The sequence below is a fragment of the Amphibalanus amphitrite genome, unplaced genomic scaffold (genome assembly GCF_019059575.1).
Source record: "Amphibalanus amphitrite isolate SeventyFive unplaced genomic scaffold, NRLGWU_Aamphi_draft 000097F_arrow, whole genome shotgun sequence".
NCBI lineage: Eukaryota > Metazoa > Arthropoda > Thecostraca > Balanomorpha > Balanidae > Amphibalanus > Amphibalanus amphitrite.
In genome coordinates, this window is record NW_024881592.1 from 276,057 (window position 1) to 387,672 (window position 111,616).

At 50.0% G+C, this 111,616-nt stretch overlaps 2 protein-coding genes across 2 annotated transcripts; one reads left to right on the top strand and one right to left on the bottom strand.

Moving 5' to 3' along the window:
* Positions 1-14,415: 14,415 nt before the first annotated feature.
* Positions 14,416-96,404, top strand: LOC122380402. Its single transcript, XM_043363555.1, has 5 exons — positions 14,416-14,685; positions 43,098-43,134; positions 88,262-88,357; positions 93,267-93,397; positions 95,494-96,404. Exons 3-5 carry the CDS (start codon positions 88,328-88,330, stop codon positions 96,014-96,016), a joined length of 684 nt encoding a protein of 227 aa, XP_043219490.1. The 5' UTR covers positions 14,416-14,685; positions 43,098-43,134; positions 88,262-88,327; the 3' UTR covers positions 96,017-96,404.
* Positions 96,394-106,701, bottom strand: LOC122380409. The gene is made up of 3 exons (XM_043363562.1): positions 106,456-106,701; positions 105,750-105,974; positions 96,394-96,908 (listed from the first exon to the last, which is right to left on the bottom strand). The coding sequence occupies exons 1-3, from the start codon at positions 106,699-106,701 to the stop codon at positions 96,783-96,785; spliced, it is 597 nt and encodes a 198-aa protein (XP_043219497.1). The 3' UTR covers positions 96,394-96,782.
* Between the last annotated feature and the right edge of the window lie 4,915 nt (positions 106,702-111,616).

A 111,616-nucleotide genomic window follows, 5' to 3' on the forward strand; every position in this document is an offset into this window, starting at 1 on the left:
TCTAAACAGCTAGCATCCAAATAAAATATGTCTATCTGGGATGATATAATACAGCTGAATAATTTTAAACCACTGAAACTGAGTTTTCAACAGTAGTTCGGTAAAATCACTGACGTTCCATGCGGTCGTGCGCCCCGACACCAAATGTCACCAATATTACCCCCGCACTGTCCGCGTGTTCGCTTGCATATGTCAGCATCTGGTGTCGCTAGTATGAAACTTCATAACCAGGAGAAAATTATTATAATTGACCTCAAAATGTAAAAAACGGTTCATTTTCCTTAAAATTGCAAGTTAAATGTAGTATAACCCATGTTTTCACCATTCCGTCATTTCAAAAAATCATTAAAAATATCATTCGACGGTCAATTTCCTTGTGCAACGGTCAGATTAAAGATAATTTTATAGAGACTTAGTAGATACTTAAATTAGCGTGCACTTTTTTGAGACGTGATGCACTTATGAGTTTTAGTGGGCGAACGGCCGAAAAATTACCTTCCGTTCCCATAAATGGGAACGCCCGTTCCCATATTTGGGAACTCCGTTCCCAAAAATGGGAACGTTCCTATATTTGGGTACTCATGACCATAGTTCCGCCTACTGATTTGCTAGCTTAACTCTGAAGCAGTCGGCAACTATCACTTTTAACTGTTAATTGCTTCTTGCTATATCATCCGTTCGTGTGACTGGCGACAATCGTGATTGCGCAAAAAAATCAATGTTCATTGTACTGAAATTTCATTACACATCAAGTAGCAGGAATGATCAATATGTGAAGTAAGCGTGTTAATGGCAATCACTGGAGGATCCAAAGAGTAATGTAAGGCGTTTGCCCTTCTGCATCGCCCGCAGTTTATATGACTTATCTGTTTTCTTCGCATAGAAAGAAAACCAAACGCTTTCCATTAGCAAAAGTGTGTTTTTAAACTGCACAGTGCGACTGATGAGTGATGCTTGAGAAGTCTGCGCCCCCTTGCAGCGTCTCAAACCGCTCTTCTGGATCAATCAGTTCAGCACTGTTGTCTTTCAGTGCTTTCGCAGGTGATAACTATCCTACATAAATAGTATTTATAGCCTTCTACAAAAAAGGCAACTCCCAGGTGCCTATTGGATTAACCCTCGCATGTGTAGGGGGGGGGGGTCGGATGGACCCCCCATGGTTTTTCGCGAATAACTCGCGTAAAAAGCGGCCGATCGCGACGAAACTTTCAGTACCCTCGCATTGATCAATTTGACACCTACCTTGAAAATTTCATGACCCTGACCCAAATGACCTTTGACCTGTGACCTCTTTTCCGAGACCATGTTTGGCCGGAATCGCGATTTCGCGTATGTCGGCTCGCACTAGCCGCGTGTTTGCAAGCTTTTCGTGGTTTCAAACGTTCAAACATGTGATTTGATGTTACTCCCGTCTGTGTCAAGGTCACCTGAGGGTCAGGTCAGGTCATTGACCATTGGTGACCTCGGGTGACCTCGGGTCACTTTTTCGAGTTTTACATGTTTCTAGGCTAGTTTTTGGAGCTGAATTCGAATTTAGCAACCATTTGAACATTTACGAAGTAGTTTTGGTGACTTCGTAACATGTTACGAAGCTGTCAGAGGCGGTTGACACGTACTACGAATACCCGTCACGACGCCTACTGGTTGACCTGACCTGACCTGACCCGACCTGGTCTAAATGCTTCAAGACATCATCTGTGATCAAAACTAACACGATATTCGTGATCAGCACCCCGAAAAACCCCTTAGCACCCACACTTTACGACTTTCTAACAGGTCCCGATTTTCCCGACTTTGGGTCATTGACCTGACCTGGAAGGTCAACCAATGACCCAGGACCTTAAAGTTGGGTATCATCGGCTTCCTCTCGTCACGGGCAACACGCTCGTTTTTTCCGCGAAGCTCTAGCTCGATCAGGGGCGAAACGGCAAGGGGGGGGGGTCCAACCGACCCCCCTCCCCCTACACATTTGAAGCTGGCAAACGCCGCACACATGCGAGGGTTAATAGTCAAAAGAGATTCTCAACCGGCTCAGCTTACAACGCAAGCGTTTCTTCAGAAGCATTCCAATATTTACGGAAATTATATGTCAGGAGAGGACATTGCTGACTAGCATTGCAATTGGCATCCCGTAGATCCATAGTCACTGGTTTATTACATAATGACAGCGGGGCGAGGGAGTATGTTCGCATGTCTCATGAGTCTGCAAATGTCCCTGTAAATTCGGCTGCACAGATCATGCATAACCCTCTCGGCCTGTCCGTGGTAATTAACCAATAACCATTGCCAGCTTCCTGCCATTTAGGATTCCAACTTTATCAATCCATCGATAAGCGTTTCAGCCTGCAGACGAGACAATATGGATATGAATTATGCGGTTAGTCGATCACGTTCAATGTGACCATGTATGGTATGATTCAACAATCAACATGCTGATGCTTCATCATTTCTGCCAACGGATGAGAGAGCACACCCTCTGAAACGCACTGCAATCACTCTTAGTTCTTGTGGACCTCCCACCGCCGAGAAAGGCTGTTCTGTCAGCGGTCGGGGTCCCACGGGTCACAGTCCTGACTGGCGGGTCAGCCCTCGGTCAGGCCCTGGCTGTCAGGAGTGCGTACGTCTCGGCGTGGCGTGTCCTCTCCATACAATGGCCGCAGAGCGCCGTCACTGTCGACAGTGCCGCTGTTCAATCACAGAGCTCAGAGGAGAGAGCGGCGCAGCGGCTGGTCAGCCAGAACAACTGCCGAGCGCCGACAGCTGCTGACAGCTGCAGGTAGCCGCCGAGAGCTGCTGGCAGTTGTGAACAGCTGCTGCTAACGACTGGCAAGCCTGTGGAAACTACCGACAGCTTTGAACAACAGCCGACAGCTGCTACCAGCTGCGGACCGACGCCAACAGCTGCGGTAGCTGCTGAGGACTGCGGACAGCTACAGCTGTAGACATCTGAGGACAGCTACGGACAACTGCGGGCAGCTACGGACAACTGCGGACAGCTGCAAACAACTGCGGATAACTGCGGATAGCTGCTGACAGCGGCAGACAACTACCGGCAGCTGCTGACGACTGCAGTCAGTCGCCAAGAACTGCTGGCAGTTGTGAACGCTGCAGCGGCGCTGGTGGCAGCTACGGCTACGCTGATATCTTTCGCAGCGGTATCCGGAGAAGCGCTGACGAAGGTCTGAAGGTGACGAGGGTCATAACGACCATCGATAAACCCAGCACAGTGCTGCAAGGCTGCAAGAACCTACTGCCAGGAAGGTCTGATACTGGGGAGCCATGCCTCATGGAACGTTGATTCAATCTGCGACTGACGCATCCGGCATCATCAACCAGCCGGTGCTACTCTTGCTTTGGTCACCGTTTCACACTTCCCCATCCGCGGCACTTCCGTCTCGTCTGCGCCGCTGCCTGCCGCGCGGCGTCAATGCGGCGGTTGCGGCGCGGCCCTGCGGACAGACTGCCGTTCTTGGAAGTCCGGAGGGCCGACTGCCGGCCGACAGCACGTCGGCACACGGCGGTATGCCCTGCACGTGCTGGAGCTGGCCGAGCTTCCGGCGCCCGCCTGCGGCGCCGATAGGGAGTCAGGGGCGCCGAGCCGGCGACGGCGCACTTCCACCAGCTCCTCTAGACAGGAGAGGTCAGTCAACGAAACTGTTTCTCTACAGGCCCGGCCGCAAATGTAGCTGTTATGGCGTTTGAGGCGATGCCACATCACCGATAGGAAATATGCAGCTAATAAGCTTACTACGTCTGAATTAAATCCATCGCAGGCTTCAAGGTAGTTTCAATGTCAGGTATTGTTGTGGGAAAATGAATGACTAACATCTGATTTTTTCATCAATTCATGACGTCGAGCTGGCCTAAAAGATAAGTTTCAGCAATTCAGTAATTGTAATGATGTTGATGAACTTTTGATCAGGGAACACGATGATGGCGACATCTTTTCTTTTTGTGGTGAGCAAAATGTTAGGAAATATGATGTTTGTAGAAATAGCCACTTGGACGTTACATCACATTTGGCAGACACTTTGAGTCGGTAATAAAATCTGACGACACAATTGGCTCAACATGACGTGGAAGAGCCCATTTGCTCACATATCTAAATGCATTACAGTCTACACCTGTGACCTTTGACACCAGTCAAATTTTCAAACAATGTTGAACTAGAGAGTTAGGGCCGTCATAACATAATTTGCCTAAAACGGCGAAAAATTGATTTCCGAATGCTGTTTTTGTCATTTGTACCTAGATTTATGAAAGATAATCTCGTTCTCTTTACATAACTAGAGCACTTCAAAAGATCTCGAAATGAAAGCGAAGCTAGAAGCTGAGCATTTATGTTATCACCACGGAGTTGAGTTACGGATTGCACTAGGTACATATAGGCATATAGTGTGATACTAATATTCATTTATTACACTACGGTATAGACATAGGTGAAAAGGGGACCTTCAGGGGCGTGCAACGCATGAAATCTCTGCAATGTTGAATAGTGAAAAAAGAGTCAAATACCTACCAATTATGTACCAGCTGAAGTCAGGCTATTGCAACAACCTAGAAATGTATTCAAAACGCTTAGACCGGAACTGCCAATCCATCCCTGTACCTTGTGCAGCGATATAGCCGATCCGGGCGGTAGGGAATGTTATCAGGTATGCACGAGTGCACTACGCACGCTTTTCGCGGATCATAGTTCATGATGAATGCCCGTCCGCATGGCAGGTACTTGCTGTTATGTGATGGGGCCATTTTTCTTCTTTAACTGTCATTGCAAAATTTCATCTTTTTCAAACCAAATGATCGTTTAGGTTAAGCGGTATGAGTATGCTGCTTGTTCAGTTTTAACATTCCAGCATACGGTTATGCGCACATAGGTATTTTGTTATTCCATTACCATCCTATTGATAGAATAATTATTTTTATTTTATTTTGAATAATTATTTCGGCACCACAGCGCTTAACCATATTCTTCAGCTTCCTCGTCGAGCGACGCTCTCTCTAAAATTGACTAACTCGAGAGAGCTGAAAGTTTCGTTACACTCGGCCGCTTTTGTCGCGAGTTATTCGCAAAAAAAAAAACAAGGAGAAGGGGATCCGTTTGAGCCTCTCTCTCTCTCTCTCTCTCTCTCTCTCTCTCTCTCTCTCTCTCTCTCTCTCTCTCTCTCTCTCTCTCTCTCTTACTATCTCTCTCCTTCGCCCGTCTGTCACCGACACCAGCCCTTCACCTTCCAGCATGCCCTCTGAATGTCATTCCCTCATGCCTACGCGCCGCGACGCCCGGTCGGCTGTCCATTAGCCGCATGTCCAATGCTACCGGCCGAGCCGGCCCTGCCTGAGTCCACATACCAGCACACGGCCTCTGCCTGCACCACATAGCTGCCCGTGGTCCAGCATTGATGTGCAGTGTCGCGGTGAGGGAGTGCCTCCAGCCACACTGAGTGACCCTCAGGGACGCCTATGGTTTTGTACTGCAGCCGCCGCGCCGGACGCCGGCGAATCAGTGGCGAACCCGCCGCATAGTGACCCGGCCAGGCTTCGTCTCTGTTGCCCGGTCACAGGTGCATAGGTCAGAGGAGCGTTTGGGTGCAGGCGGTGCGGGAGATATCGATGTAGCGATAGGGTCAGATGCGTTAACAGAGAGGTATCGTCTGTAGGTGGGTAATCCGCGCCATTGTCCTCGGATAATCCTCGCTGAGACAGCGGACAGAAGGCAGAAACAGGGGTGCCACAGCTACCAAATCAGTGGAACCAAATACTTCGGCGCTAAACATGTCTTATTGTGTTGTGCTTAATGACATTGGTGCTGAAAAACATCATTCGTGTATAATATTCAATAAGGAAGCTCATGAGCAAATTATTCGAGACTTTTAACCTCGCCGACACTGGGGGAGTTAGGAGGGGGAGGGGAGGACAGAGTGGAACGCGGCTTTGGTGCATCTCACCCTAAGGTTTTTGGAGAATATCTCCTGAACGTTACTGAACGAATCAGAGCTGTAGCTGACATCACTTCTGGACATACGAGTTGTTTATCAGTGGTTGGAATACAATGGAAATAGTATCGAGCGTACCCCAGTTGTTACACTTGCTCTCAAAGCCACAGCTCAATAGACGTAGATGAGGAAGTGCTTGCTTTTGTCTGTAGACTGCGCACGCACTTGTGGATTTTGATCAAATGAAACGATTGGGGATGTCTGAAAACTGACAAGGTTGATCTATCAGATTCCACTTAAAATATGTCTAACAGCGCACCTATGCGACAAATAATCCTTGCATCAATCATTGCATACAATCCTGTCTTAATTTTATCTTTGAACCTCTTACAATTCGTCTAGCTAGTGACAATGTCATTTATTATGTCTCTGTTCAAATCTGTCTTTTATTTATTTATTTATTTATTTATTTATTTATTTGGGGTCAAGGACAACAGGCATACGTGGGCCCATTTAATGTCCAAGCACTCAAAATCAGTCAAATGTTACACACAAACACTGGGACAAAAACATTGCAACTACGATACAATTTTACAATTCTTTTACATATGTTGACACATTGGCCCTAAGTTCCCTTAAAGAGTCATGGAATACATCAGCATCAGTACACTGAAACAAAAACTTATTAACAAACGATGGTGCTCTAACAAAAAGTGACCTTTGTACCGCGTCTACTCTCGCAAATGGAACATGAAAGACACCACGTGCTTGTTCGGTGCTTCTCGTTGCCCTTGGCGCGATAAATAGAGGGAAATGGGATAAAAGGGCTGCACAATCAGTATGATTTTTATACAATTTGGCAACAAACATAATGTCATATTGTCGACGCCTATTCTCTAGACATGCGACGCCAAATAATCGCAGCAAGTCACTGTAATCAATAGCTGATGGTGAGTCTTGACATCGAGTATAACAATATAGCCAATATAAGAAACGTTGTTGCACCCTTTCGATTCTGTCCAGGTACGTTTTTGCGGCACCTCCCCAAATAACACAACAATACTCGAGAATTGCTCTAACGTTACCATAATATGCTGTTAAAATGGGCTTCCAGCTAAATGTTTTGACCTTGTGACCGGTTTGCATCGATCTCATGATGAGACCCATGACTCTGTTAGCTTTTGATACTGTTGTGTCTATATGTTTGCTGAAAGTCAATTTGGTATCCAAAACAACACCCAAATCCCGAATGGTTTCAACGTTTTCCAGACAGGTCCCATTAATCATATAACTATAAACAATGGGATCACGTCTGAGGGTTACCCTAAATGACTTGCATTTATCAGCATTAAGCTTGAGTTTCCAGCTTTTGGACCAGTTATAAAGTTGTGTTAGATCATTTTGTAACAATGTGGTATCATTCTGTTCTGATATCACTGAAAATAACTTTATATCGTCTGCAAACATGAGACAGTTGGTTTGAACCATTCGTGGAAAGTCATTAATAAAAAGAGCAAAAAACAAAGGTGAAATAATACTGCCCTCTGGGGTACCCGAAATAACATTCTGCCATTCAGAACATTTGCCATTTACAACTACTCTCTGCTTACGCTGTGAAAGAAAAGACGAACACCATTTAAGTGCTAGTCCGCCGACACCATACGATTTTTGAAGTTTGTGAATGAGCAGCTGATGGCTCACGCTTTGAAAAGCTGAGGAAAAGTCTGTGTAAATAATATCCGTTTGCTTGCCATTGTCTCAATTTAAAACAAAATATAATCTTACACGGAGGCGAAATTGTGATTGAACTGATCACTGATGAATGATGATAAATATATCAAAACGAGTGCTATAGGTTTAGATATTCTATCGTATTTGGTTTAGTTGCCATTCTCGATTGTAGGTATGCCATTCAGATGCAGAGACAAAGAGTTGCAAGTGGAGTTATATTCCCGTCAGTTATGTACTTACCTTTGATGCTCTGTTGGTGAAACAGACGCATATATTTAGCAAACGAACAATAAAATAACTAATAATGCTGTCCTGCAAATGCTGAATTGGAACAGACGCGTGCTTAGTGTAGGGCTGCAACAAAATCATCGTTCCTATTGTACGTTTGATTTATATGGCTCCAGCTATTGTCCAGGCTGAATTGTTCCAGGGTTTGGCGTACATAAATTGATATACGTTGTTTTGTTGTCTTGCTAATTTATTTGCCCTTGAACCAGCTCAACATCACACAAGTAATATATCATAAAGAGCGTCAATTCTTTCATCTGGATGACCCTCAGAAGTCACTGAGCACTTAATTTGGAGACGACTTTATCCTCAGGCTCGTTGATTGCATGTTCTACCCAACCCTGAAGATAACAAGAATTGCCAGTACTTTGTGTGTGTTTCCCATTGTTACCACCCTGGTGCCGCAAATATCATTGACCTGCTTGTGGTGAATGAGAGATAATTGATTGCTTATCACCTTTGCTGCACTTTCCATTCCCAGGGAAGAGCTTGCAAATCTTATGAACTACAACTACATAGACATACTCTCTCCCATTCCGATCATTCTGGCAACGCCTATGGCAAGTCTGGCACCGCCATTGACTTAACCCTCGCCGGACCTATTGGTTTTCTACATACGCGCCCGCCGAGGGAGGGGGGGGGGGCGGGTACGACCCCCCCTCGCCGTTTCGCCCCTGGTGCAGCTTGCGCGTCGCGGAAAAAAACGAGCGTGTGCGCCGTTACAAGACGCAGAGATTGGCACCCGATTTTAAGGTCCTAGGCCAACCGGTGACCTCTGAGGTCAGGTCAAGTGCCCCAAGGTACGGTTCAGTTTTTGGTAAATAACTTCGCAAAAAATGGCCGCAGAGCCGCGATTTTGGCAGCATCGTGTTTGTCTCGCTCAGGCGCGTCGAATGATATACTTTTTGTTCGGGTCAGGTCAACTTGGGGTGTTGACCTCCGGTCAAGGTCAGGTCAGCACCCCCAGGTCAAGAAGTTGGTCGAAAGAGGTCATGTTGCATATCATTCGATTCGGCAGGTCTTCCTGAGTCCATTGGTGGCTTTCCCGACTCGCTAGCTCAATTTGATCAAGAGTTATTGACGAAAAACGAATATGACCTTGATGACGTCATAAATGACGTCACGCAAGGTCAACATTGCAAAAGTGAAGCATCTAACCTTGAAAGGAGTGCATCAAATCACGATTCTGTGTGCTTGAGATAGTTGGAGATCGTTCCCGGCGCCAGACTAGCAGTTTTCATTTTTCCCCATTGACTTATAATCGTGAGGTCACGAAAATGACCTGACCTCATATGACCTTTAGGAAAATCCGAGATATACAAGTTGTAAGACTCATAATGGATACTAGATCCTGCAAGTTTCATTTCCCTGTGACATTTCCTCTGGCAGTGAGGGCGTTGCGAAGTTGCGACATCTGAAGACCGTGCAGAGGTTCACTTATGACGTCATAGATCAGTGACCTGACCTGACCCAAAAATGCGGTTGGTGTCAGAAGATCCGGCTTGAATCAAAGGTCAGGTATGCCAAGTTTCAACTCTCTATCGCCAGCGTGTTCGGAGCTATCGCGAAAAAACCCTATGGGGGGGGGGCGGGTGCCGCCCCCCCATAGGGTTTTTTCGCGATAGCTCCGAACACGCTGGCGATAGAGAGCTGAAACTTGGCATACCTGACCTTTGATCCAAGCCGCATCTTTTGACACCAACCGCATTTTTGGGTCAGGTCAGGTCACTGACCTATGACGTCATAAGTGAACCTCTGCACGGTCTTCAGATGTCGCAACTTCGCAACGCCCTCACTGCCAGAGGAGATGTCACAGGGAAATGAAACTTGCAGGATCTAGTATCCATTATGAGTCTCACAACTTGTATATCTCGGATTTTTCCTAAAGGTCATATGAGGTCAGGTCATTTTCGTGACCTCACCATTATAAGTCAATGGGGAAAAATTCAAACTGCTATTCTGGCACCGGGAACGATCTCTAACTATCTCAAGCACACAGAAACGTGATTTGATGCACTCCTTGCAAGGTTAGATGCGTCACTTTTGCAATGTTGACCTTGCGTGACGTCATTTATGACGTCATCAAGGTCATATTAGTTTTTCGTCAATAACTCTTGATCAAATTGAGCTAGCGAGTCGAGAAAGCCACCAATGGACTCAGGAAGACCTGCCGAATCGAATGACATGCGACATGACCTCTTTCGACCAACTTCGTGACCTGGGGGTGCTGACCTGACCTTGACCTGAGGTCAACACCCCAAGTTGACCTGACCCGGACAAAAAGTATATCATTCGACGCGCCTGAGCGAGGCGAACACGATGCTGCCAAAATCGCGGCTCTACGGCCATTTTTTGCGAAGTTATTCACCAAAAACTGAACCGTACCCTGGGGCACTTGACCTGACCTCAGAGGTCACCGGTTGACCTAGGACCTTAAAATCGGGTACCAACCTCTGCGTCTCGTAACGGCGCACACGCTCGTTTTTTCCGCGACGCGCTAGCTCCACCAGGGGCGAAACGGCGAGGGGGGGGGGGGGTCGTACCCGCCCCCCCCCCTCGGCCGGCGCGTATGTAGAAAACCAATAGGTCCGGCGAGGGTTAAGTTATACACTATTCAAGTATACTCGGATGCAGGATTAACTTTGTTTCTCAATTCATGGGCGTAGGAACGGCTGGAACATTGTGGGTGCACATGGGTGCAGAAATACGGCCATGACCGCTGAAGCGGAAGGCGGGGGGGGGGGGGGGCTAGGGAGCGGCACCTGAGCGGAGGCTCATTGCGAGTTTTGAGGTATATATATATATATATATATATATATATATATATATATATATATATATATATATATATATATATATATATATATATATATATATATATATATATGTATAAGTACATAACAATAAGTAATAATATATATATAACAATAATGATATAAATTATAAACCAAATTATTACAAATGCATTCAAATATATTCAAAAAGACACACAAAGCTTTCGGTTCATGGAACCTTGATCACTGTGCAAATGAGTATAACAATCGCTCTAACCGTCTAAAAATTCTTTGAAATTAATCAGCCGCGTGTTTTCTTCTTCTGCTGGTCTACCACCGATTTTGCTGCCATTGACGACCATGTGATAAATCCGCTCCTACTGTTAAACGTATCACGTGTGATGATGTGGGCTGCTTCCAGGACCTTCCTTGTACCTTTCTTTATATTGTTTTCTAATATCTTCGTACCGTCCCAGTCAGGTAAGTGGTTACACTTTTCTATATGCAGTACTATTGCATTTGATGTTCGGTGAAATTTTACATCGCTTCTGTGTTCCTTCAAACGAACTTCCACCCCTTGACAAAACCACCCCTTGACTTCCACCACTTGACTGTGTGCTGAGTAAAAGTAAAAGGACGAAAAGCGGAATAGTTATCGGTTTCTTTCTCAGAGCGCTGAGAATCTGCAGCGATGAATTCATTCAGGAAGAGTTCAATCATATTTATACTTCGTTCGAAAAGCTGAAATATCCCAGAGGATTTTTAATCAAACAAAAAGAAAAAGCCGAAAAAATCAAAAATCGAAGAAACGAACAAAACAGAAGATACGAACAAGAAACGAACCAAGCGCAAAACGATGACACCAACAGAAGACTCGAGCGACGTACGAACCAAGCACACGGAGATGAGACCGACAGAAGACACGAACGACGCGCGAATCAAGCAAACGGCGACGATGCCAACAGAAGAGACGAACAACGTGCGAACAAAGCACACGAAGATGACACGAGAAGAAAAGCCATCAAAAGAAAGAGATGGATTTCGGTCCCAAATTCGAAAAATATTGATATCATAGTAAGAACACTTGAAAAGTCAGATATCAAAGTAGCTACAGTAACAGGAAAGAAAACTCAAGATTTAGTCAAGCACCATGAAACCAAAAAAGATACCAGTGATGAAAAAAGTGTAGTTTACGAAATACCATGCAAAGGGTGCCAAAGAACGTACGTTGGGGAGACGGGAAGAGGGGTGGAAATTCGTTTGAAGGAGCACAGAAGCGATGTAAAATTTCACCGAACATCAAATGCAATAGTACTGCATATAGAAAAGTGTAACCACTTACCTGACTGGGACGGTACGAAGATATTAGAAAACAACATAAAGAAAGGTACAAGGAAGGTCCTGGAAGCAGCCCACATCATCAGACGTGATACGTTTAACAGTAGGAGCGGATTTATCACATGGTCGTCAATGGCAGTAAAATCGGTGGTAGACCAGCAGAAGAAGAAAACACGCGGCTGATTAATTTCAAAGAATTTTTAGACGGTTACAGCGATTGTTATACTCATTTGCACAGTGATCAAGGTTCCATGAACCGAAAGCTTTGTGTGTCTTTTTGAATATATTTGAATGCATTTGTAATAATTTGGTTTATTATTTACATCATCATCCAACCTGTCATGGATACTCAACATATAACAATACCTAAGTGTATTTTGAAGCATTGGTAATGTCAATATTTCACGGAACTGCGAATTGACTACCGCAAAAAGTAAAAGCAACTAGCTTAGCCATTTTCGAAGACATCGCGCTAAAACTGTTGACAATGGGTCATCAGTATGTGTTCAATCACATGTGTTCCGTTTCTTTCATTTTGAATTGAGCATAAATGTAAGTTTTGAGGACCATCACAGTAGCAAACGCTTCGGGATATTTGGCAAAATATCCCGAATTTGACGAACTGCATGGGAAGCAGTGTTGATGAGAAAAGGGGCATTGTAGATGCAGAATACATTGTCTGCACCCACTGGACTGCACCCATGGTTCCTACGCTTATTGCAAATCTTTATTTCATGCTTACCTAAATTAAATGTTAATTTTATTGATTTTTTCTTTCATCATCCTCCTTAACCTTAATAAAAAATCGTGCAATTGTATGTACAGCTCGCCTTTTTATTCAGTTTCTTGGTGAACTTGCTTTGCACTGTACTCAATCAATAAATGTGACAGCTGTGATGAGTGAAATATATCACAGAAAACGAGGGCTGCGCCCACTAGTACAACCCGTAAATAAAATCTTTGATTAACTTTTATCTGGTAGATCGGGAAAGAGCGTTTAGAGTGGCATTTGAGTTTTGATAATCGGTTTTGTAGATCTCGGGACTTTTGACGGGTTCCGTATGCAAAGGTAACCGTTAGTTTGACGTTCAGCAGCTACGAAAGGGATATTAGGGAGCCTGCCAATGGTTTCGCACAACAAATAAACATGGTAACACATGGTAACATGTGTACGAGACACGAGTACATGGTTTCTCTTCCCTAGCAACAAAATATGTGCACTGCATGCTTGGCACGGACAACAGGCACATACAGGTACGAGCATTTGTCGAGTGGACATATGTTTGTAGACATAAATAAGACAGTATGTGACGTGTGTATGTACACTGTACACATCTGATGCACCTTCTCTGTGTACCCCCAAATCCTCTGCCAAATATCACAAGAAAGCTTCGTCAATATGCGCATCATTTGCCGTTAACAGTTCATATGTGAAATAATGTATATCTTTTTATATCGTCTTCTCTGTTCGCACAACGATTGATTAGGGTATCTTGTATAGTTCAGGGTGTTAACCCGCGCCCTGCTGGGGGGTGTTTGAACACCCCCCCCCCTTGTGGTTTTTCGCGAATATCTCAAAAACGGCGGTGCGGAGCGCCGCCGTTTTTGGTACACCTATACGATGGGTAAGACCCCTTTACGTTCAGTGCTAGCGATCTGGTTTTCAACCCGTGCTCTCTGCTGGATCCTGCCCTGGGGTGGCCGTTTCATTCAGTTTAATTTGCAGCTGCTCCCAGCAATATTTTAATTAAAGAAAATTTAAAAAAATATAATGGAACTTAGTAACTTTTAAAATTACATTCTCCGCTGTCATAAGTTTCTTTCGATGATAGAAGAGGATTTGTGATAAGTATGCCCATGATAATGCCAAGAACGCGCCTGAGGAGCTGACCAGAAAACCTCAGTCACCGGAAATCGCTACATAGGTCTCGCGATCTTGGCTTCCTTGATCCTTCCCCAGTCCCCACCCACTCCTGCGATCTTCCACAGGTATGTCGGGCTTCTGCTGCTGACCTGCGACTGACGACAGCATCCCATCGTCGACACAAAGCGGACGTGGATCGGCTGCCGAGCGGCAGCTCCAAGGCCTGCCAGCGCGCGCTGCCGCCGTCCCGCCGAGCTCCAGAGGCCAGCACGATCTCTCACGGGCCTCCCACAGAGGAGCAGCGTGGCTCAGCGTTCGCGCGGTGATCTATATGTCGGCGAGAATGGGTTATCGAAACGACCACCGGGGCAGTCGCCGCGGGGCTGGGGGTCGGGTCAGACGGGGTGGGGAGGACGTCTGCCCGGCCGGCGGCGGCGGCGACGGTGGCGGCGGCGCGGCGGCGCGCCGGCCGGTACCTACCCGCGGCCAGTCCCGGCTTCGCGCCCGCCCCGGCCGGTCAGTTGCGCGCGCCGCTCGTGGTGGAAGCACCGATCTCTCCGTCAGCGCCGTGGCGCAGTGTTCCGCGGACCAACACGCGAGAGGCGACTAGCGCGGGCCAGCGAGGCCTCCTGTGGCAACGGCGAGCTGTGTGGCGTGCGAGTGCGAACGACGCAGGACAAGCAGCAGCGCGCGGAGACGGACGGGCCTGGCGCGGCCGGGCGCCCCGCGGCCGCCTGTATGGGTCTGGTGTGTTCAGGTAAGTGGTACGACCGGTGCCTATCGCGCTATCAGTCAGTTCGCCGGCCGGCGACGGCGCCACCGACCGGTCGCGCCGCTGCACGTGACGGCAGCGCCACGGCTCGTCACAGCGCGCCGCGCCACGCCGGGCGCTCCCAATTATTATTAGATTAGAGTAATCGATTAGAGGAATCGACACAGACCTTGCCGACGAATATAGAGCATGGGTTTGTGGCAACTCTCCCGCAGATTCTCGAATCAGCCTGCAAGAGTCAGCCTCGTTACATCAGGTGTGACGTGAGCTGCGGTTTCATCACCTGTCGGAGTCCGTGTCTCCTCCTCCACCGCCGCCATTGGCGCTGCCGTCGGAACCCGACCGCCGCGGCATTCAGGATGCCCTGCGAAGCGCAGGAAAGCAGCAACCGGTTTCGGGAAGGTGCCAGGATAACATGCCACCGAGGGGCAGGCAGCGGTTCCGTTCGGCGAGCCGCCGCCGGCATCAATCGCGCACACTCCAGACAGACAGGTGATTGAGGCTCGAGCTACGACCTTGTCCGAGCATGATGCAACTTGGCACCGGCATTACCGAGACATGAGTGCACGCCGCCGTGTGGCGCTCCGGCCCGCGCGCCGCGCGAGCCGGCCAGACGGCGACTTGACAACCGGACACAGCCGGACGTGGACATGGGCGAGACGAATGTCCGACTGCGACGGGATGCAGAGCGGTGCCGATAAGAAGGGCAAGGGAGACGCCAAAGGCTGCCTCATTGCGCAATGGGAGAAAAGTTTGACCTGTCGGCGGAGGGTCAGTGTAATTGGAGTCAGCGATGGCGGCGGTCAGCGGTGGTCCGGCTGCATTGCAACACGCGGCGGCCTTTCCGGGCGCGACTGCACCTGCGGGGAGAGGAGAGGGAGGTCGGCGGGGCCAGACGGGACGGCGAGGGTGCTGGCGAGGCACGACCCGCCATATGGACCAGGCGGGCGGGGCTCGGACCGGCCCGGCGGAGCAGGGTGGGCGGCTCAGCGGCGGACAAACGCCCGAGCCAGACAGGCTGACTGTCAGGTGCGCCGAATGCAATGTGACAGCCCGGCAGACAATGTCGACCCACTGGCGCGCACGTTTGCTTGACGCGCGCGTGCACGAGCTCACGCACGTTGGCACGCACGCACGCACGAACTGTTTGGACAGGTCGTGTCGCACGGCCGCCGCGCCGTCCACCTTCCCACACACACCGCCCTGTCATGTCCGCAGTGCGGCTTACCTGCCATACTCCGCCGTCTTGTGAGGTCCTCTGTTATCCGAACGAGCCCCTTCGCAGCGATGTGCACCCAAGCCTGACAGGCCGACCGGTACGGTCGTAAACAGCGATCTGCCAGCCGTGTTCGCGGCGCCTATCGGGCATCACGTTGAAACATATGGATTGCAAATCTCACCTGTAGGTGTGCCGACCATGGTGTACCGACTCGCTCGAGCTCATGCATGCTCCAGACCGTCTACTTGTGGACAGATTGCATGTTTGCCTGGTCGCCACTCTCCTGCACCTCATGTCGTCTCGGTGGCGTGTGGCGCGCGACCCGTCCCCGCTCCCCGCGCTGACACCGACCGACAGGCAAAGAGTGCATCCTCCGATGGATGACGATGTCTGATAGCACTGACGGTTTCTGACGCGTCACGGCAGGCATGATACGACCGAGCTGCTTCTGGGGGAGCGGGCAGCTTTTCGTCGAACGACCTCTTCGGCGCCCTGAAGTGGGTCTGCACTTGATAACTCGCTCTGTGAGCCGCTATGGTATGATTGATTTAAAAACGCGCAAAGGAACGGATCGCGTCAAACTGGTTGAGCGCCGGAGCATACCGCAAAGACTGAGGTCGAGTAAACCGTGGCCGAAGTGACACAAGTATGCGGCTCCTGCTGCGTTTACGGCGATATCCAGTAAACATGTCGAGTTGCGCCTTGCTCTCGGTGGGCTGGTTGCCAGTTTTGCTCACAAAGCTTTGCCGACATAAACGGAACGAGCCGCGATCAAACATTGGCGGCTGTCGGCGCTGGGTGGTGCCCAGAGGAGCCTGTAGCTACCCGGAGTGTATACCGGGCTTCGGCGGGATGGGTAACCACCCAGAGGCCTGACTGCAGAGCGTCAATTTAGAGGCGTATATGAGACGGGATACACATGTAGGTGATCTAGCTTCTGAGTTGGAATTGATTGCCGTGCTCGGACAAACCATTTTGAAAATTGTTTGCCGCTTGATAGCGAGGGACTTCGGCTTCCTTGGTATTAGACATTCACCTTAATTACCACAATCGAAAGGTTTTTAAAATAATATCTTGATTGAAAATGTTTCCTACATGAAGCAATTATATTTTAGCTTTATGTGGTGCAAAATGTGGAATAAAATCTTAATCATCAAAGTAGGTACGCATATGAAGAACGCGTCCAAAATTGTGTTTATTTGTAATTAAAATTAGTTTGTAATTTATTAACGCTTGCTGTCGCCTGAAAAAGTGGGGATATTCTCAACATGATTGATAGATACAGCATTATTGTAACCGTTAAAATGTAAATGTGACGCCCAGTAGTAGGTACCTTATCCGATTCACATGATGTTTTGGCTACACGACAAATTTGCAGGAACTTGCTAGGGCCATGCGTTATAATATCAGACGCAGTCCCTTACTATACTAATGCTGTCAACAACCGCAAATTGAGTGTCGCTAAGCCTTCTATATATGGGGTTAAGCGACGGAAGCAATAAACACAATGTATCCGTTATATAAGGCACAATATTGTCGCGGTATACGGTTGGTCTCCAGCAGACTCTTTGTGAATTTCGTCTCAATGATCTGTTGAGTGTGGCGACTTGTCTCAAGGCCGTCAACTCCGAGCCTCCAACCGCCGATAGGCGAGGTGGCTGAGATATGTTGGCACCAAATCAGACAACAGCGACGCAGCGCCACCGCGCCTGCTTTGTATAGGGTAGGGTGCATTCGGATATAATAATGTAAATAACTTTGAAAGAAGTAATTGTAAATCGCAAAAATATAACAGATAAAGCGATTATTCAAGAGCATTTGAAAGTGAATCATCGGTCGTAGCAAATTGCATTAATCATTAGGGATGTTATTTGAAACTTTCATTGAATGTGGTTTGGTAATCTCTCATCGTGTTTTGTACTTACATTTGTACTGCTGCTTAGAAAACGCATACCTAATCTTGCAGCCTTTGTGAAGGAACTTTCGAAGGACTTCCACAGACGTTGACCTGCGCCGGGCCGGTGCTCGGCGCCAGCCACGCCGTGGCTATGTGATGTTTCAATCGTTTGTGGTAAACGGGACACAACTGATCAACGAGAAATTGATCTACATTCGCTTGCCTGTGCCTTTTTTTATCAAAGAATGGCGAACCTGTTTATTTTCCGGTGATTTTTATCCGAGTGAAATTGTATCAGGGTAGCTCATATCCGCTTATTGCTGTGAATTTTGTCTCGGGAAATGACGCGCCCTGAGGCTTTGGATGAGAGGAGCGGTAGTTAATTCTAGCCTATTCTAGATAGATCACCTATCGTCTCACTAATTTTAGGCCTCGCGCTAGGAAGCTAAAAATAACTCACCTTGACATGACCCTGTCCACTCTTCACTTTATGGATACGCTCTCGCTGCTTCTAAAAACGTCTCAGGTCCATGCTTTACTAATGGCGTATTGTGTTCCTTTTTTGTTTGGTACCACAAAGTTGCTGTTTTCGGTTCCGTGCGCGTTACGGAGTTGCCGCCGTGAGTCGTCATCATTCTCTCGGCGCCAGTCAGCGCCCAGGTGACCGTGCGACACCGGGTACAAGTCCTCCTTGGTTGAGGCCTGCGATCTCTGCAAGAGTTCACACCCGGGTGATACAGCAGCGCCGTTCCCGGCCCCGGTCCTCGTATACGCCAGTGTCGGCGGCGGCAGTGACGGAGGCGTCAGACCGGTCGCCATCGTCCGAGAGCAGCGCTGCCTGTTACCGTGTGGCCTGGAACTCGACATACCGCGCCTATCTGATCGCTCCCGCCGCGCCCCAGCCCAAAACGCAGCTGGTGTTTGTCCTAATATGGCCGAGCGGCCGCCCAGAGGGCGACTAAACAGGCCGACTGGAGGCCGCGCCAGCACGCCGGCCGGTCAGACGGTACGGCGCACCCGGCCGGGGTCGGGTTCGTGGGCCAGATCCGGGCCGTGTCCTCCCTGGTTTCGGCAGAGTTCCGGTGCTCTCCGGCCGCTCCGGAGGCGACTCCGGGCGCTCCGGCCGCCGCGACTCCGGGCATGCCGGCTGATGTGGGACCCTCCCGTGCGCCACGCGCTGTCCGTGAAGGAATGCAGGAGTATGTACACTTGTGATCGGGCCGCGTATCAGTCGTCGCCGCCGCCGGTGGCCCGTCAAGGCGGTCTTTGTGATTGGAGAGGTAATGTAAGCTGTCCTAATCCCTGGCCAAACGCATTCTCACAGAGATTTGCGCTGTTCGGGTGCCTTTCCCGTTTTCACCGGTTAGATCAGGCGATTGAGGCGCGGGCGGCTGCCGTAAGGGTTCTAATGCGACACATTGTCTGGACTAGGAGAAGCGTGATCCTCACATATTGTCTCCGATATTTGGGACGGCTGTGGAATTTCTGACAGCGCCTGTTTCTAACCGAGTGGCGATTATTTGGCGACGCACTCGCCTAACTGACGAAAGAATGTAAAGAAGCGCTTTAATTTGCCCTGTAACATGAAAAGCTATCGGTTGCCATCAGGACATGACTAGGCCGGAGTTTACGTCATCACACAGACATATCTGTCTTTGATAAGCGTATATCTTGGAGCATCGCCTTTCCTAAGCTTGCGTGAGGGCATGCTTGGACAGCCTAACACACTTAGCACGTCTGAGGTTCATGCGTCATGTACCCACGCCGGTGTATAAGGCACTGGCCAGCGGGCCATCGCGAGCCATCACCACGTGGAGGCCACACGCGCTTAGGGACTCCACAAAAAGACTTCCCGTCGTAGCAGAGCAGGCAGATCGATCATGATGGCTGGCTTTAATAGATTCCTTTTTCCCATAATGCTAACAGGTCGTGGTTTGATGGATAGACTGACACACGGACAGCCAACCACACACACAGGCGTTCACAGTCAGACGAATGTGCCCTCAGTGACTGAATCGACAAGCTCACCAAATAAAACAGGTGACAAATGCCTGCCTCTGCGGAATTTCACGTTGTTGATGGTTGGTGGCAAATTTAGGGACACCTCACTCCGTCAGAAGGGCCCTGGGCACACCGATAAGGCAGTGGTTTCCGATAGAAATCTTCGCCGTGGGGATTTTTCATTAGGTCGGATGTAACCGCAGCATGTGACGTCATACAGGCGTCCAGTTGTGTGATGGGCTGGTGTGAATTTTTTGCTGTTAACCTGCTGGCACAAACCCTAGTCTTCCATGGTATGTGTATTGATATGGGCTTGTCAATCGGCAACGCTACGACCTTCAAACATGGCTTCATATCAATGCACTAATATGTGGGTAAATTCCAGATGTAAGTCATCACCAGTCTGCTTATATAAATGAACCTGGCTTTAACATATATGGAAAAAAAATATCTTACGAGAACTATGGAATCCTCACTGACAATTGTAAGCTGATTATTAGCAGACTGTGTGCTATTCGTATTGTGCATAGGTAGTTGAGCAGCTTATTGCATCTACACAGTGAGTTTTACAACTGACCAGCAAATGAGGACTATGATTAATGACATTCTCCAATTCACCTTTCTGCCGTGAATTCATGTTTGAAGCTGACACTTTTCACACACCTTTAGCCTACTTAAGGTAGACTAAAATGGCAGGCCAAGGTGAAATGTAGACGAAATTAGCACCTAACTGACGTAATTAGGAAGCGGAACAGCGCTGTAGCTCCAATTAAAATCGTATCACGACTCCTCCGGCAGTATGCGTAACGAAAACCTATGATATTTGGTTGCAGCTCGCATGAGAGAGTCTCACAACATTACATGAATGAAGCAAGGGCGGGGATAAACTTTGTCTTTGATGACCATGATCTGCCTGCATGTTCCGACCATGGGATCATCTTATGTTGCCCATTGCTGCCCTTCGTATGTCCTCTTAAGGACAACCACAACAGAAACACCCTTCACTACAAAGCCCCTGGAATGTCCTTCGTCAGTCGTCTCTCTCTCTCTCCCTCTCCCTCTCTCCCTCTCTTTCTCTCTCCCTCTCCCTCTCCCTCCCCTCTCTCCCTCTCTCTCTCTCTCTCTCTCTCTCTCTCTCTCTCTCTCTCCCTTTCTCTCTCTCGCCGTGCACACCAATGACGAGCTGCCCGATGTCGATCTACCAGACGAGGCCTGGCGGCACGGTGCCGGCGCGATCTCGGCTCGGCGGCCCTTGTGATCACTGGCCGTTCTGACCACTATCGGGACACCCGCTGAATGGAGCCCTTTATTCCGGCGACGGCACCTCTGCATTGTGGCAGCTCCGTAGGGAGTCTGGAGCCTTGTTAAAACCCTCGTCACATGGCCGCCCCGGGCCGTAAGCCGGTCTTCAGTTGGCTACCGGTACGCTCTAAGCGCTGACGACATGCCTGGTTATTTACATCATACACTGACAGCGCTCCGTTGCCGGTCAGCAGGAATGTCGGCGCCGGTGGTCCACAGGTACGAGATCGACCTCTGAGCGAGCGAATTTGGCTATCGGCACACAGATCAGCGGCTGCTATACTTCCGGCATCGTTAGACTGTCTACAGCACCTGTCCAGCGCGCCCCAGGGGTGAGAGGTTTGTGGTCACGCCGGAGCGTCACTGCTGCCACTAACCAGTCACCGGACCTGCAGGGGAGCAGCCCGCTCGCCTTCCGAGAGGGCGCCGCCGCACCGACCACTTGTGGCCTTCCAGCCACTTTACGGTACCCTGCACAAGTCATTCGAACGGTGGAACGCCGGCAAACAACGCACTACAATTTGTTGCAACCAAACGTCGGCATTCACCCGCTGATGGCTCCCGTTGCTCTGCGTCCGAAAACAGCGCCACTGGACTATCTGCATGGCTGCTCCTGCATTTCGCCGGATGTGCCGGCTGGTCGGCTTCGAAGAAGGTCGGCACCTCAGACGAGGTCAGAGTGACGACTCGTCTGCCGGCTGGTGGCGGGTTGAACAGGGCTGCATGTGGCATTGCAGTAGTCTGGGAGGTCAGGTAGGCTGCGGGCTCCACGTGCTATCAATGGCTGCTCGTATCAAACGATATCAGCAGTCGACACGAACCACCTGACGTCATTGGTAAAAACCGGTGAAATCATGTGCGGATTGCATCGCTCTAAACTTCATAGTGTCAGCAGTAGCATGCACATTATTTCAGTTCACATGATAGCCTATTTTACACTTGTGCCCCAACATTATTAATATTGTCTCGACTGCTCGAGAGCTTTAGGAAGCCGTGAGATGCAGCTTGGTCTTGTTGCTATGGTATTCAATGTTTTTGGTATAGTCGTATAACTCAGATCCGACCAATGTCCTTCGCTCGAGGTCAGTTTGTATCCAGGCGACAAGACGAACACAACCGGGTCGTCAACACCGGGTCGTAGAAACCCGTAGGAGACGGAACAGAGCTGGTCGCAACCTGGTCAGAGCCTTCACTGGCTGGGTGCAGGTGCTCAGCGGGCCCTAATTAAGGCAAATGAAACTATGAGAGGGCTCGGAGCGCTGTTGCCGTATTATTTTCTGAGTTTTGTAATCGGTGGTTAAGTCAGAGTCGGAGTCGGTCAATATGGAGTTCTGAGTCAGTGGTTGACTGAGTCAGTATACAGTCAGACTATAAAATCCCCTCACGGACTCTAGACGCCTCCTGGCGGCCTCTGAGCACGTCCTGCCAGCACGTCCTCCGTGCCGCGCCGGGCGCGAGCGGCCGCGGCGCCTAGCTCGCTGTGGCGTGCCGGCACGACCGTCGGCCGGCACACGCGAACTCGACCCCCCCCCCCCCCCCACCGACCCCCCTGGAAACACGTCCAGACAGTTCGCCAGAACCACGCGGTCACCCCACCGCTGCCTCAGCACGGCAGCCACCGCCGGCCTCGACATCGTGATGCGGTGGCATCCCGCACCGGCACTTCACTTCAAACGATGCTTCAGTGGTTTGTAGTCTGTCACCTACGTAAAATGAAACGAGATGGTTGGGGAGCCTAGAGAGATTCTTTCCACTTGCTCTCACGCGAGAGAGCCGCATGAGCTTTGCGGCGCTCTCGCGGGAGATTTCGATTGGCGGTCCTAGTCGCACCTCGATTTTGAGGCTGGAGCGTGAGTGGGGCCGACGGGTGAAGACTGAAGAGGCCACCTTGCAGCTTTCGAGTCAGGTCGCCCTCTTGTGAGCCACCCAGCAGCTAGCGAGAGGACGGAGTGGGCATCGGCCAACTAACCGTGACTGAATAACCGCCAAACGGCTGTCTGGCACGAGCTGCATGGTAATGCTGACTCACCAATCACGCGGAAAGGAGCAGGAAAAGAAAATATACGAAGAAACTGACAATGGAGCACGGTCTGAGGCGCAAGGACTTGAAGGTGCGGCATTTCGTGCTCAAGAATGCACGAAAGTTTCCATTGCCGTGCTGCTCGCTTTGCATGCAGGCATTTCTTGACCACACATGCACTGATGTGCTGGACGTCTCTCTGAGCTACATACTGTATCATTTGTACATTAGCACTGCGTGTGCCTTTATGTGAACACAGTGTTCACGTCCATTGCTCTGATGTGTCTGCTGACAGCTGAGACTGCAACAGTATGCAGCTAATCTCACTGCTAGTGCGATGATAGTCTTCTGCGCGTGCCGGCGCCCCGCCTCCCCATAACTGGCGACACACTGCCGACATATGTCGACCACTAACAGCAGCGCCACTTGCAACTGTCATTGTTGGCGCCAGTGTGCGCCCCTGCAAACGGCGACAATAGGCGACGGCGACGAGGCGGCGCGACGGAGGCAGTTGCGGCGCGACGGCGGCAGTGGCGGCGCGGAGGCACGGCGCATCCGACAGCGGCTTCTGCGAACTGCTTATCTTCCCCCGGCCCGGCGTGCTGCCGGATGGAGGGACACCGGTCCTGGTGCAGCCGTTCTCACGAGGTCGGCTGCTGCACATGACTGTCGTCGAGCTGCCGCGCCCATGTGAAATCGTCACAGAGCCACTGGCTGTGAATGACGGCAAGTTGGTGCTCACAGAACGCTGAAAACTGTGCGATTGTCGAGTGGCTTGTGGTGGCGCGTGTTCCACGTCGACCTCAGGGATTTCCCCACCCGGCCAGAAAGCGCCGTGACACTGGCTAACAGGGCGCATTAGCCCCGTGTCGACACCCCGCGGTGCACGACACCCGCGACGCCACGGGGAGCGACGGGAGCGACCGCCGACACCGGGCACGTGGCGCGACTGAGCGGTGGAGCGCCGCCACGGGTGGCGACAGGGGTGGCACGGGTGGCGACAGAGACGGTGACAGAGGTGGCACGGACGGCGGTAAATGGCCTGAGACGGCGACAGATGGACAGAGACGGCGTGAAATGGACAGAGACGACGGCAGAAATGACGACAGAGATGACACAGACGGCGACAGATGGACAGAGACGGCGACAGAGATGGCACGGACGGCGACAGAAGGAGAGAGACGGCGACAGAGATGACGCGGGTGGCGACAGTAATGGACAGAGACGGCGACAGAGGTGTCATAGACGGCGACAGAAGGAGAGAGACGGCGACAGAGATGACACGGGTGGCGACAGTTATGGACAGAGACGGCGACAGAGGTGGCAGAGACGGCGACAGAAATGAAACGCATAAGTCATTCAAAACGCTAGACTGGGCTCTATAGGGATGGTTATATCACGGAGATGTAAGGAATAATTGGCCAGAGAAACGAATGTCCTGATCAGATAGACAAATGGCAAACGCTCGAGGACAGTCGCATCTGGCGGAAATTAGGTCGATTAACGAATGTCTGTCGTGGTCACTGAGACAATCTATACCGCATCACAGAGCTGCTAATAGGGCGGCCATAGAAGCCCTGGACTCTGGCGCTAAAACACAAATGACCTCCAATAAACCCCGGCCGGAAACTCCCGGCGGTGACGCAAAAGCGGCTTAAAACGTCAGCCCAGGTCAATTACATTGGCCGACCCGACCCGTTTCGCCATCCGATAGACCTGAGTAGTGATTTCCAACCACAAGCTTTGCCAAGCATCGCTGTCTGTTTAGCAGGCGTTGCCGTTTGGCGGTGGTCGACAAACACTGAGCAGGCTCTCGGCCATTCACCGGTGAGGGAGGGACGGCGTGACTGGTTCGTCACTCCCGGTTCCCTCTGCAGAGCTGGGGTCACATGAAGGGAAGCTGCCGACTGAGCCGCCACCCTCGCCGGCGCCCATGGCACTCAGCGCACGTCTCACCGGCAGTCTCGCGGCGCCGTGTAGGTGTGCACGGTGCACCCGTGATCGTGCACTGTGCATGCCCGTTCTCCGACGCCTCGGCGCCGCCCGTCGGGTCGCACCAGTCACGATGGGGAGAGGAGAGGGACGAGGCGCGGTCAGTCTGTAATACCAGACCAAGCCCGGCTGGTCAAGGCCAGGTGCGGCCAGAGATAGGTGGAGCAGGTTGCACTGATTGCAGTGGCATTAAATACGTACTGGCGCGTCACGAGGTGTTTTGGATTGAAAGCAACTTGAAGGTGAAGGACTAAGGTATGTGACTGTAGACTTAGCACCTTTCAAGGGTGATTGAAAGGTGTGTAGGTAAAGGACGTGAGTTTATCAGATAAATCTATCCTTCGCGACAGAAGTCTTACTCAGAAACATGTCGGCCGATAAAGGAGGCCAACGGTAAATGTATCATATGGTGTTACCTCATGTCACCTTGTATTTTTCAGGAAGGAACAAATGTCGAGTGATTTTATTTTCAGCATATACTTATGACGAGCTTTGGTATTTACGCAACTGTATAGATATGCAATATGTGCTTAGTACCGAATGAAAAGCAGTAGCGCCATTTGTGAACGTACGAGCTCAGTACGAGGCTCGTCAGATATCCACTTGGACCTCGTGCGTCCTTCGATCATGAAAACCGACGTTGGTCGCGAAGGATTTTCCCACGACGCTTCTGTAGCGACAATCTCCGGTATACTATCAAGTCAATGTTATGCGGCTTAAACTGTATATGGACACAAGCTAGATTTAATGATCCAATTGCCTAACTGACGTAAATCTGTCAGACGCTGGTAGCAGATTATACACTAGAGCGGGCGTGCGCACATCGAGCCCACGCCCTCCAATCTCCAAGGTGGCACAAGACCTGTGCTGTAAATTTGTCAGAGTGCTATGATCAGTATCAATAACTAATCGTAGATGGCGTGCCAGGATATAAATTGATTGTAATGTGTCAGTAAATGATAGTGAAGATTAAATCGACGATGGCGATTTTCGAACAAATTTGGTATGCATTAAATCAATGTTGAAAATTTGCGGTTGTATAATGTACACGCATTCTAGCTTCATAAAGATCAAATCTGTCGTGTACGCCTTTCGTTGTTATGCTAATTCAAAGACCATTTCATACTCCGATTTGCATGTAGCCCAGCATGTGCTGGCGCTCTCTCTGATATTGGATACAAGCTAATGCATACACATAACCTGTACTATGCTCTAATACGGTCAATGTGACCCAGTCCTATCAGATGCCAGGGACCCACGTGGGTACACAGTACACACCAAGACAGTAAAGATGCTCCTAAGTTTTAGGACCATCAGGAATGTGAATGACAGACACCGTATCGTTAGTAGAACGTTTTATGTAGTTGGGACTTAAACTATTAATAACATTGAAGTCATTTGGGCTAAATTTGTGCGCCCAAAGTATAGAATTCGACGCAAATCTCTATGTTCTAAAATGCCCCTCCCTTATGCGCTGTTCCGCTAAGGAAAGGTGCACCTTCCCGCTAAAATTGGTTCACTTTTATTGTAATACAAGCAAACGGCGAAGCTTCATTAGCTTGTGCGCTGTGCCACTGCCAGATACCTTTACAATTAAAATCGTTTCCTCTTTCCGTCATGGGGGTCGATGGCGATATGCAATCTTGGTTAATGTCCGCGACGAGAGTTTTCCAATTCCAGCTTGCTTGGACGAGGACAGCTCGGACGAGGCACGTGGCCTTGTCGCCTGTCGGTTCTTGACTACTTGACAAATCAACATACCTCTGCTCGTTTCCCTTACCAAGCAAGGTGAGGAATAGCACCTGTATTGTTGCGCTCCGTGTGCCGTGCCGTGCTACCACGTGCCGGGACGTCCCAAACCATGCCCTGCTGCGTTGTATCGGTGATTCCGAGCCGGGTTCCAACTTCCAGCGTCCCAGCGCCGTCCGCATGCCTGCGCCCCTCGCTCATGTCGGCGCGGCACCCGCCGCCCCACTGGATGCACGTTAAATGTCACTAATTGGCGCTCGGCCAGCGGCGTGCGGCGCCTATCAGATCGGCGCCACATTCCCAGTGTGAGTTAACAACCATTTTATGTTGTCATTAGCGACGGCGCGCAGGGCATGATTTATCCCCGGGCGCGTGGCGAAACTGGGCGGCCGGAGAGAGAGGGGAGAGAGAACTGGGCTGAGGACACGGCGACAGGACATGAGGACACGAGGACGCGAGGACAGCCGCCCGCGCGCGGCCCAGCTGTCTGGGACAGGTGCTGTAGGAGCGTCGTCGGGCGGTGGCCGGACGCGATCGCTCCATCCGGCGAGCAGGTTCGTGGAACGGGTCGGGCGGCGCGCTCTCGGCGCCGAGTCCGACTCGAATTCACATACCAGTCCGGTGTCGAGCCGAGCGAACACCAAGGCAAACAGGCACCACTGCCAATGCCGGCCGGCCGCCGCGGCCCGGAGCCGCCCCCGGCTGTGGGTCGCCGCGACAGGTGCCCCAGCAGATAACTGTTATCTTTTTGGTATTTGTTTGATAGAGTGTCACTTAATTAACTGGATATATAAGGCTGTATTTTAGAATGGTGTTACACGTGGCCAGGAAACCAGTTAGATACAAAACCTTAGCTCTGACCCTGACTCAAAAAGTTGCTGTCGCGTTCAGCCGACATTTTCTAGATATCGATGACACCAACTCGGTATCTCAGCTTAGGTATGTGTGTGAATTGTGGCCAGTTCAAATGCGAGGCATTATACCCCGTAAAGGAAAATTGATATATGTTGCGGGCTTTGAACAGCGATATCAGTATTTCATAATCACGATATCTCTTTCTCAATGGCGATGATGAGGAAGCGCTTATGGCTTTTAGCTCATGGCAATGCTGTGAAAGTTCGAAGCATATCTGCACATAGATCCCCAACCCCTACAAAAGTATCTGATATGTTTTCGAACGTGCTCGTTGAGCACTGTTCTTCGAAACATTCGATCTCATTGAAGAAAATAGCATGAATCACCCTCCATCATTGCGAAGTTCACTTGGTTTCCCGTATGAGGGCCTACCTTTTTAGGGACAGATGCTCACTTGATAATTAAATTCTTCAGAGATTTATTTAATTTTCTATCATCACCGCAGGCAGTGAAGACAGCATCTCACGTTGCTTTAGGCACATGTTTATTCCTTGTCACCTGCAGGGATGGTGGTCATCAACAGACTCGCCCTCTGTCTGCAGTGGCCGGTTATTGTTATGCTGCATCCGTGAGCTGCCGGTGGACTCTCGTTTCCCCACAACACGTCCTTTGTTCTCAGCTGAATGGGCTGTATTAGCCACCATGCCGTGACGTGCTGACTGTCCAGTAATCAGTCGTTCGGTAATTAGTCCAGCCAATCACTGGTGTCAGTCGCGCTTCTTCGTCATCTCTCAAAACACTTTGCCGGTCGCCAGTGTATTGTATGAGCAGTGAAGTATGATTAGAGACGACTGTGGCGCAGCGCTTTCCTCTGTCACTCGATATCCGGTCCCGTTACCCGACCTGTCTTATACACTCAGGTCACCACTACCTCATCTCATTCACCACATTTATGACCACCGAATCTCGTCCAATACTGAGTGCGGAGGATTTTAGACCAGTCTCTGAAGAACCGGTTGTCTGGACGGCTTTCATTCTACCGTTCCCGCTGTCACCGCGAGCCGCAGGTGGTTCTGAAAACACACAGCTCCATAAGAGTGCCCTCCACACACGCCCACTGACTACCCAGGTGTGGCGCGACGACACACACGTCAACCGCCGCTGTTTTTAATTGTCTCGGCGTGATTAACACGGGCGGGTTGTAGGCGTTAGCCGACCTACGCCAACGCTAGCCGATTGGGCACGAAAACCTGTCGGCTTCTCTAGCCTTCGCCGTAACGACCCAATTTGTTACGAACCTGACGTCACCGTGTGACAGTGACAGTCACACAGACACAAGATGACAGTCGTTCGCATTGGGCATGACAGTCATTAGCCACCCATCAGTCGCTGACAGTGGCGTCAACAGTCATCAAACCGTCACCCGGCGGTCGCTGACAGTGGTGTCAACAGTCATCAAACCGTCACCCGGCAGTCGCTGACAGTGGTGTCAACAGTCATCAAACCGTCACCCGACGGTCGCTGACAGTGGTATCAACAGTCATCAAACCGTCACCCGGCGGCCGCTGACAGTGGTGTCAACAGTCATCAAACCGTCAACCGGCGGTCGTTGACAGTGGTGTCAACAGTCATCAAACCGTCACCCGGCGTTCGCTGACAGTGGTGTCAACAGTCATCAAACCGTCACCCGGCGGTCGCTGACAGTGGTGTCAACAGTCATCAAACCGTCACTAGGCGGTCGCTGACAGTGGTGTCAACAGTCATCAAATCGTCACCCGGCGGTCGCTGACAGTGGTGTCAACAGTCATCAAACCGTCACCCGGCGGTCGCTGACAGTGGTGTCAACAGTCATCAAACCGTCACCCGGCGGTCGCTGACAGTGGTGTCAACAGTCATCAAACCGTCACCCAGCGGTCGCTGACAGTGGCGTCAACAGTCATCAAACCGTCACCCGGCGGTCGCTGACAGTGGTGTCAACAGTCATCAAACCGTCACCCGGCGGTCGCTGACAGTGGTGTCAACAGTCATCAAACTGTCACCCGGCGGTCGCTGACAGTGGTGTCAACAGTCATCAAACCGTCACTCGGCGGTCGCTGACAGTGGTGTCAACAGTCATCAAATCGTCACCCGGCGGTCGCTGACAGTGCAGTGGTGTCAACAGTCATCAAACCGTCACCCGGCGGTCGCTGACAGTGGTGTCAACAGTCATCAAACCGTCACCCGGCGGTCGCTGACAGTGGTGTCAACAGTCATCAAACCGTCACCCAGCGGTCGCTGACAGTGGCGTCAACAGTCATCAAACCGTCACCCGGCAGTCGCTGACAGTGGTGTCAACAGTCATCAAACCGTCACCCGACGGTCGCTGACAGTGGTATCAACAGTCATCAAACCGTCACCTGGCGGTCGCTGACAGTGGCGTCAACAGTCATCAAACCGTCACCCGGCGGTCGCTGACAGTGGCGTCAACAGTCATCAAACCGTCACCCGGCGGTCGCTGACAGTGGCGTCAACAGTCATCAAACCGTCACCCGGCGGTCGCTGACAGTGGCGTCAACAGTCATCAAACCGTCACCCGGCGGTCGCTGACAGTGGCGTCAACAGTCATCAAACCGTCACCCGGCGGTCGCTGACAGTGGCGTCAACAGTCATCAAACCGTCACCCGGCGGTCGCTGACAGTGGCGTCAACAGTCATCAAACCGTCACCCGGCGGTCGCTGACAGTGGTGTCAACAGTCATCAAACCGTCACCCGGCGGTCGCTGACAGTGGTGTCAACAGTCATCAAACCGTCACCCGGCGGTCGCTGACAGTGGCGTCAACAGTCATCAAACCGTCACCCGGCGGTCGCTGACAGTGGCGTCAACAGTCATCAAACCGTCACCCGGCGGCCGCTGACAGTGGTGTCAACAGGCACCAGGCCGCGCCTGTGACCCGGCCGGCGACACTCGCTCCGTCAGCCCGCTATCGACAGCGACATCGGCCACTTCTTGTCGCCGCTCATTAGCAGCTGCCTCTTATGTGGGGCCGCTCGGCCATTTATTCTGGACGGACGTTTTGTAACTGTGGCTTTTACGGTCTGTAAACTGCCGCTTGGCTCAGGGCTGGTTTGTCGGTCAGATACTAGGCCGTGCTCTAGTGATAATTACATTTAATTGGACAGCTTACGAAGTGATTTGGTTATTCGCCCTTCTTTGTTGACTAATTATGAAAGTTTGACCTTGATTTTGAATAAATCTCATTTTATCCATTTTTGACGCATCGTCCTATTTCTGAAGCTCACTCTTCCGATGACTGAATACATGAATGGATGAGTGATGGAGAACTTGTTAATCACTCATTAAAATACCCACAGTAGCGGACCAGCGGTAATAGATTCAGATGGTATGTGACCGGTCTTCCTTTCCTCGAACACATTATGTCGGCATGATTTCTTCCGGGTGATTTATATATGGCGCAGATAACAGGTCCTAGGAGAAGACAAAGTCATGGGACTGACTCTGAAGCAGTAATTTTTTGTTGTTTTGGCATAGTTTTACTGTTAAATGGGAGGTAAAGAAACTATACGATGAGTCCACCTGACAAGGAAGCATTCTCTCTCTCCCTCTCTCCCCCCTCTCTCTCTCTCTCCCTCTCCCCCTCTCGCTCTCTCTCCCTCTCTCCCCCCTCTCTCTCTCCCTCTCTCCCCCTCTCGCTCTCTCTCTCCTTCTCTCTCTCTCTCTCTCTCTCTCTCTCTCTCTCTCTCTCTCTCTCTCTCTCTCTCTCTCTCTCTCTCTCTCCGCTCTTCTCTCGCCATTCCGTCGTCTCGACGATCGTTTTAAACAAACACAGACGGCCGGTATACGGGTCTGCGGCTGACTGAGTCGCTCTCTATAGTTAGACGAAGACTACACACCCGGCCGACTCGGGGCTAACACATGGAGGCGGCGCTGTAATCATTTACCCGGGCTCTGCTTATACCCGCCGCAACTGGTTAAACAGTGAGCTCTGCCTGCCGTCGCTACCGGGGCGGGAGACCAGGGCGAGGGGCGATGGGAGGCTGAGGTTTGAGAGAGACGCTTCAGAGCGATCTCAAGCCAGCCTACAGCAGAGATGAGAGACAAAGTTTAGCCAGCTTTCCCCGGAGACATCCGTGCCGATGATTTGACCCACTTAGAGCATGTTTGCGAGGTGGTGCCAAAATAAATAGTCCATCTTACGTGAAGATGTGTGCTCTTCAAGGAGGCGCTGGGTGGCCCCTGATTTGCCATTGTGTGTACGGCTGTTCCCACCGATGCAGGTGCTTCGTCATGTAATGGCACCAAACAAACCCTCCGTTGAGAGGAGTGAATGCTCTCATTTCTGATGTTTACGTTTCTCCTTTGACTACTGTCTCCGTTTTGGTCGGCTTTGGTGTAAGTGGATACTCTCTCTACTAACCCGTTACTATTACCTCTTGGGCGGCGATGTGACGTCATACGGCATTATGACGCCACACCGCCTAGGCTGCCATATCGGGGCGTTCGTGAACTGGTTCTTGTCGTGTTAGCGCTGACCGCCCGGCTGAACACATCTTCAGAGCATGGGTGAAACTTTGACATCACCATTGGGGTCCCAAACGTCCAAGGGGGCCTCCATTTAGTGGGGGCCTCCAAGCAATTAGGGGCCTCCAATTGCGGAAGCGGTAATTTACGAGCCACGCCAGGGCCTCCTCTAAGAAATTTTCATTGGGGGACCAGAGGCTCAGAAGCCAAACATGGGGTACCCCCAAATCCAGTTTTCTCATCGGATTTAGGCCACTTATTTTTCGTCACAGCTCTGATGCCATGATTTTTTTTTTTAATATCGATAAAGAAATGGTAGGTCACCTGACCCTACTGGTGGATCCAGGCCAGCAGGGTGACATTGTATGTAAATATCCCCCGCGGCATCCGAAATCGACGAAAATTTCTGGCTTTTTCACTTTTGACAATAAAACACAATGCCTTTATAATAGAAAAAAAATTAACGGCACAGCATTGCGCAAGGAATCTAGCCGTAAGCCGACCCCAGAAAGTGTGAGGGTTAACCTTCGCCGGCACCTGGGGGGAGGGTCGCCACCCCCAAGTTAGTTTTTCTGCTCTACACTTAACATTTTTAAAGCTAGAAACCTGATTTTCTTTGTATAGCTGCTTTTCTATCTTTTCTCAGCGTCCATTGAAAATTTCAAGCTTCTGCGGCATTTGGGTTTGGAGATATGACCTTGTTCTTCAGGTCATGTCATGTCCTAAATGACGAATACCCAATATCTTGCGATGGCTATGGGCCTTGTGAGCTTTCGACACGCTGATTTCGGCTTTTTTTTGCCAGTCTTACCTCCCACCTATCATTGAACATGTTGTTCTGCGATGTACAGATGTCAGAGTCAGGGTCAAGGTCAACCTAGGTCATCTAAAATTATTGCGCTTTAGGCAAGCTGAATTTACTTTTCGTGAAGTTTCTTTGACTGTATGTTTAGTAAAAGCTTCTCAGTTCATGATCAAGTGTAATAGGGACACACAAACCGATCTGTGCACACATCAGTACATACACAGACATACACATTACACAGACATACAAACACATATCATTGACCTTGACCTAACTTGACGTGAAATGACCACAGCCAGCAAATTAGTCGGATAGTGTGACAAAGAGCTGTTCTAGCTCGCTTGGCACTAATACGGCAGCGTCATCGGTATATGATGGGTTGGCCCGCTGCTTGTGTAGGTATCTTATTCGACATCACCACAATTTTTTCTTACAAGATTTTAAGCCTTGCGGTCAAGAGCAACAGATTCTTTGGGAAGTGACGAATCCAATGATACCAATTTTACCTCATCAGGTCAGTCATTGACCTTCCAGGTCAGGTCAAACTAAAGAATGTTGCTGTTTGGGGTCACCGTTGCCCGTTGGAATATCACGTGCGCTGCTCATCATGTACCGATGACGCTGCCGTATTGTGGTGCCAAGCCAGCTAGAACCTCTTTGTCACACTATCCGACTAGGTTTTTGCTGGCTGTGGTCATTTCAGGTCAAGTTAGCTCAAGGTCAATGACATGTGTTTGTATGTCTGTGTGTGTCTGTGTGTACGAGTATACTGATGTGTGCACCGACTGTGAATGTGTCCATATTACATGAGATCATGAACTGAGAAGCTTTTGCCAAAAATACAGTCAAAGAAACTTCACGAAAGTAAATTCAGCTTGCCTAAAACGCAATATTTTTAGACGACCTAGGTTGACCTTGACCCTGACCCTGGCATCTCTACATCATTGAACAACATGTTCCATGATAGGTGGGAGGTAAGACTGACAAAAAAGGCCGAAATCAAGGTGTCAAAAGCTCACAAGACCCAACGCCAACGCAAGATATTGGGTATTTGTCATTTGGGTTATGACATTACCTGAAGAATAAGGTCATATCTCCGAAACCAAAAACCACAGAAACTTGAAATTTTCAGTGGACGCTAAAAAAGGATAGAGCAGCAGCTATACGAAATATCCGACTTCTAGCAATCAAAATGTTTAGTGCAGAGCAGAAAAAACTACCTAGGTCGGGGTGGGGGGTGTGGCAACCACTGCCCCCCCCCCCCATGTGCGGACGAGGATTACCTAAGTAATTTGAATATCAGGAAAATAATTTATTAAATCAGGTATTCCAACAGAGTCCCGCTTTTTTATAGGTGACCTCCGATTTGTGTTGCATCTAAGTTACCCAGGGGGCCTCTTATTTGTAATTGTAGGTACAGTACAGAGAGCCTCCTACTTCGACTACTTGCACAGAGAGCCTCCTAGCGTACATACGGCTAAGCTTCTACAGGTCGAGCGCCGGTCTCTTGTACGTACAGAGAGCCTCCTACTGTTACAGAGGGCCTCCTGTTTGTCTAGGGGGCCTCCTATTGGTTAACGGCGCCTCCTATTTGTCCAAGCGGCCTCCTATTCGTCTATGGGACCTCCTATTTGTCCAGGAGGCCTCCTGTTTCTCCAGAAGGTCCCCTATTTATCCAGGGGGCTTCTATTTTCCAGGGGGCCTCCTCTTTATCTAGGGGGCCTCCTACGTGTTCAGGGGCCTCCTATTTGTCCAGGGGCCTCCTATTTATCCAGGGGTCTTTTATTCGACTAGGAGTCTCATATTTGTGCAGGGGCCTCCTATTTGTCCAAGGGTCTCCTACTTGTCCCGGGGCCTCCTTTTTTTTGAAGGGACTCCTTTTTGTTAAGGGAGCCTTCTATTTGTCCAGGGGGCCTCCTATTCGTACAGAGAGCCTCTAGCTCCTACTTGTCCATGGAGCCTCCTATTTGTTCAAGAGGTCCCCTATTTGTCCAGGGGGCCTCCTATTTGTCCAAGGGACCTGTTATTTTTCTAGGGGGCCTCTTTGCCCAAGAGGCCTCCTATTTGTCCAGCGTGCCTCCTACATGTTCAGGGGGCCTCCTATTTGTCCAAGGTGCCTCCTATTGGTTAAAGTAGCCTCTTATTTTCCAAGCGGCCTCCTATTTATCCAGAGGGCTCCTATTTTTAGGGGGCCTCCTCTTTATCCAGGGGGCCTCCTTGTTCAGGGGGCCTCTTAATTGTCCAGGGGCCTCCTTTTGTGAAAGGGGCCTCCTATTTGTCCAGGGGGCCTCCTTTTGTGAAAGGGGCCTCCTTTTTGTCTAGGTCTAGGACCTTCTATTTGTCCAGGGGGCCTCCTATTTTTGCAGGGGCCTCCTATTTGTACAGAGGGCCTCCTACTTGTCCATGGGGCCTCCTATTTGTCCAGGGGCCTCCTTTTGTGAAAGGGGCCTCCTGTTTGTCTAGGTCTAGGACCTCCTATTTGTCCAGGGGGCCTCCTATTTTTGCAGGGGGGCCTCTTATTTGTACAGAGGGCCTCCTACTTGTCCATGGGGCTTACTATTTGTCTAGGGGCCTCTTATTTGTCTAGGGCCTCCTATTTGTCCAGGAGGCCTCCTACTTGTCCACAGAGCCTCCTATTTCTCCAGGGGACTTCCTGTTTTCCGGGGGCCTCCTACTTGTTCAGGGGGCCTCCTACTTGTTCAGGGGGCCTCCTACTTGTTCAGGGGGCCTCCTACTTGTTCAGGGGGCCTCCTATTTGTCCAACAGGGCCTCCGATTTGTCCAAGGGGCCTCCTATTTAAACAGAGAACCTTTTATATGAATATCGGACCTCCGTTTGCAAAGTAGCTGATGCGTCTCGGGGGCCTCCACTATTGGGGTCCCAAAATGACAATTGGGGTCCCAAATGTTCGCATTGGGGTCCCACATGGGACCTCGAAAGTATACAAAGTTACACCCATGCTTCAGAGAGCTGTCCTCGGGAACACAGCTTGTCAGCAAAACTGACACCGGCCGACACACATGGAACATGACAGCGACTGCTCGCGCCGCATAGTAATAGCCGCCGTGCGCCATATTTGCCACAGCCGGTCCGGTGCGCCGTATTTGGCGGCTGTACGGACGAGGCAAGAGCCTTCGTGTGGCTGTCGCCAACTGGAGCACCGCGCCCGCCACCCCCGCTGTTGACGCCTTCGCCGCCTTCTCTTGCGATGCTTCGCCCTAATTTGCATGTCGAGCGGGAGGAATAAGTCAGATGCCGTGTCGATGGTGAGAGGCCAGTCTCATGGCATGGTCTCATTATGGTCTGTCGGGTCATCTCGGTCAGATGTACCCAAGATGCACCACGACTGGTCTTAGCGGGTTGTCCTGGCCGGTTTCTGGCGGTGTATTTCAGGGTTGCGTTATAGCACCAACATTATTTTGTGACACATTTTATGATCCCATCAGAAGAACCGCTTTCGACCCGTTATGATCCTTTGGAAGAACTTACGGAGAGTGTCGAGTGTCTCACACATAAATTACCGTATTGTTCTTCCAAATGAGTTGAAAGTGGTCCTACTTGATACCTCTATTCTTATGGACGTAGATATTAGGTTTCGACAGGCCCTTTCGGCCTAAACTTGATCCTGAGCTTTGCAAAAAAAAGTGTTACGTCATGTGCGGTTTGGATTCATGTACGGTCCGGTGATAATGATATAGCTTTTGAACTCAGGCATCAAGGGAATGTTTTTTTTTTTGCGCGACTTATGACGTCCAGTGGTGATGACAGATTGCTTGTAATAGGAAAAAGGCACGTTCAGAAGTGATAGATCAAAACGACAAACCATTTGGACTCATGGCAGCGTTACCGATTTATGCTGCCAATGGTGGCTAGCTTCATCCGCAAGTCGTAAAGAATTAAAGATCGAACTGTTTTCCTGTTCGGTGAGCATTCCTTTGGCCCAATGATGATAGACCTAACAACAGGTAACCTCACGCCGTTTGACTGCTGCATTGCCTTACAAATTTAGTCTCCTGACAGTCTGAATCGACATGTTCTACATGATAAACGATACATGCACCGCATAATTATGTGATTATGTGGCGATTTGAAAGTCATTGGTGCTTTGAAAGATGTAGTTCAAGTGCCGATTCATATTTAGAAGAGTCCTACGTTACCATGCTGCTTAATTCACGCTGCATCCCCTCCTACTCTGTTGATGTGTCATTCGTGAGATAATTTTTTATAGTCTTATCCTCCTCTTTTTACGAACTTTCTTCTCAAGTCTGCACTTCAGCGCCAAACACGCAATGCAGCTAACCTGTCATGTGAAGTATCGACGGCTGAATCTCAATCCCCAACCGCTGGTTAGGTCATCAGTGCCAACCTTCCCGCGGATGCACGTCATATCCGAGGTGCGGCTGTTCTCATGTGTTTTTCCAAGGTGTGACTGTGATCGCCGTTCTGGGAAGTGAATTCTTAGGTAGCTACTACACTCATCTCGTCTTTTCTTGGTGTGGCTGGAAAGGACACATGGTGGTCAATGGCTGGTAACGTTGTTTGTAATAATGAAGACTGGCTAATTTGATGCGGTTTAGAATGTGGCGTATATGCTCCTCCCTTTGACATAATTCCTCTTTTTGGATTAAGCATTATTGTTGTAATCGTCTTACGGCCAAGCTGAACTTGTAGATCTGTGTTGTCTTATGCAAACGAGGCTTATGCTCAGCGCAGTTCTGTACCAGCCGAACCAGAATGTGCGTAGCTAAACGAGTTTCACGCGTATAATGCATTTGCATCTCATACGTGGGTAAGGCACTTAATGTCATGTCAATTAAATCATATCGCGATTTTTGTCATTCGTATCAGCGCTTAAGCAGGGTTTCAATCACTGGTTACGACAATGGATATGACAGGTTATGCGTGCGCACGTCGTGACATTTATAATCGTTTGAACACACCGAAGACCGGCGCGGCGACCGCCGGTTTTCCGCATAAACTTGAGTGCTGACTACGTTCGACAAAGGCTCAATCGGAGCGGCCCCCGATTCATATCTGCATCGATTTGCATGCAAACTTCGCAGTAGCACTAAAGGGCATCGGAGTTCGCGGTAGCCTGAAGAATTTTCTCCGCCCTAACGACTCAAACTCTGCGGACGTAAAAGTGTTGGACGGTGGTAGTATCGGCCTGTATTCATTTATGAGTCGGCAATATCAAACCCGCAAGACGTGTTCATTAACGAATGACGGCGCTTAATGAGTTGCTTCGACTGCAAAAATTGATCCGAAGAAGCGATGCAGAACGGGAGACGTGAGCGGCGGTGCTGACACATTCAGAGGGTGCTCCTTGAATTGAATCTCCTTATCTTCCCGGCGGCGGCGCGGCGGTGTCCTGTGCCGCGCCGGCACCCGTGCACGAGCCGACTTCCTGTGCACGCGCCGTGCACCGTGCTGACGGCGGCGCAGTGCACACTTGGCCGCGGTGCAGACGGCTGAGCCGACAGGGGGCCGGTGGCCACCCGCACCGGCGCGCCGCTCCGAATCGCCGCCAGCGTTTGGATCGCACAGCGGGCCTGTCTCTCTCCGGCGCCCCCTGCTGACCGCTGCCACCGCTGCTGCGCTCTGAGAGCTGCCCCGCTCACCCCTGGGGCCGCACCTGGCGTGCACGTGGCCGGTGGGGTCACATTCAGTGCGTCCGGCTGTCACTGAGCCCTGCGGCTGCTCCCGGGTCCACTGTCACCATGTCCTGCTGCTGCTGCGGCTCCCACACAGCAAGCCACGACATTTACGGGACAGGACCTAGACCTAAATCTGTCGTTCAGATTCAAAGCAGCGCCACAAGTACGCTGCTATGTCCCCCTCCCAATACCTCGCAACTCTCAGCACTGTTTCCCAAGCCATGTCACTAAAGCCGTCCGCCACTGCTTTTAGCGAGCTAACCGCACATTTCCGCTCAGAGAACGCCTTCGGGACATCCAGTGAAGACAGCTTTGCCACTGCTCTAGCATGCGGCCAGGTCCGGACCATCGCTGCTGTTGCGATGAACGAAGGCTCAGACCCTCAACTGTGGAAGTCGGGAGTGCAAAGTCAACCCGGCCGAGCCTCTCCGGGCACTCGAGGGTACGAGGCACGTCTCGGCGCGGCCGTTCGTGCTCTTCACCTCGCCAGCTTTGTTTCACGTCGTGTTCGGCTCGCTGGGTCTGCACAGTTACCAGGCAGACGGGCACTGAGACAGGGCCTCCACACAGCCGGCCAGACGCTATGAAGACATTTGTGAATAAAGACTGTGAAGTTACGGGGTGATAATTTATGCTAATTGGCCGAGTGCGTGCTTGGCGGGCCACAAAGATCCGTACAGGCGATCCTGCGGGCACTGCTGAGAGTGACTCAAGACCAGACCGCGATTCGAGGCCAGGGCCGCCGGCGCTGTTCAGTCAGAAGTTTTTGCCTTTGGGGATGAGCCAGAGGTGCATACTGAGCCAGGAGTATCGCACATACCCTAAGTCATCAACCAAAAGGGCGCACGATTTGCACGTGGATGCACATACGCCCATGCGTCTCACGTGGGCAGGGGTGAATCCCCATGCCGCTCGTGCAGTGGAAGCATGCACTGCTATAAGTAAAACGAGATAGCTCAGATAATGCACCTTTCACCCATGGCGATGGCATTCGGGAAAATATGAGGCAATCAAATAGCCTCTGTAAAAATGGCGAAGTGGAATGTGCTAGTGCAGCGGTCCGTCGGTGGAGTGGGTCCGTTGGTTGGCTCACTCACATGTGAATGAACTGACACACAGCGAACTGACGATAGCCATCTGATGCGACCGTTGCTTGACAACCAGCGATATCTTTGGTGTGCTATGTAAAAGCAAATAAAAGGAACTCAAACATAAGTGCTATTTGTGAGACATTTGTAATGTGTGGAGAAGCTGTTTGAACAAGCTATGATCAGTGCTCACACTATACTTATACACAATACGACGGTAAATTCATAAAACATCCTATATGAAGGCTTCTTAATGACAAGAAAGTCAGCTGGCCGGACATCTGAATATCAATTTTCTCCAAGCTAAGCGGGGCGCGCGCCTAATGATTTGCGGCCCATTTCGGAGGCCGGGAGCCCCGGCCGGTGAGCTACTGCACCTGTGTGGTCTGCCGCCGCCGCGGGCCGGCAGTGACTTGCAGCAGACGGTGATTTCCCCAGATCAGCCCCGATAATACAGCCCGGCGCTGTCTGGGTCGGCCGGTCTGCCTGCCGCAGACGAAGGGCCCCTCGGGCCTGAGGCAGGTCAGCGCGCCAGGGTATTAGTCCGTTACCGGCACAGTGACTGCCGACCTCCTATATGTCTCCCCGGCGGCGCGCAGGCACGCTCAGCGTACAGTTTGTCTTAAAAGTACCGCGCAAAGTGACGGTGGATCCATCAAGCCTGACCGAGGAAGGGCCTGCTATAATTTGAAAGTCACCGAACCAATGGAGCTGGGGAATGGACGAGGATGTCCATTGCTTCGGTGACTCAAATTTGGCAGTCCTTCATCGGTTAGGCTTGATGGATCCACCGTCACTTTGCGCGGTACTTTTAAGACAGACTGTACATACAGGGTCCACGCGGGCTGATGCAGACAGACAAAGTCAGTGGGCCGTCCCGCACCCGACCGCAGCGGCCCCAGACTCTGATACTATCGGCCCGCGCCGAGAGCAGAGCTGGAGCGGCCCGGACGCATCCGGGGCCGCCGCACGGGACTCCGCACGCTCAGCCCGCCCACGGCGCTCAAAGCCCGGTCCAGCTAAATCCATTCCGCCCACTTGCCCTATCAAATTATGTCCGAATCTCCTCGATTTCAAGGGAGAGTAAGTATAACGCAATATCTGCACTGTGCAAGAATGTGAGGACCGCTCGTGGAGAGGAAGACAACTTCCCTCTCATTTCTGTGTCAAGGAGAGCGGCGGACCCACGGACCGGCCAACTGACCGACCGACCGACCGACCTCTCCGCCCTTATCAGTTGGATGAGTTACAATGGGATGACATGGGAACCGCGTGACTGTGGGATCGGCGCCGGAGGTGGGCGCCGTGCTGGGCGTCGGGCCAGCCGGGTCTACCACGTCACTTGTCTGGCCGTCACGCATCGAATCACGGTCCTCTTGGCGGCTATTTGGAGGGCGTCACGCCAAAATACGGCGTGTCGGCCCATGTCACAGCCGTCACAACCATCTAAGCTCTCACGTGATTTGAGCCTTCACAGCCGTCCAATTCGTCCTGTGAACTGAGCGTGCCGCCCTCGGATCCCGACCGTTCTCGTCTCACTGCCGCGGACGTTTGTTGTGTGACATGGGGGTGAATGACGCCAAACAAGGGTGCTGAATCGAGGCGAGAGACCATCTGCAGCCCGCCGCAGCCCGCCGCAATTCGCCGCAGCCCGCCGCAGTTCGCCGGAGTCGGTCGACTGCTTACTCTACTGACTCAGTGACTCGGTTGCGGCGGCTGACTCAGCTGCAGTCGGGCGGGGCGAAGCGACTCGGGTCTCTATTTCCGCTGTGTTTACCTGAGCGCCGCCAAGGTCCGGATTCACCTCCGGCCGCCTCTGGTGCCGTGTCGACTGAGGTCATCGCTGCGCGGAGGGGTCTGCCGCGCGCGGGTCCGCCCGGGGTGCCCTGTCGCTCCCACAAGGACCTGAGGTCAGCGGTGATGCGGTCAAATCATCAGCGCTGTGTCTGACACCTCCCTCACGGCGATAGCCGAGGGAGTAGGTGGTCGGACGCGTCACGGTCAGCACGCGGGGATACAGTTTCTAGAAACATCAGAGGTGTGATCACATCATCGGCTGTGGTATTGCGGACCTGTGGTAGCACAGAAAAGCAGAGACGCATCCGACGGCAGCTAGTTTTTCCGAACATTTTCAGTACCTTATAAATACGGGGTTCTGGATGTGTATCGGGTGCGGGCTGCGGCTTGGTGTTTTTTGAAGGGCAAACGTGACGTTCGGCTTTCCAAAAGAGCAATAAAAGCCTGTGCTGCCAATGACCTGGATTGCATTTCTTATTGAGCTTTGTACCTGCAATGAATATTTTAATGCGAGTGGAGTGATGTTCGGTATATCAATCAGTCCTTGTTTATTTAACCAGTATAACGCCTTTTGGGGCGACTAACGGAGCGAGCGAGAGGGTGAGCCTTGCACGTGCGAAATTTCGAGGGGGTACCTCCAGCTGACTTGTGCACGGCACCCTACTAACCGGTCTCTAGCGATGTGCCAAATTTGAGCACAATCGGCCCAGCCGTTCTCGAGATCTGGAAGCGGCACCCTGCACGTGCGCACGTGCAAAATGGGTCCCAACTGACTTTTGCACTGCACCCTACTAACCGGTCCCTAACCATGTACCAAATTTGAGCGCCATCGGTCCAGCCGTTCTCGAGATCTGGAATCGACCCCTGCACGTGCGCACGTGCAGCAGCACCCCAACTCTGGCACATGGATATGCATTGCCTAGTGGGTGCCTAGCTACATGCCAACTTTCAGCGCAATCGGCCAAGTAGTTACCGAGATATTGCAACAATTACAAAAGTGACACCTCTTCGTTTTGCACGTGGCACGTGCATAAGGGGTCACCCACATGCATCGGGAATAGTCCAATACTTGGTAGAAGGAATGAAGCTACCCTACAAAAATTACCGCGTGTAAATCGGTCAAGTGGTTGCTGAGATATAAGCGTCGCAAAAGCGTGACCACGGCCGGCCGGCCGGCCGGCCGGCCGCTCATACTCAGAAATTTCCGTTAATCTAAGGAAAGACTACGCTCGCTTCGCTCGCTCCGTAACGAGCGTATTGCAATGTCTGTGACGTTTTTGTTGCTCTAAAATTCTGGTTGTCACAATTTATGGTCTATTGGCAAGCTTTTTGGTGCATTGACAATGTAGCATTGCAAATTCATTTGATGCTGACGTGATTTTCGTTAATGTGTTTTGCTGTTACAATCTACGAGAAAAACACGCACTGCCGTAAGGAACCAATCTCAACAGAGCAAGTGCTAACAAAACTGACCTGTGTTTCTCTTTTTCCGACAGGAGGCCAGAATCAGACCTAAATACGTGAACGGTGCGAGTAAGTACCTTTCTGGCACGTCTGACGACTGTTTCTGTGCCTAGACTAGGCCCTCGCCGTATGATATGTTTCGTTTTACCTGCTGTCCTTTTCTCTCCTTGGAATGTCCCGGGGCATTCGCTCCTTGAAATGCCCCGAGGCACGTCCAGGCGGCATCCGTCTGGTCGAGACTGGCCGTCTGGCAGGAAGGCGAGCTGGATGCCACGCCTCGGGGCGCTGGTTGCTCTAAACTCATGCTCGGCGGTAATTTATTACAGTAGTTGTGTTACTTTTAAGTGTTTTGCAAGGCTTTTTCAATTATTTTCAGGTGCAAATTGGCTTATTGTTTTCTTTCTGGCGAGTGTGATTTCTGTGTAAAACTAAATGCATATTTTATACCTCACATGCATTTTGGTAAGCAGAACACCATGATTTACCAGTCAACGCCACTTATTCGGGTGTCTTTTTGCATTACCCTAATTCAACACTGTCCAGCGAATAGGCTGGGCCTCACAAGTTCAAAAAATGTCCACCAAGCTTACGGCACCATGACTCTCGACATCAAAGACTCCATATCTCCGTAGTAACACTTGGTGATTCTGATCAGCCGCCTTTTGTCCCACCGGCTATGCAGTGGATCAGCCGGTCGTATGGGACGGGTTTCCCCACTGAATAGCCGACTCGGCGGCAGGCCCGACCCAGTGCAGAACGTATGCTAATGAGACGGCGGCAGAGGCAGCGCATCCGATCGCGGGGCGGTCAGGTCGTGCGCCGAACCGACCGCCGAGATTGGTGTATCGGCCCTGTCTCGAGCACCCCAGAGAGGGATGAGCCGTCTCGTCGGCCACCAAACCGGGCGCCTACGCGACGAGACAAGGTCGTGGGTGCGGTGCTCTTGTCACAGCGATGAAGGGCAAGGTGTGGTTCGGGGATATGGAAATGCTGAATCGATGAAAGGGGATGATGAAGGACAAACGTGACCGCGCGCCTCCGTCATGAGGCAGATGGCTGTTGGATACGGCCCACTCTTATACCTCTACTTGCCAGCACGGTCAATCGTGATGAGTGGTGGACAGACAGGCGGCAAAAAGGAGGCGCCAGACGAGGAAAGTAGCAACGGCAGCACAGGTCGCTTGAATGAACATTTCCGCGAAGGGGCCCTTTATGTCAGCGAGGCGAAACATGGGGCAGTGTTGAGAAATGAAAGCGCCACTGATGTTCAACAAATACCCACTGCAAAAAGTACTGAAGCGAACGTATTTGTAAAGGGTTGTTGCCTTGCAAGGAAGTGTCACTATCGAAGACCTTTGACTGTTGATTATTTAACTTTCTGCCAGAGGTAACTGAGTAGCTAAGTGTTAACTCCTGAAAGGTAAATAATGCCGGGAGCTCACCGGGGAGACGTTTGAATGCATAGAGCGTGCTTGCCACACACCGAGCACTGCCATCTGTCTGTGCTGCAGCTGAGAGCCATAGGTCACTGCCGAGCCAGCCGCTCTGTCCGATAAAATCACACGTACCGCGTGGTGTTTGCTACTTCTTGTGGCCACACTTACTGGTTTGAATATACGCCACCGCATATTTACGTCTGGACAACGAGTTGCGTTGGAGAGGCCGGAAATAGTGGCGATTTCAGGACCGCAAGAATGGACCGTCATTGGAATGATTCTTTTTTAAACCGTGCACTGTTCTCGGCCGGAATTTAATAGTTACTACAAAATATTTTGTAATTACGTGTCCACCAAGAATGAATGCCATCAGGGCTAAATTATTACTACTTTTGCATTTTGTCACGAAGAATATAGTGCTTTTATATTGCAGTTTTAGCGCGTTTGTTACAAAATATGAAGCGAATAAGCGTCAGTGTAATTCATGAATGCCCTGAGGGGAAAGTTATTAAATATTTTGCTTTGTGTATTCCAAAAGGAGAGAGAACTATTTTATTTGTGCCTTCATGTCAGAATTGAAGGTGGATCATTAAATTTTCAAGGCAGTTTACAAACAAGCATTTGGTCTTTCTCGTATATAAGCAGAGCAGCGTGGCTAAGAAGAAAAGGTTGATCAATCCTGAAGTTCAGTCATCGTACCTCAACTTGGCAGCAAGATCCCCAAGGACAAAGGATACCTATATTGTATACCTGTCCTGTAAATCAAAGCATTTTTGTACCTGCAAAGGCTTAAGTTCTTTGTGGTGTGTTCGGAGTGAGGCTAAATGGCCGTTTTTGTTGTATGTTTATTTGGAGATTGAATATAACTGTGACCCTGTGCTTGTTTGTATACTTACTATGGTCAAACAGGGAACAGCACATTCACATAACATACTCACCTAGCACCTAACTCATAGCTGTACCCTGCAGGATTTGTACTTTTTCATGTCTCGAGCATTAACAAAGCACTTAAGTAGCTTAGTAATCATTTCCCACATTTTCTGAGCATCTAACATGACATACAGCAGTGCAGAGCAGCTTCAGAGAAGAAACACTTTAAATGCACAGACTCACACCAGCCACCCAATGAGCCATTCCTCAGTTGACTGTTTCCCTGGATGCAGCTTGGCAAGGTGAGCTAACTATTGGCAAGTTGAAGGTTAGCAGGTAAGATTGAGTTAGGGTGAGTACCTACCTATAACTGGGTGCTACTGCTATGCAGGTCTTGGGTAGGCTGCAAATATGTGTGATGATTGAGGTTAGGTCAGCTGTCAGGTTATTCATGTATGCTCATTGCTCAAGTCACATTTTATGGACACTTGGCAAATTAAAAAACTAACATAACCTCATCTAAGCTAACCCGGCTAAACCTACACAACTGCTGACTATAGGAACTAAGCACCTACCTACTTGTGCCTACATCTCATACCATGTCAAAGTAGAGTTCCTTGGTGGAAGATTACCCTCAGTACTTTTTATCCCAGCCCTGTGAAGAAAACTAATACTTCTAAGCTCTGAGTCACTGCTGGCCATCCACAGGAAGAAACGCTGAGACTGAGAGCTTTGCCATTGTATATTGGACCAACAATCACTCACGAATGACTATGAACACATTATATGATCACATCGTTGCATGGATTGTCACATTGACAATTTCATAACAATCCTTTTTCCAAGAAATACAGTAATGATTAACATCAAAATAAACATCAAGTGGATTTAGTGATCCAAGCTTTCTCCTCCAGTAGCAATGGAATGATCGCATGTTTCATTTGCCAGACACTGAGTACCTAATGCACATTACAATCTGCATAGCATCTAAGCATAGTAAAGCTGCCAAAGTCCATTCATTCTAGATTTTTAACTTGATAGCACTAATATATCTTGCTGTTGTAAGTTATCATTCAATATTCATACCAATACATCAATATGCGCAGTGCGCTCATCAGTCAACATTTTCTGGCATGATCCTGCTCAGCGCGCTCTTCACTGGTCTTCAGTATTGCTCCAAGATCTGCAATATTATAGCTTGTTTTCGGCCAATAAGCTCTTTTAATTTTACTTTTTCTTGCTGATATATGAGCCCGTTCAACTTGCGTTTATCAACCAAAATTTCATAACTTCAAGTTCAACTTGATATTGATATTGGTCAGGAGTCAGGACCTCTGTCAGCCCCCTGGATACTTCGGATTGTATTCAGTCACATGCTTCTTAAATATGATATAAGTCAATCTTAGGGATTCAAAACATCCAACAAAACGACGTACAAGAGTACGGAAACCACCAGATAAACTTAAAAAGCGCCTTGGAAGTTGGAACAGAGCCAAAAGTCGTGCTCCATTTGTTTGTTTACAATGACTGTAGTGCTGATGTATTTTTAGGACTCTGAAGGTCGGCTTATAAAAAATGAAACGTTTTTACAAAAGTTGTAAAGCAAGTAATATTTATCTGAAAGAACTAAAATATTCAAAAGCCAAACACTATGAAATACATGAATCGGAACGAAAAAGTAACCCAAAAATCCAGCCTAATCACCGGCTCCTAAAACTGCAACAGAATCAGCACTTTTCCCCGCAACTCGTTGTCCAGACGTAAATATGCTACGCCACCACCCATCAAATCACTTGGTATGTTCGCCGAATCCCATCGCTCAGCTGCGTCCCGTTGTCGGGGGTCTGTTTTCGTCATTAGCATTCCTGCTTTCTTCAGCCGCCATCGATCTATCTCGGTCCTCGCTGTCGCCGCCTTCGTGTCATAGCGCTATCGGATTCACATGCACGCCGCTTTCCATACCGCCTCCTCGCGATGCGGCGCCGATAGACGGCCGTCCCGTATGCGCGATAGACCGATGTCCCGTATTTTCTGGCGGCGGGGCGTCGGTCCCGGACCCTCTGAGCGACCATCTGCCTGCGATTTCCATCGCACAGCGCCTATCCAGATATCTCGAGACGCCGCGGGCTGGCCCACCTAACGAAGATGCCGGCTAGACTCGTCCTGTTCGCTTGTCTCGTCTCGTTCGTGTCGTCTCGCCTCGTTTCGGCTCGTCTCGATTCGTCGCGCCTCGTCTCACGTGTCAGCTCGTTTTCTTCCTCATCTCATCTCGTTCCTTTTCAAGTCGTCTCTTCGAGAGCACTGCCTTACTTCTTCCTCTTCTTCCGTACTTCTTCCCTGGCTCGAGGTGGCGTGGCTGAAACGAGTCCTCCTTCGCACAGGGATGTGTGCGTGACCTGACTGCGGGGTGGTGTGACCGCGTCACGGCCCCGACGATGTCGGTGCTGACTGCCTCCGACGGGAATCCGGCCTTGGCGGAATGTTAAGTACCGGATCGTGCCGGTGTGCTGCCGGGTGCATTGTTTGACGTGAAGCGGCCACGTCGACATATCGCCTCGACACGGACGGCAGCTGTCGCGGCCAGTTTGTCGTCGGACTCGTGACTGGCGTGCCTGGACACTGAGGTCACCTGAAGGAATAATAAGCCCACCTGTCTTAGAGCTACGCTCAGTCAGAAAGGAAGGATTTACGCTCTCCGGAAGGACATTGCGTAAATACAGCGGAGAAAGATTGCCTGGTGCCTAGTGGTGTGGCTTGTTTCACGACATGATATCGATGCTACGATGTTTCTAGGCAGAAATGCATGAACTAGCGTATCGATGATCCCATCGTGTGCGATCATGCTTCCTACTATGGTCTGCTTTCGAAAGCTGGGCCTCTTTATGGACGGGGCGGTACGCGGCAGGCCGGCCGGAGGTAGCATATACGGGTTCTCCGAACGGCCTCTCCAGTAGGCTGTGCCATGGCCTCTGATCTCGACATCCCGGGCGATAGATTAATAGACTGTTAACCCTCGCCGGCCGAGGGGGGGGGCGGGTGCCGCCCCCCCCATAGGGTTTTTTCGCGATAGCTCCGAACACGCTGGCGATAGAGAGCTGAAACTTGGCATACCTGACCTTTGATCCAAGCCGCATCTTTTGACACCAACCGCATTTTTGGGTCAGGTCAGGTCACTGACCTATGACGTCATAAGTGAACCTCTGCACGGTCTTCAGATGTCGCAACTTCGCAACGCCCTCACTGCCAGAGGAGATGTCACAGGGAAATGAAACTTGCAGGATCTAGTATCCATTATGAGTCTCACAACTTGTATATCTCGGATTTTTCCTAAAGGTCATATGAGGTCAGGTCATTTTTGTGACCTCACCATTATAAGTCAATGGGGAAAAATGAAAACTGCTATTCTGGCGCCGGGAACGATCTCCAACTATATCAAGCACACAGAATCGTGATTTGATGCACTCCTTGCAAGGTTAGATGCGTCACTTTTGCAATGTTGACCTTCCGTGACGTCATTTATGACGTCATCAAGGTCAAATTAGTTTTTCGTCAATAACTCCCGATCAAATTGAGCTAGCGAGTCGAGAAAGCCACCAATGGACTCAGGAAGACCTTCCCAATCGAATGATATGCGACATGACCTCTTTCGACCAACTTCGTGACCTGGGGGTGCTGACCTGACCTTGACCTGAGGTCAACACCCCAAGTTGACCTGACCCGAACAAAAAGTATATCATTCGATGCGCCTGAGCGAGGCGAACACGATGCTGCCAAAATCGCGGCTCTGCGGCCGTTTTTTGCGAAGTTATTCACCAAAAACTGAACCGTACCCTGGGGCACTTGACCTGACCTCAGAGGTCACCGGTTGACCTAAGACCTTAAAATCGGGTACCAATCTCTGCGTCTCGTAACGGCGCACACGCTCGTTTTTTCCGCGACGCGCTAGCTCCACCAGGGGCGAAACGGCGAGGGGGGGGTCGTACCCGCCCCCCCCCTCGGCCGGCGCGTATGTAGAAAACCAATAGGTCCGGCGAGGGTTAATACACTCTCTGGCCATGGTAGCAAGCGAGCCCTCAGCACGCGATCGTAACGAATGCGCCACTCCCTCAGTAATTATAATTAGGTGTCAATAATGCGGAGGCTCGCTGCACCGGCGCCGAAAACTGTGGTCAGGCATCGTAATGGCGCCGCCAGCGCTCGGCATGCCCAAATACGTGCCCGGGCGGTAACCGGCCGACGACGGGTGACGTGACTCATGATGGGTTGGCGCCATTAGCGTCACCTCATGTCAAACTGCGGGCCGCGCCGGGGCCGCCCGGCCGCCGGGTAGGAGACCGGTGCTCGGCGACCGGCCGGAGTGCAAGGACGGCGAAGGGGACTCACGATGCCGGCGAGCGGTTGTGGGCGGGGCCAGCCCGCTATGGTTTTGACACGTGGTCCCAACGGCCATTGCGTGTCGCGTGTCGGCACGTTTCGATCTTCAGACTGAACGGTGATACCGCGAACTCGGCCATTACGTGAAATAAATACGGCATGCATAACCGTGCCAGAATTTATTGCCCCCTGAGTTGAACCCAGTGAATTTCGCCGACGTTTGTTCTTGGCGTTTAATGACTGCATAAAAAGCTACCACGAACCACCTGCGGTGGCTCCAGACGCGATGAACTAACAATAAATTTAATGACCCAATGAATTAGTCTGTGCCGCACTCACCTATCACCACCAGGTCTGGCGGCGGTCCCGGTCGGAGCGCGTGCGCGCTGCGCTACCCCGTTCATCTCCTGGTCGTCGCCGACAGGGCCTCCCTCGGCGACCGGATATGCTACACAATGACGACGCCCAATGGCGAGACCGTGGTCCATTGCAGCGATCACCTGAGCCCACGTAGTGACCAGTCCCGCTGACCTAAGAGCACCATCGGCTGGCATGTGAGCGCCGCCTGACACCGCTTGTAAAGCGTTGTAAAGCGCCTGAAAAACACGTCCAAAAACCCTACGCTGCGCGTGCAGGTGGCGTCAGCTTCTAGGTCTATCCATCACCCTGGCGTGACCTGGAGTGGGTCGCTCGTACTGCCTGTTGGTACGCCTGTTGGCGCACTTGTTCCGCGCGCCGCCCTCGTGCGCCTGAACGCGCGCTGGCGCTGGCTGTGCGGCTCGCCTGTTGTCGCATCCCGCGCCGGAGAGGGCGCCTGTTTATCTGGCTGTCCTGGACCCATTATGTCCGCGGTGCTCGTCGCCCAGCCTTTTTGCCTGATTTAAGATAATGGCACGCCGGACGGCGGTGTACGACGACATCTGATAGCTCGCCGGTGGGCGAAAAGGCCATGATGTCGCCGGGGAGGCACTGGCCAGAGCGGTCAGTGGTCGGTGGTCGCCGGTCAGCGACCAGCGGCCTTTGGTCACTGGCCAGTATAGTGGTCGATGAGCAACGATCTATGGTCAGTGGTTGATTTTCATTGGGCAAGGATCAGTCTCAGACGTTTCAACTCAGCGATCGTTGGAGGGAGGAGCGCGTTCTGACCGGGCGGTGCGATGTCGCGCACCCGGCGCGCTGTCAGTGGAGCCGTTCCGCCCCTGACACCTGTCCCTGACATCACTCCCGTCGGCTACCCGGAGCCGTTCGACACCTTTTAATGTCAGTTTCTCCGACCTGTCAATCCGTCTGACCTGTCAGGTAGCCGTCCTGTTCACCGGTTTGATGGTGGACTGCTCTTTGAATCGAGTGAACGCCGATTGCTCTTTCTTGAAGTCTGTTCCCTCGGTTGACGACTCCCAGGCGTGCACTCAGAAACAGAAAAGCCCATGAGGTTGTCTCCGAGGCACCTGACACGTCTTTGCAAAGAGCCACCGATAGGCGTTATCACAAGTGTATTCGCGGCCATTGGGGCGACGCAAGAAAAGAAGAAAACAACTGGCCCCAAGAACTTTAAATTATCAGTTAGCATGCACATTTTCCTTGATGTGTAGAGAATTTACCATAAATTGTTAGAGAAAATTGCATATAATATCTTCCATTTATTCTTTTTTCATCGTTAGCACAATGTGTTCTTTTACTTAGCTAGAAACACTAATAAGAAATAGTTCCTGCATCCGTCAAGAACAATAGGGAAGGCTTGAAGTTAATACAATAATCTAAACGGTTTTGTAATCTATGTGAAGACACTTCTAAAATTGCCTGTAGAAATATTGAAGGCAAGAAGTCAACTTCTTCACAAGACTGTTGTCTATAAACCTATTCCACGTGTGACAACTCAGCCGGTATTTCTTCGCCTACAGCCCAGCTTTCCCTAGTGACCGATAGAGGCGCTGCTATCGATGTCCGCCCGTGCCACCTAACGACCCCTTTTTTAGACAATTTTGTTTTTTATTTGGGCTTCAGTGAAATCATCAACATTTTTATCTCTTTGGAGATAATGCGTTGGAGACCATACGCTAGTGTACATTGGTATCTTTGGAGTTGGTGTACATGGGAAAAGTCGCGGCGCGCCCAGAATCGAACCGGCAATCTTTCGATTGCTTATCCGCAACTCTATCCATTAAGCTACCGAGGCGCATTCTCAATAATAGCCGTGTTTACATAGGGTTCCCTTAAAGGGACTATCCCACCTTTAACATGGGGTTTGAGTTGAGATAGCCAAGTTTGCGGCGAGGTTCAGAAACCACTATCTATCTAGGTTGCAACCCCCACGGCCTCTTGGTGTTGAAGAAATTCGTTCCCTTCATTTGAAAATGGGCCTTGTACAAGGCCCTATCTTCAACATGGAGCGACCGTTAGTGTGACGACACCTCGTTTAGTCATTCTGATTTAAATGGGTTTGTTCGTTGAAAAATCGCTTAAAACTTGGTCTGAACTTTGTTGTGGTGCCTACAGAGTAAAAAGAATCAGCTTTATGACAGTAATGTGGCCTGGGGAAGGAGGTAATTTTGGGCTGTGACGTCACATATTTGAAAGTTTGTGTTTGTAATATGGGAAGCCTAAGATGGTTAATGAAAAATAAATGCCAGAACCGTGTTCCTGGTCATCCAGTCTATAAAGTCGGGCACAATTTAACTGGTTTTAACAACATTTTAGAAGGTGGGATAGTCCCTTTAATCTTTCCCTATTTCCCCCTATTTTCAGATCGAATTTTAGGCATCATAGCGCTCGTGTGTAACGTTGCTATGGACGCTATTGTTGTTAGAAGCATACAAAGCATCGTTTATGCTGTAAACAATATAAATTGGGCTTATTTAATACTCGAAATTCAACAATTCATATTTTGAGTAATTTTATCCTGCCCTTCAATTCCCTCTTTAACCCGCGCCCGGCTGGGGGTCCTGGATTTCCACGCCCTGCTGGGGGGGGGGTGTTTGAACACCCCCCCTTCTAACTCGGCTCCTGGGCCACGTAGCGATACGCGGAAGGCGGCGTTCGAAAGAGCGTCAAAAATAATGAGGAAATTACTTCGGTCAATTTTTTGGTCAGGTCAAAGGTCAGGTCACCAGAGGTCATTGAAGGCAAATTTTCGCCGATTTCCAGGTCGAATGTCGAAAATTTCCAAGAAGCCAACGCATAACTCGGGAACCAATAGAGCTACAGCGCCGCGGAAAAGCGCATTCGATAGCCCTATTAACGCCCTTTCTGAGTAATCTTCTCAGATTTGACCTAACGTCAACGGTTTTGCCTGCAGGGGGCAAAAACTACAAAAATAGCCGATTTTTTCGGAAACAGTTTTTCTGCAATAACTTTTGACCCAAGCATTGTACGAGCTTACTTTTACCGGCATCGTGTTCCTCTCGTCAAGACGCATCGAACGAACTATAATTTGACCTTGAAAGGTCAACTTGAAAATTTGACCTCAGGTCAAGGTCATGACCTGACCGGAAAGGGTCATGTTGCATATCAGTCGATCCGTGTCGTCGAGCTGAACACATCTAAGGCGTTTTCATCGCTCTAGCATGCCTCTATCAAAAGTTATTTGCGAAAAACTGTTAGATACCATTCGTGACCTAAGATGACCTCAGGGCATAAACAGGGGTCACAGACACCATTTTCATGTTCAGTGTGTCTAAACCACTTGTAATTCAGTGTTTGGGAGTGTTTATAATGTCTTTCGTCCAAAACAGGCGCATTTCAATTTTCTCCCATTGACTTATAATGGTGAGGTCGCAAAATTGACCTGACCTTAGGTCATCGATATCAAAATTCTGAGATATACATTTTGTACATGCTAATGCTCTTAGCAATCGCTAAAAGTTTCAAAGCGATCGGTCACTCGGTGTAGCTATGACAGACATTGAAACTTTTTATGAGGTGAGGTCACTTCGAGTGACCTGGTGACCTGACCTTGAATGACCTTGGTCTGAAATTTTCACAACATGTGTAGAATTGATGTATGATAAGGTGTACCAAAAACGGCGGCGCTCCGCGCCGCCGTTTTTGAGATATTCGCGAAAAACCACAGGGGGGGGGGGGTGTTCAAACACCCCCCCCCCAGCAGGGCGCGGGTTAAGCGACAAATAGGGGAGGATTTGGTAGCGTAGCGCCTTTCCAAAAGCTGCTACGCTACCATATCCAGTGGTTCTCAAACTACCACATCACAAAAGCGGCGTGCTGATTGGCCGGCAGTTCCGAATCGTCCGACTGGTGGTCCCCGACTCGACAAGCGCACGTGCGCCGACTGAGGATTTTTAACCCTCGCACCGACGGGGGGGCGGATATCCGCCCCCCCTGAGATTTTTCACGAATAGCGGGAAAACCGCGGCGCGTAGCGCCGCGAAATTTGGTATGACTATTCCCTCATTAATTTTACACATGGTGTGCAAGTTTGAACTTCCTACCTTTCAAGGTCAGGACACCAGGTCACTTTGAATGACCCAACCTCAAGTCACTTTTTTGCAACTTTGTCACCGTGCCAGAGCTACAGTAGATGTCGGAGGCCTTTGAAAGTCGCAGCGGTATTAGGTCATTAGTAGCTACAATTTGTATATCTCGGAATTTCGATATCGGTGACCTAAGGTCAGGTCAATTTATCGACCTCCCCATTATAAGTCAATGGGGGAAAAATCAACTCCCTGTTTTTACCACTAAAACGGGTCAGAATGGCCCCATATACCATACATGACTTCATATACGATCAACCTTCACTACCTTGAGGTCTGTTTTGCCGATGGGCAGCTGTGAGGTCATGTGACGTCATCAAAGGTCACCAAAGGTTTTTGGCCAATAACTCCGTACAGGAACAAGATACAGACGCGTGGATGGTCTCATTGTGTTCAGCTCGTCAAGACGCATCGAATGATATACATGATGACCTCGAGGTCACGTGACCTGAGGTCAACCCTTGACCTTGACCTTTCGAGGTCAACATATATATCATTCGATGCGGATTGACAAGAGGATCACGATGATGCCCTTAGTTTGTTCCTATCTCGACTAATTCAAAAGTTATTCGAGAAAAACTCTCCATACTTCCGCCGCCATTTTGACTTTTTCGACCCCTGTGACGTCATCTTTGACCTGACCTGAAAATGACCTTTGTAAAAATTGTAGATCTTGACCGTGCGTATCCGATGCCGTTTTCCGCTTGTCGCTATCTTGCTTTGTTCTCGAGATCTCAGGGGGGGCGGTCATCCGCCCCCCCGTCGGTGCGAAGTTGGCGCAGACCCCCGTCGGTGCGCGGGTTAAGTGGCATTAACGCATAAACGGCAGAAAGTCAAGGCAGAAATTCGACAGGTGCGGTGTTCTGATATTGCCGTGGATGTGATTACACCTACTTGAATAATAGCTCAGCCGTTTAAAGTATATTAAATGCCAGATAGTTTTCTGATTTTTCTTGCTTTGAGCTTTCATGTGCTATCACTTTTACCTCAGTGCCTAGTCTGGAAGCTATTTGGGAGAGCCCTAAAGGTAAGTAACGATGGGGTTGGGAACTCGATTTTTTAAGAATGCATGAAAATGATCAAACTATTTTCACAGAATTTATGGTGCATACCATTGCCTCATAAAATCAATATCCTGAGAGAAATGGGGGAAGAAAGATAGGAAACTTGTTTTGAAAAGTTCTTGAAAAAAGATGCTCTTGATGCTGTTACGTCACATGTCACCTTCTGCGGTTGACAAATAATGGCGCATCTGGCGCACCGCCGATTACATGTTATATCAATGGGTGAAAGATGTTGTTTGTTTCACTCTGCCATTCGCGCTGTTTTTAACTTTAAATTATGCTAAAACATTTACGGATGAAATGTTCAGTGTCAAAAATTGGTGTGTCTGCCGTGTACTATATTCCCACTTAACATTGAGCGCGTGATAAACATTTTATGTACCTCGAATTTTCAAATGATAAAGATGATGAATCGGAGGATGCTGAAAAGCAAAAGCTCATTCCAATATTTGGACTACTTTACGATTAAAATGTTTACATTCCTGTCATCTTATTGATCATTTATTTGTTCTTTTTAATGAAAATAACTTAAGGCGTTGAGAACCGAGGTAATTTCTATCTACCGTGCCTTAACTTACCAGCAACAGCAATCTATCTACGCCCTACGGTGGCAAGGGAGACTGTGAAAGAAGCGTAAGATGGATTCTAAACAATTCTTTTGTGATATACTGAAGGGCAAAGTGCAGAGAAGAGCGTACAAGTCCTGTTTTGTGCCAGGCTGTTGCAGTAGCACTTATGAACTCCGAAAACGATCTTCGTTCATGTCCCGAACAACGTTAACCTGAGGAGATGATCGTCTGCAATATCAGGAAGAGCTGATGCAAGTACTTTGAAATCCACTATCAAGTCGGTGATATTATTGTAATGATCACTGTGAGGTGAGATATTTTGTGCAAGGGCTGAGTGTAATGCCCAGGAGATGACCTCCATTCGCCCCCTGACTGGTCAGGGTTATACAATTTGAGTGGATGGCGGTCCGTTTGGGGTTCAGATGTCAATTGCATTTTATTACTGTCAAACAATACATGTTATGCTGGCAGCGAATGTGTGTAACGTCGGTTTTCGAAACAGAAGTTAGAACTGTAACGGCAGAGTGCTTTCTGGTCTCATCGTAAGTATTGTAAGTGTTGTAAGCAAAAGCATTGTCAATATTGCTTTTGCATTGATAGCATTGATGTATGGTACTTGGTAGATATCACCTCACATGATCTCGGCTCAGATAACCCTCTCCGGTGTCCCTGTCAGTAAATGGCACCTGGATCATTACAGATAAGATAATTTGTCATAATTCTTAAAGAATTGGGTGGTTTTGACTCGTTTACTCGAGGTGCAGGTCGCATTTCAATACTTTTCCATAGGCTTGCAATGTAAAGGTCACGACTCTGACCTAACCTCAGGTCACAGATAAAAAATTCTGAGATATACGAACGACACATACTGCAGGTACTGTTTTGAAGACTTGATGAGAGGAAATCACTTCGTGAAAAACTCAAGCTCTGACGTGTTTGCAAACTTTTCTGAGGTGGGGTCAACAAACCCGCTCTGGTTACCTGACCTGACCTGACCCGGCATTTTTTTTTTTTTGCTGAGATGTGTGCAATGAGCATTTAGGAAAAGTCACCAAATATGAGCTGAATGTCTCGCGGCGTTTGGCAATTGTACAAGAAAATCCTGAAAGGCCTCCCCGTCCGAAATAGGGTTAATGTGTATATGAAGAGTTGCAGATGCCAAACATACCCAGATATAAGACTGCAGTTCCCAGCGCCGCTGCAACGTTTTTAAAACAAACATACATAGGACATACAAACATGTTTATTTGCATCTGTTTTGGATAATAGCAACTCATGGCGCCATCACCCTCGATAACTGTTAGGATTTGAGATATATTTTTATTTAGGCCATTAGTTTGGCTGTAATGTTTATTAATATTAGTTGGGCGGAGTTTGGTAGTTTTTTATTTAACTTGTGTTATGTTGTGCTGATTGCGGGTTGTTCAAACCTTTCAAATGTAAGGACCTTATTGAACTCAACCCTACCCCTACACTACCCTACATACGACTGGACGCTTTCCAAGCCCACAAGCATGACGACGCCGAGATGGAATGTAGCCGGGAAATCACCCTCGCCATCTGCTCTAGAGATAATCGTGTGGGGCGGCGTGTGGGGCGCCGCTTAGCCTATGGGGGTGCACTTCTAGTGGATGGGGACGGGGGTGCACCTGCACCCCTTTCATATGGAAAGTTACTTCCCTGATAACAGCTCCCCGTATTGCACCTAATCAGGGAACGGCCAGCAAACGGAGGAACTATTTCTGGATGACAGGCGAATAACCGCTCACGCAAGGAGCGGAGCTCCGCCCCGTCCAAACTGGCCAACAAAGCAGAGACAGAGGCAGCATCACATCTTCCATCAAAGAACTGGTTTCTGGCTTGGAAGATGAGCTCCATCTTTGCATCCGAGTCGGTGCTGTCAGGAATCAGCTGGTCTAATGGAGTGAGAGTAGTGAGACGACTAGCTATTGTATCAGAGCTGCCTGGTCTTCGTAGCATTTGCACCGATTCTTCTCGATCGGACTCTGAATTCTGTCCCTCCTGCGTATTACTTGAGGCATTGCTATGTAGCTAAGTCTTTTGCAGAGTTTCGTTATCCATGCTTTGCAAACAGTGCCATAACAACACAGTTAATTAATCACCAAGCTGTTTTGCAAGTTCCAATACAGTTGAATCGCACGCGATTTCAGTGCAAAAATCAAGAAAAGTGCCAACTTGTTCCCGTAAAATATTTTGAATATTGACCTAAAAAAAGAGTAATTTCCAGATAAAATAACAGCGAAATAAGTTTTCGCTTGCCAATAAAACTCACAGATATTGAAGCTCCATTATTAAAGGAACATTTTAGTATATGCCACTCTTTATAAAACTTCTTAGCCACGCAATACCAGCGCAAAATAAAGAGACACTGAAAACACGACCAATCACTCCGATTTACCATAGGAAAATACATAGACAATGTATGTCTCAACTGCACCAAATATACAGACAGTTATATACCTACATGTGACGTCATGATTAGCCCGACCAATCAGAAGCAAGTTGTTTTCAGCCACAAATAATTAATTTCTGAACTAACTAGGCATTTTTTCAACAAAGTGATTTTAAATTAAATCATTAAAAATTCTGAGCTTTTTTATTTTACCAAAACATACAGAGCATGTAGATAGGTCCCAACCCTATTGCAAACTGCTTCTAGAATGACTTAGTTGCGCCATATTTGTAGTGAAGCGAGGTAAAGGAGACAGAGGATTCCTTTATAAGGGACATTTAAGAGACAAATAGGGGAAGATTAACCCTATTAGTGGCAGGCTCCTGGCTACCCCCTATTAGTGGCAGGGGGGGGCTGTTTACGACCCCCCCTTGATATCTCGAGATCTAACGGGCCGATTTTCAAAATTCAAACGGCATTCGATTTCGCTCAACGTGATCTACATTTCTAAAAAAATAAAAATTAAAAATGTCAATAGGGGGGGGGGGGGTAGAGGGGGGTAAAAACGGGCAAATTGCAGATACATTTTAGACTGTTTATCACGGCCAGGTTTCTGAACCAATCTTAACGCAACTTTTGCCGATCGATAGAGAATGAACCAGGAATTCACATGGATCCTAAAAATATGCATTTTCAAAAATCATAGGCGGATACAGATAATTGAGATTGGGGGTACACAAAAACTATAGTAAATAAGGTTTTTGTTGGTAGGTACTGTTTCTAAAAAGGGTGGTAATGGTCTTGTTATGTTACAATTTTCTTATGAGAGAACGACTACAATTGTATCGGTCATGCATAGGCGGTGTCAGGGCACCTATGTTGGGAGGTAAAACATAACCCCCCTTTTTGGACGCCTGGATCCGCCTATTATAGCAAAAACGTGTCAAAAGAGGATGCACAATAACTTTGTATATGTTATCACATGATACCTTTCATTCACTGCTCGTAAAACTGGTGCAGCATCGTGATCTTCGCCCAAATGACTCGCTTCACGAATAGGACCCCCAATTCCCAGTGCTCTGGAGCCGCCCCTGGTAAAGTTATGAACTTGAAATTTTCAGGGAATGTGCCCAATTTAGTTTTAGGAAAAGTCAGAAAATTTCAGCATCGTAGCTTCAGCGGTTTCGGAGATATTCCCGAAAAACCTGAGGGGTGGATAAAAACAACCCCCCCCCCCTGCCACTAATAGGGTTAAGGGAACCCTATATGTAAACACAATGAATATGGCCACAAACGGCATTCTGTACCAGCGGCGGCGGCGGCTGACAGGCTGTCGTAACGACTTCGGTCGTGTTTTTTTTTTTTTTTTAGAGATTGGCAGCGTTTGTGGTGACGTTGGCCAAGTGTGGGTGATGTGCAGCGATAGAGTGGATGTTTGTTCACCTTTGATGGCATTTTGCCGTTCAAATGCGTTCAAATGCGCAGTTGTTGGGAAATCTCCTGGGCGGGGGATCGCTAGCAAGAATTTCTTTTGATGTGTGCAGCGCGCGGATCGAATCCGCGGACCGTCAAGACATTCGTTCATGGAGACACCTGGGGGGTCTTCTGGACAACGGCACGGTCTTAAAAACTTCCAATGTTATCTCAAAGAAGGTCGCTGTATCGATGTTGAGATTGATTGAGATAGTCGGCATACTGAACCTTGGCTTTCTGGAAATTTCGGCATTTAATGTCTCCGTGTCAATAGCATTTCCTGGAAATTGAGACTAGCCGGATACCTCGGAGTAAACCAATCACCGAATGTTCTAAAAAACTGTTTCTGAGTGTGATTGCTTCGTCTGCACTTGAGTTTCTTTTTCTTGTTTCTTGATTTGTTGTTATCTTGACTGGTTAGTCGCTTACGGAACTTCTACTGATCATTGGGTAATGGGTATTCTGTTGTTCTGAATTTCTCTGAAACGTCTCTTTCTTGTTTCTGTTTGTCGCTGCCGACAATCTTTGATCACCTGTCGGAGAGAGAAGTATGTACCATCTTGTGTACCCCTACCCCCTTCCCTCCCATGGACTCGCCTGAACAAGCTAGGGAGCTTCGCGGTGGGTGTCAGCCCCGCCCTTGGTGGTGTAGTCACCGTTCCCGTGAAGCATGACGCTGCGCAGCCTGCAAGCGCTTGTTATCCGTGATCAGGCTGCAGCTAACTGTGAGGTGACCGTACAACACTATCTATAATAGATCCTATTAGATGCTGCAGAAGCCTTCCCGGTAGAGAATCGAACCAATCTACTGATATAATCAGTCGGATGTATGCATTTATGGTGTGCTAGAAAATTGTTTGTATCGTTATGGTGCATAAATAATTACGTAATCCTCTTTTTAGATATCCAGCATGTGGTTTTCTTTTCGGAATGCTAGTTGCTAGTTGCTACTCAACAAACCGAAATGATGGAGGATTGTGTATGGATAAGTGTTTGTAAATCATAACTCATCTTGTCACCCACGGCAATATTGCTGCTTCTAAACCACCACTGGCGCTGACCTTAACCGACCAAACGTCGGCTTAACCGACCAATTGAGTCATGACCAATGTGCTGTAAATCTGACCAGCCAGATGGTCACTGGTCGTGATAATAAATTGCCGCCACATTGTTGCCAATTGAGCCTGTCTCGTTCTGTGACCGATGTCGGCGACTGCAGTTCATTTCCGTCAATTTGTCTCGGATGCAGTTCCAACTCACTTGACTGATAAAACATAATGCTGCTGAGGTCGTTTTGAAGCCTGTGAAGGTAGAGTCATTGGTCTCAGAGCCCACTGCGCAGTATGTGGCACTGATCAATGAGTTGGGATGTTGCTACGGTAGCCTCAAAACGTTTGTTCCTCTAAGTTATCAAAGCAATGTTTACGTGATTGACCTTTGCAAGTGCGGAACTGCATGTGCATAGATACTGGACAGTTATCAGTGCATCCATTGCTTTTGCTTTGCCTCGCTTGGCATACAAACTGAAGTTGTAGAAGATCTGGGGAAAACGTAAGAGCGTAGTGCAAGATCTGTTCCAATACTACAAAAATGATATGCAGATCCTATAAACATGACTCGGCACTGAGCGTTTTCTTACATCTCAGGGTAAGTCTTTCTACTATCCATATCACGCGCGTTGTGTGGTTGCGTTGATAACTCAGGGAGCTTACAAAGTGACCTTATAGGACCGTGCACGATGTCTGCCAAATCTTCTTACGGGCTGTATCTCTGCCGCGATGCTGTCCGCCCTCCGCCACGGCGCTTTTTGCGCCCTTTGAGCCACCTCGCAGTCCAATCGGCCTAATTAGAGTAAGATGCCGGGTCATCAGAGTCTGTGCCCGTGCACCATTCGGCCGCTTTGTGCACGAGCGTACCGGGCGGGTTTTTGTGGTCGCGCGGGGTATACGAAGCTGTCGAGCCGGCTCGAATGCATTCGCCGTCTATGACGACCGCTGGACGGGTGTCACGGCGACTGGCGAGGGAGGAATGTGCGGAGGGAGCAGCCGTCCCCGTCACAGCCGTCACAGGGGCGTCACAGGCGGCACAGGGGCGTCGCAGGCGGCACGGGATGGCGCCGATGGAGCCGCGGCTCGGGCACCATTTTTGCCGCGGCTGACAGCGGGTGAATGCGGAGCGCGTGCTGCACTGGCGGCGCCGTGGTGTGCGGTGGTCTGCGCTCCTTTCAGGAAGAGGTGCCGCCTCTCACGGCGGTCTCAGGAAGAGACACCACCTCTCACAGCCCGCTGGCAGTCCATGTGGCGGTTAACCGTGAACGGTACCGGTCCTGGGTGCGGGAAAACCCGCCACTGCCTCGTGGCAAATGGGCCACCCGAAAAAGGTCGACAAGGAAAGTTTTTCTCGCTGAAGGAAATGGATGAGTATGAGTAATGTCACACGGTGAAAAATGTGACAGAAATATATGTGCCGTCCCTGTAGCTGTGATCGCAGCCTCGAACGAGGACTCAAGACCACGTGTTTCTGCGCTAACACGACTTCCTGTGCGACCTTGTTGAGCAGCGACGGGGTTGTCTGACCCCTTGCTCGTTCAGTTTCGTCGCGTTGAAGACACTGTCTCCCTCGGTTATCAGTGTGATCAGCGCTTGTTTCGTGTCGTGATTCGTCCTGTGCGGTTCCCACTACCACCTTGTCAAGGTGCTGCCGCGCCTGCAGCCTGACAGTTATCCGAACTGGTTTGACTGGCGACATCGCCTGTCTTCAGGGAGCGGGAGGGCTTGGCACAGAGTAAACGCCGCTCAGGCGTCACATTTGCCGCCGACGCCTCCGTGCAACATCTCGTTACTCCAGTATCACTCGTCACTCTAAAGCCATGTGGGCTACAGGGAAGGCTCATACAGTCTGGGCGATGAAGCATCAGCCATAGCCGGCCCTTCCGGGTCTACATACATTGCTCGTAGTGAGGTCATCTCCCTGATTAGATACATTGTGGGTGGGGCCGATTGACCAAAAGATCATTACTTAAATTTGACTCCTTAGTCAATCAATTGCACTATTAAAGCCAACCGTCCAAGGCTTAAGTAGACATCAAAAGTGCATGGCAAGGGCAAGCAAACAGCACGAGTCGTTATCTGAGACAATAAAGGTTGATGATAGAATAAATATTTGCCTTCACTTCTCAGCCCTCTGTCAGCTTCACGTCATGCGATGCATCGACTGAAATAACTAGGAATAATAAATTTACCACATGTAACTAATGAAAAATGCATCGGCAACACAACGTGCTTGTCGAACTACTGCTTTTTTTTACGTTTTGGATGTTTGGTATGATAAATGCGAATCAAATTGTCCTTATCTGTCATTTGGTTGGTCAAATGACATCATCTTGACACAGTTGATGAGTTCACCTGTGTTTAATTGATTCATTTTATTCATTTTGGCTTGTCTTACCTCCCTGTGAAGTTACAAGGAAGTTGCAGTTTAAAGTTAAAGGGACACTCCCACCTTAACATTAGTTTTGAGTTGAGATAGCCAAATTGGTGGCCATGGCCTGCAAATACCGGTTTGGGCACTTACAACATCGACAAATGCTTTAATTCGGAGATATGGAATTTCAAACTTGCAGTTTTCGGATTCTAACGGGCTAGTGCATTGGTATGCCCCCTTAGAATTTGTGACGTCAGCGGAGATCTAACGATTTTTAAATCTTTTACTAAAACGTTTGGTAGCACGCGGTGGTATATGCTGCTTTGCGCGCAACAAATGCCGCACTTTCAAATAAAGTCGCTAGGAACAGCGGAGATCCCAAAAAGTAAACAAAAGTAAAAGTCTAATATCTTGAAAACCGGTGAATATTTTTCGATGAAATTTGGTAGATATTCGTTGTCGCTCTTTCTGAACCGAGCGACATCACTTTCGTGCCAATTCATTAACTTTTTTGAAGGTGGGAGGGTCCCTTTAATGAAAATGCCCAGGCAGAGAGCTTTAAAATTATCTCAACAGCAATACCTATAACTTAATATCACCATTCTGAACAGTAAGCTAGCTTTCAGCAAAGTGATCTTTCTTAAGGCTGTCCTTTATTTGGTAATTTGTTCTTGACCTAGATGAGATGGACTACTGCGTCGTGCGTGGGCGTCAGGTCACCGATCCATTAGCATCGCTGTTCATTTGTTCTGTGCGTCTTCTGCCCTCGTCAGTAGACGGCGGCATCCCTGGACAATCGCTCCAGCGATCCTGCGCTGTCCACAGGGAGAGCGCTCGACAACGGCAGCGGCAGGATGCTTCCGGCGACCGCGTGGGCGGAGGTGGGAGAGGGGCGAGACTGACGCGTCTCCAGCCTCCATTACTGTTGAGCCAATTGCTCGCTGGCGCCGCGGGAATCGTGGCTGTTCTCCAACTCACCGCCCATGGACAACTTGGCGCCGCACACAGATCATCGCCGCCGCCGCCGCCGCCGCCGCCGCCGCCCCCACCCCCACGCTGTCCGAGGCTGCGGGCTCGTTGCGGGGCGCTGCCCCTCGGCACTGAAGGGAACAGTCTGCACGCACGAACGCCCAAGTGCGTGCCAATGTGCGTGTCGGTGGCCACTACTGCCGGTATTTGCCGACGATGAGAGTCTCGAGATCGCATTTCTGGCGCGGGGAGAAGGGACTCTTACAGGGCACTTGTGCGGCCGTCAGCGTGCACGAAGAATGAGGTCGTAGCCGTACGGCTGCAAACGGTAGCGCCCTAGACCGCACTCCGTCTTACGTATGGATCATCGTTCTTTGTGTGGTGGGACTGCAGTGTTTCGAAATTTTACCTTTATTTTGACAGAACAAGAATATGTTTCACAGACATCTCCTGCATTATTGAGAAGTAACTTGTCTGGCAAGCCTAAAAAAGAGTGGAGCTTATGATAAGAGAGAAATTATCGAGTCTTTGTGCTCTCTTTCTCTCCCTCTTTCTCTCTTCTCTTTCTCCATTTTCGTCCTTTTCCCTCTCCTTTAGCATTTACCTACTTTTAGCCCCGACCTAAAGGCCCAGTTTTGATCCTTCAGGGCAGTCCCTGTTACGACACAGCTGAGCAGATATCTCTATCGTCTCTAGGTCATCTGCGCAGTGGGCACAGTGCATAGTGCATAGTGCACAAGTTAACCGTGTACTGCAGATTCCCGGTCAGCTGATTGGGTTCGTCAGCTGATATTGTCAGATATCAGCAGATATTGGCGGCTATCGGCGTCACCTCATATACCGTCCGGCGCCGGCGGGGGCGGTGTGTGTGTGGGGGGGGGGGAGGGACTGGGACTAGAGGTGGCAAAAGATGAAAATTTTGGGAACCAGACTCGAACCAGACCCGGCTGCACATTTCTGGAACCAGTCGGACCCGGTCTTAGTTGGAATCGGAACCAGTTGGACCCGTTCCCCTAAAGTCAATTAATACAAACTACTTGCAGGTATCATTAGTTGCATCATGTAAAACTGCCTATTTCCCACTGGGAATACTCATGAGCTACTGTGTGCAAAGAAACATTCACTTCATTCACTTTATATTTTGCAATAATGTGTAGTGTGCAAGATGTATAGTTTATGGTAGGACCCGGTTGGACCCGTCAGAAAATTTCCAGGAACCGGTCTGGACCCATATGGGTCCAGACTGGTTCTTTGGACCGGGTCCTCGGGTCCACATTTTGCCACCTCTAACTGGGACACACGGATACCCAGGGTGATAACTCAGGGCCGCAGCGCGTGCCACTCCGCTAGCAGAGATAGCCACTAGGTGGCCTTTTCAGGTGGGCTGATTACTTGCTGCGTCATATATCTCGAGCGGTAGGAGGGAAGAGCGACCGAAAATGCTTATCTCATTTCTTTCCTCATGGAGGCCTTAGGCAAGCAGTTACAATCCTTTTTTATCGATCATATGCTAGGTTATGTTTTCCAAATAACGGCAGCTAAGATATATACACGCGGTGCAGCATAATCTTGATCAATCACAATCTATTTGCAATCTATTTACACAATCTATTTATGTTGAGAAAATATGACATAGCAATCATGGCTGGACACCGGACAAAAGACGCCCTAATTGTGGCAATCGAGGATAGGCAATGGTGCATGAAAACGTGACTCAAATTATTTCCGCTTGCAGTTTAGTGGCCATATTTAGTAGGTGTCTGCACCTAGTGCCTGTCTTTCCATTGGATAGATAAGCCTTATACCAAGACATAACGAGCCTACTGAATAATTTATCTAAACATATGAGCTAACGAAAATGATGAGAGAAGACTGCACGAGCGGACGGGGGGTGAATGCAAATGCATCATTTTTAATAATCATGCATTTGAGCGCCGATTATGTCGACGAGCTATAAACGTTACAGCTCGATTCACATGGTCGGTAGCTGTGCTGCACGGGCCCGGCGCCGCCAGATTAGGGTAATAGTATGCGATGGGGAGGTGGGCGCACCACCCTGACGCTGAGTACGGAACCGTGTCCGTCAGACGGACCGTACCCGCCGCCCCCGAGTATCTGACCGACGGCGGCACTGTCTGAGAGAGCGACATGAACCCACCCATCCTCCTATTCATTGCGCTCTCATAAAGCGGTGAGCCAGTGGCAACCATGGCGAAATCGGTTTTGGTCGTTTAAAGTAAATGATACTGCCCAGCGAGCATCAGATATCATATTTGGGTCAATTACGGTTGGGTTTATTAACTTTGGTATAGCTTTTCATGGTGATGTGCCTTCAAACTGTTTTGACATTTTGACAATGGATGCATTTGTATACTTATAGAAAACAGGAAATTTTGAAAAAAATCGTTGCTTCTTGATGAACGCTATTTTACGACGCCATTAACAAACTCTTGCACCTAGAGGTCTGTCAACTCCTTTAATTGTGTTGCGCTCATTTGTGTTCCTTGAAGGCGTTATACCACTCATTTTCTGAGCAAAGAAGAGCAGGTGCTCGACGACATACGTGGGCGGTGGCAATGAATTTCTATTGCCCCTGGGGTGCATCGTCAGGGCGCGAGACTGTGGCAATCCACCCAGTGATAAAAACAGATCGACATCCTCTATAGGTCGCTTCGCTGTGCTGCAGCTAATACACGATTACGAACAGTTTTTAGCTTCGACACGCATCGCTGTTTATTGTGAGACATACATTGGGTATGCAGTAAAGCACTTATCAACTTATAAGCTACATAGTCGGCGGAACGGGGAGGGCACCGGGGCACCGTGCCCCCTTTGATTTTTGCATTTTAACATTAGCCCTATGGGCGTTGCATGGAAAGAATGCGACCAAAAGTCGGCAGTGCCCCCCTCCCTCCCCCCACACTTAATTGAAGGTGTTACGCCGCTGCTGATAAGCTAGTGTCAATGTTAAGACTCCTGGACGACATTCCGTCTGCGTTTTGTATAGTCACGACCAGACAATGCACTGCAAAATCACATGTCTGGCTAAGTCGTTGTCTTTATAAGGTGTGTTATCTCGGAAGTAACCAGTGGTGCAAGTTGCTGTCATGGGGTGGACTGAGATTCATGTGCATGGACCATGAACCGTTGACATTTTAAAATGCAGGGCAGGGGAACTCTTCAAGCACGATGAGCGCCCTGAGCCCTGGGGGCGTCGAGGTGCCTGAGGTGTACGCGTCTCGCCGATCCGGTGTGCGTTACGGAAACATTGGTCAGGTGCTATGTTGTGTGCCTAACGATCATCCAAGAGGCGATGTTGGCAAACGCAAATCCTACTTCATGCTGCTTTAACAATGTAAATGTGCGCCAGCAGTGCATGTGTCTCGAAGTTTGAGGAAAAGCCTCTACATCAGGAACGTTTTTATGCGTTAATGCTACCAGTTACCACGGATTGCAGTTTAAGTGGTGCGCCAAGTGCCTAAAACATCGACGTTGCGTCTCAATACTTCCCCAAGAGGTTTAACGATCCATGCAACCAGACAAAACACCTGTCGTTAGCGTGGCTCAATGCTGCTAGGCAGACTGAGAGTAAAAAGAGACGAAGGAACAACTTCAAAGCCGTAAAAAGATCCTGCACTGGGCGTCCACGCACATCTGACTGCTGTTGCGATGCGTATCATCCATGTTTGGTTGCATTGTCGTGCGTTGTGAACAAGGTTTTGTTCCAGATGACATCAGATTTAGTTACAGATGAGTGGACCTGTTACAAGCTGCCTGAACTTCGGTTACCAGGCAGTGGACTGAGAGCGGAAACGCATTAATCTAAATGCCTGTCAGGTGTCGCATTAGCTGCAACGTTTCTTCACTGGCTGATATTAGCGGCAGTGGAATAATATTCCCGTTTTGACGCTGTTTTGTAAATATCAACCGTCCCACACATCTCTTGTCACACGGAGACTCATGAGGCGGTTGTGCCGGTGAGAGTCCTTGGCTTTCATTTTCATTGGACTCTATTGAAGATCACGTTTTTTGGTTGGGCTTCTCAAGTAGTCGCCTTCTTCTCTTCTTTTTCTTACGCCAGACCTTCGAACATCTTGGCCACCATGAAACATCAACAGGTTCCAAACAAAAACCATTGAATCCGCCTCTTGGAGCTGCCACCATCCTGTCCGTTCCATTGCCTGCCCTGAACAGTGATGGTAGTCCCTCTGAATCCGTCACAGTCTCTCGCACAGTAGCCGGTGAGACGGCGCGTCCGCGGGGTGGGCCGCTGAAAAGGCGGCCGGACCGCGCCGCGATTGTATCTGTCGCGCCACTGTCGGGCGACACGGCCGCCGCCGCTGACCGAGTGGCTCGATATGTCCGCGTCACCGACGACAGGCCGGCCGCGATGCGACGATAGGACCATCGCCGCCACCGCAGCGGCCGCCACCAGTCGGCAGCGCCCCTCAAAAGCCGCCGATTGGAGATGGCCGCCCGCCGCTGCTTCGTCCAGGGCCTCCTGCCTAGCGTGGCGCGGCTGGGTGGCCCGGAGGCCGTTAGTGTGGAGAGAAGAACACCGAAGTGTCGTGAGGCGCTCGCTCTCGATGCCCGGGGCGCTGCTGATGGTCGCGATGCTCGGAGATCGGAGGTGGTCAGGTGCGCGGTGGCCACCCGGCGCGGCGAAGCGTGCTGTCAACGGCGCGCCCCCATCGACAGGTGTGTGGGCTGAGACGGCAGGTCAGATGGCGGGTCTGTTTCCAGCGACCGGCGCTGCCCGCGCATGTGGATGTCCGCCCACTGAGCTGTCACTGACCGTGCTATTGACCTTTGCTGAATGAGCTGTTATTGACTCCTCATTGAGGCTAGTGTTGGTGTTGAAGTACATGAAAAGCTTCGGACGGCTAGAACAGTACTCGACAAGTCCAGCATTCTTGATAGTATCAGACGTCTTGTTACCGCCTTGCAGGGGGATGTCGTCCCGGTTCTCCCCATATATTATTCGCCAATCAGCTTAACACTACCAGTGACGTCACTGGTGGATCGCCAATCGGGGGCCGCCCGGCCGGCCGGGCCCGTAGAAGGCCAAACGCAGACGTATTCTGAAAAGCGTAAGCCGTATAGATACAGTTGTGGATGGAGTTTTGCTGTGATTCGGCTCTCCAAGAGTGCGTCAGCGGACCAGGACCAGGATAAAGGTCATAGTGAACCGGCATCTGATAAAATCCGCTCACGGCTTAGCAGCCGACTTCGACCCTTCGCCCTCGTAAAACACAAGAGCTTGCCGGCCATCAATCCACCCGCGTCTCATCTGCTTACTGCCTATATCGACCAGTTACTGCAGCCGTTTTGGAGCGGCTCACGGCCGATAACATGCCGGGCGTGCGCTAGTCGCCGGTGCTAAGCGCTAACCATTGAGTACGCGTGGCCGACTGCCGCCCCGATGGTGCTGGCCCCCAGCACCGACACCGGCGCGGCGCTGCTGACCCATGGGGGGGGGGGGCTGCTAATTAGTTGAGCCGGAATTAGGATAGAAGCCGGTATGGGATTGGGATAGAAACTCAGCGATACTAAGGGATTGTGCTGTGCCTTCGGTTGGCCCCCAAAAATCACCGGTGTAGTGCCCTCAGGGCCGCCGGTTATGAAGCCTTTGGAGGCACTGGTGTGGGCCCTCACAGGTAGGTACCGGTGTGAGGCCCTCAGGCATTGGTGCGGGGCCCCAGAGGTGCCGCTGTGGGCCCTCTGAGGTGCTAGTGTGTGGCCCTCAGAGGCGCCGGTGAAAGTCCTCACAGTTGCCATTGTGGGCCCTCAGAGACACTGCAGTGTGGGGTCATCACAGTCGGGTGTGGGACCCTTAGAGCTGCTGGTTCGAACCCTTTATAAACCGACAGGGGCCCTCAAGAGGTCTGCGGTGTCTTCAGGAGCCCTGTGGAGTCCTCAGAGACCAGCAAGGTACTCTCAGACGCCGGTGGGGGCCCTCAGAGTCGTCGGTATGGGGCCCTCAAAAGTCACCGGTGAGTGGCCGTCCGATGCGAAGGTCCCGTCTTAGGCCGTCAGAGGCTCCGGCGTTGAGCCATCAGAGCCGCCGATATATGGCCTTAAGAAGCACTGGTTTGGGGGTGCCGGTTGAACTTAGAGGTGGCAGTGTGGGGCCCTCAGCTGGGCACCGGTTTGGGGCTTTCACAGCCGCCGGTGAGGGCCCTCGCAGGCGCCGTTGGTGGGGGCCTTCAACCATTGGGTTAGGGGGTCATCACAGGCGTGTGTGGAACCCTTAGAACTGCTGGTCCCTGATAGGCCGGTAAGGGCCCTCAGTGGCCGGCAAGTAGCCCTCAGGTCGTCAATGGGCCCTGAGAGGCTGGCAAGGGGCCCTCAAATGCCGACAAGGAACAATAAAAAGCCGGTGTGTGGCTCTTATGGAGAGAAGTGTGGCTATTCGGAGCACATAAGGTGTTCTTTCGAACCCTGTGGGGCCCTTCTGAGTCGAAAATGCTAGCGTGGACCCTCAGCCGCCAATTGGCGTCGCAGGGCTCCTCGGGCCCGAGAGGCCCCCTGATCCGATGGGGGCACGTGCCCCCTGCCCCCCACCCCTCCGGGTGCAGATAGAGAATACAATCGGCGGTGCGGGACACAACAATTGCAATCGTTCCTTCTCCCGTCGCGAGGTCGCCCATCTGACTCATATCCCAAGATTGTCAAATGTCAACCCTGGGGCTCGGGTCGGCAAGGAAATCAGCTTTAGGTGGGTAAAAAAGTTATTAAGAGTCATTAGTTGTCGTTACGTTCAGTAATAACAACGATAAAGTGCCATATGTACCAGACGTATGGCTTGGAGCCGGGCGCCGCGCGGTCTCCACCAGTGACGTCACGCTTATGCTTAGCGACCGGTCCATTGGAAATCGCGGGATGATTCTACCTCTCTTATACGGCCTTGCCGCCTTGTGCATTTTAACAAGACGCAAACGTCCGCGACAAATCAACTGGGGGTCCGGCAGGTCTCAGCGGGGTCCTCCACCTCCCGGTTGTCTTTCAGCCATCATACCCTCGAAAGTCGAAGGCACGATTGGTCACGGTTCGCTGACGAAGCAGCAGACCCCGTTGTCACGAATAACCTACGGGTCTGTCTCCAGGCAGACGCCATTCAAGGCGACAGACTACGGATGGTGCAGTGCACACTCTACATGTTTGGTTGGAGCACGTGTATCTACAAATGCACATACACGTGGGTAGATGGGTGGAAGCTCGCTGGCGCCAGAGAAAATGGTAAAGGGCGTTCTCACTATGCATAAGCAAAGAAAGACAAGATATAAACATACGAGGGACATGAATGGAAGCGTAAATGAGAATTATACAACGAAATGGGCGTCCCGTCCCTTTCGTTGTATAATTGGATATGGAGGTGAGAGGCACGATTATTACGCCTATCAACAGCTCGTCTGGCGCCCCGCCCCCACCGTCTCGACAACCGCTGCCGCCTCTGCTGACGTGAGCGTGGCGCGGACCGCTGACGCTGCACTGGGTTGGCACAATGTGCACCAATAGCCAGAGCGGCCGTCTGACTCACACAATGCCGTGCCAGTGCGAGGTGCGGCCTCCGATGACCCGGCTCTGACCTCATGATTTTCGGGGGTGGACAGCAGCTCTCCTGTCCCTATGAGTGCCTGTCCCCCGCACGGCACTTCTGACAGGATCTTCTGGTCGTGCTGCCGCCGAGCTCTCCCCGGTCCCACAGGCACGCCTCTGCTCCTCCAGTTGCAGCCTACACGACGCCCTCACAGTTGCAGTGGCGATTCTGGGCGCTGCAGTCGTCGGCCTCTGATGTCACCCTGTTGTCTGCACTCGGGCGGCCCGATACCGCTGACACCTGTTATGATGTGTTTTTCCACATTAGCCATCGGATATGCGAGCGGCAGCGTTGGAGAGCGCTCTGCGGACGGCTGCGCCGCCGTCTGATGCGACCGCAGCGCGGTCATCGGGCCGGCACGACCCGCGCGTATCGCGCCGCCTGTTGAAGGGCTGACTGTGGAGCCCGACCGGCGGGCGATCGGTTGACTTAATACTTGGCCGCCGCTCAGTGCATAATAGTACGTCATGCATGAATGCATGGCATGCCCGGCTGTGTGGAGCGCCGCTTGGCTGGGCTGCAGACGGGCTACCGGCTGGTTTCGAAAGCACCGTCTGGGCGGGCGGGCCGCCGCGCCGGAGCGCTCGCAGCCCGCTGAGATCACAGCGGGCCAACAGAGAACGAGTCTCGCCGTATAAATCACGGCGCACGCCACCGGCCATCAATCCCGCTGACAGGTGCCGACAAATACACAGACACGACCACACCTTTGCAGAGTCAGCCGAATCGCGGAATATGACTGGTTGTGTCATGGGCACGCCAAAGAGTCAGACTGGAAAACCGCCGCGCACCCCTCCACCCATTCAATCCGCCTCACGTCGGATCAGCCAGCCTGTCATAGTTGAGGAGGAAATGCCGCGGAAAGTTGAATCTAGCCGTGACCTGACCTCATCCGGGCTTTCCTTCCCACCCAAAGGTGGGGTCACATTCTGGTGACATCATTGCGAGCCCGTGCCGCCCTGGCCGCTGTGCACTGCTCTGCATCCTCCTGTCCGGACGTGCACGGTTCGACATCTGACCGCGCCTCCTCGCCCTCGGTGGTGCTCCGGCACGTCGTATGGACCGCATTCCACCGGGGGGAGATCGTGATCTCGAATCACCGCTGAACGCCCTGCCCTGGGGGGCATGTGCGGGTGATGTGTATTGTATACTCACAGCAGCGATGTTCTTCGACAGTTTACCGCAGCATCGCTCACATTTTCTAAGTATTTACTGAAACCTCGCGGAAGGTAAAATCCTAGATGATCCCTTGATAGTTTATTGACACCTCGTCAACATTTCCTGGAACGAATCCCACGCGCTTGTTTTGGTCGGGAGACTACCGAGATCTTCTCGCCGACTCGACGGCCGGCAACGTGTCATGTCATCTATTCCAGGTCGGCGCCAGCACGGGGCGACTGGAGGGCGGCCAGTGCTCGGACTACCTCCGATCTGGTTGGTGTTGCCTGTGCCTTGATCTCGCCTGCCCCTGACAGAGTACATGACCGGGGTTTATCCGGTGGAGCCTGACCCTACCGGAGGTCGGCGGGCGGACGACGCCGTCTGCTAAAAACTGCCGGCTTTGGGAGAGAGAGAGAAGAGAGAGAGAGAGAGAGAGAGAGAGAGAGAGAGAGAGAGAGAGAGAGAGAGAGAGAGAGAGAGAGAGAGAGAGAGAGAGAGAGAGAGAGACGACGGCAGGGAGACCGCGCGTAGGAGGGGCTGTTTGAAAGCCTGGTGGGATGACAATCAGAGTTGGTAGTCGTCCGCAAGGACAAAAACGCCTGCCAAGGTAGCATGCTCATTTCAAAGCACGTTCCAAGGCAAAACTTCCTGGAAAACGGTATCCATGACAGCAGCTTCCTGTTTCCTTGGAAGCAGCTTGGAAGTCCTTGTGAATGACTCTCAACTGGCCTCAACAGTCAGCAGACAACTATTCAGCTTCTAAATATAATCGTTTTTATTAGGAGCGGAAGCAGCAGCAGAGTTCCCATCAACATCCGTTTTGCAAGGCTCTGTGCTGACTTCACCAATATCCTAATGCATGTTTCCCTGTTCCAAGTTTCATCTCATTTCTCGCTTCGCGTCCACAACAGCTGTGCGTCCTTCCCCCAATGAGAGCGCACACGTGTTCAGCGAAGCCGCTGGGAGATAGCTGCTGGGCCGGTCGGCTCAGGCCGGCGAGGAGAGGGCTATTTACAGTGGTCGCTCGGCCGCGGCGCGAGACGTCTACGATGTGTCAACACATGTCCGCCTAATCACGCTGTTTATTTGTCCGCGGCGACGCGTGTGGCGTTCTTTTCGGCGGCGGCGGCCGTTTGAGTGACATCGACGCTCGGCGCGCCACGGAACACCCTGAGCTCTCGGCCGCCCCCGCCCCCGCCCCCGCCCCGAAGCGTGCCAGGCGCGTGTCGTCTCGGGCGGCACAGGAGGCTAGTGAGAATGCTGTGATTTTGGCCCGGCCAATGGAAACAGACCGTGACGTCATGGAAGACGAGTGATGTCACATTCATGCCCATTCGTGCTGTGCATATCGATGTTTGTCCGTGGCGTTGGCGTGGCGTGCGTGGTGTTCAGTCGAGCCCACATGTGGAGTCGAATTCATCTGCCAGTGGTGTTCAGTCGAGCCCACCTGTGGAGTGGAGTTCATCTGCCAGTGGTGTTCAGTCGAGCCCACCTGTGGAGTGGAGTTGATCTGCCAGTGGTGTTCAGTCGAGCCCACATGTGGAGTCGAATTCATCTGCCAGTGGTGTTCAGTCGAGCCCACCTGTGGAGTGGAGTTCATCTGCCAGTGGTGTTCAGTCGAGCCCACCTGTGGAGTCGAGTTCATCTGCCAGTGGTGTTCAGTCGAGCCCACCTGTGGAGTCGAGTTCATCTGCCACGGACTGCTAACGGAGCCCAGTATGCACGGTGGAAGGTTATAAAGTGGAAGGCTATATTGGCGTGAGATCGAAACTCGTCAAGGCTATGGAATGCGCGATGACAAATGGGGGAGGTTTTCACTCTGATACCTTGTCTATAACGGCAGTACGCGGACATGCAATATTCCCGCCGGCCCCGACCGACTGACGGATTTACGCGACAAAATGAATGGATCGCTTATCCACACCACTTATTCTATTCAGCCGCAGTGTTGTAATGCATAAATTTTCCTTAGTAGATGTGCGGATGTGCAGATCTCTATCCTTAAAAGGCTTCTCGTGTTACATGTGACGAATTTGTCAAAGCGCCCATTCTTGGCTGTAGGAGCAGAGATATGCGCAAGAGGCTATCATGTTCACTGATCGCCCCCGTTTGCTAAAGCCGCGGCACCGTTATATTCTGACATTTATGGTTAAACGCTCTGGTGATAAAGATGACGATTTTCGGTATGATATGAAAATTTAAACACAATGGTTAAGCTCTGTATACAATAATTTGCACCCATTTTAGGTACTGATTTGGACAATCAAAGCTTTTAATATGCCTTTTAATCACGATTCACGATTATAACTTTACTCCGCATTGTTTCACCATCATCGGCAGTGTTTCTAAAATGCTGTTATGACAGGTCCAGCGAATTGGTCATAATAACCGTGGGGCTTTAACAGTACCTATCATTATATGCAGTATCATTTGTAGCACCATGATAGCATATAACTATGTTATATTTACATGTGTGCTTTCAGTGTTCGCTGTACACCGATGCCATATATCCTCTGCTGTGAGCTATGACAAGTGGTGAGACCCATCCGATCGGCAACTGCGTGAGAGTGCGGGCCGATGTTCTGCATATGTCTATTTGCAGTGCTATTGCTGTCACCTCGTGTTGGTGCGCGCTCAGTACTGTTTGCGCAGCCACCGTGTGGTGTGTGTATGCGTGTGTGCGTGTGTGTGCGTGTAAGCATCTACCGGCGTTTGGCAGCGGCATTGACGCGTGGAAACCTTCTCCGCACCACACTGACCGAAATTCCTGCACGTTTCACGTACGTGCTGCAATGTGATCAGTGTCTTTGAGGCAGAGGTTAGCTGCGCTTTTGAGCTCGCAGTGCAGTTCTCAGAATGCAAGGATAGGTATTTATTTTATACTGTTAACAGCCGGTGTGTTTCTTTTGAGTATGTTTAGATTTAAAACAGACATTTTAAGCTTTTCAACGTAGGCAGAATCTTCCTAACAATGCCAGGTCCGAAAGGCTGGAATAATTTTGCGATTTAGCCATATACCTATACCCGATACCGTGGGGTATAAGGCTCAATCGCAAAATCATCGAGGATGGTTTCCATTTCCATTTGTGTGACGACCGTGCACCTACCGCTTACGAAACATCCCATCACATTTTGCTGCCGTTTAGAGTTGCCATTTTCGGACGGTGCCATTTCGATAACTCGTCTGCGCGGCGGCGGCAGTGTCACCATTTCGGCCGGCATGTCCATCAAACGTGTCAGATCTGTCAGCTCCGACCCGGTCAAAGCGCGACCAGCGAGAGAGATATGTCTGATGACTCACACAAACCTGCTACCGGAACCACGTGGTGGCCTCTCCAACCGTGGTGACCCTCTCTCCCGGCCGCTCGCGCTCCTAGTCACTCCGTCGCCTCTGTCGCCCGCCTGCGTGCGCCATCCATCAGAACACAGGAGCGGTGATCCTGACAGCAGCAGCGCGCACATTACATGCTAATGTCAGAAGAAAGATGTCACCACCCGCTTCTCGAGTAGCGGTGCACCGTTGACGTCACCTGCGATTCTGACGGGGCGTCGAGACGCTATCTCGTGGGGTCAAAAATGACAGCCGAAGTGCTTATTTCTCCGGAATGGGCGCCCCGCTGTAATGCGATTCAGTACGGCTACTCGATGACATTTTTTAGAGGTTTCTTGGGAGGGCAGACGAGCGCATGCAGTTCCAACAGGCACCGTGGTGCTCCGAAGACACTGTTTCGCCAGAAGCAACACGAACTGGACGTCAACGACGATGTGCCAGAAGTTGAGTGCAGAGGCGTGCGGCGGTGAAATCGGCTCCAAGTCATTTGCCATTCATCGGTTTGAACTACCTGCACTTACCTAAAGCATTGGTTACAGGATGGAACAAGCAAATTTGTATAAAAGCTGAGCTAGAAGGGTTGCAGTATTATCGTAACTTAAATGGTAAGCTATCAGCCTATCAATGAGGAAAATAAGGTATAGGTCTTGACAACGAACAAATTCGATTTGAACTGAAGGCTCGGAATACGTGAATTTCGGGTGGGAATGCACGCGTGGCATAGACCTACTACAAGTCCGTTGCGTCGTAAGCAGTTCCTTCGTGACTCGTGCCCTTCCGAAGACTGTTCTGTAAGCAATTGACCAGCTGGACGAGCTGCCACAATGGGCAGTATCAAGGTTGAGTGACTCCGATGTAGTTAGGCAGAAAAACGATCATGATATAATATTACGTAACATTTCGTTCGCATTTGCTATGGGATGAATGAGCCTTCATTCATAAATAATAAACGATCGACTCATGATTTTGTTTCCCACTGGCATTCGCTACAAACCATCAGCTTCCTTCACAACTTACTGGTCAATCATCGTTTATTTATTTAAGAGCCCCGCCTTAAGAACACCTGTGCACCTGCCTTATCATCTGACGTCATATGCCTGACTGATGACATCAGCGTTGGATTATGTCCTGTTATCCTCTGCAATGATCTGAAGCATAATAAAATACGTTAATTTAGTGCGCAATTAATATGTCACATTATAAGATAATGATGCACCATAAGCCAGGCTCTGCCGTACACACTGCCGCAAATATAGTCAAGTACCTGTCCAAGTGGTATTATATTATTACTTAGCAGCATGTACGTTTGTGTATCGGTTTCCCCTCAACCAGCACAATGCATAATTCTAACACCAATTCTACATTCCAGATATATTTTTTTTTTAAATAAAACAAATTTTCAAATAGCTTTTATCGTAGGCTGCCTTATAAATGCATGCTATCGTAGATATCAAGTGAGGTAGCTAAAACTCTTAACTACGCATATTCCTTGGTAGGTACCTATATGTGGGGAGTGACTAAAGCTGCAAGCTGCTGTAGAGCGGGCATCAATAGCTTCGTTATAGCAGCTCTCTCTGTTACGCCGTAAACAACTTACTTAAGATCGTATCTAATCTCTTGGCTAGCAATTGACCACCGCAGTTAAACGAGTTTGATACGCTGCACCGCAAGAAGTAGCCTGCAAAATGTAGCATTTGCCTCGAGGTCACAACAGCTAAGTTGAACGACCATGAATAACACCTTTCCTTTCTGGAACCGAAGTTTTCATTGCAGTGCTGCTTTATGACATACAGAATGAAAAACAGGAGTAGCAACGCTAAGGTCACCGAACTAACGTACACAATCCGACATTCACATATGAGATGTGTGAAGAGCGAACCTGATGTTGAAACCATGCCCAGTTATTGGTATTTACGCAAGCGGACAAGCGGACATTCAGCCCCAAATAACGTGTAATTTGTTTCTGACCATACAATGAGATCATTCACGACCTAAATATTTTTTATCAACAGTTACTAAAGCATCAAGGGCGTGCTATGCCGAACACCCACGGGCCGAATCCACCGTTCTCTGCGGAATTCCTAGGGACTGTCACCAGGGCGGCACCACGTGGTGCCACAGGTCAGGGCGGACACGAGGGCACCCTCGGACTGCGGCGCCGGCCGCCGAGGCGTCTCTGTTGGCTATCGATGGCGTCTCCGCTGGCTATCGATGGTGTTCTGAATGACATATTCATAGCAGCTGCGCGCCGCTCTAGACCGAGGACAGGTTTCTAACCGGAATCGACCCGACGTGTCTGGAGTCGACCCTCCCCATTTGTCTGGCCATTCATGTTTCTCGGTATCTGCGGCAGCTTGATATTGTTTTATAGTCACGATGACGTGTGGGCCCATTAGACCTGAATAATGTGAGTGCATCCATCCCCATCATCCCATCTGCAGTCAGCACCTCCTGGCCAGAAGCGCGGTGTGTAGCCCCCGTTGTGCGGTTTCACTCTTCTCCAGCCCCAGGCTGCGTTCGAGGAGTGCACTCAGCGCACTGTGGCGTGGCGCACCTCCTGACCGGGAGGGTTCCACTGTCCTGTTCCTGAGAGCGGCCAGCGGCGCCGCGGCCCGGTGTTGGTTCGGCGGACCCATCAGCAGGTGACCGGCCGTTCGAGAGCACCTCTCCACGCCACCCACGCCCCTGAGAAAACAGACAGGTCGTGGCCGCTCACGGCTGGCGTCAACAAAGTCATCGGACGCGCCCTGAGTGGCCCGGCGCTGCCGCCGCCGCGAGAAAAGGGACGCGCTGGACGGCAGCTCGTTCGGACGAGGACAGCGGAGATGTGCCGTGCGGGTCCATCGCGCCGGTCTAGGGGTCCAGTCGCCGGCTCCGCTCCCCGTCAGGCCGCCACAGGGGGACAAGGATAAGCCGCTGAGCTCGAGCTGCCTGCCACCTGGTGAGAGCTGCTACAGCTCGCCAGAGGGCGCTGGACAGCATGACAGGGGAGGACGGACATTCATGGGACACACCGTAAATCGTCGCCCCTCGCACAAACGCACGCAATCAGTCTGCTTTGACGGTGACATGAAAAGGTGGTGGCCGGCGGACTTCAGTCAAAATCACACCTCACAATGGGAATTACATTCCACCGCCGTGGGCCGGTGCCCACCTCTGGCAGTTGAATGGGAACCCCATGCCGATCGCCGCGCCGGTGGCATTGCGGAGAAGTCGTTGGCCACTTGAGCTGTCTCTCACAGTCCTGCCAGAGGCACCGGCCGCCAGCCGCCGCCGCGGTCAGAAAGCAGTGGCGCGTTTCACGCCGCCTCCCGCCCCATAGATGAGAGGCACTTGCCCAGAGGCTTTCCGGCGGCTTTCCAGCAGGTTTCGTTGGTTTCGCGGCTGGTTTCCGGCGCGAGTGCCATGGAAATTGGCAATGAGGGAGGGAGGAAGGCGGAGTGCCGGGTGTTCAGACACCAAGGAGTGTTGAACCGTGATTTGTTGACGACGGCTGGGTGACGTGGACGGATAAATGGGGGCGGTCCCTCAGAGAAATGGAGGGGGTGGAAGTGGGAGGGAAGGGCCGAGAGAGAGAGAGAGAGAGAGAGAGAGAGAGAGAGAGAGAGAGAGAGAGAGAGAGAGAGAGAAAGAGAGAGAGAGAGAGAGGGAGAGAGAAAGAGAGAGAGAAAAAAGTGAGAGAGAGAGAGAGAGAGAGAGAGAGAGAGAGAGAGAGAGAGAGAGAGAGAGAAGAGAGAGAGAGAGAGAGAGAGAAGAGAGAGAGAGAGGGAGGAGAGAGGGAGGGAGAATAATGTGCGTGGTTTGTTGGCAATGTCTTTAGCCGACATGCGTGGCTCCTCTTTGGTACACTTCACATTCTTGTTTATTTTAGGTCCAATTGTAAACCGTCGAGAGTGAGCGATTAATCAGGATGGTTTCTACACCCATACGAGTTGGTATTTAAAACGTTGATTGAATTAAGCTTTGCGTGTATCCATAACCGCTACCAAGTAATTGACGTCATAACTCGTTTTCAGGGCTGCGGTAATGATCAAGTGGATTTATTACTTGTTAAAACAGTCATAAATTATCCAGCGCTACAAAAAATCACCGAACATGAAAACGCGTGTTCGCACGAACCCGACAACGGACGGTTCACGTGAGCGCGACTTTCAGGCATGTGACGCCTATTGTACTGAAGTTGGCATGCTTGGAACGTGATTAATCGCAGAATCGTCCCTTTTTGCCTAGTTATATACCACGTTCCCCTTCATACATGTCTGACACTTCATAATGTGGCGATTAATGGCCAATCCATAGATGTGCTAAATTTATGGTGGTATTTAAGAAGGCGCTTTGACTGAAATGCGTTGGGTGTGATTTATGTGACCTGTTTTTACGTCAATGAAACATACCATTACCCACCTATTTCACAAAGCAGATAAGAACAAGCAGCGATTCTTAAGTGAACACAATGATGGTGAATCGGGTGCAACGCGATGAATTATTCAGTTTGAATTGCCACCATTTTTGTATATACTGCCCTCTTTCCTCAAAGGAGCAAGTGTGTGGATGACTGGAGCCGGCTAGCTCGCTTAGCAAGAAAAAAAACTTGGCTTTCCGGGCAACTATATGTTTTTCCATTCACCAAGCTTGCAATATTGCAGTAATTAATCGCCTTTCCAGAGCACAGTCCCGGACTACTTAAATCAACTCGTTTTGTGATATTATCCTGTTCTGCGTTTATAACCAGTGAACCACAATATTGATACTAATTGGCTGCTATCTCTGGCTCAATATATTTACCAGGCAGTTTGCGTCTTACTGTGCGTATTAACTGTACCTATAGTACCTAATTACTGCAGAAGAGGTAGCAAAGCTCGCCGTTGCAGGTTACATACAACTAGGTGCTGTAAATATCTACGTGAGCCCTATGACGTAGTTGCATAAAAAACGTGTGATAAAGTCAAAAGGTAAGATAGTACCACGTAGACTTTTTAAGGTTTCTTCATGACGTCCTCTGTTCTCTGAGTGGTTGACATGTCGATGGTTTTCGTGATATATCACGGCATAACGTGTTCGCTAACTGATGCTTCATCTCTAATGACGAGTTGTCAGCTACTACTATTTGTTCGTTTGTTTTCTGTCGATGAATCGGCATGTGTTCCCGACCTGGCCATTCATTCATCATTAAGCTAATTAAGACACCGAGTGGCGGCGGTGTATCTGAGCGGCCTCGCTGGGCTCAGAGGCCGGCGCCGCGCTGTAATAAGGCGGCCGTCGGCCCGGCTGACTGTTTATCTGTTGGCAGGTCCTCGCCCACCGACCACCCTCAATGTTGATTAACGATTCACAATGGCTGCTTAGCGCCACCGCCGCTCATGGTCTCTAAGCCGTGGTGACGGGCGCTAGGGGCGGGAGGCCTCTTCGGATGACCCGATATGGAGCGGCAGACGGACTGGACAAGGTGCTGCATGTAAAAGTGTCATGGTCGCAGCGGTGTGTGGCGGACATCTTGGAAGGTTTTATGAGGGGCCTAGCTAGTGTAATTGGGCTTGTGTGCTTCCTGTAAAATATGCATATAATATGTGTCATTTCGAACAGAAGATGGTCGGTTGGTTCTCATTTTTAGTTTTCCCTACAATCACTTAACTTTTATTTTAGGGGCCTATTGGGCTCTGGTGATGCCTAATATCATATTTTCCGTTTGAAGCTAGGTAGTTTGCGACTTGTGCCTTTCTCTGAGCTGTTTTATGGTCATGTATTTACGACAGCAATAGGCAAGACCGCCCTGTAAATGACCGGACCTTCCGTTACGGTGTAGGTAGCTTATGAATCGGTCAACTGTTGACATTTGAAGTACATTGCACTGTGAACCCGGCGTGGGTGTTGATATTGTCAGTCACACCACCGCAATCCATTGAATGATTGGTCTGTCTGAGGTGTCGTTGGTTGCTCATCTGTGCAATCAAGTCGGAAATGACACCGCACAGATCATTGGTGTCACGTATCCTCCATACTTGCATGATACAGCTCCTTACACCACGCCCCCTCCTCCCCCATCTATAGTCTGGCAAACCTAAGAAAGAACGGAGTTAAAACGCCTGAATCACTTAGCACGTGTTCTAATCACTTGAAATGTATGGTTCGGAGAAATTCGTGTGAAAAGCTGTGAGAGAAAATAACTATGCTCTTATGGTATATAAATGCACATACATCAATGGCCGCTGCACTTTAAATCCGTTCTTTCTTAGGTTTGCCAGACTATAGTTCCGTGATGGCCCAGATGTCTACTTCAATCTGGTTCAAACAGGTGATCGGCCTCCATTTTCGTCATTGAGAAGTCAGCAACTTCCGCAGGCGGTCGATGACATGGATGGATGCCCGCGGTCAGGGAGATAGATCGATAGAATAATAACTGCTGGTGGTCAGCCGCCTGAGAAAGGATCGTTGAAACATCGGGTCGGCAAGGGAATGTCTCATCCCAGCCGGTTAGGCTGCAGTCTCAGTCGTGTCTTGTTGTGGTGTCTGGCGATCAAGGCCCGATCGTCGCGTCAGCCGGTTGACTATGAGGTCAGTGAATTAATTGAATAAGAGAGAGGTACCGACGTCTGAGGTTTATTGATCATAAAGCTGAGGAGGTAACCGGAAACCACAGGGCGCCGATGAATATCTGACGCTGACGACCGCAATGGAGAACGGTGTTTACTGTGCTGGTGTGTGCCGTGCTTCTCTGACGTATTGAATGGGACTTCACCATTGCCATCTGATTATTTTCAGCACTTCAGTCAATGTCTTAATTGGCGGCTAGGTAGGGATGGAAAGTGCTTCTCGTATCAATGCATAATGCATGCCATACGAAAATCCCTTGAATCGCTGGTTTTTGATTCAGCTTAAAAAGACATATTCATTCATGTCACCTCATTGATAAGCCTGCTTGCTGATAAAAAATGCTGATTGCCCGTTGGTGTTGAGAGCTGCACTGGCGTCAGTAATGAAAATATATGCAATTATGTCTTTTGCTTTGTGCATCCGATCATGTCCATTGACTGTTGCTGGCTGTAAACGATTGAACCACGGCACTAACGACGCCCTTTGTCAGCGGCCATGGTGGCTCTGTTGATCGCTTAACAATGACCGCTACTCACATCTGACCCCTATGGAGATTGGCTGCATAAAGAAGCCAGTCGCCTGCCTGCTCTGTCGACAGGGTGATGGCAATAAAGGTGTCTTCACATCATACATTGTCGCTGACTGAGTGAATAAAGAACGCGGCCTTACAAGCTTCCGGGTTAATTATGCTGAGGGGTCGTGACATCCCGCATTTATTGACCACGTTGTATGAAAGGGATCCTTTTTCGTCCTTCGTATTAGATACCTTATAATTGATAACTTATTTATTGCATTTTGATTCTCGATTTTGATTCATTATTTCCATTTTGCTCTTTGCACGCGCACTCGCACGGATTCGACGGACCAACTCCTCGTTTTTTCGTGAATAGCTGGCATAAAATGTGACGGATCGCGACTAAACTTTCGTACCCTCGAATTAAACAATTGTATACCTATTACCTACCCTGGAAATCTAATGATCCATACCAAAATGACCTTTGACCTGAGACCTTATCTTTTTTTTTTGACCAGATCAGGCCAGAATGGCGGATCCGGGTTTTTCAGCGCAACTCTACGCTTCAATATTTTTGTTATTATTATTTTGTGATTTCTAGCGTACCAACAACGAAAAAGATGTTTGTCCCAAAAATTATGGTGGTTGGCAACGTCACATCCGGAAAACATCGACAGTTTTTCTAACAAACACTCAATACTTGATAGTGTTTGATAAATATCCTTCGCCCCAGTGGGGGGGGGGGCATATGTTACCACCCTGTCGCGTTTTTCGCGTGTGAATAAAAAACCGCGGCGCGTAGCGCCGCGCCGCTTGGGGTAGCTTTTGGTACATCGATTTTGGACAATGTGTGAAATTTTTGACCCCAGGTCATGTCAGGTCAGGTCACCAGGTCAAGTTAACTGACCAAGCCTTAAAAAAGTTTGCAATCATGTCCAACCTGCAGTGTTTGTCAGAAAGGTATTAAACTTGGTGGATTGCATGCTGTTATGGTAGCCTACAATTTGTATATCTCGGATTTTTTTATATCCGTGACCTAAGGTCAGGTCAGTGGCATGACCTTTCCATTACAAGTCAATGGAGAAAAATGAAAATGCCTCTAGATCCGTGTGTACGCATAGGAACAGTCCAAATATTTCAGAATCACAATGATTTAGTCCACTCGTGATGACCAAGGTGTCATTTTTGCTGATAGCCTCTAGAAAGGTCATCCGAGGTCATTTGAGGCTACAAACAGTTTTTGCCAATAACTCGCGATTGGAAAGAGATAGAACGCTGGGGATGGTCTCATTGTGTTTGTCTTGTTGAGACGCATCGACTGATATGCAACATGACCTTTTCCGGTCAGGTCATGACCTTGACCTGAGGTCAAATTTTTAAGTTGACCTTTCAAGATCAAATTATAGTTCATTCGACGCGTCTCGGTGAGGGGAACACGATTCTGGCAATAGAAATGTCGTGGCTTTTTGTAGTCGAAAGTTATTGTCGAAAAACACTTTTCGTAAAAACAGCTATTTTTGGAGTTTTTGCCCTCTGGAGGCTAAACCGTTGACCTGATGACAATATTGATAATGACCTTTTCAAAAGAAGAGTTCAAAAGCTATCGATTGCTTTTCCATGCGTTTTTCTAGCTACCATAGTTCCTGAGATAGCGGCATGTTTTCTGAAAAATATAATGACAATTGGCAAATTTTGACATTTGATGACCTCTAGTGACCCCAATATTGCTCTAAGGTGAAAAATGACCGAAATACTTTCAAACGTGCGTATTGAGAGCTATCGACTGCTTTTTACCGCGTCTTTCTAGCCCTCTTAGTTTTTGAGTTAGAGGTGGGTGGTAACATATGCCCCCCCTCACTATGGCGAAGTTGGCCGAGACCGCCACTGGGGCGCGGGATATACCTCTGAAACAAGACGATGAACCATCGGCATCATGCAGCTAAAAAGGGACCCTAACGCAATAACCATTCATCACACTGCAATATTTTGCAATTATCTGTTCTCTATCTATGGTTGCACTAGGATATCCCCTCACTAGTGCACTCCACGCCATGAGGCACTCGCTGCAATCTTTCAGTCATGGGACATCCGCACGACTGGAACGGAACACATCTGATGCCGTGTGCAACGCTGTGCCGTGTGCATTCCGCTTGACCTCTGCACAAACGTGCAGACACATTCCTACCACCACCGCGATGAGCGAGCCCGGTCGGGTCAGCGAGCGTCGCTCTCTCGAGCCGCGCACCTATAAAGCAGTGAAGACGTGACTCTGACTTGCCGCGCGAGTCAGGCATGGTTAAGACCTGGCTGCTGAGGGGAGGCTGTGCGGTTTCCGGGCGGCTTCTGGGCGACTTCTGTGCGGTTTCTGTGCCGCTGATTCGTTGGGGGAGTACGCCAGCGGCTGCCGAGATATGTGCAACGTCCGGCGTGACACGATGTGACGCCATGACGTGACGTCGCGCCCGACGTGACGCGACGGACGTGACGTCGGACCACCTGAGGTCTATGTGATACGTCCCTTGGTCCAGTAGACCTTGTGGTACCCTCCTGAGCGGGTGACGCGGAGGGAAGTGGCCAGGAACACGGAGGGAGGCGGAGGGAAGCTGAAGAACACGGAGGGACGCGGAAGAACATCAGTCGACAAACGGTCGCCATATTTAAGACAGTGCACCGGTCGAATAATCCGGGTTTGCATCGAGCTTTCAGCATGCAGTGATTGTGAATCTGTTATACTACCAGTTGTGCTGTGAAATTGAGACATTTGGAGTCAGAGGAGACCCGAGCAATATTGTGCGAGCAAGGGAAACTTTTCAGACAATACAGGTGAGCGTAGTTGCCAGGTAGAAGGCTGTATTCCTCCAACGCATCTCTTTTATTACATCACCGAAACAATGTGAACCACGGCTTCAAAGTTATGCAATAAATCCTCCCCGCTTTGTTGTATCAATTGTTGACCTTCCCATGTACTCCACACTGACGTTACCTGGTCTGAGTGCCCGGAATGTATTGCTCGGCCACACTGATGGGTAATTGTGACTGTTATCGCTATGCAAACAATGCCCACCGAGCCTATCATATGCTCTCGACTATTGTGTCCATTGTTCGGTATCTCTCAGTATATATGGTCAGGATCTCACTCGAGAGGCCGGTAGATACCGCCGGCACCCTCCAGCAAGGCTGTTCTTCACATAGTCAGTCAACCGCGACGCTTATCTTAGGAAAGGTACTTAGTGTGACAGACCGAGACAGCTCAGCGTTGGCGACAACTGCCCGAACTGCTCTCACGCTGAGAATTTCGCCTCCTCGAGGCATCCACTGGATAGCAACTGCTCAGCCCATTGGGGACTCACTGCTAGCTGCAAAGCTGCATCTCCATTAACCGGTTTGGACACTACTTCAAGCCGTCTGGCAATTGCCGTCTCATTAGGTGACCACCATTAGGTGATCCAAGCCACCGCCTCGGTGGCAGTGTTAGAAGAGACGCCACGTCGCTGTCTTAGAAGTACCGACGCGCCGTCGGTACACCTTCTGAGACACGTTGACACGGTACTCACGTGACATCGCTGAGGTTCCGGGCCATTTGGGATGGTCCAGCGACTTACACCCCAGCTCGTGAGTGACAGGTGTCCTTGCCAGCACCGCTCGTGACTGCGGCTGCTGACCGTTATCAAACGGAGCCGACCTGTGGTAACCGAGGCGGCGACCTCCCGAGCAGGGTGGCGGGGGCGGGGAGCTGGCTGTCCGCCGCCCGCGTCCAGCAGGGTGGCGGGGGCGGGAAGTTGACTGTCCGCCGCCCGCGTCCAGCAGGGTGGCGGGGGCGGGGAGCTGTCTTTCCGCCGCCCGCCGTCCGTCGCACGCCGCTTGCTGCTCCGTCGCTCACCGTCCACTTCGCTAGGCTAAAACATGCGACCCAACGGTACCGCAAGTCAAGTACGTCTTATCGTGGCTGCCCACCGCCAAAAACGGCTCAGCCCGGCCCGGCTGCTCCACTGCACTGCGTGAATGAGTCAGCCCATCTTTTTAAATGCTAAGCCTCTCAACTCTTGGCGGCGCGGATGGGCGCTGGGCCTTTGACGGGTGCCGGGTGCTGGCACAGAGGTATGCGGGGCTGCGAGTCATCGGGTGTCAGCGGTGTCACACGTGCAGTGACACGTGTGTCAACGTGACTTGACACCTTAGCCGTGTCCTCCCGATGTCGAGTCACGGACGTTCGTGCGGAGGCAAGGGGACGACGGTCTGCTATTCGACGACTCTGCACTCGGCATTCTTACAGCTAGGTGTTTTGTCTTTGGCGAGATGTGCAATGTAATACAGTCGTTCAAATGTTTGGTAGTGAATACGAACATATCAGAAACTCATTACATTAGCATATTATTTATACTATCACAATATTCACCTTTTGATGTGCTGTGTCTCCTCATCGGCTCCTGCAACAGCAGTTCTCCACACCTGACTAAAATATACATAGGTACCGATTGTTTAAAAGAGGCATGTGAAGGTCAGACGTCGCCTTATGCACCTCATATTACCTGCCAATTCCCAACGCCTTCGTGTAAACTGCTTCATGCAATTTGCGTCATGGACACTATCATTGGTGACACTATGTGTCACCAATGATATCAGTGGTGGCTGCAGTTACACACGCATTTCCTGTATAGAATGACCAATCAATCGTTGTATGCATTCCACCGGATGTGTTTCTCCCTGTGTGCGGTCCGTTTCCGTCGCTGTTATTTCCCTGTGGGAACTCAGCGGCGGTCGTTTTCTCTGTGGATCCTCCTACGTGCGTCACTGCTCGTCGGCTGTGCGCCAAGTCGGTGGCGACCTACGAACGGCCGTACCGCGGCGACCTGCGCACTGTGATCGCCGTGCACGTGCCGCTCACCTATATAGCCCGGTGACCGGTGTGTTTGTGTTGCAGACATCGGCATCCCCATGGTGTCGTGATCATCGGAGCGCCGCAAAGGCCGAGGACGGCACACGCAAAATGCGACCGGTCGTCATGACAGCAATAGTGGTGAGTGCTGAGAGAGAGAGAGAGAGAGAGAGAGAGAGAGAGAGAGAGAGAGAGAGAGAGAGAGAGAGAGAGAGAGAGAGAGAGAGAGGGCTCAAACGGATCCCCTTCTTCTTGTTTTTTTTTCGCGAATAACTCGCGCCAAATGCGACCGAGTGTAACGAAACTTTCAGTTCTCTCGAGTTAGTCAATTTTACACCTACCCTTGAAAGTTTTTGACATTGACCGAAATGTCCTTTGACCTGGGACCTGTTTCTCTAAGCAACGTCAAGCCGTAATCGCGATTCGGCGAATGCCAGCGCACATTGTCCGTGCGTTTCCAGTTTTTTTTCCAGTAAATGACCGTAGTAACCCATTTGAGTTTAACATGTTTTAGGGTACCTAGTTTCTGGAGCTGGTTGCGAATTTCGCACCCATTTGAACATTTGAAAAGTGGTTTTGGTGCCAGCGTTAGGTTCATGCTACGAAACTGTCAGTGGTGGTTGACACCCTCTTTGGATAGCCGGCGGAATGCCTATTGATTGACTTGACCTGACCGGACCGGACCGGACCCGACCTACCGGCTACCCCATATGCATATGAATACTAAGGCTTTGCTCAAAGCGAGCATGAAATTCGTAATCAATACCCCGAAACCCCCTTTAACCCGGCACGCGGTGGGCCTACCAGCCACCTTCCACGCGGTGGGGGGGGGGGCACTTTTTTGCCCCCCCCCCGTATCTCCGAAACTACTGGACGGATCCGGAAAATTCAAACGGCGTTCGATAGCCCTGTCAAATTTGTTGAGGGAAACCAAATTTCATTGACCTCGGGGTCACCGATGACGTCACAGGTCAGGTCAAAGATAAAATGTTTCACCGTTCACAGGGCTTCTAGGGAAAGCGCTATAACACCGAGTAAAACGCATTTTGTCGAAAATCAGCGATAAGGCGTCAGTTGTCTAGTACATATGTTGCTATTAGAGGTCACTGGTCATACCAGGTCAGGTCACAGGTCAGGTCACCAAAGGTCACCAAGGGTCACCACATGAGCCCAACTTTACTAAGGTTATGTGATGCATGTTTTATGGCCAGTTTTTCATTTCCAGCTCAATGGTGTTGGTTATAAGACCATCAGGTACGGTTTAGGTCACTTTCTGGTGGAGGTCAGGTCAAGGTCAGGTCAAAAAAGGTCAAATTTCAAAGTTGATATTTTTGCATAAAATGGGTATCGATTCGATGCAGCTCGTCACGGGGAGTCTAATGGTGGTCTTTATTTTGCGCTACGAGGTCTAGAATTGCTAAAAATTGAGTTTGAAAATTTGACGTCATCAATTTTGAACAGTTTTTTTCGCTATAACTTGGCCAAAAAACGAGGTATCGATCTCAAATTTGGTATGTAGATAGAAGGCGGTAGGGACTATCACATATATTCCGGTTTTTTCGAAATTCAAAAAACTTTTTGGATTTTTTTGCTATTATATTCAAAAAATCTATTTTTTATTTTTGGGGGTCAAAATCCAAAAAATTCGAAAAACCGAAATAACAGTTTTGTAGCCCTTTTGATTCCACACCTCTTATGTCTAAAACATTTTTCTGTATCTCTAAAGCTGTAGGCCTGACAGCTCTTCCCGCGAAACCTTTTTTTGGGTCGAAAATGGCAAAAATGACGTCACTCTTACGTCATTAGCGGCCAAGCTATCATAGCCTTTGGAAAAATTTTTGGTCACCATGTGCGCTAGCTGCTCCCGGGAGGGTACTGAAAGTTTGGTGACGATCGGCGCAGCGGTTCTCGAGATATATCGAAAAAAGTAAAGGGGGGGGGGGCAAAAAATGCCCGCCCCCCCCCACCGCCTGGAAGGTTAACAAAGTCACTTCACGAAGTTCTAGCAGGTCCCAATTTTCCCGACCTGTGGGTCATTGACCTGACCTGGAAGGTCAGCCAATGCCCTAGGACCTTAAAATTGGGTATTATCGGCTCCCTGTAGTCACAAAAAACACATCATTTTTTCGCGAAGCTTTTGGCTTGATCAGGGGCCAAACGGCTGGGTTCTATAACAGTTTATCTGTACTTTCACATATAATTTTATTATTATCCGGCAATGCATAGGTCAACATTGCAAACATGTTATCAAACTTTACTTATGCAATTTCCAAATTTTCAAATATTTTAGAAGCAATCGGTGTTAGCTAAAAAAAAAAAACAGGCTTTTGAGAACGACTACCGTTTAACTATCTCTTATCCACCAAGCATGACGTTATTCTGACGTCATTCTCGGCAGACCTAGGGTAGTTACGACTTACAAGGGTTTCTTTAAGCACAAGGTGTCAAAAGGAGGCAGCCGAATGTGCTGAAAGTTTCGTGTCTATACACTGGGCTGTTTAGAAAGAGATTGCAGAATGCGGAAAATGATTGGGGCTCTGTATGAGCCATGGGTCATGCGCAGGTTAACCCGCGCCCTGCTGGGGGTCCTGGATTTCCACGCCCTGCTGGGGGGGGGGTGTTTGAACACCCCCCCCCCTTCTAACTCGGCTCCTGGGCCACGTAGCGATACGCGGAAGGCGGCGTTCGAAAGAGCGTCAAAAATAATGACGAAATCACTTCGGTCAATTTTTTGGTCAGGGCAAAGGTCAGGTCACCAGAGGTCATTGAAGGCAAAATTTCGCCGATTTCCAGGTCGAATGTCGAAAATTTCCAAGAAGCCAACGCATAACTCGGGAACCAATAGAGCTACAGCGCCGCGGAAAAGCGCATTCGATAGCCCTATTAACGCCCTTTCTGAGTAATTCTCTCAGATTTGACCTAACGTCAACGGTTTTGCCTGCAGGGGGCAAAAACTGCAAAAATAGCCGATTTTTTCGAAAACAGTTTTTCTGCAATAACTTTTGACCCAAGCCTTGTACGAGCTTACTTTTACCGCCATCGTATTCCTCTCGTCAAGACGCATCGAATGAACTATAACTTGACCTTGAAGGGTCAACTTGAAAATTTGACCTCAGGTCAAGGTCATGACCTGACCGGAAAGGGTCATGTTGCATATCAGTCGATCCGTATCGTCGAGCTGAACACATCTAAGGCGTTTTCATCGCTCTAGAATGCCTCTATCAAAAGTTATTTGCGAAAAACTGTTAGATACCATTCGTGACCTGAGATGACCTCAGGGCATAAACAAGGGTCACGGACACCATTTTCAAGTTCAGTGTGTCTAAAACACTTGTAATTCGGTGTTTGGGAGTGTTTATAATGTCTTTCATCCAAAAGAGGCTCATTTCAATTTTCTCCCATTGACTTATAATGGGGAGGTCGCAAAATTGACCTGACCTTAGGTCATCGATATCAAAATTCTGAGATATACATTTTGTACATGCTATTGCCCTTAGCAATCGCTGAAAGTTTCAAAGCGATCGGTCACTCGGTGTAGCTATGACAGACATTGAAAGTTTTTATGAGGTGAGGTCACTTCAAGTGACCTGGTGACCTGACCTTGAATGACCTTGGTCTGAAATTTTCACAACATGTGTAGAATTGATGTATGATAAGGTGTACCAAAAACGGCGGCGCTCCGCGCCGCCGTTTTTGAGATATTCGCGAAAAACCACAAGGGGGGGTGTTCAAACACCCCCCCCCCAGCAGGGCGCGGGTTAACCTGAACCTCATTGGCAGAAGTTCAGTGCTTGTTGAGACCAGAATAAATGTTTGGCCGCCATTTTCCATGCGTTGAATTAATGTCGTATAATCTTCTCGGCATCGTATGTTAACTTCAGGATCAGCCCGTGTCCGACGCGTGCTACGTATTCTTAGCATGACATAAAAAACCAGCATAATTTGTGGTCTCTGATGTAAGTAAAATCACAATAACTAAGTTACAAAGACGCACGGTTCTCCACAGAATGAAGCTCATCATTAACTAAACTCCTCGTTCACTGTGGCAGCAAGAGATTATTGCTCCATTCAGTCACAGAACAAACGTTTTTTTATGTCTACCTACATATACTGGACAGAAGGATTGATCAATGACGGACTGAAAAATCTGAGATGTAGAACATCACTTAGTGTAACATGATTTCCCATGGAATGATAGTAAAATCTCCCAGCTTGTAGCGGTTCTGTCGAAGTAAGAATATCTACCAAAATGAGGCGAGGGCAGTACCTATAGGTACTCGACTTTGCTAATATCCTTCTTGATATTCAAGATGAAGTGCACATAAACCTCTCAGTAATATCTGCCATATCACAATGCGGAATTAGTATGCCATAAAACAGTGCATCGTTTTTCCCATTCCGAGTTGGAACATGTTGCCGTCATCACCTAATTAGGTGAGGACGGCGGCAGGTTTCTTTAAAGAAACCTATACTGCTATGTTTTTAGCGTTATTCAGTGACCTTTTTGGGACGTTTGAAGTTTAGGCTTTGGCTGCAGTTAGCCCTCAAATATGCTTCTTGTCTTTGATATTACCTGCTGAGTTGTTTTATGAATTCATGCATAAAGATCTATATATTATTCATGACTCAGTTGCATGCTCACTTCATGGGAACAAGAACATGTTAGTTGACATCAGTGTTTAAAGTATGCTGAATCGATCCGCAGATTTTATATGAAATTAAACACCATATTTCACAATTCGTGTCGTTGATTGTTGCTGATGACCTGTGTGCTTTGTTCGTGGTCTGTATAGGTACGTTTTGCTGGAGCCTGATGACTGACGGCTGGTACTGGTGACTGATGGCTGATGTCTGGTGACTGACGGCCAGTGACTGAGGACTGGCGGCCGGTGACTGATGACTGATGTCTGGTGACTGACGGCCAGTGACTGAGGACTGGCGGCCGGTGACTGATGCCTGATGTCTGGTGACTGACGGCCAGTGACTGAGGACTGGCGGCCGGTGACTGATGACTGATGTCGGGTGACTGACGGCGGGCGCCTGTCGGCAGGTTTTGTTGGTGTCGGCTACGGTAGGCGGCGAGGACAGCGGATCATTGTCCCAGATGGAGACTGCACTATCCAGTCAGCGTTCCCGACCAACGCATCGGCAGAGGCATCGGCACGGGAGCAGCCACCTCAGGTCAGTGCGCCGCCAGCCGACCCTTGCTCACTGACCCAGTGCAGCTACCCGGTACAAGTGATTGGTGATTGGTGTATTTATCACAATGCTTGGGTAACTATTGGTATTTGGTAATATGCGCTATATGCGTTGGCAGTGGTGTCATCCTTTTATGTTGCTTAGGTATAATATCATTTGTTTGCTTATTTCTGAACGGTACATTCTGCATATTTTTGTCCTCTGAATAAAAAACAAAGCCAACACAACCACGATACCCATAGGTCATACTTAATGAAAAAATCACACATATCAAATAAAGCTTGAATTATTGCTCAGCTGATAGCGATGCATAATGCATGTTGTTTACTAAATACTATCCCTGTTCACGAATTAATATTGCTAGCCGGAATTGCACTGCACGTCCAGATTCCCAAACCTGTCATTCAGTCGGCTATTCTGTTTCTCAATGGGAAACTGCACGATTTACGATCGACCTATAGACGTGATTACATAGCCGAGATTGTTGTGGGTACCTATGTGAGGTCAAGCTCACCATTCACGTCAAAAAGTCAAATGGGGTCCGGTATAGGTACAAATACATAGCTCTACTACATGTATCGATACGGCTTGCAGTTGGCATCCTTGTCCCTTTTCCGATGTGTCTTGCTGCATTGTGCATCGGCGCAGTCGCGGTTTCCGGAAACAATCGTGCCGGGGGTCCTCCGGGTCCTTGTGTGTGGGTGAGGGTGGGGGAGGGGGAGGGGTAGCTCCATCCCCCCCCCCCACCGACATCATTTGCGCGGCGCTAACATCCCCGCAGAGTGCGCTGCGGCCGCCCGGTCCCCCCGGTCGCAAACAAATAGCCTGTACGGGCGGAAAGCCGACGATCCTGCGTGATGGGTCATAGCGTACGGCGGGGGTCGTGACCTTACCGATACATGGCAACACCACTGTCGGTCGTGTACCTTGGGAGAGGTGCTGGGAGCTCCAGCGGCGCCGGGGGACAAACAGTCAACAGGTATCATCTAGCTGTGACCTTTTGCTCTGGAGATTCCGCGTACCCATCAACACCACCGAGCGGCGCCGCATGGGGACAGTCATTTGTCAGCGCAAAGGTTCCGGTTCCAATTAATAGGCTTTAGATACAACGGGGCTTAGTGGTCTTACTGTTGTCAGGCTAGGCATGACAGATGCCGCAGAAGGCATGAATCTGGTCATACATGAGAGACGACGATGGGAGTGCATTCATTATAGGTTGCGGAGTCTCTATGATTATTCATAAGTGCTTAGTTGCCGCAACATCATGTCAAATATTCTGCATAATTTTAACACCGGATTAGCTAATAGGGTTGTAAATGTTTGCACAGTGAATGATAATGTGTAATGTGTAGACATGATAATGTGGAAATCCAAGTTTATGCCTCCCTAAGTGGAGTCATTCATTTTGAGAGGAAACTAATGAGTGTGTTATCATTACATATTGTATGTTAATGAGCATAATTAATTGCAGGAAAGACAGTTTAGGCTAGTACATAAACAAGGTCAATCTGGCGAAAGTGATCGTTTTGTGTCCAATGGATTAGAAGTTTTGATTATAACTACACCTCTTATTTCCCAAACGTCAAATCATAAAACATAACTACATCTTCCAATTATCCCATCCGGTTCATATAAGTTGTGATACCTTCTAAGCATTAGCGATGTATATCATGAATCAAGTGGAAACGCTGCTGAAACCATGCAAGGGTTACACCCTTCGCCGACGACCGTCTGTGTGTGTCTACCCGCTGGCTGGGCTACAGAGTCTGACCTCTCGTCTATTCGAGTCTGATCACCAACTATGTTTCAACTATGTTAATTCGATTCTGACCCCCAGTATATACTGAGTCTGACCTGCCGTCTGTTCAGAGTGTGTTCGAGTCTTACCTCCATGCTGTTACCGAGTTTGCCGCCCGCTTGTTGTTCGAGTCTGACCTCCGGTCTGTTCGAGTGTGCTCAAGTCTGACCTCCTGTATGTACCGAGTCTGACCTCCCGTATGCACCGAGCCTAACCTCTGGTCTGTTTGTGTCTGAGCTCCCGTATGTACCGACTCTGACCTGCCGTCTGCTCTCGACAGGCACAGTCGCCGCCGGAGCCCACAGCTGCCTGTCTCTGCTCCGCTCCAGCTCCCCAGCGACCTCCAGGAGTCGGGCGAGCGCATCGAGCTCGAGCACGGCCGTCGCCGCTACGCCGAGCCTTCGGGTGACTTCTCCGTCTGCTGCCCGGCGGTGGAGGAGCGCACCAGCCCCAAGGCGGGCACGCGGCGCGACGGCAGCCTGGCGCTGCTCTACGCCAGCGACGAGTTCAAGCAGGTGTTCTTTGAACGCTCGTGTGACACTCGGGGCCCGCAGCCGCTGCCGCGCCGCCGCCACCGGTGCGCGCAGGAGTACTCGTACTCGTACGCAGTACTGGACATCAGTGGCAACAAAGTATTGGACCTTATCCGAATACGGAGTGGGTGTCGGTGTGAGGTGAAACGCCGCTCAAACCGGCGCCGGAAGAAGCGGAGGCGAGACCGCAACAAGCGGGCAGAGATCCGCCGCAAACGGCGACGCCAGCGAGGGTCGCAATCTCAGACGAACGCTCGCAACGCGTCATAGCTTTATAATAATTATGTGATGGTGTTTGGCTGCAAGGCGTGTCTGACATGTGAATAACAAGTATCTCGGCCACGTGAGTGATTTCTGAGTGCCGACGGCGGCGGCTGGACACTGTATGACGCTGTGGCTCGGCGCGCCAACTCATGTTGATGCGAGGTCTGAGCAAATGGTTCCTATGCGTGCTCTGTGCCACTGCCACTGCGGCAGTTGCTGTGCGCGCCGCGCCGGCGGCCGGCCGGCCGTCACCTCAGGGTGCGCGCTCGCGCCGACGCTGCTCCGGCGCCGGGGCTGCTAAGGCGTTGTGCCATGCGCCGCCACGACGCTGGTGTATCACCTACTCGGTGGTCTGCCTGGCCTCGACTGAAAACACTACATGATTTCCTCATGATTCTGTGTAATGCCCAGAGAAAACGTGCGCGTGCTGTACACGGTACAGTTCGTTATGCAGCCACACAAACACAACAATAGTACACCAACCTTACGGCAGCCAGCAGCTAAACGCATTGACAATAACTCGTTCAGTTTACCAACTAACTAGTCTAATGATGGCAAATCTGCAAAGGGTTATGACCAAACACACACAACTTGAGCTGCCTCACACACATCAGCGCAACCCGTGACGAATACCTAAACGAACAACCCTCCCTTCCGCAGCATTCAAGCTCCAATTTTATCCACACCGAGGTGCAAACTGCTGTCATAGCATGCACTAGCTACTAAATAAGTCGCCACATCGCTTTAGCATCGCTCCGCACAACTCGGGTGTTTAGAATATCCTCTGGATGGTACAGCAGCCGTTGTTGAGGTTGTTGAGCGAGATGTTCATGCCGTTCAGGTCGGTGCCGCCATTGGTGATCGAGTACGTGCTCGGGAACGTCAGCGAGTACATCATCTGTCGGAGGGGGCAGAGGCCGTCACGTCACAGCACTGCACGAGGACGTCACGTCTCAGCACCGCGAAGACGTCACGTCACGTATGGTTAGGGGTCTGAGAACGCGGTACTTTCTGAACCGAGGGGTGGGAAATGGGATCATGATCACGAATGGGAAGGTTCATTTTCGGGTCAACAACAACGCTGTCAAGTTTAGATCTGCAGCGGTCTTAGGTCTTAGGTCTTAGGCAGCGGTCTTCATACTCGACTTAAGCGCATATCAACCAGCTGTAAAACCATGCAACATTCAGCTATGAAGATAGGCATCAGTCGCCATGCTAAATAAGCCATTGATATTCGTATACAAACTGCAAGGCACGATATAGGACGATACGTTTCAGATGGTCATCACAAAATAGGCACACACCTAATCGCATGACGCATCTTCAGAACTTGGTGCATTTCGTTAAAACCATAAATTTATATAAAATTTTAGTTTAACATATTTGAGCATTTGGTTAGGACTGCTCTGAAAAAAAAACTCGATGTTAGCCGTTCTGTTGAGAGACCTTGCTTTTCTTTCTTATTGTTTGTCCAGTTATATGTCGCGAACGGAGATAAGCATTAAATCGTATTTTTTGCTCACAAGTGGGACTTGGCCGCATACAATATGAGGTTCTCATTGAAAAACTATGCTCATTATGATAATTAGCGCAGAGCATTTCATTGGTTCTATAGCGGTGAGATGGGGGAGGGGGACGAATTCGATTCGCGCCAGAGGGCGGTGGTCAGATCGCCATACATCAGGACGCGGGGACATTTTTATGCCTGATGGCATTCGAAAGAACGCCAAATAATTATGAATTAAGTACTCTTTTAATTTTATCGGTCAGGCTAAGGGTCAGGTCGCCAGAGCCCGAAGGTCATGAAAGGTGAAATTTTCCCGATTTAGACATTCTGGTTCAATTTGGTCCATACAGAGGCTCTCGTCAAAGAGCAACATTGTCGTATGAAAACTATGATAGCTATCTTGTAGCTTTTCCACCAATGTGTTCTAGATTTGACCTAGGATGATTTGTCTTACATGGGACAAAAAAATGACGTGATTGTTGATTTTTTGTTATAACTTTCGACACAAATCTTGTGTGACAATTATTTTGCTTGTGTATCGTGTTTCTCTCGTCAAAACGCGTGAAGCGAACACAATTTTGACTTTGAAAGATCGTTAACAAATTTGACCAAAAGGTAATGTCACCACCTGATCAAAAGAAGCAATGTTGCATGCGCTCCGTATCGATGACCTGAGCATATCCAATTTGTTTCCATTTCTCTGTTGCACAATGCACATCTATATCAAAAGTTATTGCCGAAACCCTCCGGTGATCTCTCATTACCTTCGATGACCAGAGAAAGATGTAAATATTTACATCCACTGTTTTTGTCTGTTGCGTTTGATGTGATATTTCAGATCAGTGGGTATATTATGGCCAAAGACCTCTTCCCATCTCGAAAGTGAGAGGGCATTCGTTAAAATAGCAGAGGACAATATGTGAATGAAAAGCCTTGTGAAAACCTATCATAATCAACCATCATCGCTAATGACCATCTGCTTTTTCCATCGGAAAACCTACTTCTTTTGCTTTGTTACTCTTACGTTATTTCCCAAGCACTTTCGGAGCATGTGAATGCATTAACATATGTGAATAGAAGTAGTGGGTACTGCCAGGTGAGGTATATGACAACATGGTCACTGCATTCGTTTGCATCCTATTGTCATTGTGCAATGACGCCTTGTCTGTAATCCTACCACAACTGATTGTCATGTGAAAAATCACGCCCGTTTCGTGATAATCCAATTAGTAATGATTTATTGTGGGCTCCACCCCGATTCCCGACTCAGACACTATCGGCAGAATGCTAATATTATCCAGCATTGTCTTGCCAGTTTGTTTATGAGAGTTCAGCCACTGAATATCTCACTGAATGTCAAGTACAAATTGCTAATAAAACGGGTTTGAAATAAGGAGTGTCGTAAAACTGATGAAAACTAGCTTGGTGAAAACTAAAAGCTAAGAAGTTCAAATAATTTAAAGTATTTCTTAATTTTTTACACTTGGCAGAAGGATGCAATTGTCAAGTAAATGTTGAAAGTTAGCAAGCAGCCATGAGAGGCACTAAACTGCTGTTTGATAGATAATCGTTATTCCTAAATGTAGTAACACCCGACGTGTCGCTTATTCGCTACATCTGAGGTCACTTATTAGGTACTATATTCATTAGTAGTCATTACAAATTTTGCTGCGGATTTGGATGACAGAAAGCGAAACGTGGCGCCATTGATATGTAGTATGCAATTGTAAATTTGTAATGTGCAATTAACGGCAAGTTAATAAGAAGTAGAACCAATCACGTAAAAGCCGATCTGCGGGGCGAAACTAAGGCCACAGGCGAAACGTTTCAAATGCTTTGCTTCTTACGAACGGCAAATTAACTATTGTGCTCCGCAACAATATTATCGGCAGGTTATCATTGAATTGCATTGATTTGATACCTAACAGTTTTGCTAGAGTTATTAGGTTCAGCGTTATGAAAGGTAATTATACATTCAATATAGCATTTAGAAGTCTGGAAAAAAGTAAGTTTTAAATGCGAAAGGGACGAATAAACGAATGAATCAGAATTACATTTGTGTGGTATTTTGTTTGGTTTGGAGCTGTAAAGTATTCCTTTACGTAATTGTCGCTACTGCGCCATTATCGCGAGTTTGGTGGCCGACGCTGAATATGGTAACCGAACTCGACGCCATATTGTTCTGTACTGTGTTGAGCAGTCTCGAAATAGACGCCTGAAGGGGAGCACGCTGCCTATTGTTGGAGAGGACCGGGAAGTTACTGCGAAGGACACGCCTACCGGGAGCTGAAACACGAAACATGGTGCCGAAACCCCCATCAAGGTTTGATTATGCCATACCAGGTAAATGGAGGGATTGGCGTGCGGAATATATGATGTACCACCGGCTCTCAAAAGTGGATAAGGAAGATGGGGACTTTCAAGTTAGCTCACTGTTGTACTGCATGGGTATGCCTGAGTCTAACCACATCTTTGAAATGTTTGCTTTGTCTCAAGAAGATGCGAAGAAGTTTGCAACTGTTCTGGCTCGGTTTGATGAATATTTCGAGCCTTGTAAGAATGTGATTCATGAAAGGGCAGTCTTCCATGATAGATCCCAGAGGCCAGGAGAATCGGTATCAGAATTTTTGAGAGCATTGCATGTGCTGGCACGATTGTGTAACTTCTCTGATCAAGAGGGCATGATACGAGACAGATTTGTCATGGGATTAGCCGACAGAGAAGTTACCGAACAATTGATGCAAATGGAACAATGTACTCTCTCGCAGGCTGTGCAGATCGCTGGAAGGCGTGAGATGGTGAGAGGTCAGCTGAATCGGCAACCACAGCAGCAACCACAGCAGCAGCAGCAGCCAGTGGAGGTGAAGCTGGACAAGCTGGACTACAGGCGGCAGAAGCGTGAACAGCCCAGACATCAGAGCCGACAGCCTCCCAGGGATTCTGCGAACTGCAGCTTCTGCGGAGGACATCACAGCAAAGGCAAGAAATACTGCCCAGCTAGTAACAAGGTCTGTTCGAAATGTGGAAGGAACAATCATTTTGCTAAGGTTTGCAAATCACCAGAAGTACAGGAACTTGTTCATGACATACAAGAAGATACTCTGTTTCTGGGTCATGTAGACGCTGAGCGGTCACCGTGGATCGTACACTTGAAACTGTGTGGGAAAAGGTTCCGTTTAAGATAGATACAGGAGCTGATGTCACTGTAATCAGTAAGGACGCTTACTCAAAGATGTCTTGGAAGCCTGCGCTGCAGCCCGTGAAGCAAAACCTGACTGGTCCAGGGGGTTCTGTGTCATGCTGTGGCTCGTTCAGGACTCAGGTCAGGTTTAAGAATGAGTTTCATCAGCTGCATGTGTATGTTGTTGATGGTCTGGACAGAAACCTGCTAAGTCGTGAGATGGCCGTGCAGATGAGGATGGTGTGTCGCATTGATGATGTTCTGCCAGAAGGCCCTGCGGAGGAGGAGCCCCTGGGCACGATGGTCGGTGAACCAGTCCGGATCCATCTCCGAGAGGACGCCCAGCCCTACTCTGTGAGCTCCGCAAGGCGCATCGCGTTGCCGCTCCTGCCAGCGGTCAAAAGGGAAGTACAGCGCATGCTCGATAGCGACATAATTGAACCTGTTACCACTCCATCAGATTGGTGCGCCCCAATTGTGCCTGTAGTCAAGAAAGGTTCAGGGGATGGTGGAGAACCGAAAGTAAGGTTGTGTATAGATTTTAAGAAACTGAACCATGCCATTAAACGTGAGACATACCAGCTTCCCACTGTTGATGAGCTGATACCGAGGCTTGCGGGAGCCAAGATGTTCAGTGTGCTTGATGCTTCAAGTGGATTTTGGCAACTCCCTCTCCACAAGGATAGCCGCCACCTGACGTGCTTCATAACGCCCTTCGGCAGGTTCCGCATGAAGCGCCTACCTTTTGGCATTTCCATAGCCCCGGAGGTGTACCAGAGGAGGATGAACCTGCTGCTGGAAGGCATCGAAGGAGTCGCCTGCTACATGGATGACGTCCTCGTGTTCGGAGCTTCTGAGGAGGAGCATGACAAGAACCTGAAACAAGTTCTCAAGAGGATGAAATCGGAGGGACTGACCCTGAACCAGAGCAAGTGCCACCTGAGACAGAAGAGGTTGAAGTACCTGGGACACATCGTCAGTGAAGATGGCGTAGAAGTTGATCCCGCAAAGGTAGCAGCAATCCAGGCTCTGAAGAGACCATCGAACGTGAAGGAGGTGAAGCAGTTGCTGGGCATGGTGAACTACTTGGGCCGCTTCATCCCTCAGCTTGCAGAGACACTTCGACCCCTCAACGATCTTCTGCGGAGGGATCACCACTGGACCTGGGATGTTCCGCAGGAGCAAGCACTGGAGGCGGTGAAGAGACTCGTGTCGGAGGCCCCCGTGCTAGCCATCTTTGACCCTAACCTACCCACTGTCCTGGCAGCTGACGCCAGTAGCTATGGTATGGGTGGGGCACTGTTTCAGGATCATGGTGATGCCGGACTTCGACCTATAGCATTCTGTTCTCGTACCCTGTCCTCATGTGAGCAACATTATGCACAGATCGAAAAGGAATGTCTTGCTATTACCCATGCATGTGAGAAGTTCCACCGATATGTTCATGGGTTGAGAAAGTTTACTGTTCTTACGGATCACAAGCCTCTGATCCCACTCCTTAATTCGAAGGACATCGATCTGGCTCCGGTTCGCTGTCAGCGGATGCTGCTTCGACTGATGCGGTATGGGTTTGTTGCTGAGCACTGCCCGGGGAAGCAGATGGTGGTGTCTGACCTGTTGTCTCGACAGCCCTTGGACGTTGACTCAGGAGACACCCGCCACGAGGAGCCTGGTGATCTAGAAGAGGAGGTCCAGCTGTACGTTGACGCCGTGGTGTCCGGTGTCCTGGAGGACGCCAAGCTGGAAGAGGTCAAGTCAGCTCAGGAAGGCGATCCAGTGCTGAGGAAGGTAGCAGAGGTCACGGAGAAGGGATGGCCGGCTACAGCTACTGAACCAGAGGTGGAGAAGTTTCGAAGCCTTCAAGACAGCCTGTCCGTGGTGAGCGGAGTGCTGTGCTACGGATCCAGAATCCTGATTCCAGAGTCAATGAAGCGGGACGTGCTGAAGCGGATCCATGCTGGTCACATCGGTTTGAACAAGAGCCGACAGGTGGCCAGGGAGAGTGTGTTCTGGCCGAGGTTGAGCGAGGACCTGAAGAACTTCATCGAAGGATGCGACTTCTGCCAGGCTCAACGACCCAGACAGCGGAGTGAGCCACTGATTCCGACACCCTTGCCGGAGAGTCCCTGGAGGAAACTCGGAGCTGATATTCTGGAGCACAAGGGAAAGTCGTACCTTGTGATTGTTGACTACTATTCCAGGTATCCTGAGATCCTGCAACTATCGTCAATTACAAGCGAACAAGTTATCCTGAAAATGCAGTCTGTCTTTGCGCGATTTGGATTGCCCTGCGAGCTGGTTACTGATGGAGGGACGCAGTTTACCAGTGCGCCTTTCCAGGAGTTTTCCAGGGAGTGTGGCTTTGTCCACACGGTGACCAGTCCGCATTTCCCGCAGGCTAATGGGGAAGCGGAACGAGCGGTCCGCACTGCGAAGCACCTGTTGAAGCAGCCTGATCCCTGGATGGCTCTTCTCGCCTACAGAGCAGCACCTCTGCACACTCTGGGTCTCAGCCCTGCCGAGCTGTTGATGGGGCGGAAGCTGCGGACGACCGTCCCGATGCTACCGCAGAAGTTTCGGCGACCGGACGATGAGGTCAGGCGAGCCGACGAGAGGCTCAAGATGAAAGGTAAGAAGAATTTTGATAAGAGAAAGGGAACAAAAGTGCTGCCTGACTTGATGCCTGGTGATAAAGTAAGAGTAAGGACTGATCAAGAGAAGGGGTGGAGCTCACCGATGACCGTTGCTTCAAAGGAAAGTTGTCGTTCGTACTGGATCTCGGATGGTCAGGGACAGTGGAGGAGAAACCGTCGTCATCTTTTGGGTCCGTTACCCATCGCCTGTACTGACGTCGCCGACACCCCGCAGATCGCCTCTGGCGAAGTCCGAGCCCCGAGATCAGCAGTCCTGCCCAGCGGTACGTCTAACCGGCCCGGCGATGACTCGGCAGACCGTCCCGGTGAAGGTTCGGCGACGGCAGACCGACCCGGCGAAGGCTCGGCGACGGCAGACCGGCCCGGTGAAGGTTCGGCGACGGCAGACCGACCCGGCGAAGGCTCGGCGGACCGGCCCGGCGAAGGAACGCCGGGAGCAGCGTCCCGGTCCGGTGACGAGCGGGGCCGAGTTACCCGTTCCGGGAGAGTTGTGAGGCCGCCGAGGCGGATGGATCTGTGAGGCGTTTGTCTGTGATCTCAAACTTGTTTAAAGGGGGGAGATGTGTGGTATTTTGTTTGGTTTGGAGCTGTAAAGTATTCCTTTACGTAATTGTCGCTACTGCGCCATTATCGCGAGTTTGGTGGCCGACGCTGAATATGGTAACCGAACTCGACGCCATATTGTTCTGTACTGTGTTGAGCAGTCTCGAAATAGACGCCTGAAGGGGAGCACGCTGCCTATTGTTGGAGAGGACCGGGAAGTTACTGCGAAGGACACGCCTACCGGGAGCTGAAACACGAAACAACATTATTTTAAGTTCAGAATTTACTGATTCAGCATTTAATACAAGTTTCTGAATACCCGGTATTGTCATTAAGACGTTTAACCCTCTCCGGACATATTGGTTTTCTACATACGCGCCGGCCGAGGGGGGGGGGGGGCGGGTACGACCCCCCCTCGCCGTTTCGCCCCTGGTGGAGCTAGCGCGTCGCGGAAAAACGAGCGTGTGCGCCGTTACGAGACGCAGAGATTGGTACCCAATTTTAAGGTCCTAGGTCAACTGGTGACCTCTGAGGTCAGGTCAAGTGCCCCAAGGTACGATTCAGTTTTTGGTGAATAACTTCGCAAAAAAACGGCCGCAGAGAAGCGATTATGGCAGCATCGTGTTCGCCTCGCTCAGGCGCGTCGAATGATATGCTTTTTGTCCGGGTCAGGTCAACTTGGGGTGTTGACCTCAGGTCAAGGTCAGGTCAGCACCCCCAGGTCACGAAGTTGGTCGAAAGAGGTCATGTCGCATATCATTCGATTCAGCAGGTCTTCCTGAGTCCATTGGTGGCTTTCCCGACTCGCTAGCTCAATTTGATCAAGAGTTATTGACGAAAAACTAATATGACCTTGATGACGTCATAAATGACGTCACGCAAGGTCAACATTGCAAAAGTGACGCATCTAACCTTGCAAGGAGTGCATCAAATCACGGTTCTGTGTGCTTGAGATAGTTGGAGATCGTTCCCGGCGCCAGAATAGCAGTTTTCATTTTTTTCCCATTGACTTATAACGGTGAGGTCACGAAAATGACCTGACCTCATACGACTTTTAGGAAAAATCCGTGATATACAAGTTGTGAGACTCATGATGGATACGAAATCCTGCAAATTTCATTTCCCTGTGACATCTCCTCTGGCAGTGAGGGCGTTGCGAAGTTGCGACATCTGAAGACCGTGCAGAGGTTCACTTATGACGTCATAGGTCAGTGACCTGACCTGACCCAAAAATGCGATTGGTGTCAAAAGATCCGGCTTGAATCAAAGGTCAGGTATGCCAAGTTTGAGCTCTCTATCGCCAGCGTGTTTGGAGCTATCGCGAAAAAACCCTATGGGGGGCGGCACCCGCCCCACCCCCCTCGGCCGGCGAGGCTCTCCGGACCTATCGCTTTTTTTTTGTCTAGCGCCTCGGCCGATTGGGGAGGGGATTTGATAGAAACCCCTTGTCGTTTCGTCCCTAATTGAGCTAGAGCTTCACGGAAAAAACTTGTGTATGCGTCGTTAAGAGACGGAGCCACTGGCAACCAATTTTACAGTCTTGACTCTTGTGTTATCCGGTGACATCAAATGTCAGCTAAAATGCGCCAAGGCACGGGTTCGGTTTTAGGTGAAGAGAGCTTATGATGCACTTGTTCAGACACTTTGCATTTGCAAATTACATTGACAGCTCATCGCCACTCCAGTCTCAAGTCAGGTGATTCTCTAAAACTGTGTCACTAACGGTTACCCTTTGCTCACCGGCATCTCAATAAATTCACACACGCGGGTACAGAGACACCATTTGTACCCAGAGCCCTCCAAAACAGCAACAGCCCCCCCCCCACCTCCCACCCCTCCCTCCCTCCGTCTCACCTCACTAAGATCAAATGTGCCACTGGAGGCCAGCGTTTCGAGCGAGTCCATGGCACAGTTCTCGTCCCCTCCTGGCTTCAGGAAGAGAGGCGTGGTCGTGTCAGTTACCAGGTCACCGAAGGCGTTGCCCTGAAGCATGACGGGTTCTCCGTCCCTCTGGGTCAGCACAAAGTACTCGTTGGCCTGTGCTGAGTTGAATTGGGCCGTGTAGCAGATCGCCATTCGCTGTGAAAATGAGAGGGAGGTCAGGTCGCGGTGAACGGTGGAACGAATGTCAGAGGGTGGATAGACACAGATGTTGTCTAAAACGCGATGTAATTTTTCGCACTATGCAAACTTGACAGACAGTGTATGGACGGGCGTAGTGTGTCACAAAAAAGGGGTACCTATATTGCGGCTGATTGACCAGGCACTAACTGCAATATGAAAGCAGACTTCAGCGTGGAGCATCCGAGCGGCAAAATGGCCTGTTTATGAGCCACAGTAATGTACTGTCCTCACCACCGCATCGCTGTTCTCTTATGAGCTCTGATGCGCACTAGACTTGAGAACCCTCAGGTCAACTAGAGAACCCTCAACCCTCAGGCCTCTACAAAGTGCGGACCCACCAGTGCAGTGCTGCCGCCAGAGCGCTCTATGCGTGGACCCACCAGCAGGTACTGTCACCTGAACGCCCCCGCGCGGACCCACCAGAGCTGCCACCTACCGGCGCCACTGTGGTCGTCGTCGTAGTCGTCGTTGTTGTCGTTGTCGTTGTTGCTGCTAAATTAAACAGGCTGACGTTACTTGACGCTAACTTATAACTGTTGAGCATTCCTGCTGTGAGCAGAAACGCGCCTCCGAACATGAAGAGCGAGAAGAACTTGTAGCGCTGCGACACGACGTACGGCAGCAGCAGCGCCACCTTCTTCACTCCCAGAGGAGTGGTCACCGTGATGGGAAGCAGTGTCATGTCGCAGTCGACGCCGCGCACCAGCACTCACAGGAAAATGCTCGCGAACGCATCTGCCGCGCGCTTAAATCCGTAGTTCTTGTGGTGTAGTGCACCGGTGCGATGGTAAAAAGAGGGCTACGGTAGCAGGCAGGGCGACGTAACGGCCGGGGGTCACGAGTGTGGGATTCACCGGTCACGACTCGCTAAGTCAACCGGAAGATCGTTAAAACTGTTTGAGGTGGTATGGTATGCACAGTTTTTGTCGCTGACAATCTGCGACGAGCTGTACGCACGCGGCACGATGATGGCGAGATTCCATGCTTAGCTCCTACGTCGTTTATGCAGAATCTCGGAAACCTTTTGTTTGTTTGTTTTGTTGGGTTAGGCCCTTTCGGTCCATTAAGACCATTTCAGAGCCGGGAGGATGATAGGATATAGGGGGAGACATTGGTCTGGGCAGGCACCCTAGTGAGTCGCCGGGGCTGAGCCCGTCCAGAGGACAGGCCACCCAGCCCCAAGGCACTCACTGCACCCGGCTACGGGGTGCGCTCCCTCGGGAGCAGCGGTGCCGCTCCAAGGGAGCAGCCCGCATGAGATAAAGATGCCTGTCCAGCCCGGAGGGGGTTGCGGCGTGGGGGAGAAGGATTTCAGTTTCCTGAGGATAGAAGCATGGAACGGTGCTCGGAAACCGTTCCATCCTGATTCTTGAAGTTCCCGTGGTCGGTGGCGGTCCTGCCAACTGGAGGGAGGCGTCCAGCAACAGGTGGCTCCATCTGCCTGACCGCGCCGGTGACCGCCAGGTGACGCTGCGGGTCGATCGTGACTCTTCGGAGCGGTCCCCGTCCGCAGGGTCACGAGCGGAACGGGCGCCAGCAGCGATTATAAGCTAATGTTGCAGGCGGTGCTTCGTGGTCCTGTGATGAGACGCCAAGGAGACCAACAACAGCAGGCTTGCTTACTATGCAGGGGCGTTATTGTAGCAACACCAATCGGTTTTCTACATTCGCTCCCAGCGAATCGGGAGAGGTCTGGTGAATCATCCGCCGTTTAGCCCCTAATTATTACGTTGCATTACGTTAACTTGACCGGCATCGCGTTTCTCGCGTCGAGATGCGTCGAATGAACAATAAGATAACCTGAAAAGGTCAGTCTCCAAATTTGACCTCAAGTTCATTGAAAAGGTCATGCTGCATATCAGTCGATTTGTATTGTTTAGCTGAACGCAACAAAGGTATTTTGATCAGCCAAACATGTTTTTATCTAGAGCTATTGTAAAAAAGCTGCCGGAGACGTTTCACGACCTGAGATGACCTCAGGGTCATAAAGAGGGATCACGGGTGCAAGTTTTCGATTCAGTGTGTCATGTTTACCTGCATCCCGATCTTCAATTGTTTATTAGTTTTGGTCCAATAGAAGAGCAGAGGTCAGTTTTACCAACAACAACAAAAATAGCCGCCTGCCGGATTTTTTTTTTGCCTTAAGACCGTTTCACATACGGAGCGTAAACGGTAAAGCCCTATCCGGCATCCGCTTACGTGTCCATCGCGCTTAACCCGCGCCCGGCTGGGGGTCCTGGATTTCCACGCCCTGCTGGGGGGGGGGGGGGTGTCTGAACACCCGCCCTTCTAACTCGGCTCCTGGGCCACGTAGCGATACGCGGAAGGCGGCGTTCGAAAGAGCGTCAAAAATAATGACGAAATCACTTCGGTCAATTTTTTGGTCAGGTCAAAGGTCAGGTCACCAGAGGTCATTGAAGGCAAAATTTCGCCGATTTCCAGGTCGAATGTCAACAATTTCCAAGATGCCAACGCATAACTCGGGAACCAATAGAGCTACAGCGCAGCAGAAAAGCGCATTCGATAGCCTTATTAACGCCCTTTCTGAATAAATCTCTCAGATTTGACCTAACGTCAACGGTTTTGCCTGCAGGGGGCAAAAACTGCAAAAATAGCCGATTTTTTCGGAAACAGTTTTTCTGCAATAACTTTTGACCCAAGCCTTGCACGAGCTTACTTTTACCGGCATCGTGTTCCTCTCGTCAAGACGCATCGAATGAACTATAACTTGACCTTGAAAGGTCAACTTGAAAATTTGACCTCAGGTCAAGGTCATGACCTGACCTGAAAGGGTCATGTTGCATATCAGTCGATCCGTATCGTCGAGCTGAACACATCTAAGGCGTTTTCATCGCTCTAGCATGCCTCTATCAAAAGTTATTTGCGAAAAACTGTTAGATACCATTCGTGACCTAAGGTGACCTCAGGGCATAAACAGGGGTCACGGACACCATTTTCATGTTCAGTGTGTCAAAATTACTTGTAATTCAGTGTTTGGGAGTGTTTATAATGTCTTTCGTCCAAAAGAGGCGCATTTCAATTTTCTCCCATTGACTTATAATGGGGAGGTCGCAAAATTGACCTGACCTTAGGTCATCGATATCAAAATTCTGAGATATAAATTTTGTACGTGCTATTGCTCTTAGCAATCGCTGAAAGTTTCAAAGCGATCGGTCACTCGGTGTAGCTATGACAGGCATTGAAACTTTTTATGAGGTGAGGTCACTTCAAGTGACCTGGTGACCTGACCTTGAACGACCTTGGTCTGAATTTTTACAACGTGTGTAGAATTGATGTATGATAAGGTGTACCAAAAACGGCGGCGCTCCGCGCCGCCGTTTTTGAGATATTTGCGAAAAACCACAAGGGGGGGGGTGTTCAATCACCCCCCCAACAGGGCGCGGGTTAAGCTCCGTATGTGAAGCGGTCTTTAGGCAAACAATGCCGGTAGGAACTATTTTTCTGTTATAAGTCAATAGTTAAAATTGAAAATACATTCACGAATGTAAGTACCTACGCACCGAATTTCCTTTCATCTAACACCTGAGGTCTCTTCAACAATACCACATAGACCGATGCACCGGTGTGATACTGTAATTTGTATGGCAAATCTTGTTTTTTCCTTAGGTCAAGGAGACGTCATTTTTTTATGTAAGCACCAACAACATGCAAACGCTTTAAAAGGTGAATGTAACACTGGCAGAAGAATGCTTTCTCAAAAAAGGGAAAACGGTCCTCCATTACAATTTTGTTGCATCATTATTAATCAGATATCCGGAAGCCCTGACAGGATCAGATAGGATTGCGACACACTGTAGGACAGCGACCAATCAGCGGCTGGCTGCGGTGCATGCCGGTCTAGGGGTCTGTTCCAGTCGCACTTTCTAACACCTCTAAAGTCCTCCGAGATTGTTTCCCTGTTCAAGTGGCAGCTCTAGGCCGTATAAAGCCATAGAGGGTTTGTTTTGTTTTTGTTTTGTTGGGTTAGGCCCTTTCGGTCTGACAAGACCATTGCAGAGCCGGAAGGATGATAGGAATTAGGGGGAGACATTGGTCTGGGCAGGCACCCTAGTGAGTCGCCGGGGCTGAGCCCGTCCAGAAGACAGGCCACCCAGCCCCAAGGCACTCACTGCACCCGGCTACGGAGTGCGCTCCCTCAGGAGCAGCGGTGCCGCTCCAAGGGAGCAGCCCGCATGAGATAAAGTTGCCTGTCCAGCCCGGAGGGGGTTGCGGCGTGGAGGAGAAGGATTTCAGTATCCTGAGGATAGAAGCACGGAACGGTGTAGAGGGTCCTGCTCCAACCTCCTCTATCTTGCTGTTGGAGGAGTTTAGAGGTGTAAGGAAGTGCGACTGGAACAGACCCTAGGGCTCGTAGTCGGCCGTATAGCCCCGGGCGTCGTGACGTCACAGAAGTGACCCGGCGCGGCGGTCTTGTGCGGCGCCGCGCGGCACTCGGGCCGGGTCGGTCACAGGGGCGGGAGCGTCCGCTCACTGACTGCACGTTGAGCGTTGCTGTTGTTAGGTTTCATTCCTAAGGTTGTTTCGTAAGGCGAGCCCTTTTGAAATCTTTCCCTTGCAAAATATTCTCTTAACCGTTAAGTCGTCTGTGTGATGGGCCCTTGCCCGGTTATTATTATACGGTGCATTGGCGTCTAAACTTTGCAAGAAAGACTCTTAGTCAAGCCGTCACTGAGTTCACACTTGACCGGCCTTCAACAACAGTGGCACTAGATTGAGATATTCTCCGTATATTTTCGCCGCCGGGGCTCGCTCGCATTGCTCTCGTCCACCGCCGAGTCGCGTTTGCTTTCCACTCTATCGGCACTTGGCGACATTTTTCTCGCAGAGAACTATTCGATTCCACTCAACTGGCGTCGCTCCACTCCAACTGTGGTGTACGTATGGGGGTTCAGGTCTCTGCTCTCTGCTTTCATTGCATTGTTGACCCTGGATTCGACGCACTCCACTGGCCCTCAGACTGGCGCTCACTTATGGCCTGTACCGCAGTCATTGACCTTGCCTGATCTACCCTGGCCTTGGGGCTCTGGCCACCGCCCCGACAACGAGTGTCCTCTGCTGTCAGCACTGACATCCCCGTCAGTGACCTCTGCTGCCAGCACTGACCCAGGTCTGACCCCGACCCACCCGTCCGTGGACAGGTCAGTGATTGGTTGTGGCTGGACTCTGAGAGCATTCGCCTGTTTGCAATCGATGACACGACACTTTCCGAAAATCGTTCAGCTACGGTCTTATTTTCTGCACCTGGCTAACTAATTCACACTAGGGTGGTCCCATAAGTGAAACCTGGCGGCAGATATATGAACTGTAGGTAGGACCATTCGGTCACTAGGGGCGCTGCGGGCTGCTAAAGAGTTGAGAAGACCGTGGGTATTGGGTAACGATAGGCGCTGCCTAAATCGACCATATCATGTCCGGGGTAACGATCGGTAGTGCGCAGCATTGCAAAGATGCTACGGCTTCCCATCCCACCTCCAAAATTGAAACTTAATGCAGGATGGGTGACCATTCGCTCAATGGATAAGACCTATAATGCACTTTTTACATGCCTTCTTTTTATGGCATCGTTTCGCAAGGGT

Excerpts from the sequence above, each read along its gene's own strand:
- LOC122380402 (XM_043363555.1), top strand. The coding sequence starts at position 88,328 with ATGCGACCGGTCGTCATGACAGCAATAGTG. Across the intron at positions 88,358-93,266 it reads TCGTCATGACAGCAATAGTG|GTTTTGTTGGTGTCGGCTAC; the intron begins GTGAGTGCTGAG and ends GCCTGTCGGCAG. Across the intron at positions 93,398-95,493 it reads CACGGGAGCAGCCACCTCAG|GCACAGTCGCCGCCGGAGCC; the intron begins GTCAGTGCGCCG and ends TGCTCTCGACAG.
- LOC122380409 (XM_043363562.1), bottom strand. The coding sequence starts at position 106,701 with ATGACACTGCTTCCCATCACGGTGACCACTCCTCTGGGAGTGAAGAAG. Across the intron at positions 105,975-106,455 it reads CGACGACCACAGTGGCGCCG|CGAATGGCGATCTGCTACAC; the intron begins GTAGGTGGCAGC and ends TCATTTTCACAG. Across the intron at positions 96,909-105,749 it reads GCACATTTGATCTTAGTGAG|ATGATGTACTCGCTGACGTT; the intron begins GTGAGACGGAGG and ends CCCCTCCGACAG.